At 31.9% G+C, this 102367-nt stretch overlaps 3 protein-coding genes across 3 annotated transcripts; 2 read left to right on the plus strand and 1 right to left on the minus strand.

Annotated features, from left to right (window-relative positions):
* Positions 1-24947: 24947 nt before the first annotated feature.
* On the minus strand, positions 24948-43135 carry LOC143048098 (WASH complex subunit 3-like). The gene is made up of 6 exons (XM_076221548.1): positions 43001-43135; positions 38115-38279; positions 34985-35137; positions 34114-34212; positions 33121-33185; positions 24948-25176 (listed from the first exon to the last, which is right to left on the minus strand). The coding sequence occupies exons 1-6, from the start codon at positions 43049-43051 to the stop codon at positions 25068-25070; spliced, it is 642 nt and encodes a 213-aa protein (XP_076077663.1). The 5' UTR covers positions 43052-43135; the 3' UTR covers positions 24948-25067.
* A 158-nt stretch (positions 43136-43293) lies between these two features.
* On the plus strand, positions 43294-77121 carry LOC143048099 (transportin-3-like). Its single transcript, XM_076221549.1, has 27 exons — positions 43294-43474; positions 47383-47472; positions 49723-49764; positions 50476-50547; positions 50933-51006; positions 52062-52125; positions 53470-53562; positions 53758-53901; positions 54678-54752; positions 55247-55347; positions 55693-55768; positions 57431-57496; positions 57948-58094; positions 58735-58842; positions 59861-59958; positions 60550-60689; positions 61210-61401; positions 62621-62712; positions 65342-65442; positions 66001-66061; positions 66363-66503; positions 67023-67139; positions 67544-67638; positions 68033-68189; positions 68549-68716; positions 70870-70982; positions 73118-77121. Exons 1-27 carry the CDS (start codon positions 43358-43360, stop codon positions 73176-73178), a joined length of 2805 nt encoding a protein of 934 aa, XP_076077664.1. The 5' UTR covers positions 43294-43357; the 3' UTR covers positions 73179-77121.
* Positions 77122-84881: 7760 nt separating this feature from the next.
* Positions 84882-99601, plus strand: LOC143048095 (uncharacterized). The gene is made up of 5 exons (XM_076221546.1): positions 84882-85209; positions 87094-87239; positions 91530-91731; positions 92093-92200; positions 98185-99601. The coding sequence occupies exons 1-5, from the start codon at positions 85008-85010 to the stop codon at positions 98604-98606; spliced, it is 1080 nt and encodes a 359-aa protein (XP_076077661.1). The 5' UTR covers positions 84882-85007; the 3' UTR covers positions 98607-99601.
* Positions 99602-102367: the final 2766 nt, after the last annotated feature.

Raw genomic sequence — 102367 nt, forward strand, 5'->3', positions numbered from 1 at the left:
TGTTTTTGTATAATAATTTTATTTGAATAACCAGTAAGTGCGCAATTTATTGTTTTTATAAGCAAGTAAATTTAAATACCATTTATTCTAGTAAATAATAAAAAGGTTGTTTTCATTATCTTTAATATCCGACTTGCCATTCAATATTGCAACACTGACTTAAGTCATGTTCCTTATTTTCATTTGTCACATGTTCATTGACAACTGACGCTTGGTTTATAACTTGATGCTGCGTTCACACGTATTTCGAATTCGATTCGCATTAAATAGTTTAATTCGAATTCGAAACATTCTACGGTCCAAACGTAAATTCTAATTCGAATTGCAATTCGCGTCAAATTTGTTTTGCTGTCCGAACGACGTTAACTTTTAACTCGTATCAACAAAAGCAGATTTCTAATGCGAATTGGTTAACGCGAATTAGCCAATTCGAATCAATTAGAATTAATAAGGAAGAGTATGTAAACGCGATTAGCAAATTCGATTCGCATTCGATTCGAATTCAATTCCAATTAATTGTACTAGTGAACCATTTGAACTAGGCATCAAATCAGAATTGAGTAAATCCAACAGTCTGGTTAAAATTGCACTCTGTCAAACAATGAGGAGGAAACTCGTTCATAATGTTATAAGATATCCAACTGTTTTAAAATAACAGAAGTTATATTTTTATTCGTCTTAGCTTTTTATGTGACTTAGATCTTGTCTCATTGATAAAAAAAACCATGCAACTGCACTGTACAACAATACATAATTATGACGTACTTTAAACTTTAATGCATAGTTTGGTTTTGTAAAAATTGCTAAATATCAAGCCCTTGACAGGTATGTATAAGTTCGCCTGTTTTGAAAAAAAAAATGTTTATTTCTGTGCTTCAGATCAGAATGAGTTATTTGTCAACTTCTGCATTTCATCAGCCAGTTAAATCAAAGATAAATAATATATAAATTTATTCATTCAATCCGCATGCAAGTAAGATTTAATTTAGTTTCGGCTAGGGAATTCATTGTTTGAATGATTTATTGTTTAGTGTAAAACTGGAATCGATATATCAGTTATGAAATAAATCACTTATCATTCTTACAAAAAAATGTATTATAATTTGTATAACTGTTAAAATTAAACAAAAATTTGGTATTCAAAGCAAACTCGTTCCATTTTAATGAAAGAAATGTAAAACAAGTTTCGGTTTATATATTACATTTGTATTTTCATAAATATTGTTATACAGGGAAAACGGTAGTATTAAATTTTCCCAGCATTAGGTTGGCCTTTTGTGTACCCAAGGCAGGTGAAGGAAGTCAAATTAGAAGCGCTGTGATTGGATGTAAGGGTACAATATATTTTTTTATTTATATATGAATAAGTACAGTGTGTATATTTACAATATACATTTTGAAACCTATTGAAATATTTTCTAGAGAATTATTCGAAAAGACTTCCAAAATTTCATAAATTTGGTGCAAAATGACGGTGGGCATGGATAACATAAACAAGCTCCGTTGGAAGTTGGTCATGATACTATTTGGCTTAATTTTTAAAACAGAATAATAAAGTACTAACACAACATATAACTGTTTTATCCAGGTTTTTATCTTAAAAAATGGTAAATTTAGAAAGTGTTAATATTGTCGCCTATGACAGAATAAATAGTACCGATTTCCCTACAATGTAGTTGGGATTGTACATGTTGTATCATATTTGCCTTCGGGTTTATACGATCCATTCATCCTATTTCGACTCTTTTAATATTCAAATAATAATAATCTTTATTCTCATAAACCATAAGATACAATGTCTATCCTAAATTCAGATAAATTATATGACCTTCCAAATACTGTTTCGATTCCTAACATCACAGAAGAGATATTAATTGTAGAAATCCGGATATGGTGTGTAAATTTTTGCACCTCATCTTTGCGGTATTCCATCTTTCCGCAAGTGTATTGATTTCTGTTTGGTAATACATTAATAATAAGATCCATGTTGTTACATCTGGTGATCCGTTTATTTGGCGGCAATCGCCAATAGCAGTCAGAAGGGTTTAAGAACATCAGTTGTGCGACCTGCTAGTCAAATGCGTTTTGTTATTATAACATATACTTTTTTCACTTTTTTCACTGTTGTTTGTGCCGTATTTAGACTCCTCTACCATAACACTTGTTTTGCATGCAGACGTATAATAATTGCGGTTTTAATCCAACGAAATCATAGGTTTGAACTTTGTTTTCAATATAGACTTGTTTATATTTAATTCGTCTAAATATTAGTCCAACAATGTTAGATCTGTTAATTTGTGGAATTTCGACAATTCATGTCTTTTCAGTGATGTCAGGGATCGAAACGGTTTTGGAAGGTCTCTATCTCTCTCTCACACACACACTTGAAAATATAATATAACCAATGTATCATTTCTTTGTAGTTTGAAGAGGATTCAATAAATGATCATGACCGGGGCACAACAAGTAAAAGGTAGGAGATGCTTTAATTGTTTTAGTTCTTACATATTTACAGTTTTATTAGGTTTCGATTTTAATATGATCAGCAATTAAACAATTCTACAAAATAGACGCAGAATTAATTAGAACTAAACCATGTAAAGTTCTATCAAATCTGAAACAATGGAAATAAAGTGATGAATACTATTTATTATGCTAAACTGCCATGTAACTAAGTGCTTCAAAACACTTACCTCTTACAAGTATTTGTTTAAGCAATATTTTTTAATGGTTGGAATACGGTTAAATTGATGTTAAGTTACCGACTTTTTTCATTTGAATTTTAGTGTTTTTATACGGCTTAACATAAAATAAAATACTACATTTTTTTATTTTCTAGCAGCAGCTGGTAGAAAGGTAATTGCATTCTATGCTTCCATCAGTGGAACTGAACTTGTTTATCTCGGAGACGATCAGACAGTTGTAAATGGAAATGTCAAGTTCAACAATGGAAATTGCTACAATGAATTGAGCGGACACTTTACTTGTCCTGTTAAAGGACTGTATCACTTCAACACAAGTGCTTGTTGTGTTGGGCATAATGCGCAAGATGATGTACATCTGGGTCTGTGTAAAAACGGAAATGTGATTACCTTAATGTGCGCGCATGGAGTCTATAATTCAGCAAGTGTTTCTTTGCCATTATAGCTTGACAAAGGTGACAATGTCTACGTGAAACACACCCATAGAAATCGCCAAGGCATCGTAAACGGAGATTATACTAATTTTTCGGGTAATTTGGTTTATGAGATTTGAAATTGTAAATGAACTTTATTTTCATATAGCTATATGTTATAAATAAAGGGCAAATTGCAACATACGATTACATATATTTATACGAAAAAAAAAGTGTGAAACATTGAGACTTTAACTTTGAGGACTGAATTTCACAACATTATTTTTGTAAAGTAAAAGTGTTGTTTAAATTTAATAAACAATTACATCATTTGTATATTTCTGGATCTTGGCAGCAATATTCTTCCAACAAAATATTGTTATCGAGTCATAATATAATAATATTCGTCATTGATGTCAACAGATTGGCAACTCATGCAAATGTGGGCTTTAATTGTTTGTTCTATGCTTTTATTTAATTGTTATTTCATTTGTCCCAATAGGACCAAGTGAATTTTCTCATCAATGGCGTATTAACGCCAGACGCGCGTTTCGTCTACAAAAGACTCATCAGTGACGCTCGAATCCAAAAGAGTTAAAAAGGCCAAATAAAGTACTAAGTTGAAGAGCATTGAGGACCGAAAATTCCTAAAGTTTTGCCAAATACAGCTAAGGTAATCTATTCTTGAGTTAGTAAAGCCTTAGTATTTCAAAAGTTGAAAAGTTTTGTATACAGTTAATTTATAAATCTGACCATGTCAATGATACTTCATGTCTCCACAGAAGTGCTGATTACTGGGCTCAGGGAATTAAAACTCCACCAGCAGTGGCATCGACACAGTGGTTGTAAATAAACTCATCATAAATTACATTAGTATAATCCTGGTACCTTTGACAACTATTTACACCACTGGGTCGATGCCACTGCAGGTGGAAGTTTCGTCCCCGAGGGTATCACCAGCCCAGTAATCAGCACTTTGGTGTTGACATGAATATTAATTTTATGATCATTTTTTATAAATTTCCTGTTACAAAACTTTCTTTTTTTCGAAAAACTAAGGATATTCTTATCCCAGGAATAGATTACCTTAGCCGTATTTGGCACAATATTTTTGGAATTTTGGGTCCTCAATGCTCTTCAACTTTGAATTTGTTTGGCTTTATAATTATTTTGATTTGATCGTCACTGATGAGTCCTATGTAGACGAAACGCGCGTCTGGCGTATAAAAATTATAATCCTGGTATCTTTGATAACTAATTTTACTTTAGCTTTATTTGGCAAAACCTTTCGGAATGTTTAATTTTCAATGCTCTTCAACTCGTACTTTATTTGGCCCTTTTTACTTGTTTGATTCAAGCGTCACGAATGAGTCGTTCCGCACTCGTCTGGAGTACACATTTAAAAGAAAACAACTTTATTTTCAGTGCAAGGAAAATCGAGAATAATAGTTCAGACACTAGTAATGTCAAGGATATTTCAATGATATCCCATACCATGTATGTTGAAATTTGTCCAATGGTTTCAAAGCAAAATGAACAGATATCTACAATTATTTGTTGAAAAGTTTGATTCGCGCCTTTGCAGTTACAGGTAGATTCAAATATCTTAAGAATTTAGCAATGAAATACCGGAAATTTTGAACTTCCCTGTACTTTTTGTTTGGTAGGAAGTCAGAGTTCGCTTCACAATATTAACATAACAAAGGGCAAGTGAAAAGGCTGTATTGCTGTGGTCTGCAAAGCATGTTATTCGCACTCCTCAACATTGAGAATTACTATTATGATAAGGATGTTATATATTGATTTTGACTAAGAGCCACTCTAACACTCCAAGTGAAGACTGAGTCAATTTTCTAAAAAAAAAAAAAAAAAGAGAAGAAAACACAAACAAAAAAAGAACACCAGTGCCGTTTTCTGGAATATTTGCAGCGAAGCATAAGGAAGGATAGACGAATAAGTAACACTATTATTGTAGATTTTGAGATCATTTAATGCAATCAGTTAATATATATGCTTCTACAGCTGAGCTGAATGCACACTTCGGTATTGGAACATCAAATTAAAGACAAATAATTGATTTGCTTAATTTATGTGTTCCTACGATGAAGAAAAATGTGTAATTAACACGTACAATCTTTACAAAAATGAATCGTTATGGTTCCGTTTTGTTTGATCGACTTTCGAGCATTTACGAGGTGTGTATGAAAAGTACAATTATCAAGATTTGGACAGTCATTACCCTATATATATTTTGATGCACCAGCATGAGAATTCAGTCATGCTTAGGGTCGCTAATTGGGACAACGAAAAAATATTGTTGAAGAGTTCCAATAAAAGAATACGACCACAAAAAAGTAAAATTAAAAAAAATACCAAACTCCAACTAAAATTTAAAACGGAAAATATCAAATTGCTAAAACAAAAGCTCAAACACATTAAACGAATAAAACTACGGAACAGCAAGCAGTACTTAATACCGAAATAATATTTTTCCTGTGGTTTTTTTTTTTTCAATCTTTAGTTTTGGTCATGTGAACTATGTAATTTCATCGCGGTTTTACCCGATACACGTGCCATATATAAGAAATTAAACGAACTGTTCGTCAATAGATAAAGGATATTCACCGGTTTTATGTATGTATTTATTTATGAACTGATACGTACATTTGCAGATATTTTCTCACTACAATATGTCACATAGTTTATGTAAACTGATACATTTATAAATATTTTTGATTTCAACATATTTCAGAGTTTATGTAGAAGATAGAACCCAAGCAGACAGAGACAGAGAATCAGCAGAAGATTGTTGTTTGTTAGCTGCATGCTGTGCATTGTTATGTTGCTGTTTTGCTAAAGCCCCAGTCCCACTAGACCACGATCGCACCACGCTCACCGCGATCTAAAATAAATTTAGATCGTGGTGAGGTCGCGGTATGAGCGGCATGAAAATGTTAATTTTCGTTGCTTTCACGATGCTACTACGTCCTAATTACGCTTCTACAACGACCCCGCTACGATTAAACCACGTTCTTACCGCGCTTATTCTGCGACCTCACTACGCTTATAAAGATCTTTCTACGCTCTTCACGTTCTCACTACGACCATACCACGAGTTATCCAATTGCAACACGATCTTACTGCGATTATAGCACGTCCTTACCATGATTATACTACGTTCATACCGCGATCTTACTACGTTCTCAGCAATACCGTCAGTATCGTGTTTCATATCAATATAGTTCCATTCCTTCTATTTCTGATTAAAACGGAGATCTCTCGGAAACAATACAGTCATGCCACCAAAATCTACTAGAACACGTGGGCGTGGTGGTAGGGGTTGATGTAGAGGCAGAGGGAGCAAAGTACGAACGCCATACTAAACTCCAAATAGTACACAAGAAACTAAAATTAAAAATAGTACAAGACTAACAAAGGCCAGAGGCTCCTGACTTGGGACAGGCGCAAAAATAGTGGGGTTAAACATATTTGTGAGATCTCAACCCTCCCCCTATACCTCTAGCCAATGAAGAAAAGTAAACGTATAACAATACGCACATTAAAATTCAGTTCAAGAGAAGTCCGAGTCTGATGTCAGAAGATGTGATAAAGAAAATAAACAAAATGACAATAAAACATAAATAACAACAGTCTACTAGCAGTTAACTGACATGCCAGCTCCAGACTTCAATTAAACTGATACTATACACATAAGTAGTATAATACTTGTCATCAAGAGATGTCGGAACGACCAATCAAACCTAAATTACAACCTATTGCTGGTCCATAAAGCTCAAATGACGATATTTTTGTGAACGATAGCAGAGATGACACAGATGTGTCAATATATATAGGAAGATGTGGTATGAGTGCCAATGAGACAACTCTCCATCAACGTAAAAATCTATAAAAGTAAACCATTATAGGCCAAGGTACGGCCTTCAATACGGAGCCTTGGCTCACACCGAACAGCACGCTATAAAGGGCCCAAAAATACTAATGTTAAACCATTTAAACGGGAAAACCAACGGTCTAATCTATATAAAAACGAGAAGCATGGTTGAGCCGTTAGAGCAAATGGATATATACATTCAGACAAACAAAATCTAGGGAGTTTTTTTACATATTTTATGTGAAAATGACAATAAAAATGATGGTCGTAGTGTGAACGTAGTAAGGTCGTGAGAAGAGCGTGATGAGGACGGCAAGGGCGTGCTAGAATCGTACTATGGTCGTGAACAGCGTGGAAAAGTCGTAGTGGAAGCGTAGTTGGGTCGCGGTGATAACGTGATGGTCGTAGTAAGGTCGTGATAACGTCGCTGTGAGATCGTAGCGCCATCTCTCCGAATAGAATCACGCTTTCGCTACGCTCTCGCTACGCTCTCGCTACGATTGTACAACGACCTTTGCGATCTTACTACGATCTTAGTGCGCTCTCACTACGCTTCTACTACGACCTAATTTCGCCACGACCGCACCACGATTGTTTTGAACATGTTCAAAGTTAGCCACGCTCTTCACGATCTTGAAGACCTCACCACGATCGTGGTACGACCTTACTGCGACCTACACGATCGTACCACGATCATCAAAATTTGCATTTTTTTCACAGATCGTAGTGCGATCGTGGCCTAGTGGGACTGGGGTATAACAATTGATCATTTATAATGTAACTTGAAACAATATTTTTTTCAGTGAAATCGCGATAATTTTGTAACAACAGAGCCATTCCATTCATTACATAGTTGCATCTACCGACCAAAGAATAACGGAAATATAATATTTAAGAGGGTGTGGGTTGGGGTTTACAGAATAGACAAAAACGAGATGCTAAAATAGGAAGAAAATATAGTAATGGGCAAAAAGTATATAAACAATATAGAACCCCATCCAGACCCTCATTTACCAGAAAAATTAACTGACATTGATGGACCAATATCACAAGTCCAATATTTATATTTACCTGCATAATATTCTTCTTTTTGTTTGTAATTAAATTGTGATTATAATTATTAAATATGAACATATTTTAATGTAAAATACTTGTATTTATTGTTTTTTTAAACAGTTGGTTTCTCAGTGATTATTTTAACAAATAAAATGAATGGACAATTAAAAAAGAGAATGTAAGCTGCACTCTATCAGTTTCATGCGTTTTTTAAAAGTGCTCAAACCAAGAACATGTATTTGAAAGCCAATGAAGTATAAGAACTGAATCAGTTGAAGAGTTATATGACAAATATAATGGAACTAAACACAATATCCAAATTCTTATAAAGTTCAACATTGTCTGAGGGAGTTTGAACGTTAGTTTCTTGATAATTTATAAATCATGAACGGACAATCAATTTTAAGAAAGGTTGGCTTGTTTTATCTCTCATTTAATTATATTAGACACACATTGTCAATCTGGGATAAAAATAGCTCTCCTTCGAGCGAAGATTTACAATGGAGAAGACACTAGTTGATCTTTTACATGATAACAGTAAATTAAAGAAGTTGAGACAAATCAAGACCAAACTATAAAACATTATATTTATTCATCTTATAGATTTTTTTAATGTGATTCTTGATTTATTGAATGTTTTCTTTTAAACCATGTCATTGATATAAATATACTGTATTATTGTAGCAATGAATACAAGTATGACGTATCTAACATTTAAATTTCAATGCATGGTTAAATTGATATACATGTAGATCTAGGCCTTGACAAAGGTTGGTAGGTATCTGAATTTTCCTATTTAAAAGAATTGTAATGAGAATGAAGCTTCCAATGAGTTACATGTAAACTTTTATAATAGAATATTTTTAGAAAAAAATTGTGGCTAAGATAACATCTAGTTTCGGTTTAGGATTTCAGTCTTGATGGTTTGAACAAACGTTATCATTTCAACTTTAGAATTGGCAACTTAATTTTTTTAAGCAGTACTAGTAACATACTGTCAGATCCGTCATATTGCGTTTACACAGTTAATACGCTACGCTTATGACTTCATACTATTTGGACTACATTTACAGAGTTATTAAGAATGACGACTAAAATCAACACTACATGAGTTTCACGATCACAATAACCACGAATTGGTTGACCGATATGGTGTGTCGATGTATCACATCATAAGCGACATGCGTCGCGATATTTAGATACCAGCTAGTAAGGTATTTTGATCTGTAATTTTACGATCATAATAACAGCAAATTACTCTATAAACATTTCAATAAGTGTGGCCATTCTACTTCCGGATTATAGAGAAAAAATATCATTTAACAAATTACCCTATATTGAGTACACCATATAGTTTACAAAGAGGAGACTCTTGGATAAGACAGTTGGGAACAGCCATTCCCTATGGATGGCGGCATGCAATGACATAATTGATGGTGAATGTATTTTGTCTAATCCCAGGTGTAGTACTGTCAATACATTACAATTATTTAATACTTCTGCTCGACGAAATATAAGTCATGGTCAAAGAAAATATACACCCAAAATAAACTAGAAATTTGGAAATGGGGAAAAAAAGTCATACATTAACACAATTGTTTATCATTTGGTACAATAATGTATCAACCCCAGAAAAAAACACACATTTATCCTCGGTCGTTGGCATCATATGTCATAAAAATCATTACATCAATCAGGAAGTTACCATTACCAGGTTTGTTATTTCCATAAATGTTCAATGTGTTTTCGGAATACCGAGCCTTAAAATTTTTAACAGTAGACATGTGCTTATAGAGATCTAGATCAATTCAATGTTTTGGTTTTGATTGTCAAACGTCGAAGGACGATACCAGTGGTATACGGCAAATGCAACATTAGACTGTTATCTGACCGTTATTTGACAAGTTTGGCAATATTTGTATATTCCGAAGTCATACTGAGTATATTACGTAGAGAACCAACATATTTTTTTTTAATTCTACAGCAGATGATCTATATATTTTAATTCATTAGAAAAAACAAAAACAAGTTATTATATCTTGTTATATGTAAGGAGAAAAATGTGTCCCTTGGACATAATGGCTAGACATGAGGGAATGCTTTCCGAAAAAAAATGTAAAGTCATCATGTTTGTGAAAACATCCGACTCATTTAGCCATTTGTATGAACTTATAGTTTGTATCTTATAAATATGTTAGTTTTGTATTATAAATGCACATTTAGTATTTATACAACATGTTTCCTCTAAGGAATGGACAAAAATTACGTTTGGACATAGTGGCTAGACATTCGATTTTTTAAAATTCTGCTTCAAGAAAAAGTTTTGTTTTACATTTGAAACTTTGAAAATGTTTATCTTTTTCAGAACTTTCTATTGAGTATAATTTTAATATGATTTTATTACTTTATAGGGATAATAATTAAACTGAAATGTTTATAAACTTTCCTCATAACACATTAAGACATGTTCCTCTGCTGAATATTTTGTTGAAGGCTTGCTTCAAATTTCAGCCAATCCCAAAAAACGGGTTATAATCTAAATCTAGTAGGAAGCTGATATACTAAATTTCGGAGATTGTATGTGCAAAATTACAACGGAACATAGAAAAATGCATTTTATTTAATTTGAAATGTTACGCCGGACATGCAATTTTTAACGTAAAAGTAACATTTGTGTGTTCAATAAAATAAATGATTGGTGAAATAATTTATAGAATTAACTTAAAATAAGAAAAACATATCCGGGCCTTTCTGTAGATATATGGATGTTGGTGATTTTATTTTGTATAGGCAAATGGTTGTTGTTGTTAAATTATATAATAACGTAATTTTAATCCGAACGCATTACCGTGCTTAACGTATATGTAAAGAGAAAAATGTGCCAGTAGTCACTTTTCCATCAGTAACCTTTTCATTTTTTCCTCTGAATGAGTGTTACGATATGTTGGGGTGTTTTTTAAAAAACTTTTGGATGACTTATATGTTTATACCTGCACACTTTAGTATTGTTGTATCCGCTTCTGATCAAAAACCCTTAGTGATAATTTTTGAGTTCATTTAAATGAAATATTTTATGTCTACAGAACTTTCTATAGAAAGAGATAAAAAAAAATAATCCATTCTTCTAATTTACACATATTATATGCAAACTCTAAATAGTAATGACGGTTTCTTTTTTAAAATGCTTTTCAGACACTTTTCTCTTAGTCTATTTCGATGTGAAAACATAGTTTGACTTTGAAAAAATACAGATATAACCATGGCCCAGTCACTAGGTAAGCTTAAAATTATACACTGGGGATTATCTTTATTTGTTTTAGATATTAGCATATTAATAGTTTGACTCTGTTTCAATTTCTGCTTAGAATATGTAATTGTTTTCTCAGTAGATGTAACAAATGTACCAAACGTTCTATTTATTAAGTAATTTGATATATCAAATTGATGAATTGTTATATTAAGGATGCACTTAGGTGAGGTTTTGGAATTCTTATCAAATGTTCGGACTCCCTGGTGTTTTTCCATACAATACAAGGTAAAACATTTTGCCCTTTTAACACCCATTTTTTTTTTCATATAAGACATTATAGCTCATGAAAGGTCATTTACCAAAATTTTAGAAGATTCTTGATTTTCTTTCTTTTGTTTTGAGACCGAAATAATACTAATGCAAATATAAGGTAAAAGTTCGAGTTAGCCTTTTCCCGCCATATTTTAAATCTCAAATATCTCGAAAAGGAGGTCCATGACCTATCAATAATTTAGCTTATTTTTATCCTGAATTGAGGTTAGTTTCACCTAACCTAACCTAAGTACATCCTTAAATTGATAATTTGTTATATTAAATTGATAATTTGTTACATCAAAGTGATAACTGTTATATCAAATTGATAATTTGTTATATCAAATTGATAATTTGTTATATCAAATTGATAATTTGTTATATCAAATTTTTGTTATATCAAATTGATAATTTGTTATATCAAATTGATAATTTTTTATATCAAATTGATAATATGTTATATCAAGTTATTAATTTGTTATATCAAGTTATTTATTTGTTATATCAAATTGTAAATAGTGAATTAACAAGGCCCTTATAAAGGCTTCCGTAATATGCAGCACTGAATAGACATGACACCACTATGAGGTTCAGTCAAGTCTGAAACTAAGGAAATGTAATAACACGGCTGGTAATCTACACACGCAGAACATCTGGTTCTGCAATGAAAACCGTGAGCGGATTTTCCGGTTGTGCTTGAGTGGAGTAATTGTCACCGCTTCAAAAGGTATGTACATTTCTAAATCTCAATTTTCTTATTCAACTGATCAAAATATTGAAAATCAGAGAATGCTATGCTGTGCACTTTAACGAAGAGATACATGTATCATTTACTGTTGTATGTAGAGTTGAACTCCTACAAAATCAGTTGCCCCACGAGAAATTGCCTTAAAAAGTGACGTTTCAATTTTGAAATGGTTTTATTTACAGACCTACAAGTTCAAATTTAGTTTTTTTCGGGCATTGGGTATGAATGTTGTTTTTGGCGGCGTGTACGCTGTCCGGTGTTGATAAACGTCTTAATAATTCCAAAAACAACATTTTTTCATTAAGTCATGCATGACGGGATCGGTTCTGATTGCCTGAGGACATCGTGAATGCGTATGGGGAAGTACAAATCATATATTTATATTCAAGCTACGAGTCGTTGAAAATTACCTAAATAAGGCTACATTGTTCATGAAAAAACACATAATAATTATTACGTGTGCTAAGAAAAATTTATGAGATTGAATTATGAAATAAATTGTGGGAACCTAGGTTTAATAATATGTTTCACGAAGAATAAAAAGAAAAAATGTTGTCAACGATAACCAAAAATACTGCAGAGATGTTGGTGAGTAACTCATTCGTCTGGATTCGTCCTTTTCAAACTACTCAACAATGTCCAAAAACAGGTCGAATGCAATGTTGTTTAAAAGGAAAACGTCCACTCTGTACTAATGAAAAAAAAAAGATCAAAAATCTTTCCCTTTTCCCTACGTCTGAGAGTTTATCCAAAGCACTTTGAAAAACTTTATATTCTTCCTCAAGGTCTTCCATGTGGTCTTTCTCGTGGTCTACTATGTCTTCTTCTATATATTCTTCGTTGTCTAATACATGCTCTTCCTTATGGTCTTGCTCGAGATTATCTTGGCTTCCATCGATGTTCGTGAATAATAAGTTCTGTATATCTGCCATTTTTGTTTCGAAAATTTCGTGATTTTGGGTGAACAGATTACGTCTAATATATATAGGTGTTGAAGTTTTGAACGGCGATATACTTTTCTTAAATATATGTGGTGATCTCTGTGGCGTATATTTGACGACAGGACTACTCCCAGAGGGTTTAGTTCGCTTCGAGGGTGGGGATAACTTGTATCTTCATGGCTTTTTGTAGAGAGTAAATTTCAGTCCTCTTTTCCTTTTTCCTTTGAACAATGGCATTTTCTGAAATTGAACAAACAATTAATAGTTTGATTTCATTGAATCAGTGATCAGTTTTTATCTATTAAAGTATAAGGATAAATTTGTGCTTTTAATCAGCATTGATCACATTTATTGAATCAACAAAAGTCACAAAGCCAAAGATTAAAAAAAAATGTTTGTACTTCCCCTCACGCATTCACGATGTCCTCAATCCGAACCGATCCCCTCACGCATAACTTAATGAAAAAAATGTTTTTTTTTTGGAATTATTAAGACGTCTATCAACATTGGACAGCGTACACGCCGCCAAAAACAACATTCATACCCATTGCCCGAAAAAAAAATTGAACTGTAAATAGAACCATATCAAAATTGAAATGTCACTTTTTTAGGCAATTTCTCGTGGGGCAACTGATTTTGTAGTTCAACTCTACGTACAACAGTAAATGATACATGTATCTCTTCGTTAAAGTATTCAGCAAAGCATAGCTTTCTCTGATTTTCAATCTTTTGATCAGTTGAATAAGAAAATTGAGATTTAGAAATGTACATACTTTTTGAAGCGGTGACAATTACTACACTCAAGCACAACCTGAAAATCCTCTCACGGTTTTCATTGCAGAACCAAATGTTCTGCGTGTGTAGATTACCAGCCGTGAATAATGAACTACAGAGAAAATACCATGTTAATTTTGAAGTACTTCAAACAACCACCCTTACATTTATTTGTTATTGTAATATTGTTTCGTTGAAGCACCATATCTCTTTTCATTCATATGTTTGTATTTTATTCATACAGTGTACAAACATAAAAGACTTCTTTAATACACTCATGCATTTGGAAACGACCTTCACGTGTATATCTTATCCATAATTAATTGTATCATCTTTGATTTTCAAGCAGGCAAAACAGTTGTTGCATTCTATGCTTCCAATGGTCCTTCACCTATAACTCTTGGCGAAAATGAAACAGTAGAATATGGAGTTGTCAAGTTCAACCATGGGAATTGCTACGATAAATCTACTGGACACTTTTCTTGTCCTGTTAAAGGACTTTATCACTTTAACATGAGTGCTGTATGTATTGGGGATAATTTACATCTGAGTTTGTTTAAAAACGAATCTATGGTAACCCACATATTAACATACGGAGTCGGCACTGCAGCAAGTGTATCTTTACCATTACTGTTAGAAAAGGGTGATAATGTATACGTAAAACACGTCGAAAGATATGAAGAAAGTATCCACTACGGAGATCTCACAAACTTTTCTGGTTATTTGGTTTACGAGGTTTGAAGATGCTTAATTGCAAAATTCCATAGATGAATTGACATAAGGACTAGTATGTAATAAGAACGTCTTGTGTATTAAAAATTAATAAATTGTCATATTCAGTTTACAAGTTAATCATAATAACTTTTTATGGATACAATAAGTTTGATTATTTTGATTGACATTTTTGCGACGCTTGCTTTTTGTTTGCAGTTATGATATTTTTATAATAGTTCATATCTTAATTTGTTACATATAGAAGAATCTTTTCTCGCACGTACACTTTACGTTTACAGTGGTTCAAGTATATAAGTGTCGAAAAAATAGAACTGTGGACTTCCATTTTTAGGCAGTTAAGCTGCCTTATGCGAGCACCCTGGATTTGTGTCCTACCCAATAAATGCTGAAATACGTGCCATTGTTATCATCTAGCTGGTTACTATGTTATTTATAACTTATTGGACAGTTTTTTCATATTTTACATTCTGGATTAAAAAAAATATGACCAGAAAAACCTTAAATGATCGTCGATTTTCCCAAAAGTTTTGAAGTTGCACATAGGAAGTAGAGCATATTAGGAATCCTTGTGTAGTTTATTATCCCCTGAGCTTTTGGCTAAGATGTCAAAGAACAAATGTATGAAATATTTAATCGCCGAAAATCTCTAAAGACAAGTAGTTAAGATTTCCCAAATTGCAAAAGTCGTAGGAATATTGTTTGTCATCAATACGTAGTACAACGTCAGTAGTCTATTATATAATAAGTTCAACTGTTCATGCTGTTGGCGGCAATTTCAAATTAGAAGACGAAATTTTTATATCTTTTCAATTTCTAGGCAGGGGTTCAAATTAGCGGTGATCCGATGTCCGCGACCTTCCATTTTTGCACGCGGAAATTCGACTTGGTTTCTAGCTACGCCCGACGGAGTCACCTTCCACTTAAAGAAAATAAGAAATAACTTTGCAAACCTTTTCACAACAGTCTCCAAATAAACGATCTAAAAAAAACTTATTTTCATCATTATAATTCATGACAGCGATGTTTATTTTGTTCAACCGCTAGCTTTATACAGAAAATCGCCGACAAATAGTGTTTAAATTCGACTAAAATCGTATCTGATTGACAAAAACGACATTGTAAACACAATGAAATGGCTGCCGTGAAGACAAAATTTTACAATATCGGATCCGATTCCGGAAGCGGATAAGGGTAATTCCGGGTTTGGCGGTCAACTCCAAAAAAAATCCAGACAGGTGACAACTTGAATACATCTATGCATAGTAAATGAATATAAACACTAGAATTGAAAAGCAAAAAAGATATATGTTAAAGAAAGAAATGTTCAGCAGAAAATATTTTATACAGACACTCAAAACTAATACTTTTTGACAAATTTTAATGTCAAAATTCATTACAATGGTCACAGTATAAATTTATTTTTCAGTGATAAATGATGATAATGCATGTGAAATGCTTTTAAAGTGTAAACAAATGACTGCAATTTTAAAGGGGTATTTTTTTCTCAATTTTGTAGGGTCAATTAAAGTAGCTGGAAATTTCTTTATTTTCACAAATAATGCAACTATATTATATATATAATACCTGAATGCAGGCAAATCATATGATATATAAGTGGCGTCCTTAAGGCAACTCTACCCTCTCTTGTTTGATAACTTGGAAATGGTCGAGATCCCCACCCCTAAACCATTTTCCGGTATTCAAGTTTAGGACAATATGATAAATAAAATAAAATATAGGAGGAGTCCCTGGAGTCACCCACCCCCTCCTGTTTGAGAACTTGGAAACGGTTGAGATCCCCACCCCTTAACCATATGTTTTCATGTTTGTGACAATATTAAAAATCAAATGAAATATAGGGAGAGTCGCTGGGGGTCACCCCACCCCTCCTGTTTTAGAATTTAAAAACGGCCCAGATCTCCAACCCTAAACCATATATATATATATATTCATGTATGGGACAATATAACAAATCAAATGAAATATAGGGGAAGTCCCTGTGGTGACCCCACCTCTACTGTTTGAAAACTTGGAAACAGTTAAGATCCCAACTGTAACACAATATATATTAATGTCTGGGCCAATATAGCTAATTGAATGAAATAAAGGGGGAGTCTCTGGAGTCATCCTACCCCCTCCTGTTTGAGAACTTGGAAACCGATGAGATCCCACCCCTAAACCATATACATTAATGTATAGGACAATAAAACAAATAAAATGAAATTTAGGGGAAGTCCCTAGGGTCAAACTACCCCTTCCTGTTTGAGAACTTGAAAACCGTTGAGATCCCCACCCCTAAACCATATATATTCATGTGTGGGACAAAATAACAAATCATTTACATTTAATATGGGCCAGTCAGTCAGACCTCAACTTGTACTACTAGCAGTCAACTAAAACCAATGTTAACTACCAAGTAGAACAACTGCAATCATGGCGAACTTGTATCACTGCAGACTCACCATAAAAATATACATTGATATATGCATTGCTTTTGAAACCTTGATTACATATAAATTATTTGCCTTAATATTTAACTCATTAGATTAACATAAATTTACTATAAATGAATGATTAATGTTGAAGCAACATTGCCACAGTTTTCATGATTACATTTGCCTTGGTTTTTGGTTAACTGCCTTCAGTGCTTACAGCGCTTTGATTTTCTTTTTCCACAATTGTCATTTTTTTTTACATTTTACCTGTCATGCATGTCTGTCCATTTTTACACACATTATTGCGACCGACGATTGCTTGGAGGACTTACTTTATGGAAATAGGATATGACAAAGACAGTTTATTGTTTCTTTGAATATGAATAATAGACATGCATTTTTGACCATCTGATGAGTTAAGCCTTTTTCAACTGATTTTAATAGTTCGTTCTTATGTTGAACTGTTATATCACTTTCCCAGGTTAGGGGGGAGGGCGGTTGGGATCCCTCTAATAATTTTAACCCGCCACATTCTTTATGTACGTACCTGTCCTAAGTCAGGAGCCTGTAATTAAGTGGTTTCCGTTTGTTTATGGGTTACATATTTGTTTTTTGTTCATTTTTTGTACTTAAATTAGGCCGTTAGTTTTTTCGTTTGAATTGTTTTACATTGTCATTTTGGGGCCTTTTATGGCTGACTATGCGATATGGGCGTTGCTCATTGTTGAAGGCCGTATGGTGAACTATAGTTGTTAATTTCTGTGTCATTTTTGGTCTCTTGTGGATAGTTGTCTCATTGACAATCATACCACATCTTTCTTTATATGGAGTATACGTCAATAACAACAATAAGACAGTAAGGAAACGACAAAGAAAAAATACAAAAAGACGACACTCAGAGGTTTATATACAGCTTTCTAAAATCTAAAACAGAACGGCGACTATGCAGTTTGCAAAACACTCAATCGAATAAAGTGTTGAAAATCACATACTGATTTGAATAGAGACAACCGAAGAACTGAGTTACAATAAATTCTCCAAAACAAAAAAAGTAAAAAACAGACATTGTTTGTTTTAAAAAAGTTATGCCTTTTTATACTAGTATCTATATTTTCCTCAAGTCAGAAAAGGGTTCAAAGTACATTTGTGATTTCAGGGCCTTTTAAACCTGACTATGCGATATGGGCTTTGCTCATAGTTAAAGTCAGTACGGTTGCCTATTGCTGTTATTTTCTTTGTCATTTGGTCTCTTATTGAGATTTGTCCCATTGGCAATCATACTAAGTCTTCATTTGTTTATGTATACTTTTTAAACCAGGGTATGATACCTATGAATTTTAAGGCAGAAAACAATGAGAAGGTATTCTCATTTAAGTTGTTGGAAATTGAATAAAAAAAATGCAATTTAGTGTTACTATAATGCTTGATAAAACACTAACTTAAGCTTTGTTGGTTGAAAAGTAGAATTGTTCCTTATATTTTGGGTACAACCGTTTAGCCCTTTAAAATTCTTTTGAAATCCAAAAGTTCTTTGTAAACTCTAGTTTATGTCCATTTTGCAAGAAAGAGCCAGATTGTGTAGAATTTTTCCTTTGTGTTGTCATATTTAATTAAAACAAATTGTTCATCAGTGGCATCGACTAAGCGGTTGTATTTAGTACACCAGACTCGTGTTATATCTACATACCACTCATGAGTATTCATGGTTCAACCAAAACAGTTCGAAAGTAATGTTAATTAAAGTTGAAGGTTGGGGTCGTTTTTTACTTTTTGGAAAAACAGACTTTTTGTGTCAAATGATCCTAATATTGTATGGCAGTTGTTATCTTATAGTTCGTTTCTGTGTGTGCTGCATTGTTGTTTTTTGGTATTTTGTTGCACTTCGGTATTTCTGTTGTTTCGTTGTTTTCCTCTTAGGGGACGACCATTTGATATTCTGGGGGAGGGGGGTAGGATGATATGTTTTTGATCGGTTATTTATCTTTGTAAATTAAGAGGACAGATTATTCATTTTCTGCACTATTGAAGCAAGATTTTTAATTTTCATTAAAGCAAGGGACTGATTATTCATTTTCACAACTATATTTTTGATATTCGAAAACATACAATCTTTAAGAGATTTGTTTATTATAAATAATACATATAGTATAGTCAAGTCATTATGCACCATTTAATTAGATTAACCATCCCCGTCTGCAGAAATGAATCTTTTAAATTCCCAACTGCATATACATGTATTGCATACATACATAGTATTAAAGTTTTGTTATAACTAGGCACTTTTAAACGTATTGGCAAACATACTACGCGGAGCGAGGTAAAAAAAGAATTGAAGGGTTTTGGAGCCACTGAAGGCACAAGAAGGTACAGAACAAATTATGCAAAATCATGCTTTCTGGGTGTTCCGAAGACCCTTTCATAATCTGAAAATGAAGTTTTATTTTAATAATTTTTTGACAATATTTATTTTGATCTCAAAGCAAAATATAAAAATTCAGTGTAAGACTGAAGTTTCTAGGGACAACATCAAAATACCAATGTGCATGATAAAGCAAAAATGGAATTCACATAGTTAAGTCTGTGGCTGCTGTTTTTTTTTTAAAAACTCATGATCAAGTTCACATCAAAATTGAGGGGGGTTAGGACCTTTATCGGGACTCCGGGATCAGGTGTTTTAAGCTCGGGATTTCGGGATTGACTCGTTCAGGATTCGGGAAGTCTTTTTATTTCAATTCGGGACCTCGGGATTTTGTGTTTTTAAGCCCGGGATTTCGGGATCAGGACCCCTCCTATCCTATCCCCCCTCAAAATTTACTAGATTACAAAAGGAATGCAACACTAACAGAATACAAAAGACAAATAAATAAAAAACATTGATCCCGAAAAATCAGGGCTACAAGTCTGAGGGAAAACAAAACTTTCTTCTTGCAAGGCCGTGAACACAATTTGGTATGGAGACAAGCGTTTGGTTTTGAAATTTCCTACATGTAGTTACGGCCCTGTTAAAATAAAAATGAGGTAAGGTTTTCTGAGACAATATACCTCAAGTTAAATGAAACCAATTTTCAGACATTTCAAGTATATTTAAACAATATTTATACTTTTGTTATTAAAAAATTTGGGAAGTGTTTCACGATTTTTTTTGGGGAAAAGATGAATTTATGAAGAATCTGGTGCCATCTCATACTTTAGGTTAGACCAGCAGAGTTATTTATTTTCAATACATTGCAAGTCAGGTAATTTATTTTCTAACTACCACAGAACAAACCATTTATTTTTGTGATTATCAAGGCTGAGTTATTTATTTTCAAAATCCTCCTGCCCCCCTCCCCAGAAAATCAAATGGTCGTCCCCTTATTGTTGATGCGTTTACCTCAGTTTAAGTTTTTTACCCGGATTTGTTTTCTCACAATCGATTTATGACTTTTGAAAAGCGGTATACTACTGTTGCCTTTATATTATTTATGAACAGTAAATGCACCGGCAAGGATGATATTGAAACGGACTGTGACTTTCTGTCCGTTTACCATGTAGTGTACCAAGTAAAATAACAAAATACCGAACTTCGAGGAAAGTTCTGAACGGAAAGTCAATAAGCAAATGTCAAAATCTTAAAGACATCAAAAGAATGAATAACTATTTAAATAGTAAAAAAAAAATCCGAGGATAATTCTAAATGGAAAGTCCCAAGGAAAATGGCAAAATTAAAAGCTCAAACACATCACATGAATGGATAACAACTGTCAAATTCCTGACTTGATACAGACATTTCGGTAAAATGTTTACAGGTAAACATGGTAAAAGAGAATATCGATAATACCGAATGACATGTCGAATTCAAACGGAAAAGTCCATAAACACTGACAAAATCAAACGTTATCAATCAATGGAACAAGTAAAAACAACAGCCATTTTTTACTGACTTAATTGGTACAGGCATTTTCCGAAGAAATTGTGTGTTCTATAACAAAACAATTCTCCCACTTGTATGTCAGTTATTTATAGTGTCTGACTGAATCTGAATTTACTAGTATGTAATGACAAAGTGTTGTGTATTAGTATACGTGGTCATATTTATTTTACAAGTTATTCATCAAAACTGAAAAGAGAAAATAAATGTTTATACCCAAGTGATTGATATTTCGCTTTCTTTTTTGCCGTTACGATATATTGTAAAAAAAAATCATATTCAACTGATTAAAAAAAATATATTATTTTTTCTATTAAGTACACTTGAAAGTTTTCGTTGGTAATATGCGGTGAAAAATATAGAGCTGTCGATTCTGTTTTTCTATTGTGAAAATGGTCAATTACCATATATGTCTGTTTATTTTGCACACACATTCGTTGTGACTTTGCGCGACAGATTTAGTTTATGGAAATAGGATAAGATGAAGACAGTTGATCGCCATGTTGAATATGAATAAATGACGTGGGGTATACGTCGGTAACAGACAGACGGTAAGACAGCAAGGAAACGGTACAGAAAAATTACCAATAACGACATCCAGAGGTCCATATTATACTGAATACTTAAATCTAAAATAAAACAGTGATTATACAGTATGCCATTCATCAAATCGAATACAGTCAGTCTTGAATCTTGCATACTGATTTTAACACAGACTGTATCGAAGAACTGAAAACAACAAATTATCCTAAACGAAAATTAACAACATAAATTACATGCAATAAAAGACAAGTTATATTATGCCTTTCATAAATATTAATATTTTCTTCAATTCAGAAAAGGCATCGAAGTACATCCATACTATTTTAAACCACAGTTCTATATCTATAAATTCTGCAGCAGAAAAAATGGAAAGGTATGTTGTTGGGAGAACAAAATGCACTTTAGGGTTACCAATATGTTTAAAAAAACACTTAAGTTATGTTGGTGCCAAGTAGAATCATTCATTATGCTTTACTCTTTAAACTGAACCTTGTAAACTATAGTAGATGAACATTAACTGTTCATCAGTGGCATCAACTAAGTGGTTGTAAAACCTCGTCTAATTTAGTACATCAGACTTGTCTTTCATCTACATATCACTAAGTAATGGTTGAACCAAAACATCCTTCAAAGGTCAAATTAATAATAAAGTTCAAGGAATCAAAATAATCAAAGGTTGAAGCCATTTTTAACTTGGATTAGAAAAATAATTTAATGTGTCAAATCAGGGAGTTATAACCGTCTTTGTCAAATGATTTGTATATTTTTTGAACGAAAAATGCAAGGATGCTATTAAAACAGAATGCGACACATCAAATTGGATACAGGGTTTGTAAAACAGTTAAGTGTATAACAAAATAACGAACTCAAATTCAAGAGGGGATTCCATAAAAAAGGACAAAATCAAACGCTATCAATCAATGGAACACGTGAAAAGCAACTGTCATATTACTGACTTCATACAGGCATTTTCCTAAAATTGTAGGTAAAGTTTTAAAGCTAGCCAAAACTCCCACTTGTACGACAACTTTTTATTTATTGAACAAAAACTATAATTTTGTAATAAACCTCAGTCAAATGATAAAATAAAACCTATTGACAACTTGGTCACCCTTCTTAATCTTGCCATCTTAAGATCGACATCTTATTCATCTTTAATGATCTAAACTTATAAGAATCTAGTTAAAGATGAATATATGCATTTGGAACAAGTACTTGCAGCTGCTTGTGTAAGGATAGTTCATTAGAAAAATGCAAATATCTACTTTTTTTTATTGATTGGCATTCAAATAATTGCCAATAGCAGAACTGTGTATTTCCAAGCTAAAAATATGGGCAACCATGTGCCACTGAGGCTCAGAGTCTATGCAATTTAGTCCTGGTGGTTATGAAATAGTACAAGCATTGTCAAAATGGAATTTTTAAGCAGACAGAATATACCAACTATATCTGAACCTGTATTAAACAGTCACTGTTGGGAGGTATCAAAAGTGAACGCTCAAGAGAGGTGACCTTTAAACAAAGGTTCCAAAACAGTCCAACAACACTCAAGGCTGTGATCATTTTAGTGTTTTTAATTGGTAGTTATTGTACTTGCAATCAGTGAAATAAAAAGTGGTGGATGCAGGCACTTTTAATTTGAAGAAAAATTGTAAAGAAATAGTTCATTATAGAGATTTCAAGGAAAACTTTAAGGAGGCTCACGGGTACAAAAATTTCAGCAAAAAATTAAACATTTGTTTTTTCATTACACATTTTATTTATTACGCTATAAGTTATTATTTAATGATATGGTACAAAAATCAACCAAAAAAATCAACTCAGTTTGGCCTCAGATGACTTTTTAAATGTTTATATCATTGAAAAAGCTCCAAATTATCTCCCTTTGGTGCAAAAATGCCATTTTGTGGCATTAAAATTGAAATATCTTTTTTTACTTATCAGTGACCTATATTTTTTATTGTTGTTTTCAAATAAATAATTGTAAAAATTTAAGCGTTTTCTGTAATTTAGTTTTTTTTTTATTCAATATTATCTCTATTTCTCCTATCAGTTCAACAGAAAAAAAGGACATTAACAAAAATGTATACTTCTTTTAATAGGAGGCAGATTGTGAGCTTAAATGAACGTTGACCCCATTTTTTTATTTCATTTTTCTATTAAGTTTATGATAAAGTTCATTTATAGAAATATATACCGAAATTATATATTTAAAAAAAATCGTTTTATATCCGCGAATCCCCTTAATGAAAAAAACACAGGGAATTCATGAATTCACCTTCAACTGTGCAATGTTGGTTTTAAACGGGTTCAGATTTGAATTTTGACTTTAATATTAACAACATATATATTTCATACAGTGGACAATAAAATTGGTGAAAACTCTACTTTGGCATCAAAATTAGAAATATCATATCATGAGAGAACATGTGTACTAATTTTCAAGTTGATTAGACTTCAACTTCATCAAAAACTACCTGACCAAAAACTTTAACCTGAAGCAGGCATTGTCATATTTAATGTTCAGTAGACCCTGATATTGGGGTAAAAACTCTAATTTGGTTTTCAATTAGTAAGATCAAATCATAGAGATCATGTGTAATAAGTTTTAAGTTGATTGGACACTTAACTTCATCAAAAACTACCTTGACCAAAAACTTTAACCTAATGCAGGACAGAATGACGTACAGAAGAAATAATGGACAAACAGACGAATGAATGGATGCAGACCAAAAACATAATCCCCATGGTGGGGCATAATAAAAACATTAAAAATTACCAGTTATAAAGTTTCAATGACGATTTCCTTGGAAAATTGGATGAACGTTGAAATGGCTAGACAGATTATTGCTGAAAAGAGTTAAAGTTATATAGAGAAGACAGTTGATAGGGTCTTAAAAGGACTGTTACAGACAGGTGACTGCTGAAATGAGGTGACAATTCTGGCAGGCTAGACTGTAATAGCATAGCTCCTTAAATCTTTTTTTACAGACTGCTGTTTTGTTTCAGATGGAATAGGATGATAAACATTTTAGATTTGGATCCAGGATTTTGTAACAAGTCTATGCATAAACCTTATATGTAGCTCCACAAGGGGGGACTTGGAGCCCTAGGTTCCTTAATCTGCTTTTGCTTTTCACAGCAATCTTCTGCACAAGTAAGCTAAAAAAAAAATAGCCTTAAAAATTTATAGAATTGTAGGCTTTGTTTCATTTTAATATATTTAATTGCAATGATTTAGAAATATATATTTATTTGTAAAAAATAAATCACAGGAATGTTAATTTGCCAACAATTCATTGATCAACAGTCTGTATTGCACATGTCCACTTAAGATCACATGATCATATAATCTATCACCAATCCTCCTCATCCTCTTCATCATCATCATTATCCTCCTGGTCACTTTCACTATTACTATCCTCTGATGGAGCACCTCCAACAGGTGCTGGAGCATCTGGTGTGCTGAAATAATAAAAATAAGTTTAGTATGTTATAACAGACCAAAAATACAGGACTAACTATGTTTAAAATAAAATGGAAGTTATAAAACAGATAAGTCATTGGTAACAAGACAGGGATGAAAAAAGAGAACTAAATAAAATGGAAGGATAAAATAACAGATGTTCTATTACAACAGAAACAATCCAAGCAGGACATTAAAAGTGCACAGCTGTTGTAAACAAACTTTACCACTAAAATCAAGCCAGTTTTATGTTGAATTTGATATTCATATGATTTATCTCTTATATATCTTTCTATAGTGTTTCTATAAGTCATGTAAGTGGGGCACTGAAATTGGTTGTCAAACATATTTTAAAGCTCTTCATGATGCCTGTTCACTCTCTCAACTCATTTTCGTAATTAAACATTTTTTTCATAAGATTAGGTTTGTAGTTATCATATTAATTTTGATCTCTGTTTTTTACTTTAATTCCTATGATACCATTTTTTATGGATTTCATAGGTAAAAGTGAACCATGAATTAAAATGTTCAACTAGGTACAGGGTTTCCCCTGGGTCAATTACTTTTTTTGCTACCACTTTCTCCAAAACAATATATTTTTCACCACTTTATTATTTTTTTCGTCAAGTAACATAAATATATTTTTCATTAAAAAAAATCCTTTTTTCTACTCCCCCCCCCCTTAATAAGATGAGTTTGCCCCATTGATGTCTTTGTTTATTCTCTCAAATTTATCTTAGTCTACATTATAATGAATAAACTCTTAACATTTACTTTTTAAAAGAAGAACTTTTTTTAAACTTAAAAGGGGGAAATTCATTATATTTTGAACAACTTTTCTAAAAATGGGGACCACTTACTTTTAATAAAAATAATAAAGTGGCGAAAAATATATTGTTTTGGCAAAAGTGGTGGCAAAAAAAGTAATTGACCAAGGGGAAACCCTGTACCTAGTTGAACATTTTAATTCATGGTTCACTTTTACCTATGAAATCCATAAAAAATGGTATCCTAGGAATTAAAGTAAAACACAGAATATAAACAAGAGTGCACACGCTGAAATGTCTCGCCTTCTATACTAATCATTGATATTATGTTGTTAGTCCTAAGTATAAAGCTAAGCTTTATTACAACTGTCACATAAACTTAACATTAACCAAGAAAACTGAACAAAGACCAATGAACCTTGAAAATGAGGTCAAGGTCAGATAAACCATGCCAGACAGACATGTACAGCTAACAATGCTTTTACACAGCATATATAGTTGACCCATTACTTAGTTTAAGAAAAATAGACCAAAACACAAAAACTTAACACTGTGCAATGAACCATGAAAATGAGGTCACGGTCAAATAAAACCTGCACGACTGACATAAAGATCATAAAATATTTCCATACACCAAATATAGTTGACCTATGGCATATAGTATTAGATAAAAAGACCAAAACTCAAAAACTTAACTTTGACCACTGAACCATGAAAATGAGGTCAAAGTCACATGACATCTGCCCACTAGACATGTACACCTTACAATCATCCCATACAACAAATAAAGTAGACCTATTGCATATAGTATGAGAAAAACAGACCAAAACACAAAAATTTAACAAAAACCACTGAACCATGAAAATGAGGTCACGGTCAAATAAAACCTGCACGACTGACATAAAGATCATAAAATATTTCCATACACCAAATATAGTTGACCTATGGCATATAGTATTAGATAAAAAGACCAAAACTCAAAAACTTAACTTTGACCACTGAACCATGAAAATGAGGTCAAAGTCACATGACATCTGCCCGCTAGACATGTGCACCTTACGATCATCCCATACAACAAATATAGTAGACCTATTGCTTAAAGTATGAGAAAAACAGACCAAAACAAAAATTTTTAACAAAAACCACTGAACCATGAAAATGAGGTCACGGTCAAATAAAACCTGCACGACGGACATAAAGATCATAAAATATTTCCATACACCAAATATAGTTGACCTATGGCATATAATATTAGACAAGAGGCTCTCAAGAGCCTGAATCGCTCACCTTAATTCTTTTGGTTAAATCTCTCATCAATGATTATTTTGGCTTTTCAATTTATTTAAATGTTTTTTTGGATCGTGCTGTTTTCTTCAAAAGCCCAAAAAAATAATCATTTTCTCCTATGTTCTATTTTAGCCATAGGAGCTATGTTTCTTGACATACAAGGAAATAAAATATAAAATTTATACTAGATACTCTGAAACTCATTTAGCCAGGGTTGGCAAAGTATTACCCGCCCGGGTTTTACTGGGCGGGAAAACCCGGGTATTCCCGGGCTGGGCAATACTCCCAGAAATGGGTAATACTGGGCAATACTGGGCAATATGATTTTTTAAGCTTATTTCAACAATAAATAGTAAAGACTTGTTGTAGTTTCATAGTATTATAGCTAAATATATACATTTTATACAGATAACCATTGAGAGTCATTTCTAGAAGATAAAAAATTCAATTTCATTCTCTTCTCTACATAAATTTCATGTAGGCAAAATACAAGATTTGCACATTTTAGGATTCCTTGTTAATTTCCAAGTATTGTTTCAATAATCTAAACATTTTATTGCAGTGTTTATGTGGATTGTAAATTAAATTGCTATACATGCAATCATGATTGCTAAATAAACACCCTACAGGGTCTTGTCATTAACTCTTATAGAAATGAAAAGGCTGATTCTTGTTATATAAACATATCTATGTTCAAATCTGAATAATTACTTATCAATTAGTTATGTACATTTGTACATATTATAAATTATTTCAAAGTAATTTTTATTACATGTAATTGGTAAATTCTTTATATTAGCTATATATAGTTGAAATCAAAAATCTCAGAGTTGTTAGAATAATTCTTTCTCAAATGTATAGTATACTCTTACAAGTACATTTGTACATGTATGTCTTATAGGACTCTCAAACAAGTAAACGTACATGTAGTTATAAATAAAAATAGGTTTATATATATCTTAAATGTATTGCATTTGTGTTTGATAAATGAATCCTCTTTGAAATTCAGGCCAGTATTCTATATTACCCAGTATTACCCAGTAAAACCCAGTAAAACCCGGGTTTTCCCAGTATTTCCCACTGGGCTGGGCAATACTCATAAAACCCGGGTTTTTGCCAACCCTGCATTTAGCCTAAGTTTGGCTGAAATTGATACAGCAGTTTCAAAGGAGAAGATTTTTTAAAGTAAGTCAACATGATGAACAAATTGTGAAAGAAGTCTTTAAAGGGCAATAACTCCTTAAGTGGTCAATTGACAATTGTGGTCAATTTGACTTAATTGAAGATCTTACTTTGCTGAACATTATTGCTGTTTACAGTTTATCTCTATCTATAATAATATTCAAGATAATAACCAAAAACAGCAAAATTTCTTTAAAATTACCAATTCAGGGGCAGTAACCCAACAACAGGTTGTCTGATTCATCTGAAAATTTCAGGGCAGATAGATCTTGACCTGATAAACAATATTATCCCATGTCAGATTTGCTCTAAATGCTTTGGTTTTTGAGTTATAAGCCAAAAACTGCATTTGACCCCTATGTTCTATTTTTAGCAATGGCGACCATGTTTGTTGATAGATCACAGTCAACTTCGGATACAATTTACAAACTAGATACCCTAAGGAACATTCAGTTAAAGTTTGGAAGTATTTGGCCCAGTAGTTTCAGAGGAGAAGATTTTTGTAAAAGATTACTAAGATTTACGAAAAATGGTTAAAAATTGACTATAAAGGGCAATAACTCCTAAAGGGGTCAACTGACCATTTCCGCCATGTTCACTTATTTGTAAATCTTACTTTGCTGAACATTATTCCTGTTTACAGTTTATCTCTATCTATAATAATATTCAAGATAATAACCAAAAACAGCAAAATTTCCTTAAAATTACCAATTCAGGGGCAGCAACCCAACAACAGGTTGTCTGATTCATCTGAAAATTTCAGGGCAGATAGATCTTGACCTGATAAACAATATTACCCCATGTCAGATTTGCTCTAAATGCTTTGGTTTTTGAGTTATAAGCCAAAAACTGCATTTGACCCCTATGTTCTATTTTTAGCAATGGCGACCATGTTTGTTGATAGATCATAACTTCGGATACAATTTACAAACTAAATACCCAAAGGAACATTCAATTAAAGTTTGGAAGTATTTGGCCAAGTAGTTTCAGAGGAGAAGATTTTTGTAAAAGATTACTAAGATTTACGAAAAATGGTTAAAAATTGACTATAAAGGGCAATAACTCCTAAAGGGGTCAACTGACCATTTCCGTCATGTTGACTTATTTGTAAATCTTACTTTGCTGAACATTATTCCTGTTTACAGTTTATCTCTATCTATAATAATATTCAAGATAATAACCAAAAACAGCAAAATTTCCTTAAAATTACCAATTCAGGGGCAGCAACCCAACAACGGGTTGTCTGATTCATCTGAAAATTTCAGGGCAGATAGATCTTGACCTGATAAACAATATTACCCCATGTCAGATTTGCTCTAAATGCTTTGGTTTTTGAGTTATAAGCCAAAAACTGCATTTGACCCCTATGTTCTATTTTTAGCAATGGCGACCATGTTTGTTGATAGATCATAACTTCGGATACAATTTACAAACTAGATACCCTAAGGAACATTCAATTAAAGTTTGGAAGTATTTGGCCCAGTAGTTTCAGAGGAGAAGATTTTTGTAAAAGATTACTAAGATTTACGAAAAATGGTTAAAAATTGACTATAAAGGGCAATAACTCATAAAGGGGTCAACTGACCATTTCCGTCATGTTGACTTATTTGTAAATCTTACTTTGCTGAACATTATTCCTGTTTACAGTTTATCTCTATCTATAATAATATTCAAGATAATAACCAAAAACAGCAAAATTTCCTTAAAATTACCAATTCAGGGGCAGCAACATAACAACGGGTTGTCTGATTCATCTGAAAATTTCAGGGCAGATAGATCTTGACCTGATAAACAATATTACCCTAGTCAGATTTGCTCTAAATGCTTTGGTTTTTGAGTTATAAGCCAAAAACTGCATTTGACCCCTATGTTCTATTTTTAGCAATGGCGACAATGTTTGTTGATAGATCATAACTTCGGATACAATTTACAAACTAGATACCCTAAGGAACATTCCATTAAAGTTTGGAAGTATTTGGCCAAGTAGTTTCAGAGGAGAAGATTTTTGTAAAAGATTACTAAGATTTACGAAAAATGGTTAAAAATTGACTATAAAGGGCAATAACTCCTAAAGGGGTCAACTGACCATTTCCGTCATGTTGACTTATTTGTAAATCTTACTTTGCTGAACATTATTCCTGTTTACAGTTTATCTCTATCTATAATAATATTCAAGATAATAACCAAAAACAGCAAAATTTCCTTAAAATTACCAATTCAGGGGCAGCAACCCAACAACGGGTTGTCTGATTCATCTGAAAATTTCAGGGCAGATAGATCTTGACCTGATAAACAATATTACCCTAGTCAGATTTGCTCTAAATGCTTTGGTTTTTGAGTTATAAGCCAAAAACTGCATTTGACCCCTATGTTCTATTTTTAGCAATGGCGACCATGTTTGTTGATAGATCAAAACTTCGGATACAATTTATAAATTAGATACCCTAAGGAACATTTAGTTAAAGTTTGAAAGTATTTGGCCCAGTAGTTTCAGAGGAGAAGATTCTTGAAATAGTTTACGACGACAGACGACGGACGACAGACGACGGACGACGACGGACGCCAAGTGATGGCATAAGCTCACTTGTCCCTTCGGGACAGGTGAGCTAATAAAAAGACCAAAACTCAAAACACTTAACTTTGACCACTGAACCATGAAAATGAGGTCAAGGTCACATGACATCTGCCCGCTAGACATGAACACCTTACAATCATCCCATACAACAAATATAGTAGACCTATTGCATATAGTATGAGAAAAACAGACCAAAACACAAAAATTTAACAAAAACCACTGAACCATGAAAATGAGGTCAAGGTCAGATGCCAGTTGGACATGTACACCTTACAGTCCTTCCATACACCGAATATACTAGCCCTATTGCTTATAGTATCTGAGATATGGACTTGACCACCAAAACTTAACCTTGTTCACTGATCCATGAAATAAGGTCGAGGTCAAGTGAAAACTGTCTGACAGACATGAGGACCTTGCAAGGTACGCACATATCAAATATAGTTATCCTATTACTTATAATAAGAGAGAATTCAACATTACAAAAAATTTTAACTTTTTTTCAAGTGGTCACTGAACCATGAAAATGAGGTCAAGGACATTGGATATGTGACTGACGGAAACTTCGTAACATGAAGCATATATATACAAAATATGAAGCATCCAGGTCTTCCACCTTCTAAAATATAAAGCTTTTAAGAAGTGAGCTAACGCCGCCGCCGCCGGATCACTATCCCTATGTCGAGCTTTCTGCAACAAAAGTTGCAGGCTCGACAAAAACAGAGATCAAAATTAATATGATAACTAGACTCTCATTATAAGAAGGAGAGGAGACGTAAGAAGTTTGCTTCGAACACAAGTGGTACATAAATTCTTTATGTGACATTTAATAATATCATTTTGTCAAACAATACAACCAACACCTTTATTAATTAGTCTTTTGTTGTTATTAGCTGTAAAATGCAATCAGCTGATTATTGATTTCTGTCAAAATCTTAACGAGTTCAAGTTGAATTTGGAGTATTGAGGTGAATTCTGAGTATTGTCTGCTCAGGTATAGTTCAAGAAACCAGAAAAAAGTAAATAAACAAGATGGATGAAACTAAATCGTTATATATATTTCTTTCGCTAATATCTTTCGCAAATGACAAATTTTAATAGCCACAATTATTATTTTCTCGCAAATTGCAAAAATGGCGACCGCCTGCGGAAACCCTGACTAGGTACATATTTTCTATAGGCTTGTATGCATATTTTGGCAAAACCGCAAAACAAATTATCAAAGAAAATACAATTTTCTCCATCCATGAAAATTTGTACCCATGAAAATGAATGACAATCAATACATGTTTTATCATTTGTCTATGAAATATCATTTCTTCTGTCTATTAGCATCTCTTGGCGGTCACCTATTAAAGGTAACAAGATAAGTTTTGGAAAGACTTCCTTATGAAACCATTGAAATATTTGAAAACAGGTAATATACTTTGTGAAATTTTGACTCAATATCCTCAAGTTTTGCAATTTAAGTTCATGTAACAGATGAAATGTTTTCTGTTAAAATGTTTTGGTATGTGATTCCCAAAATTTTTACCAATACTTTCATTTTGAAAATGTCACTTTTTTGTGTACATGTTTCTGTGTAACAATGTCTCTCCTGTGATTGTTGCAGTTAGCATAAAAGGGTAATGGTGACTGCAAAAATGAAATCTATTTATCAGTAAAATACAGGAAATATGATGTGTATTCTTGATTTTTTGAAGGGTTGTGGCACAGAGATTGTAGCAACATTTTATTTTTTATAGACTATTAATATAATGCAAATATTGAATCCAAATGGCAATATTTAAACATATAAACTATGCAAAACATTCAAAATCAATGAACAGAATAATCTCCATGGAAAGGAGAAATACCAATGCTTATAAAACTACATGTACATACCAAATATATCTGACTTATAATACCGATAAGTAGATCCCTAATCACTAACCTAAACACAACTTAACCTTTTAAACATTTAAAAATTTGAAAGTCAATGAACCTTGAAAGGGCCAAATTATCTCCATGGAAAAAAGACATGCAAATGCTATTACAATCATTGACTTAACATGAGTGGTTTCTTTTAAACTAACCTAATCACAAACTTAAACATGTAAACTATGCATAACATTTATCATAACATTACTTACTCTAATAATTCTGGATCTAGTCCTTCATCTCTCATCTTCAGTTTAATGGCAGTAGGTGGAACACCCTTAAATTTAAAATACAAATTATCAAAGATCATACTTTTTCATTTGAATAATAGGCTAAACCAAGTCCAGGAAACACCAATTTCATTGATTGATCTTCTCTTTAAAAGATCAATCTTATAGATTAAACCGTTGGTTTTCCTATTTGAATTGTTTTACATTAAATATTTTGGGGCCCTTAATAGCTTGCTGTTCTGTGTGAGCCTAGGCTCCATGTTGAAGGCAGTACTTTGACCTATTGACTTTTTATACATTGTGACATGGATGGAGAGGTGTCTCATTGGCACTCATACCACATCTTGTTAATTATATTATATAGGTTATTGATAAATGATAAACATTTAATTATTGTGGATCAAAAAGAATTCAGAACTAAACCTTATACTGTTGCATGTGCTTACCTATCTATTTGTATTTTATGTTTTTCAGTCTATTTATAATTGAACAGGGTCACATTGTTGTCTGAGAGAATGTATTAAACAATTCAACGTCTAGTTTTTAAGATGTTGTGTCTCATTGAGGTTTATCCAACGTCTCTTTTAATTCATATTTGTAGTTTTAAGCTAAAATACTAAGAGGAATGACTAAAATGAAGCACATATACTAGCTTTTATTTTCAGAGTTTATGAGTTCATTGATTGTTGGGTGATTAAAGTCTAGTGGTAAATATTGTGCATGTTGATGACAATTGAAACAATTAAAATACTGTCAGAATATTAACAAGTCTTCATACAACTAAATAGCAAAAAACCATGAAAACTGTTGAATTTCATCAGTCATGTAAAATAATTAAGAAATTTTCTGAATCAATGATCCATATTATTCCTGTTAAATTTTCAATCAATGACCCATATTATTCACGTTAAAGAATGTCGTCAACAATGAAATTCTCTCTGCAAATTGGAACTGATGTCAAATTGATATACATACAAAGTGTAACATTTTGAAGAACTTCATATATCTTGGATCTTTTGATACAGGGTTTGTTGATTCTGGTGGGGGTGGGGCTGGAGCTGCTTCATCTGGTGGCTGAAATTAAATACATATTGTTACTAGCAATGTCAAAAATATCTGATCTTAAAGGAAAAGATGTGCCCTATAGAGGCTCAGCATTGCAATTAACCATTTTGTACTACCACTTAAATTGATGATTAAACTTAATTGGATAGAATTTAAATAAACAAAATCCATCTTATCGAATTATTATTTATAAACAATGTTCAAGATTTATATATCCAGAATAATTTGAGATAGTAGTAATGGTTATTTAACCGGAGCACCTGAGATCACCTCTAGTTTTTGGTGGGGTTTCGTGTTGTTTATTCTTTGGTTTTCTATGTTGTGTCATGTGTACTAGTGTTTGTCTGTTTGTCTTTTTCATTTTTAGCAGTGGCGTTGTCAGTTTATATTCAATTTATGAGTTTGAATGTCCCTCTGGTATCTTTGTCCCTCTTTTATGAGAAAGATATTTGCAATGTTAAATAAATCAAATAAATGTTTTGTAATTCATATGTATTCAGCGTAATATTTTTAAAATCTTACACAAATATTTAGTGATCTGTTAACAAGCTCCAAGCCAATGAATATCAAAACAATAGTGTACTGTCGTTTTCATTTGGTGTACAAACTTTACAATGAAATTACTCACAATTCTCTAAAATATCAAATGGTAAACTGCCTATATGTTTTATTAAAATGTAGTACTATTTACTGTATAAATGGTGATACAAATTAGCAAGACTGATATCCCTTAATTATTGTTGAAAACAGATTCTAAGAATAAGATGTTTATGTAACTTACCGGTGGTTGACCTGCTGGCGTGGCAGTGGCTGCTGGTGTGGCCACAGGTGTGTCCACTGGAGGTGGAGGTCCTCCCGAGGCTTGTGATGAAGTTGTTCCATTAGAAGCACTAGCAGGTGCTGTTACATTTTCTAAACCAGGAACAGATGAAAGCTGCAAAAATAGATTACAGAACTTATAGCTATTTTTACATTATCACATATAAGGATAAACCTTCTTATTACATGCTAATCAAACAGTTACGGTTCCTGTTGGACAATTTTCCAAGTAAAACAAACCAATTTGTTTATTACAGCTATATAAATGCAAATCAGGACATTCAACTGCTGATTTCTGAAAACAAATTTTCTTGGCTCATAACTTGTAAATAGCTAAATAAGATCTAGTTATAGGTAGACTCACTGTGCTAAAGGTGCAACCAGCATTTCTTAAATTTAAAATTATATTATTGCTTATAAATTTACAACATTAAATAGATCTATTCCATTAATTTATCTTTTATTGAAATTTTCTGTCTCTTTATATTAATTACGGTCACACCAAACCTTTATTTGTTCTTCAAATGTTTCAGATGAAAAAATATCATTGAAAAAGTAGGGCAGCAAGCAAACACTTTTTTTTATCATGTTTATGAATCTGAAGTAGCTAATGTATGCAAGTCTTTTTTTATGTGTCTGATATTAAAATTTACAATTATAACCAGAATACATGTAACTAGTCCGGGTAGTCCCTACTGTTTTTTGCAAACACAAAAAACTATTAGAGCTACTAAGGAATTACTCATTATGCAATAAAAGTAATGGGTGACACCTAAACAATCTTGTTGAATTTAAAAGTCTGGTACTATAAAAAATAAAATGAAATAACAATAAAAGTTGTAAGCATACAACACCCTATCTCATATAAATGGTTCCTAAAACATAAAGGAGTAGGTCTGGTAAGGGCCTATTTTTAATGTTTTGAATGGATTCAAGATAATATCTGTTTACTTTATTGTGTTATTCCAGAACTTTATTTGTTCATGATTTAGGCTAAAAATATATATTTGTTAAAAATAATGAAAGTTAAAAATGATGCATTTTGAGATTTTGCTACTCAGTTACTGGGCTTATATATGTTAGCGGCAAGTGAAATTAGACATTAAGCTTAAATCCTAAGCAATAAGCTACAATAACGCCTAGGCATTAAGTTATTGCCTGAAATTCAGGCTTTAAGCTTATTTCTTGAAATCTGATGATGATTATTCATCCTATTGCCAAACATAATTTTCGGCAATAAGTAAACTCTTGAATTTATGAATATTTGGTGATTTATTCTTGATAAAAAGGCCTTTCTAAATGATATTTATAAATATACCTTTATTTGACAGATCTTCAAAAGTAAGTTTATTTAGTAATTTCAACAGTTAAAAAACAGAATTCACTCATACTTTTTCATGTTTTGTGGTTTACAAAATATTAAAAGGATTTAAAAAAGTAATTGTATCCAACTAAAAAAGGGGGGAGATTCTATAGAATAATTATAATATTCATTTGAAAATTTGTACACTTCACTAGTGGAGCTGGTTTGAACAGGTCAAAGATAGACAAAATTAAGATATGATTTTGTGATCACACCATTTTCCAATTTTTTTATTGGATAAGTAAATTTTCTTAGTTAACAGTTCTAAAACTTATAATAACAAAATGATTTTTACTCAAATTTTCTATTTTCTTTGACACCAATACTTAGGACAGCAGTTAGGACAGCATAGCTAAGATAATCCTAAGATAGTTGCGATGTGCATGCTAAAACATGTTGCAAGTCGGTCCTAACTTTATCATAATTTATGTCCTAAGAATATCTTAAAGGACCGATCTTAGGACACTTTCGATAAACAGGCCCCAGTTCTCATAATATTATTATGCAACACATTGGTTTTATTTAAATGAATAAATGTCTTTTATTTACTTGCATTTATATTTTAGGCATAAAGCTTAATGCCTGCACACATTTCCAGGATTTAAGACCAATGCCTGACATCATTTAAGCAACAGACTTACTGCCAAGGCATTAGTTTATTGCCTAGGATTTAAGCTTAATGCCTTATTTCACTTATTGCTGCTAACATATATATATTGGACCTGTAACCATGGCAACAGAAACCCCAAAAATAAAAATAAAAGTTATTTTTGTTATCAGGGCATCATAGTTTTAGTTTGTAACATAAATTTTTTTTTTCTCTATCGATTTATGAATTTTGAACAGGGGTATACTACTGTTGCCTTTATTTATGGGCTTAATATTGAAAAGAAATTCTAAATCTGTGACATTGGTGTGAACAGTCCCATGAATTTGTTTGTTTTTACAGAGAATGACACTTAAGAATACACAAATGCGGCCACTTCTATTTAAGACGAAAACTGTCTAAAGTTGAACTCAAATGCAAAAATTGTGAAGATTTTGACTTAATGATGCTTGTACCAGATACATGTGCATTGTACATGTATTGTCAAAAACAGCCCATATTTATGTAGCAGAAGTATTCTACTTTCCAATAAATAGCTAAAAGTTTACATAACAATTTTGTTAAACTGATATATTTTGGGGCCAAAAATGGGTCTTACTGAATAACTGATCCTACTCCTTTGTATGCTAGAGTTATTAACCTTAATTTTGTTAACCAATATATTCTTACAATACATAACAATAATGAGGATGGATCATGAGGGGTGTTAAATGGTCAGCAGAAAATTACAATGTAAATGCATGTCATTTTAAAGGGTATTTTAAAGTAATATGAATATAATCCTGTTTTGAACTAGATGGACACACTGAGTCGGATTATCAATGAGATAAATAACAAGGTAAAAATCTGTAGGAAGACACATCACCTAAGCTGGACACATTGTTCTGATTCCAAGGAGGCCATGCACTGCTCTTACTCCTTAATGCTGCATCCTAATTTAAGAGGCAGTAAATAACAGTTTAAAGTCTTTATTTGACCATTCCAAAGACCCCACATATTCTTCATATATCACATGATTTATGCATGATTCACTCATGAAATTTGCATGTATTGGCCCTCATGCCTATATTATGCATGGCACTTTTAACTGTGTATGAGACCACTCAGTTGTAAAATACAAACCTTGGCCTCTAATAAATTCATTGATACTTCTAATTCCTGAATTCTGTTTGACATATGTTCTAACTTTTCTTCACACACAGAAGAAAATCTGTTGAGAAATTTAGCTGTATGTGTAACAAAATGGTTTATAAATGCAACAATTCTCTTCTGCTGAATGGCTTCCACCTGAAAGAAAACAAAAAGTATTCTTTTAAACCAATAAAAAAGTATTCTTCTTTTAAAATTTTAAGGTGTATACAACAAATATATCAGTACTAAGTCTTCTGTATGTTTTAAAATAAGAATCTCCACATGCTGTTTATACAAATGTAAAGATGTGAAGAAAAATTAAATAAAAAAAGTCTTCTATATTTCTGTATATGATTAAAAAAATATATGTACATGATGTCAAAATGACATTGAAATGTACAACCACTGGAGTGAGTGCCTAAATAATTTTTGAAATTTAATAAACAACCAGATGCTCCACAGGGCGCAGCTTTATACGACCTCAGAGTTCGAACCCTGAACATTGGGGCAAGTATGGACACAACATTCAAGCTTGATACAGCTCTGAATTTGGATTGTGAGTTGTCACAACACAGGTTTCTGACACATAATGAATGTGGTCTAAGAACTTAGATTCAGCATATCTAAGAATTCAATTTTTGATGAAATCAAATAAAGTTAAATTTTGGACCCTTTAGACCTCAATGTGGACCAATTTGATAACCGGGCCCAAACATCAAAAATCTAAAAACATAAAATTGAGAAAGTAAATGGGGAATGTGTCAAAGCGACAACAACCCAATCATAGAGCAGACAACAGTCAAAGGCCACCAATGGGTCTTCAATGTAGCTATAATTCCCACACCCGTAGGTGTCCTTCAGATGGCCCCTAAAAATATGTATACTAGTACAGTGATAATGGATGTCATACTAAACTCTGAATTATACACAAGAAACTAAAATTAAAAATCATACAAGACTAACAAAGGCCAGAGTCTCCTGACTTGGGACAGGCGCAAAATTGCAGCGGGGTTAACATGTTTATGAGATCTCAACCCTCCCCCTATACCTCTAGCCAATGTAGAAAAGAAAACGCATAACAATACGCACATTAAAATTCAGTTCAAGAGAAGTCTGAGTCCGATGTCAAAAGATGTAACAAAAGAAAATAAATAAAATGACAATATCAATAATACATAAATAACAACAGACTACTAGCAGTTAACTGACATGCCAGCTCCAGATTAAGATTAAGCATATATCAAAGAACCCCAAGGATTCAATTTTTGTTGAAATCAAACAAAGTTTAAATTTGGACCACGATTTGGATCAACTTGAAAACTGGGCCCATAATAAATCAAAGAGCTGATAGCTCTGAGGTGGAAGAAGGTGAATAAAAGATAACTTGAATTACCATAAAAGCAGCCCCACTAACCCAGCCTGCTTTGTTCCATTATCGTTATGACGTATTTTTTTCTTCAAACAAGAATGTGTCATAAGTACATAGATTTCCCATCCGTACAATCATTTACTATGTTCAGTGGACCGTGAAAATTAGGTAAAATCTTTAATTTGGCAGTAAAATTAGAAAGATCATATCATAAAGAACACATGTGTACTAAGTTTCAAGTTGATTGGATTTCAACTTCATCAAAAACTACCTCGACCATAAACTTTAACCTGAAGCAGGACGGACTGACAGACCAGAAAACATAATGCCCATAAATGGGGCATAAAAATAGTAAGACTTGTTACTTACCTGCCAACTTTTGAAAGTTCCCATGGTTTTTCTTTAGTGCGCAACAACAATTTTAAAGGTTACGATTTTAGCGAAGTATTTTGAATGATCTGGATTGTCTAGAAAAAGTGTCATATTTGTATGATGAGCTTACATGCCTTTTTCTTAAGTCTGTTTGCATGATTCTAGTTATTAAATCAGTAGAAAAGATGAACATGTAGCTAGCAGACCAGGGTTTATTTTCTTGTTTAAGAATACATGATGTTTGTTGAAATTTTCAATTTTGAATTATGCACAAATATGGACCTTTTACAGGTTGGGAACAACACTCCAAATGAGGGATAACCCTCATTGGAAGAACATAACAACCCACTGTAAAAAATGGGCACCTTTATATTCATATTATTTGATGAAACTTTCCCCAAGAACTATGCATCTATCAAGTATTAAATGGTCAAACATGTCAAAATAATTTTGTGATGTTTCTAAACTTATATCTTCTTTATAAAGTTGTTCCAAATATAATAAATTATCCCACTTTTGAGTTAAAAATCTTAAAAATTTTCTTTCTTTTATCTTCAACAGTAAAATGACCTCTTGTTTCAGGGACAGTCCTTCCTTTAAGGGACACCACTCATAATGGGGATGGGGGGTCCCAACCTATTTGTTGGTCTTTGTGAAAAAAAGAACAGTACATTGTGCTTTAAATGATTTAATTGAATACAGAAATAACGTATTATGTCAATAAATTAGTGAAAAAAACTACTATTCAGTATTATCTTTATGGTAGTACTGCATCAATGAATTTTGTCAATCAGTCATGCTTTTATCCTTAAGCTGTGTAGGAACCCTCTTTGCAGATGAAAATTCACCTACAGAAGTGCCATGTTTACGATTTTACAACTAGATGAAAACAACAAAGAACAAAATCTAGCATGTTAGAATAATCTTCAGAGAAAACGTTTTTGATTGGCTTATTGATTTGATCATGAGAATTAGATTGGCTGAAGACGATTGTTTTACCTTGGGAACAAAATAAGGAACAGATGATTTTCACTAAATCGTGTTTTAGACTTCTTTTTAATGATACCCTTAATATTAATATTTTTTAATAAATGCAAGGACGTATTATAAAACGTCCTTGATAATAGTGAAGAGAATGAAAACAGGGCAAATGTACTATATGGTCGAAAGAACTCAGGACGAACAGACCAAGGGCGAACATCTAAACAGGGCAAGTCGACCAGATACCAAATTCACGCATGCGTACTACAAATATCTACATTTAAACATCCGGTTACATGTAAACAAACAATGTTCATGTAGATGAGATGAAATCCATAATTTACATAAAAGGGTACATATTTACGATAGTGATTGTTTTTCAATCCTAATTTACAAATTAAATGATTCAGATGCTTAATCATGTGTAAAAATCGGTGTCAAGAATCGGAATTTGTTATGAAATTGTAATGCACAGAAACGGATGCGGCATACGGAGGTATTCAATGATTTTAAAGTCGGCACCATAGGTCTTCAGAAGACTTGAAGTCTTCTTCCACCAAAAATCTAAGTACATGTTTAGATTCAGCATATCAAAGAACCCCAAGAATTCAATTTTTGTTGAAATCAAACAAAGTTTAATTTTGGACCCCAATTTAGACCAACTTGAAAACTGGGCCAATAATCAAAAATCTAAGTACATATTTAGATTCAGCATATCAAAGAACCCCAAGGATTCAATTTTTGTTAAAATCAAACTTAGTTTAATTCTGGACCTTTTGGACCTTAATGTAGACCAATTTGAAAACGGGACCAAAAATAAAGAATCTACATACACACTACACAGTTAGATTCGGCATATCAAAAAATGCCAATTATTCAATTTTTGATGAAATCAAAACAAAGTTTAATTTTGGACCCTTTGGGCCCCTTATGCCTAAACTGTTTGGACCAAAACTCCCAAAATCAATTCCAACCTTCCTTTTGTGGTCATAAACCTTGTGTTTATATTTCTTTATACTCATACTAAAGTTATAGTGCAAAAACCAAATGTCTTCTAACAACAACGACACACCTTTAGTGTGAAGTTGGGAATCCAAAGGTGACATAATCCATAACTTCCCCCTGGAGCTTCTCTAAGAGTGAAGTTAAGAATCTAACTCTAAGGGTGACACAATCAATAAACTTCTCCCTGGAGCTTCTCTAGTGTGAAGTTGGGAATCCAAGGGTTACATAATCAATTAAACTTCTTCCTGGAGCTTCTCTAGTGTGAAGTTCGGAATCCAAGGGTGACATAATCAATAAACTTCTCCCTGGAGCTTCTCTAGTGTGAAGTTGGGAATCCAAGGGTGACATAATGAATAAACTTCTCCCTGGAGCTTTTCTAGTGTGAAGTTGGAAATCCAAGGGTGACAGGAGATAAGTATTAAGCATTTAGTGCCAACCACGATAACAATCTGAAGGAAGTGTCACCTCCTTTACAGGAGATAAGTATTAAGCATTTAGTGCCAACCACGATAACAATCTGAAGCTCTTGGACATTTAGATTACATGCATCGTAAATGAATGAGTTATGAGGTATCAGATTATGGTCATTTGCATAAATCATCACTGTTTTCTAGTGGTCACGTGATAATCTTTGAAAATGAATGTCAAAATGAAGAAAACAATGGGTCACTATGAAAACTGTTTAACAAAATGTGGCAGGTAGGTGTATATCATAAATGAAGAGATAAAGGAAAAATGGACAAATTGATATAATTCCAAGGCCGTTAGTTGGCACCAGAAGCGACAAAGCAGTGCATCTATTTTGGATGCGTAAGTATCCACGTTTTGATATGGGACAAACTCTGACGGCCCCAGCTTGTCTGGCAAAACAGCCGCTGGACGTCAAAGTAATCTCAGACTACTGGAAATAATGATATATTGAGTTGGTCTTAACTGGTGGACCAGGGAGGATCCCCTGACTAAAGGGAAAAACAAACATACTTTACGGGGAAGCAACTTCTTCAACCTAATAGGCTGATATCTGATTAAATGAAAGATTTTTTATTTATGCAACTGAACACTGATAATTTAGCTCAACTGTCATTGACAATTTGGCACTAAATGACAGTAAATTAGTGAGTATGTATGACAAATGATTTCTTTAAGACACCTTTGTATAATCAACACCAGGTCCAACAAGAGGCAAGCCATCTGAATCCATTATGGAGTGGGATATCAATTTGTTTGGCAGTCAGGTGGTGTTGTATTTTTTTAGCAAAGTGAAACCGGAAGTAAATTTTCAAATAGGGGGTGAATAAGAAATGACAACTGAATCATAAAATAAATATTTAAACAAATTTTCTATTCGACTTAACATTATAATATCTGTTTTGACACAAGAAAATCAAATGTGTGTTGTAATTCTATTTTATTTTTATCAAAAGTGCGGGAATGACTTGGTGAATAACTTACTTCCGGTCAGTGCTCTTGCTGAAATTTCAATTGACAATTCCTGAAATATACAGCAATGAACAGTGAACCGTCTTTAGAGACGGTTTATCAAGCTCTCCAAGCCCTTTATCAAAATCCAGACGTAAATGGAAAGGAAAGAGCATCAGTTTGGCTCGGAGAACTGCAACGTTCGGTAAGCAAACTGACCCGACTGCTGCCTTCCAGCAGATGACTTCTGTTAAAACTTGTAATAAATCCCAATAGTACGATACAATATAAGATGCCTGTCTAATGATATCTGCCAATTAGGTTATAGCTATATTTCAAATCATTCAACCACTTTGCTTTTCACAGAAACGAAAAATATACATAATTTATAAAAGATTATCATACCTCATTCTGTATCTCACTATCTGTATGTATACGTTGATGATACAAATTCTGGCTTTTATTCAGAGAAAGAGACACCTATCGACGGTCATTTCATTAGTGATGTCTTGAGTCATATGCATACTTGTAACTGAGCAGACGTGCTTGGTCAGCTCTTCTTTACCCTCTATCTTAGTCCAAGATAACTCTGACGTCCAACAACGGTTTTGCCAGACAAGCTGGGGCTGTGGGACGTCAGAGCTCGTCCCATATCAAAAAGTGGATATTTGCCCGTCCAAATTAATAGATGCACTGCTTCATCGCTTCTGGTGCCAACTAACGGCCTTGGAATTATATAAATCTGAGGTCCCGCGGCCCCAGCTTGTCCTGCAAAACAGCTGTTGGACGTCAGAGTAATCTCAGGCTACCTCTATCTGTGATGCAGCTTTCTTATAGATTGCTCCCCTACTTACTACTTTCAATGAAAGAATCAAATTCAACACTGTATAGTCTACCTAGTAATACTGCATCAGCAGACTCCCCAAAACCTATTATGGTTGGGGAATACATACCTGTCAACCTGTGACGATGAAAATGCAGGTCATGACCTGCATTGCAGAATCAAATCTCAGGTCATAACGCGTACGAACTTTTTCTAGCTGAATTTCGGTATTTATGGTAATTTTTTCTTATAATTTAAATCAAAGTTACCAAAACATCAATGCATGTTCACTTGGTTAAGTAATTTTAAATCTTATCAATTATTATTTCATTGCACTTTTAAAGATTTTTATAAATTTGTGTAATACAGTCTTGTGTTCTTTATTTTACCCTCAACAGTTAAAGGAAGTATAGATGTACAAAATAATTTTCAACTTTTTTTTTCAAAAATTGTATAAAGGTATAAAAATAATGAGTTCTATTTCAATAGGTATTTGAATTTAATTTTTTTGAAGATTTAATCTTTTCCCCCCAAAAACGGAAATATTAAGGAATAATTTTGAATGGTGACAAATAAGGGGAAGTAACTCTAGTAGAAATATGTTTGTATAACAACGTTGCAATTTATTAACGACCTAAAGCAAAGGTAATTGGTGTTAATTTACAGTGTGTTTGACACCAAGGCTGTTAAGTGAAGCCATGCACTTAGTGGGTCACTTAATTTGACAGTTTACACAGCTAGATGAACTTCCTGTTCATGGATCCGGAACAATTACGAATTTGCCGGCATTTCAAAGGAATATTACTTATGAAATCAATCTCAAGGCTAAGAAATACGGGTGAAAACGGGTCAATTTCGGAATTCCCAGGTTATTCAATGACCCGACGGGTGTCCCGGGTGATCCCTCAGAATTGTGAAAATCTCGGGTCACACCCGCAGAATACGGGTCAGTTGACAGGTATGGGAATATATGCCAACTGACATCAGAGGGCCTGTGGGGTGTCCTAGGGTGACTTTACAAATTAACTTCTCCCTATCTGGCATGGCTAGAACTTAATTCTCTTGAGTGGAGTTGGGAATCCTAGTGTGATTAATCAATGAACTTCTCCCTGGAGCTTTTCTAGAGTGAAGTTGGGAATCCAAGGGTGACATAATGAATAAACTTCTCTATGGAGCTTCTCTAGTGTGAAGTTGGGAATCCAAGGGTGACATAATCCATAACTTCACCCTGGAGCTTCTCTAGAGTGAAGTTAAGAATCTAAATCAAATGGTGTTATAATCAATAAACTTCTCCCTGGATCTTCTCTAGTGTGAAGTTGCATTGAGTTGGGAATCCAAGGGTGAAATAATCAATAAACTTCTCCTTGGAGCTTTTTTAGAGTGAAGTTGGATATTCAAGAATGATATAATGAATAAACTTCCCCCTGGAGCTTCTCTAGTGTGAAGTTTGGAATTCAAGGTTGACATAATCAATAAACTTTTCCAAGAAGCTTCTCTTGTGTGAAGTTGGGAATCCAAGGGTGACATAATCAATAAACATCTCCCTCGAGCTTCTCTAGTGTGAAGTTCCGAATCCAAGGGTGACATAATGAATAAACTTCTCCCTGGAGCTTCTCTAGAGTGAAGTTGGGAATCCAAGGGTGACATAATGAATAAACTTCTCCCTGGAGCTTCTCTTGTGTGAAGTTGGGAATCAAAGGGTGACATAATCAATAAACATCTCCCTGGAGCTTCTCTAGTGTGAAGTTCCGAATCCAAGGGTGACATAATCAATAAACTTCTCCCTGGAGCTTCTCTAGTGTGAAGTTAGGAATCCAAGGGTGACATAATCAAAAAACTTCTTCCTGGAGTTTCTCTAGTGTGAAGTTGTGAATCCAAGGGTGACATACATGTAATCAATAAACTTCTCCCTGGAGCTTCTCTAATGTGAAGTTAGGAATCCAAGGGTGACATAATGAATAAACTTCTCGCTGGAGCTTCTTTAGAGTGAAGTTGGGAATCCACGAGTGACATAATCAATAAACTCCCCCCTGGAACTTCTCTAGTGTGAAGTTGGGAATACAAAGGTGACATAATGAATAAAATTCTCCCTAGAGCTTCTCTAGTGTGAAGTTGTGAATCCAAGGGTGACATAATCAATAAACTTCTTCCTGGAGCTTCTCTAGTGTGAAGTTAGGAATCCAAGGGTGACATAATGAATAAACTTCTCGCTGGAGCTTCTTTAGAGTGAAGTTGGGAATCCAAGAATGACATCTATAATACTAAAATTACGAGGTCCAATTTGTCAGCCGTCATCACGTAAAAACGACAAATCAAAGAATTCAACTTTATATATAACTAATATAGTACAAAGGTGTAGATTAAAAATTACACCACTCCAGGCCCTTTTGTTTTCCACGTAATTAATATTGCCAATAATTAAGAAGTTCCGGGTGGAGTCCGATACCGATACCAATAGTATATTCACCTGTTACCTATTACCTTATCTGTACATTCCTCATCTGACAGGCGCACCACCGAACGGTGTATTCAGGATGTATATGCTATATACACGGGTCATAATCACAGGGTTGACACTACTAAATTGTCAAATTGTTACCTATTGTAGTATTTTAATCGGTAAGACTTTCTAAGATAACAATACCAATACTAAAAATCTGGACTAAAAATAAGGCGTATAGGTACAGTTTTCAATTCGTTAGCGGGCATGACGTAAAACAGCGAATCAAAGAATTCAACTTTATTTATAACTAATATAGGACAATGCTGTTGATTAAAAAATACTCCATTCCAGGACCTTTTGTTTTCCAAATAATTAATATTACCAATAACTGATAAGTTCCAGTTCGACGGGTTTAAACAGAAAGATTTGAAAGCAGAGAAAACTATGTATCTTATAATCGGCATGACTTTATCAGATCACAATACTAATACTAAAATAAGGCTTGCGCATAGTTATATACTTTAATCCAGTCACGGACCCGCGATATCACGGGTGTGTTCTAGTAATCAATAAACTTCCCCCCCTGGAGCTTCTCTAGAGTGAAGTTTGAAATCTAAGGGTGACATAGTCACTGACTTTGTCTAGTGTTTTGACACCTGCATTATGGCAAAATACTAAAAGGATCAAATACTTTCTTTAAATGCAACAATTTTAAAAGAAAAATAAAAAAAAAACTGAACACATGCTGACAAGTCATTTACCAAACTTGAAAGATGAAATTTATGTTCTTAAAATAGCAATTACATAAATAAATGATTATTTTTGAGTATCAATTTGTGTGTTTTAGATGTATGCATGGCATGTGTCTGACCAGTTGTTACGAGAACATCAAGGACTGGAATCCTGTTATTTTGCTGCACAGACGATGAGAACAAAGGTAACATTTCGTGTGAATCTTCAAACATATATAATTTTATTATACTCATTATGAACCAGTTTCTAAGATTACCGGTAACTTTTGAATCCACAAGTCCATAGCTCAACCGTGTATGAAATTAAAGTACATTAAATTGGAAAACAAGTCATACGGTAAACCAATTCGCAAATAGAATATTTACCTGAATTTAAATTGTCGCAAATTTGTATGACTTATCTTTCCTTATTTAACTATATAAAGTAAATTAGTAAATCTCAAATTTAAATCGCAGCGAAGTTGACTAGAAAGGACTAAACGTGAAATTATGTATTAGTGAAAAATAAGTTTATTTACAGTATACAGGGATCTCCATGGCCTGTTTAACGATGGCGCCCAGCCATCGTTCAAATGTCTTGCGTCATCGTCAAATGACTCGCCCCATCGTTAAATTGTCTTGCGCCATCGTTAAATTGTCTTCCGCCATCGTTCAAAACTTCATCATTTTTTGTAGCCCGACGCCATTTTTTTTATCAATTATAATCAAATGCAAGTAATTGCATAACCCTTAGGCTTTTTATGTTATAATCCAACACAGTTCTAAGGCCTGAGGGATATCTGGATTAAGATCGCTAATCACTTGTACCTGAGCTTGTACAGGTAGATCAACAAACCAGACAGGAGAATACTATCTGAGGATAGACGATCCATTTGTCGAATTAATCAACTAAGTTTCAGCAAATGATTATGATAATTTAGATTAAATAAATAAATTAATAATCCAGTTACAAAGAAAACAGTTTAACAAGTCGAACACATGCTTTATTTTGACTTACGCAATCAGCATCCCCCTTTTTTAAGAAGTACAAAATAAGACGCAAAACAGTAAATATTATTTCATCGCAAACAACTCGAGTACTGCTGTAACGATAATTTAGAATTACTTTAAAAGTTTAAAAAATATTTCCTGTAAAGAAATATCGTATCGTAATTTGGAATTCATTTCGTATAGTAATATTACAATCAAATTGATACATCCGCGTTTCCGGTTTCTATTCAGACTCGAAAGATGCATGTTGCACAGCATCAATTTGTCAGATAAAGTCATTAAAAACCTTTTCATTTGCTTTACAAATCTCTTTAACCTTTTACATAACCCGTACGAATCGTTTTGTTGTTGCTGCGAATCAGCCATACCGGTAATGGGTTCTGAATTTGACAGTGTCCATGAAAAATAAGCTCCACATCATATGATTTTTAACCCCCATAACAATTACCAAAAATACAAGAAATCTACATGGGGACCTTCATGACAGCTTTTGGTCATTCTCGACTAAGGGGGGACCATGAAGACTTGGCATTTGAATGGTTAAAAACGAAAAATAAATGAACATATTGATACTTCTAATTCTATAATGAAAATCCAAATAAATATAATTTAAATAAGCAATGAATTAGCATGTTCACCATTCCTTGTATAGAGGGATAAAATACTTCCGATCGCGCTACACTGTACAGCGTAGACACGGTTTGTAATGGTGAAAGCTCCTCCATGGTTCAATTTTCATCCATGGAGATCCCTGAGTATATAGAAAAATACCTATTTCAAACCGGGTCTTTAAAGTTTTAGATTCTAACTTTTAAGTTGTATCTATTGTTAGTCCATAAAATTACTGAGCAATATAATATAAATTCATTATGGAACAGCACAATTTAAATATAGACTTCTAATTGCATGCAACTTTAAGAAAGTTATAAACATAATAAAGAGATTAAAGTTGATAACATTAATGACATTTTCCTTTTATAGTTATCTTCTTGCTGCATATTTTAAATATTGTTTAATGGAAAGATGCTAAAAACCAAATTAAATGGTGCTATTGAGTAGTGATGTTTAAGGATGTACTTACATGTAGGTGAAATTAAAAAAAATCAAGAAATTAAAATTCAATGGTGTTCGTTTTAACAGTCATATGACAGGTGAAGAGTTGTCTCATTGGCCATCATATCACATCACCTTATTATTTTTTTTTATAATAACAGGTCATAGAAACTGATTTACTCAGACTATAAAAAGAATCATTTTAAGCTTTAATCGGACAATAAACAGCCAATGATATTTTTAAATGCTGTGTGATTGTAAATTACTATTCAATATATGGTGGATTCATTATTACTCTTTAGATACCAATGTTTACGGGTTTCATGGGTACACAAAATTAAATGAATCCACAGTAAAAGTAAGAGATTAATCATTATATGTTGATATTTCAGATACAGTATGCCTTCCATGAATTACCTGTAAATTCTCACCAGGTAAGTTCACATCAAAACTAATTTACAAAATTTACAGTAACAGCACTCACTGCAGTAATTATTATTTGTTACTACTTGAATGCATGACTTAGTTTTTATGAGAAAGCTTTTTTTGTTAACAAACTTCTGAGATTGACAAAATATTATTTAAGGACAAGGTTCACTTATGGCACTGTATGGCCAATTTTGATATAGAATTCATCAATTTAAAAAAAAAATGGATTGTGGATGGCAGCAAAGGTTAATTTTGCCAAAAACAATTAAAACAGTGAAAAAAATTATGTTACAATACAAATAATGTTTATCTAAGGGGTCAAAGCTTTGTAAAGTTTAAAGGAAGGTGTCAAAAGAATGGATTTGTGTCTTTATAGTATTATAACTAGTATTTCTGATTATTTCTTTGTGAAATGTGTAGTATATTGGTCTGATAAAAAAAAAAAAAATCCTAGGGTCTATTTTAGTCCTTCGTGAACATCAACCCTTACGTCATAAAAATGAATTTGTCAAAATCTTGACCAAAACAATTAACAGATGATAAACCTGTCAGCAATGCAAAGCAGCAGTATCAGTGATAGGCCTTGATCAGAGAAATATCACTTTTTTTTGGTGAAATTCATTATGAAATATAAACAGGTTTGATAAATAATAGTAACACCTGTACAATAAAATTAAAAATTTGTTTTCAAATTTCTTATTTCTTCTTTGTTTCAGTCATTAAGAGATTCTTTGTTGGATCATGGAGGGAAATTAAATGCAGAATCACCCCCAGCCATTGTTACACAGGTTTGTGTAGTGTTAAATACACATTTATGTCAGAAATAATTGTAAAATGTATTTGTGTCCAGTCAAAGACAAGCATACAAACATTGAATTTATTCTGTCTATGACACTATTGTGTTTTATCATTAGAAATAGAAAAAAGTAAGCACTTAATTGGAACTGACTTCTATTTAAAACTATTATAGGTGACTATTATAGAAAGATAACGTGAATAAATATTAGAAATAATGTTTATAATTTTTGCATGATTGTGTAAAAAAGTACCTTCAAACCCCTCTCATTCATTTATTTCTGGAACAGCTCAGAGTTATTTGGTAATACTTTTCTTATTAAATTGCAATGGTCATATCATGATTGTTCCAAAATGAAATGATATTATTTATTTCAGTTAAGTTTAGCTTTGGCAGACCTTGCATTACAGATGGCAGGCTGGAAGGACCCCATCATGGATCTTGTTCAGAGGTTGTTATTAGGTCTTCTTTTATGTAAAACAAGTTGAAAACTCATATTGTTTTACACATAACTGTTGTGACTTAATTTTTTTTTTAATCATTATGTTTTGTCTTATGTTATAGCCATTATACAGTTCTTCGTAATGTATAATTTTGACAGACCTCAAATCTCTGGCAGTTTAATTACATGTGTTGATTGATGTTTGAATTATGCACTTTGAACAAATATTGAAAGTTTTTTGCCCCCAACGTAGCAGAGGGGGGATCAAGATTACCCTGTCCGTACATTCAAATAATGGTTTCCATTCTCTAACTTTAGTCTGCCTCAACCAAATGTTATTAAACTTATACACAATGCTTAATACCTTAAAACACAGACCAAGTTTGAATTTTCATTACTTCACTTTTACCGTTGTAGAGTTATGCCCCTTTAATTTTTGTTTCCGTTCTGTTTTCCGAACCAAATACAACATGTACTATGAAACTATGCACAATGCTAATTACCACAAAACACAGATCAAGTTTTAATCTTAGTTGCCCTTCTAGAGTTGTGCCCTTTATATTGGAAAAATTGCTTGATCAATTTTGTTCCCTAACATATGTCTAACTTAAGTTTGCCTTAACTATATAATATGAAACGTATACAGAATGCTTATTACCACAAAACTCAGATCATGTACAAATTTGTGTAGCATCACTGTTACAGTGATTGAGTTATGCCCCTTTTTTAACATTATATGGCTTTGTGCAAGTGGAGGCATCATCTATGTCCCATGAACACATTCCCAATTTATTTTATGCTACACACTTTTAAAAGAATCAATCAATGAGAGGTATTGCCATCACATGTACTCCATCATCATCGTACACAAACATTTTAACATCTTTTAACATCAGACTACGACAGATGACTCTTATTTGTAACCCTTTTATCCTGGATTGCAAAAAAACATTATTCACATTTCTTTCAATATAAAACTGCAGTTTGGATTTTGTTTTACTTTAAATGTGATGAATTATAAATTCATTATATTCATAACAGAGTTATTTCTCTTTTCCTTATAGATATGGAAGCAATCCACAGAATTTACCATTCTTATTAGAGGTGCTGACAGTATTACCAGAAGAAGTAAGTTAATATACTTATATAAATTAAGACCAAATGATGTAGAAGTAAAAACCTAATTGTTAGGTCATTGTTTGGCCTGAAGCCTGTTTTAACCCTTAGACTGCTGCATTAATTTCTATTGTACTTTTGTGTATTGCTAAATAAAATTTTAATCACTGATGAAATAAACATGTTAACTTACAATTACTGTATCTTTTTAAATATTGAATATTCATCAATAAAAGTTATATAAAAAAGTATTGTTAGATTCTGTATTTTTTATTTATTTTATTTTTGTGTGAGTCTCTGGTCATTTTTTACCTGTACAGGTGCAAATAAAGGTAAACTTATTTTTTTCATGTTTTATTAACGAATCCATCAATGTAAAAGTATCCATGACTTCAGAATTGAACCAATATAGTTAAAAATCTCTTTTAAGAACTAGTTCCATTGTGATTATCAGAAAAAAAGTTTCTTCTCGGACCAACAGCCTTTTTTATTCAAATATTTTCCGGTATTTTCCTCCGACTTTCACTGCGCCGAGTTTTTCTTCCATGTACAAATATATTTATACGACAAGTTCATTGTTATAGTTTTCATCAATAAATAATCTCGACAAACTTAAAGTTCAGATCTGTGGATGTCAGTCAATATTGATCCACATTTGAAAGGCGAAATGATAAACATCGTAAATCCTGTTTCATGTCATCCATTTTGAACAAGGTCTGGGAATCCCTGTGGTTCTCGCTTTAAAAGTCTTCTGTTCGCAGTTTTGATAGAATGTTTCTATTTCCATGTATTATATCTTCTGTTCTCATCCAAATCCTTTTAATCGGCCGCCGCTGTTAAATCATTATCATTGAAATACTTTTGAACGTGTTGGCCATTTCTCCAAATAATATCCGCCATTTTGTCACTTTTTTCATCAAAAATTTTCACTTTCGGTTTTATCGCTTATACCTGATTTAAAGTCAAGAGACACTTGAAAGAACGCAGATTTTTAACCAATCAGAATCCATACAAGTCGATACTGCCGCAATCTCATGAATATTGACTCCGCCCATTCCATGGTAACTGTGTAAACAAACGAGTTACGGAAAACGACTATAGTCGCGCGAAGCAGTAGTGGACTGCTTTATCGGAACGACAATAGTCGCGCGTAGCAGTCTAAGGGTTAAGTTTGTTGGTCCTGAAGATGCATATTTTTTATGTTTTTTACAAAATTTGGATGGTTTAACATGATATTCTTACAATCCAGTCATATTTTATTATGTATAGTGCCAGATATAAAGAAGCATTTTAAATATTACATTGCAAGAAATACAAATATTTTGTCTTTAGTAAGTGACATGTTTTTTTTGACAGGTTAATAGTAGATCATTGAGATTAGGTGCTAATAGGAGAACCGAAGTAACAGAAGAATTTAGAAAGTCCTCACCAGTAATTCTACAGTTATTGGTAAGTTGTATTTTATTAACATCAACAATAAATCTAGTCTTCTACAGTTATTTTTAGTTAGTTGCATATCTTATCTATAAATCTTCTTCAACTAATAAAAAAAAAGGAAAATCACATAGTTTTATATTTCAAGTAATAAATACTTGGTATTATTTTGCAATTACTGAACAGTTGCAGGTTATGTATTTATTTTAGGATGCTTGTGGTGAAAGCTGTGTTGGTGATACAAAAGGACAGATGAAGATATTTAGGTGTCTAGGAAGTTGGTTTAGTTTAGGGGCACTCTCAGAAGAACTGATTATTGGAAGTAAACTAGTCACAGCTCCTTTCCAGGCTTTGGTATGTTATAAAAAAGTTAAATCACAAAAATACTGAACTCAGAGGAAAATCCAATGGGAAAGTCCATAATCACATGGCAAAATCAAATGACAAAACACATCAAAAACGAATGGACAAGAACAGTCATATTCCTGACTTGGTACAGACATTTTCAAATGTAGAAAATGGTGGATTAAACCTGGTTTTATATCGCTTAACCTCTGCCTTTGTTGACAGTCTCATCAAATCTGTTATATTTACAATGATGCGTGAACTAAACAGAGATAATAAATAATATAGTCAAAATATGGGTACAGCAGTCATCATCGTGTAACAATTTTAAAAGGAACAATTTTACAGAACACAAAAACATCTATCTACAAACACATTCATAACATAGTGTACTGGTAGTAGATTTATCCTCTTGTAGATCTACTGTCTTCAATTATTGCCAAAAATGACAAAATTACAAATCAGTAATTTAGATTACATAACATATTTTAAACATTTTATTTAATCTTTTGTAAGTTTATACTGAGACTTGCTATTACTATAAATATAAAGTTGTTTCAAGAAATATTTAGTTTTAAATACTGTAAACTAACCTATTTTCACAGATATTTTTAGTACCCCTTTAGCTTTTTCTAGCCTATTTAGCTGCGATTACTTGATGTAGATAAATATGTGAAAATCAGAGTTTTACATATTCATGACAATTTATATTCAAGTTATTTTTTTATCTTATACCTGTGAAAGTAGGTTGATTTACAGTATTGAAGTCATATTATATTTTACAGGTAATAGCAGAATGTCCTGCTAGTTTACATGAAGCAGCAACAGATTGCATATGTTCAGCTTTATACAGTGTAGAGGTAGGATACTGACAAAAATATTATATATATTATTATGATTTTCTATAGATTCATGTCAAATTCAAAGTAGCTCAGTATTTCAGTACTGATATGAAATATGCATATTGTTTTTATGAAACTTGTAGTGATACTTGGAAATCATTTGTAAGGACTGTTTCTCCCATATGCCTAGAGGCCATGGTGGCCAAGTGGTCTGAGAACTAGTAGTTCTACTACTGTTATCATGACACTAGCCAGTCAACACTGATATTGTGAGTTTAAACCCCTCTCACGCTGGTATACTCAGCTCCAATCTTAATTTACTAGCATTGTCAGTTTTCCTTTCAAAGGTCATGGTTTTCTCCAGGCACTAGAACTTCCTCCACCTATAAAAACTAATTGTCAGAAATAGCTTAAATGTGGCGCTTAAAAGAACTTCCATCATTTCTACAATTTTCTGTTTAGAATTTCTGAACAGTTAAACTTGGATATAATCCATAACATTCTATTAACAGGATTTAAAGTCACATCTGCGTTTAGCTGAGGCCTTATACAATGGAGTAAAGACTTTACCAGATGCCTACCACATGTCTGTAGCACTGGATGATACAGATAAGTATGTATAATTGTAAATATGTAAATTATGAATACAGAGGGGTTGTGCTGGGTATAATTTATAAACTAATAAAGATTACACATAATTTTGACCTATAAACATGAATGAAGTAACATATTTCCTCTGCTATCATCCCTTATTTGAGAAGATGATCCTAAATCAAATATGTTGTTGTATAGGGAGTATTTACACATCACAGTGTAATGTTGGTTAGCATGGTCAATTTTTGAAGAAGCTTACACTTCATAGAAAATCATTTCGTAGAATGATGTTTATTTGCTTTCTTTCTCATTCCAAAAATGTTGTCTTTCAGAATTTCACTATTGTTATATTTTGTATTTTCAGATCAATAAATTATTGCAGAATATTTACAGAACTTGCCGAGTCATTTTTAGAACAAATAGTTAACACACCTAATCAGGTAAATTTCAATTTCAGTATTTCCATTAAAAGGCTTGTATAGTCTGCGGTTTCAACTTCCAAAATTGGACCTTCCAGACGGGGTGTGGACTATAGAGTACAATAAGCAAGAAATAAGAGAAAAAGTTCAATTTTGCGGGAGAGGTTTTTTTTTACGTTCCGCCATCCTTGTTATTATTATTGTAGAGTGCACTAATTTTTCAAACAAATAATTTTAACTCATCCAAATTAATAAGTTACTTCTATTCATTATCAAATTAATACTGATTAATTCAAAAACTAAACCCTTCATTACAAATTTCTCGTTTCTGAAACGATACAAACATAGTATAAAAGACAACTGTTAACCAGCTTACAATTTGTGAACTTCAAAACGTAATCGGTTATTGTTCGTTTCGTTTTGGTGTTTCATACTGACTAATATGGTTTATATGGGGATGAAGTCCCCTATAACAGTAGAAAAATCAAAACAAAACAAAATCAGGAAATTTTCCCGAAATTTTCATTGTACTAATGAACCAAAAATTGTTCAAACTTTTTATGTTGCTTTTTTTAATTCCTGCATTTGCGCAGAACGCAGAAATCTCCTTTTTCCGGTCTCGTTGTCGTGAGACTTTGAGTAGTCTTAGTAAAATATAGGAACTCAAGGAACACAATACCAATATTTCATTTTTAATAATTCTTTGTCTTTGATATGAATTGACGTTACCTGATGCATTGCGTTTCTTTGTTTACATTGAACATGACGTCATTACTTAAATAACGTCACAAGTAAAATCCCTAATAACAGAACCAAAATCGGAAACGATACGGTATTTCCGTTTTTTTTTTTTTAACAAATATTTAAGTTACAAAAAAAATAATGCATACAGACTTCGTCCCCATTCACAGGTAATGCCTGCCTCATATTTTTAGCTTGAGACCCTTCAATCATTAATGTGATAGATATATTAAAGACTGGTTTACGTAAAGATGGAACTGGTTTTCTTTCAAAGTCGTATTATAGTGATATCTATTATGTACAGATTTCACCATTTTTTTTCTTCTTTTATACATGCTTTCAAACTTCCTGTTTAAACATACACAAGTTCCCTAATTGTTTTTTAAGTGATTCAAACTTTTTTTAACAATCATGAATTGTTCTAGAATCATTTACAAGCTGTTTCAGCTTTTGTTTAATTTTTCCAAGAAAATACTGCAAACGATTTGAAATTACCAGAGTTTCATTAGAACTTTTCTTACAGTTACAAACAGTTTTTTTACCTGAAATTTTGTGGGGAGAAGGGGGTGCTGATTATGTACCAGTACCAACTATACAAGCCTGAATATGGGCGTTTTTATTGTCTTTAATTCTGGAATTACATGGCCTTAAATAAAATGTATATAAAAATCTAAAGTTTTTCTTACTAAGTGTACTTTTGATAACTCATTTGTGGTTGGTAAATTTGCTATAGAAATACAAAAATGACAAAATGTAGCAAAACAAGTATGCCCTTAAAATTGTTAACAGAGTAAACTTTTGATAAACAAACACTTCCAACAAAATCAATGCAGATAGCCTTATGAGTGGTTAAAAATGATGTTGACATGAATAGAAAGTAAATAGAAGGCCAATTGTAGTTTTGTAGTCTGTATATAAATTTTTGTTTTGTTTCTTTTTCAGGGCTTTACTGGAGATTTAGGAATTTTAGATTTATTACTTACATGTGTTGGTCATCATTTATATGAGGTAAGTCAAAATAGAGGGTTTAAAGTTCATTGAAGTTGATTTAGAAAATTTGTTCTTCTGTACCCAGGATTTATTTCTAATTTTTAAGAATTAGATAACAATAGAATACTTTGTTAAAGCTAATAGCAATTCTTCACAACTTTTAAATCAGCAATTTTCAGGAATTTAGGTATACAAAGATTTTCTTTGAAATGGATACCTTGTCTGTTCTAGCCTTGAAAAGCCAATTGCAGTAAGACTGAACGGTTTCAATTTTACATGATTTCTAAATCAATTTGCTATACATTACTCATGAACTATTTGAATAGTCAGGCATGTAAACTTTGATGGTACAGTGTGTAGTTGATAAGCTAATGAAGCATATAGGAATAGGTACAGGGGTATTTTGTTCTTATATGGTTTGTATTATAAACATTTGCATCAATTCTTAATATCCAGTTAAATTTTCTAGGTAGCAGAAATAACATTTAATGTATGGTACAGACTATCTGAAGAATTGTATCAACGGCATGAGGATCCTGCTATAGAAACATTTAAACCCTACATACAAAGGCTTATAGTTGCTATGTGTCGGCACTGTCAGATGGATCAAGACCATGTGAGTCTTAGATTAATAAAGGAAAAAAGAAAAAAACAGTATTATATTTAAATGATGTTAATATTAACAATGTTTAATGAAGAATGAGTTATGAATTTTATCTTACTTGTTCACCCTATTAGAACCTCATTTACACTGGACAAAACCGCTGAAAGATTAAACTGAATTTGACTTAAACCTTAATGAAAATTATCAACTAAAAAGTGTGATTTGAGTAGTATTGTATTCAAACCATGTGCATTCTTTATAATTTTTCTTGTAACCACACTAGAAAAGTTCAGTATTGTATATACACAATGGATTCACTAGATCTTATTTTAACTACTAGAAGTAAATAAAATTTTGAAAAATAATCTTTGAAAAAAAGGATTAAGAAATATTGAAGGTGGGTAATTATTGCAATTTAGACAACTATCAACTAAAAACCAAATGAGGTAGATGTTAGCAACTGTAAGTCACTGTACATGTATTTCATTCAAGTGAGAATTTTTCTTACATGGACAAAACAATCTTTTAATAATTGTGAATAATTGTAGCAGTAAAAGTATAAAAATATTTAAAAATATTTTTTCAGTGGTTGTTGTTTACAACTAGTGAGTAGTACAATATATTTACCAGAACATTTTTATTTTATTTGCAGGATGGGATTCCTGGAGAATCTGATGATTTTGGAGAATTTAGAGTTAGAGTATCAGAATTAATTAAAGATGTGATATTTATTGTTGGTTCATCAAATTGTTTTGCACAGGTAATGTTTATTCTATGTATTGATGTAACGTTATTTTGAAGTATTAAAGATAAAGGCATTATTCATTGACAACAATGTTTGTGGGTTTAGGAAAAATTGTATTATCAGATACTTTATAAGTTGGTTGACACAAATTACTTATTTAGATTTAGAGTAAATACCTTTTGTGGAAAATTTATATGGTTTGCCAAATACTGTGAAAGTACTTTTGTTCGTGGGGTACCAATTTTCGTGGTTTTCGTGGATGACTTTATCGACGAATTTAAGTGTCCAACGAAATAAAACAACCATTGTCCAAATCAAGACATGGAAAGATCCCCATCGGTAGGTTTTACTACTGATATGATTTAGAGAATATATTGAATAACGCCAAATCTGAGAATACTTTTATAGCAGTCACAGAACTACAACCGCATGCAGGATTATACCCATTTAATCTTTAATAACCTAAACTGTACAACTTTTGATTTTTTAATTATCATAAAAATATTTTTGATCGATGAAAGTCAAATTTTCGGCATTGGTATGCTAGTATGATAAAGTGTTCATTTTATATCCTTATAGTTCTCGTACATATGGGAAATAATAGTTTCATGCTGAGCTTGATTTTGGTAAGAATACGTTTATAGCACTTGTTTATGTTACTGTTTTCTTTAGGTGACATGTGTATGGCCTAATTAACACCTTTGATGGTCATTAATCTGTTGATCACTTTATCATGGGTTAGTAAGTGTTATTACAACGATTTATACGGGTCAATGTTTACTTTGCAATTTCCTCAATCCAGACTATTTGTAACCTTCATTTCTAAAGGCTTTAATTTTTTTTTAATTTTTTTTTTTTTTTTTGGAAAACTAAAATCCACGAATTTAAAAACCCACGAACATGTAAATTTTGTTAAAACCACGAAAATTGATACCCACGAATTAAAGTACTTTCACAGTAACAAAAAAATTTTTTTAGCCTGTTGTGTTATGAAGATGAATAATTGTTAAGTATTCAATGTTTTTTTTCTTAGATGTATGAAAATTTAAAGCAACAAACAGAGAGTACTTCTTGGGATGTTACAGAAGCCACATTGTTCATTATGACAGCTGTGGCTAAAAATATCTTACCGTAAGTGTTATGATTATTGTATTGTACTGTTTTATTTTGGTATCTATCATTAATTAATGGGTTTGACTCTTATCTTATGATCCACCATTTATTTGTCTCTATTCTATAACTGAATGAAGGTTTTTTTGTAGCCAATTTGTGTAAGGGCAGATATTTATTTCAGACCTTCAACAAAGGTAAACGGTATGATTGAGTGTTGTAATACTCAAATTTTTGTACATCTCTGTGTCCAGCAGGCAATTTCTTTGTCAGTTGACAAAGGCTTTTGATATTTGGCAAATGAGTGCTGCACCTCAGGACAGTTTTGGCCTTACAATTGAATATGGCATTTGAGTTTCTCTACTCATGTGACAAGCTGATTTTTACAAAGCTATACGTGTTATAGTTTCTAATTTTCATTTGAACTTGTGTCTTTTTTGCCACTGAATGTTAGGCAAACATCAATTATTTAAATAACCAATTTTGGATGTTAAGAGAAGAAAAATAATTCATTATTGTAATTTGTAACATATGAACTCATATTTTCAGGGAAGAAAAAGATTCATTATTATAATTTGTGACATACATTGACATATGCACTTATACTTTCAGGGAAGAAAATGAGATAGTACCAGAAGTAGTGAAGGCTATTCTATCAATACCACCTACTGCTCATATAGCTGTTAGATACACAAGTATACAATTGTTTGGAGAACTTTGTGAATGGATAGAAAAACATCCAGACTATTTAGGTAATAAATAAATAATGCAAAAAAAATTTGTTGTACTTTGTTTTTAAAGTTGTAATATAACTTTCATGGGCATACTATTGGTTTTGATAGATTCATTATACTTCTTCCCACTTTAGATAATCAGTAAATTATCAGTTAAATGCCTTATTAAAAATATTTTCACATGTTTACATGCATCTACAAAATTTGATATCTCACGAATAATATAAAATCTACAGTTGTACCAAGTGGATCCAGAACTTTTCATAAGGGGGGCCCCTTTGCAGTCATGCTTCAGTGATTCCCTATATAATCAACCAAATTTTTCCCACAAAAGGGGGGTTGGCCTGGACCCCCAAAGGCCCCCATCTGGATCCGCCTTTGGTACCACAGTGGGGTTTATATTCAAATGACTATATTCATAATATTTACTCTGCACAATAATGACTTATCTGTCAGTTAATATATATGATAAGATACAATGTATATACTTCTTTATTTTTAATTGCTCTGTTCTTAAAATATGCCAAATGTATTTCAGATCCAATACTGCAGTTTTTATTGGCTGGTTTACAAGAGCCAAAGTTGGCTTCAGCGGCTGCTACGTCAGTACAGAGTATATCAACCACTTGTAAAGGGAAAATGAGGGATCACTTCCAAGGACTTCTTAATATAGCACAGGCTATTGACACACTACATCTTTCTAATGAAGCTATTATAGGCTTTCTAAAAGGTATGAACATTTGTCATGTTTGTGTAGTAATAAATATAGCACAGGCTATTAACACTACATCGTTCTAATGAATCTATTATAGGCTATACATATTGCATAGTACAGGTTTTATTTGTAATTAAGTATCTGTTTTAAATGTTTTTCATTATACCATTACATTCGTTAACATTTTAATATTATTATAACAAACACAATTTATTCTTATTTAGACCATAGCAAAATATTTTTGTTAAATTTATGTAACAAAAACATATATTGTTGTCAATATCATTAATACAAAATATATTTATCGTTGTTTTCATCATTACAAAATCATAATAATCATAAACTTATTTTGTTTTACTGCTTAAAATTATCATTTCATGCATTTCAGGACAGTGTTTTAACACAAACAGTTGATACTGATAGTTTAACTTATAGCAAAAACTTTTAAGATTTCCGTTACCGTAATTGTTCAACTGGAACTGTAAAATTGTAAAAACTCAAGTTGTTGGGTAATAATTGTTTTTTTTTATTATATGAATCAGCTTGATTTAGGTTGTTTATTTTAAAGACTTACATTCCACTTCAGCAACTTTCTGCAACATATTTGTCATTTTTCATATGGCTCTAATAGATATCAGTTATAGTGCAGCTTCACGTCTGGTATATTGTAAACCAGCCTTTTTTCACAGATACCTTATTAAGTGTCATCATCACTGGTCCATTTTACTGATATTTATTTTTGTGACCTCTTAATACCATTTGTTGCACATGTATTGATATATAGAAAGACCAATGTTTTACATATTTGCAAGTTTTACATTCATTAACAGTATGATGATGAACTTATGTTTTGACAAGGTTACAGCTGATTGCATTATAGTGTAGGCAAAGGTTATATCTTTGGTTAGCTTGCTTGCTTGCTGAACTGTGATGTCATTATTAGGTTAGGTAAATTACCCTCCTTTAAGAGTAGACTAGTTCGACAGATAACCAATCTATCTGTCTGTTTGACTAGGCTATTTCGAAAGGGGATTAGTATACCTGACCTAATAATGACTTCACAATTCAGCTAACAAGCAAGCTAACCAAAGATATTACCTTTACCTACAAACTCAATGCAATCAGCTGTAATTCATTAAAGATTTAAAACTTTTTCTTCGAAAATAATGTATGATTACATGTTTTATGTTTCCCTAAATATTTGTATTATGTTTTCTCTTATGATCTGTTGCAGGTACTGCAGTGATATTAACACAGTTACCAGTGGAGAAAGTTGGAGAGGCTTTAACACAATTATGTTCATTTCAAATTACACCTTTAAGTTCAGTAAGTTTTTTTTAAAAAACAGGTCATGACAAACAATGGAGAAAGTATCATGGTTTTTATACGACCGCAAAAATTTTAATTTTTTGGTCGTATATTGCTATCACGTTGGCGTCGTCGTCCTGCGTCGTCGTCCGAATACTTTTAGTTTTCGCACTCTAACTTTAGTAAAAGTGAATAGAAATCAATGAAATTTTAACACAAGGTTTATGACCACAAAAGGAAGGTTGGGATTGATTTTGGGAGTTTTGGTCCCAACATTTTAGGAATTAGGGGCCAAAAAGGGCCCAAATAAGCATTTTCTTGGTTTTCGCACTATAACTTTAGTTTAAGTGAATAGAAATCAATGAAATTTTGACACAAGGTTTATGACCACAAAAGGACGGTTGGGATTGATTTTGGGAGTTTTGGTTCCAACAGTTTAGGAATTAAGGGCCAAAGAAGGGCCCAAATAAGCATTATTCTTGGTTTTCGCACAATAACTTTAGTATAAGTAAATAGAAATCAATGAAATTTAAACACAAGGTTTATGACCACAAAAGGAAGGTTGGGATTGATTTTTGGAGTTGAGGTAACAACAGTTTATGAATTAGGGGCCAAAAAGGGGCCCAAATAAGCATTATTTTTGGTTTTTGCACCATAACTTTAGTATAAGTAAATAGAAATCTATGAAATTTAAACACAAGGTTTATGACCATAAAAGGAAGGTTGGGTTTGATTTTGGGAGTTTTGGTCCCAACAGTTTAGGAATAAGGGGCCCAAAGGGTCCAAAATTGAACTTTGTGTGATTTCATCAAAAATTGAATAATTGGGGTTCTTTGATATGCCGAATCTAACTATGTATGTAGATTCTTAATTTTTGGTCCCGTTTTCAAATTGGTCTACATTAAGGTCCAAAGGGTCCAAAATTAAACCAAAAATTGAATCCTTGGGGTTCTTTGATATGCTGAATTTAAAAATGTACTTAGATTTTTAATTATTGGCCTAGTTTTCAAGTTGGTCCAAATGGGGGTCCAAAATTAAACTTTGTTTGATTTCATCAAAAATTGAATAAATGGGTTCTTTGATATGCCAAATCTAACTGTGTATGTAGATTCTTAATTTTTGGTCCAGTTTTCAAATTGGTCTACATTAAGGTCCAAAGGGTCCAAAATTAAACTAAGTTTGATTTTAACAAAAATTAAATTCTTGGGCTTATTTGATATGCTTTATCTAAACATGTACTTTGATTTTTGATTATGGGCCCAGTTTTCAAGTTGGTCCAAATCAGGATTCCATATCAAGTATTGTGCAATAGCAAGAAATTTTCAATTGCACAGTATTGCACAATAGCAAGAAATATCTAATTGCACAATATTGTGCAATAGCAATTAATTTCAATTGGAGTTATCTTTCTTTGTATAGAATAGTAGTTGATTATATATGTTGGAAATTTGCCAGACATGACTATGATGTCATTTTCTATTTTTATTTGCCAAAAACTTTATGTAAATAACTTCATTGGAAATTTGCCAATATAAAATGTTGCTGATGAAGCTTTTTTTCCTTATCTTATCTAAAATGTTTTTAGATAATGTATGTTGGACATTTGCCAGACATGACTATTTACATTTTGGATATTGAACCATAATAGTTTAATATTAAATTTAAAAACTTTAAATTCTAATTTTCATTTCTTAAACCAAATTCATAATGTGACATAAACCTATGTTGTGTCAACTATTTTATCACAATCCACATTTATAGCTGTATCAAACTTAAAAGTTGTGTCCATACTTGTTCTCATTTCAGATTTCATAAATAAAAAGAAAAATTCTTCAAACATTTTTTTGACAGGATTAATATTCAACAGCATAATGAATTGCTCAAAGGCAAAACAAATTTTAAGTTCATTAGACCACATTCATTCTGTGTCAGAAACCTATGCTGTGTCAACTATTTAATTTTAGATTTAAATAAGTTTGAAGAAGAAATCTTTAATTGATTTGTAAAATCTTGACATTTTTTTTGTGTAAAAAAACCCATATAATGTCAAAAATTTGATCACAATCCAAATTCAGAGCTGTATCACGCTTAAATGTTTTGTCCATACCTGCCCCAACTGTTCAGGGATCGACCTCTGCGGTCGTATAAAGCTGCGCCCTGCGGAGCACCTGGTTTTTATTTGTATTGAATACTGTATGAAAATAAATGCCTTCATATTTTGCATGGTTGTGGTAAATCTTTAGGTTATTGATTTGTATTCTAATAATTTAATTATTAAATTTTGATTCGTTCAGTTGACATGCTAAACTGTATCCTCAAAGGAAAAGATCAGATCCTACAATTAGATTTTGATTTTCCAAAAAGGATGCAATAAGAGTGAATAATCTTTAATTAATCTTAATGTCAAAAATAGGAAACAAGGCGGTCCAAAAAACAAGATTATTTTGTTCCCCTTAAAACCAAGCAAAATGTTGAAGTCTAAAGTTGTAAATGTTAACCCTCTGAAATTTGTAACTTGAATGTTAAGCAGTAGCTGAAATTGAAAGGAAGGAAAGTCAATTAATTTTATCCATAACTTATGACTTTTGACTAATTGTTATGGATTATATTGAAGATGGTTGTAAAATATTGGACTTATCTTTTTCAGCTTTTGACAAAATCTGAGGATCACAAATTACCGAGCCACATCGCTCATGGTAGTAAAGAAGATCCCACAGTATGGTTAGACAGATTATCTGCTATATTTAGGTAGGTGAAGATAGTAGTTGTCTCTGTATCAATGATGTAAAGTATAAATTTGGGTATTTATCACACATTTTTCCTTCCATGGACTTCTAATATTAAACTTCATTAACTGCACTGATGAAAGTTATAAGAAAAGAATTGACATGCTTATAATGCAAATTGAATTTTGAATTCTGTATACTGATAATAGATGTAGATATTTTTATGCCCCATTTATGGGCATTATGTTTTCTGGTCTGTGCATCCGTTCTTCCGTCTGTCCTGTTTCAGGTTAAAGTTTTGGTTTAAATTTTTGGTAAAGGTAGTTTTTGATGAAGTTGAAGTCCGATCAACTTCAAACTTAGTAAACATGATCCCTATGATATGATCTTTCTAATTTTAATGCCAAATTAGAGATTTTATCCCATTTTCATGGTCCACTGAACATAGAAAATGATAGTGCGGATGCGGCATCCGTGTACTTGGGACACATTCTTGTTTATTAATATATTTATTTTGAATATTCACTTATATAAATTATCTGAACAAAACATTAAAGGTTAATATTATTGATTTTTGCAGACACACCACACCAGTAATAACCAATGGTCAAGTCCATCCATGTCAGACTGCTGTTCAACAGGTAGGTCTTTCTACTTATTCTTTATTAACTGTAAATGGATACAGGTTGTAATTTTAAAATTCTGAAATTGAAAAAAAATAAATTCAACTTTTATTGTCAGAATCAACATGTAAAACACCTTCAAGTAACAAATATTACCTCATTGCTATATTATGGAACTAAATCACAAAATTTTCCTTAACTGAAAACAAAAATGGAATTCTGTTGCTTATTTTAAATAATCTATAATAAACATGCTTTATTGCAATTTCAGATTACTTTTTTTGTACATTCCCTAATATTATATTTGGTTCCTTTTTAGATCTGGCCAGTATTATCAGAAACTTGTTCCAAGTTCCAGTCAGATATAAGAATTGTAGAAAGATGTTGTCGCTGTATCAGATTTGTGATACGATGTTTAGGGAAAAGTTCTGCTTCATTACTCACACCACTAGTCACACAGGTATGGACAATTGTAATTATTAAAATGAGGAGGACTGTACAAGTTAGAAAATTATTATGGTGAGGTTATTGTTTTTTGTCTCGGCTGCTGTTTATCAAATTTAAAATAAATTTTCATAGGACATAAGGAACAAATTGTTTTCAATATTTATATTTTACACAATACTATAGATTAACTTTTTGTGAAGGCTTTTCAAACATTTTACAGGGATTTTATTTCGTGATACCTTATTTACTTGTTGTAGATAAATAAGAAAAAATCCAAGTGTTATAGATTTGGGACACTTTATAATTGTGTTATTTTTCTACTCTTGAAAGTTGTGAAAATAAATAGTTGGTTTACAATAATTTACCTTTTATTATATTAAAGTGGCTTAATTGGTTACTTTCTATCTATATGAGCAACTTTGATTTCTGTAGCCCTTAATTTGCACATAAGTGTCCTTATTAGCAGAATCAATAACTTCATTTTAAAAGAATATTGTATTTTCTTCAATTTATTATAACTGTTTAATTTCAGATGATATCATTATACCAAGTCCATCAACATTCATGCTTCCTGTACTTAGGTAGTATATTGGTTGATGAATATGGTCAGGAGCAGTCATGTCAGCCTGGTCTTCTGAATATGTTACAGGTAAACAAACAGATAGTCTGGACAGTTAGTCATAGATTGTGATAGTCCAGGAACATTTGAATTATAAAGTCTGCTTGAATTGATAAACTGACAGATTTGATTGTGCTGTCAGGGTTTTGAACATAGAAAAGGGCTAAAGAATAAACCCAAAATATTTTGAGGTTTTCTCTATGAGAAAGTATTTGGACATAACCTTTGCTTTAATGAAGAAAAAAAACTGACAGATTTTACTGTCTAGTCAAGTTTAACCTGAAGTAAGGAAAAAGAATTAACAAATATATTTTGATGGTTGCTTGTGTTACTTTGAAATGTGATATACAGGAGAAACATGGCTACAACACCAATTGACTGTCATAAGGTTTGCTCTCTTAAATTTATTGACAGTGTAACAAATTTCATTTCAGGCTTTCTGTGTCCCAACATTTAAGATATTAGAAGAACACAATGGTTTACGGAATCACCCAGATACTGTAGATGATTTATTTAGATTATGTTTAAGGTATTACTGTTTTAGAAAATAAACACAATTAACAGTTGTATTAAAAAAAATATTGATAATCAGAATCATGACATTTTATCTATGATTCAAGTTGAATTTATGGTTATATATTACAAATATAGCAGTTTGATTTTTCTAGAATATCTAGACTTTCACATCAAAGATTTAGTTTTCCATTGAACTGTTTACATCAATTCAAATAATTTAAGGTTCATCAAACAAAAAAGAAAACTTAAATTCATGTCAAAACAACGCATTTGAATAGTTAACCTATAAAACAAATCTTTGTGCGATCTAAAACAATTGATATTTCAATATCATTTCAATACTTAAAAGAATGAATAATAATCTGTTTTTAAACCCCTCTCTGTGAACTAATGTTTTACCATTACAGATTTGTACAGAGGGCTCCAGTTCCTTATCTCCAGTGTCAGATGGCCAAACCTATCCTATGTTGTGCTATTGCTGCCTGTCCATTAGATCATAGAGATGCCAATGCTTCAGTGATGAAATATCTCACAGATTTCTTAGCATGTGCTACAAAGAAAGAGGTAGCTAACAAAATTTATGAAACTCATACACATTGCAAACAACTAAAACTCTTAAGAGTGAGTCACTTATCTTTCTAGAGTTATGCCCCTTAACAACTTAGAAAATTGCAATTTTTTTAGTTTCTGCACTCTTACTCAAGTTTTACTCGTCTAAATTTTATGAAATTCATACACAATGCTACGACTAAAACTGATAGACTCCCAGTTTTAAATTTGGGCAGTGAATCTCTTACCACTCTACAGTTATCCCCCTTTATAGCTTGAACATTTTATTTTGCTCTATTGTATGTCATTGGATTTTAAGGCTAGAAAATAAAAATTGAAAGTTTAACAATATTTTGTAATAATGTGCTTTTCAGGAGAAACCAGACTTTGAAGTACGGAAGAACTTGGTGAAAGGACTGTTAAATGAACATGGGTCACAGTTAGTTCATGCCTTAATTAATGCTTGTCTGTTTTGTTTGCCTACGTTTATGTCAGCTGATATTGGAGAAGTTTTATATGAACTAATGATAGTAGATAGACCGGTAAGAGTAGATAAAGATAAGATTTATTTTATTAAAATGTCACCATTCATTAGGTATCTATATAAATATACACACAAAGTCATAAGAATCTAACATTTGGTAAATGTATGCCAGTAGAAAACAACTTAATAGTTATGAGACAATATCATCAAAACAAACATCTAATGCATCCATAAAAGGACAACTGTTTTACATGTACATCTTACTTATTGTGTAAGTTTGTGTGTAGGTTTAGATTAAACAATAAACAAATGAACCCATAAGATTAGCATGGGTTTTTTTTTAAATCACTATAGCATTGTATATTTTCCAGACCGTATAAATATTTGGACTGTACGCGTACGTATGCATACTTTTTCAAAATACTCATACGGTCGGATCGTACGCGTACGGTCTGACTAATATCAAGAAGTTGGCAAAGTTAATTAGATCCATATAACAGATCATTTAACTTAACTCTCAAATTGATATAAAAAAGTTTAATTGTAATTGAGAAAAAAACTTTAAATTTTAATGATTTAAAAAATGCACGCTAATTGAATCTGTTTATCTCTTGTATTTAGCATGTTGATCACTCAGTAAAATAATTGAATTATACTAAAATTGAAAATATCGGAAGTAAATATAATGTTGGAGGACAATTGTTTTGGATATTTAGCAACTTTACAAAAAAATTCAAATGCTAAGGAACATACACGAACTGCAAAAATGTAAATTTAAAAAGTATTAGTTCGTTACTTGTGGTAGCAAGTGTAACATTGGTTGAGAGTACCAAAATTAGGATCAAGATATACAATTAATAAAATATTAAATTTCAATTGTTCATTTGTTCATTTTATCTGTGCAATTGCAATAATATTAATTAGTAAAACTAAAAATAAAGATTATGAATGATGTTAATTTGTTTTAATTTAATAAATATGATCTAATAACATGTATGGTCAGCTCGTACTGGACCATACGCGTATACTCATACAGTCCGACCGTAAGAGTATGGTCAGACCATACGAGTATAAGTATACGGTCCGGACCGTACGCGTACGGTCCAAATATTCATATGGTCTGTAATCTATATATTAGTTTCAGCTGCTGGAATAATGCAATTAATGACCATTTGCATTGACGCCAAACAACGTAAAATTGTGAAGGATATTACATTAGGACCTGTCTATATGTCTTCATCATAGTTGAGTTACAAAAGTAACTTCAAATATGCAGCTTTATAACATTTAAATTGTCATTAATAAACAATGCCATACCATATATCAATTGTCAAATTCATATTCTTATCACAGGCAAAATTTTGCTAATGTGAATAATTTTTCTTGACAAATAGTAAAGCTTAAATATTAAATTCAGGTTGATTTTAAATGTGAATTTCATCTTAAATATTTAAATAAAAAGAGTTACCGTAGATACTCGCTTATAAGTTGGAAGTTTGGGAGTAAAATTCAGAATCCAGAGAGGGACCGACTTATAAGAGAGATCCAGCGACCAGAGGCAAAATCCAAGCTCGAGAAAAGTGATCAGGAGTGAATTTCCTGGTCAAAACTACGTCGGTGATTGACAAACCTACATAAATCCCTAAATTTTTTTTAAAAGTTTTTGTTGAAAATAAATGACTACAATACTGTCTTTGTGTTTTATTTGTTCTCTGTTGACCTTTTTCTGTCAATTTGTGTTGAATTTCCGACTGTTTCCGGTTGTGTATTGATTTTCATGGTCAAATGGTTTGTGCATAAACCCAAAAGAAAGAGCCATGAATCAAAAATGAAAACGAGATAACAATGTACCAACTATGTAAAAGGATGTATTCAGCGGAGTTATTGTGTCATTATTGTGATATCATGATATCAATTCATATAAATCATACAATAATCAAAAATAATTTTAATATTCATTCCCAAGATCAAAATATTATTCATTAAAATGTCTCAGGTAAACACAAAGATTACAAAATTGATTGGCAAGCCAATATAATCCATTGATAACCCCTAAGAGACAAAGAGTTGTATTCACTAAAGGTGTGAAAAAAATTTCAGTGATAGGTAGACAAACTGTGTGGAATATCAAGCTGGCCAAGAAAGTTCTGGCATTGCAAAGCAATAATATATATGTCATTGAATTAATTTTATGTTTAATCATATTTTCAGACATTTTGCCGATGGTTAGAAACAACATTAAAGTCTTTACCTACAGAAAGTTCGGGAGGTGTAGTGACCGCCACACACAAACAGCTAACAGATTTCCATAAAGCTGTTACTAGGTAGGTCATGATACAGAGAGTTTTAACAGAAAATAAATAAACTTGGTGTATTTACTGTCTTCTGATAGGTTAAAAATATTGCTTTTATTTTCAATGTTTAGGTTTACTCCTGGTTTGCCCACTTTTAATTTTACCAATTATCTATTAGTTATGAAAACTAAAAAGACAAAAGGTTTAATGAGCATACAATTGTATAGTCTGTTCCAACTTAGGTAAATAGTTTGTAAGTGTTTTCCAAATATTCAGGTTGTTTATTGTATAGCAAAATAATAAAAAAAATCAAATATTTTTTCTCAGTAATTTAATATCAATTCAATCAATTAATTCAACATACATATACAGCAAATAACTAAAAAATGATATTCAGTTATAAAAGTGTCTTTATGTTCATTAGTTTCTGAATGATTTTCATGATAGAAATAAGTTTATACACTGAGTACTCTTTTATTGCAAACTTTATTTAATAAATTAATTAATTTTATAAATGCATTGCATAAGGAAATCAATTAAGCACAGAAACGTAATAAGGACACTACATGTAAAATGATGAGAAATACAATCTTTTATATATACTTCAAAAGTAACAAAACATTTGATATATTTGCAAAGTCACAATTAACAATAATTCACTTCATTGTTCAGTTCAAATGGAGAAGATGGGATTTTGCGTCAGAGTAATCTACCACGTTGATGAGTCCTTGTTGGTATCTGTATATGAGTCTGGTGTCTAATTACTCTGTATGGTCGTCTTTAAGGTGGGCGGGTTCCTCCTGCTGCATACTGGATAATGTTGCATTCTGTTAGTGCTTTTGTCTTCTTCAGTAGCTCAATGATCTCGTAGATGTATGGGTGGGCGTGTTTGAGTCGCTCCTTATGTTTGTTGTGCCATCCTTCCAGGTGATTTGTGCATGGTGCGGGGTCCTTCTGTGTAATAGTGGTTCCATAGAAAGCGGTAGTTTTCAACCCAAAACTCTGTCACGTAATCTGTAAATGGACTTGTAGCGTTGAGTAAATTAAAAGATATTCAAATGAGATTTATTCTATTTAATCTTTAGTTTCATTATTTTACTTTTCACCTTTTTTTCAGAATGTACCAATAATTAAAAATATTTGTTGATAAATTGAAATATTTATTCATTTTAGTACACATTTTCCCTTTTTTTTTTTAATAAAATACATTATCCTGCCAAATATATATAAAATATAGAAATTTTTTGCACATTTTTCTTGATTTAATAGCAGAATATTATATTATTTTTTAATTTTACAGGTAAAATATAAGGTAAAAAATATGACTATAATTCAGAAATAAACTATAATTGTTAAAACAACAATTCCCTCTATGTTTACATATACATGTAATTAAAAGTGGGCAAACCAGGATGACACCGTCAATTTTTATGGCGACAAGCTCACTCTGAAGTTGTGCATTCATACGCCAATATGTGTGTACGTTGTAATTGTTAATATAAATAATATAAAAAAGTTATTCGAGCCTTATTTTGGATAGAAATTTATTAATAATGAATGGTAATAATTTATTGAACCATAAAACTAATTTTTGACTTCACATTTTACATAATCCGCTTCGTGGATTATTCAATGTGTAGAGTCAAAAATTAATTTTATGGTTCAATAAATTCAAAATAAATAATAGCCATTAATTAAAAGTGGTTATTAAATATGATATTAAAGTATTACTTTTGAAATAGAAAAACTATTTTTAAATTGTTTCTAAAGACTTGTTCTGGGAAAGAACACCTATACATGATATTAAAGTATTTAAAAAAAAAAAACAGAAAAAAAGTATCAATTGTACTAGTAACAACATGCAGTCATTTTGATGACCTTCCGCTGTTGTCTGCTCTATGGTTGGGTTGTTGTCTCTTTGACACATTCCCCATTCCCATTCTCAACTTTATTTTAAATCTGTACATCAGACTTTCACTTACATTTTAAAAAACAAGTAAACATTTGAAACTGAATTATCATAGCTATAATTTCAGAAACTGAATTATCATGGTTATAATTTCAGACTTACAAACAACATTTGAGAAATATATGTATTCCCCATTTCCATTCTCATTTGTATTGATAAAAAAAGTATATGATGTTAATATGATTTCTTTTTACAGTGCTGAGAACTATAAACAAGTGTCAACAGCTTTAAGAGAATTTTCAAGACTTTACAGATGATAGCTTTTTTACCTCATAACAACTCTTACATGTGCAATCAAATGAAGGCTTCTTTGTGACAGATAATTTTCTTAGCCTTTTTCATCCAATTTTCTACTTGATGTAGTGTTTGGATTTTGCTCAACAGTAGTGGTTGCTGTAGAAGTCCAGATTTCTAAAAGCATGATGATAACACAATTAGATTGCAGTTGAAAGGTAGAAATAGGAAATTATGGGAGTCAAGTAGAGTGGCTTCTGTTAAAACAGTTCTGGAAAAATGATGACTGAAAAATGATGACTCTGATTGGATGATAGGAAGTAGCTTGATTGTAAACTTTGTTGTGAGAGGGTATTGACTTGTAATACAGTGAAAGTGCTTCCAATTCTCTTATTGCATAGTCAAGTGGCTTAATCAATGCTGTTGCATGGTGCAGTCTTAAAAGTTTTGTGAGAATCTCATTGTGCCGACAGAACTAAATGAACTGGTTGTTAAATGTTAGTTAGTGATATTCTAAGTAACAAAATATTATAAAATCATGAAAAAATTAAGTAACAGTATATATAATAATCATGCAAATGTGATTCATGGGTAGTGCCTACAAATCATTTTTAATGCGCCACCTAGGGGCATTATGTTTTTCAGTTTGTTAGTTTGTTCTTCAGTCTGTTATTCCTGCTTCAAGTTAAAGTTTTTGGTCAAGGTAGTTTTTGATGAAGTTGAAGTCTAATCAACTTGAAACAAACGTTCGTTATGACATGATTTTTCTAATTTCAATGCCAAATTAAAGTTTTGAGCCCTATGGTATGCCCTAAAATTGGTAAGATAGTGAATAACTGAAATTAAGAGGCTAAAAAATTTCTATTTTTTATAACTTGCTGTTTTCTTTAGAATTCCTTGATATTTTTGTTAATTAAGATTTGTTTACACTGAGGCAAAGAAGTTGTTATTTCAGTCAATACTAAGGTCAATTTTTATAAAACTTTAAATGTGGTAAAGAGTGAACAAAATTGTTTTATTTTATTTAAGATAATTATTTACTATTTTTCTTTGCTTTTGAATGTTGTATTTTATATGGAAAAGGTGATCTTAAAAAAATTCTCACTAGCATAAATGGTATGGAGCGATGTTTCTTTTTTCAATTTTATGATTGACTACTACTCTTAGTGCTGAAGCTTGTATTGCCTGTACATAAGTGCTTTAAGCAAAATTTAATATTTCTTGATATTGTTCAATAGGATATATTGCTTGTGCATAAATGCTGAAATAGTATTTATTTTTCTTCAACTTGTTCTATAGCAATATATCTTCATCTAATGTATCATGTGTGTAAAAAATTTACATGTATTTATAAACATTTTCCAACGTTTTAAAAAAATTGATGAATATTCAATATTCAACATTTAACAATGAATATTCATCATCTAATTGACAGTATTTTATATTATGCAGTAGGAGTGCAAAGAAACATAGTTATTGTTTATTGTTGTCATTATGCATAGTTTTGAAAGAAATAAAAATGTATTTTACAGAGTCTGTATAATAATTTTAAAACCATAGGTTAAGATAGCTATCAATACACATTGTTGATATCTATACGTTATAGAATATCAGGAAGAGGAGTCTTTATAACATAATCATTGAATATTTTTATTAAACTAACTATATTGCATGCAGAAATTTTTGATAAGCAGTTACTTATTACGTTATCTTAATCATAGTTTTAAAGAAAGACACTTTAAACGTTAGTGATGATCTATAAATAAAATTGAGAATGGAAATGGGGAATCAAACCAATATCTGTGTGTGGACTTTTTTGTATTTCAAGTCTGAATAGAAACATATGTGATCATAGTATTGAAACACAATAAAATCTTGTGATCATGTTGATGAATAAAAATAAGATTATGTGATCATATGAATGACAAAATCAAAATCATGTCAGCATTTTTAAGAAACACAATAAAATTATAATTGTATTAACCACAATATAATCATAATGAATCAAAATTAAATCATGTTAAAAATTTGACCAAAAAAATAAAATCATGAGTCATATTAACAAATCAAAATAAAATCAATGTCATTTTGACAAAAGACAAAAACAATCTTGAACATTTTAAAAAAACATAATAAAATTGTGATCATTTTGACAAACACAATAAAATAATTTGATAAATTTATAAGCAATGTGATCATATTGATGAAACACAATACAATTCTATGTATTTGTAATTATATTAAACAAAAACAATGAAATTGGCTAAACTAATTAAAGATTTTGACAAGTTTTGCCAAGTACATGTCACATGTTTCAGTTAAAGTTGCTGAAGTGCAGACAAAGTGACCCATGGGAGATAACTCTTGAGGTTTTAGGGTTAATTAAGATTATTGATGATACCATTTTTTTGGCCTGATAATTTTTTTTAACTTATTACAGAATTTTTGTACATTTTGTTAATAGGAATCTAAGAATGAAAATTACCTCATTAAAACACTTGAGTATCAAGTTGTAGGAAAAAACTCTGATTAAAATGTACTTTAGAATCTTCTAAACTTTTTTTCTATAAAGTGTTTAACACAAGATCAAATGTTGACCTTATGATGATTGTACTTTTGGTGCTTGTATTTAAAAAATGTTCTGTAGGTATGACAACGTACAACATATTATTGTTCTTTAAAAGCCATGTGTGTAACCAAACATGTGTTCATTTATTTAATTGTTACTTTCATTGCTTTTTACTGCTTTGTTGTTAGAAATACACCAGTTTTTTCAATACACATGTTTATGATAACATTTATGTTGCATGTTAGAAAATACTTATTTAATTTTAGTCATTAGATGACATCATATGTTGTGGCATGCATGTGTGTGTATCCATTAAAGGATGTGTATTTAGTTTAAAACAAAAGTGTTCATTACTACTTTGTTTCTTTATGAATTTCATATTTTTACTTCTTGGTAAAAGCAGAACAAGTAAAGATTTTAAGAATCAGATACAACATTGCCAGTTGAATTTATTTAAAAAAATAATTTTGTCAATTAAGAGATTGAACCAATAAGTAGATGTACCTCCAAAATTATTTAGTGTATAGATAAATAATCAAAATTACATAAGATGAAATTTCAATTAACCTACAAGTGCTGTAGATGTAGCTTATATCAGATTCATTATTAAAAGGGTAAAAGTATTATTCAGTGATTTCAGCATGTCAAGTATTTGAGTTCAATCACAGGTTTATAGAGATTGCTAAAACAATCATAAAGGGTTATCCAATTTTGAAGTTTATTTCACAATAAGATATATTTTTTTTATGTACCAAAAATTGTTTTACTTTATATAGAGCACTTCATTGACATGAAAGACAGATATGCTAAATTCAATACATGTATATGGAACATCTAAATCATTTTGTTTTAACTTTCCGTGCTTAATTAAGGAAATGCTTAAATTGTTGTTGGCACAAGTAATACCAAATCAATCTATTTAAAAGAGATGAGAATATCCATGAATTTTTTGAAAATTAGTTTTGCATTTGTTAGCACTACTTGTTTATGAAAAGGATTGTAAAACTATCATACAAAAAAAATATTTTAAAAAATATGAGTAAATTTAAAAACTACAGAAAAAAAATATTTAACCTTGAATTTCATGGATAATACCTTAAATGTACCAAAGCATAGGAATCTTCATGGTTGAATAAAATACTGTTTTATTTTTATATTGTGTGTAGTTGTGACTGAAGCATATGTGTATGTATGCTTTGTTAAATGCACTGAGAATGTGCTCTATTGTATTCATATGCAAAATTGTAATATATATTGCTTTTATACATGTGTAAATATGTACATCACTATTTTATTGGAATGTTCAGATTTGTAATGAACAACAAAAAATTGAAGTCTCAAATTGGCATTTTAAGGGGGGGATTGATAAAAAAGAAATAAATGGATTTGACTCATCAGATATTCTTTTTGTTATCTACAATCCAAAACAAACAAAAAAATTGTCAAAGAACTGGTTCAAGTCATATGAGGTTTTCGGGAGCTATCTCATGTTTTAGAACCACTTCAGAATGGTTATTACAGGTGAAACCAAATACAAAAGAAATTTTTCTTGTGTGGAACTTGCTGATTTTTAGGTAAAGATTACATGAAATGCACCCAAAACCTTATGGAACTGACTTGATATCTAAATGTTCCAAGGCTGATTACTACCTTTGTTTTAAATACACAAAATATAGTGCATTGACCATAACATTCTATACATACTATCCATGAACATTTCCAGAATTACATCGAAGTAAAATATGCTCAGATATTCAAGGCACAAAATGATGTTAAGAAAATTACATAACTTTTGCAAGGTGCAGGAATCTAATAACTGTTCTAAAATTATAAATTATGTCAATGTTAAAGTCATTTCAATTTAAAAATTGGAGTTATCTTCCTTTGTCTAGAAAAGCTGTTCAATCAACAACAATCAATGCAATATTTAATGATAAATTGAAGCGATCTTTATCGTTAAGTGTTTTCAAGCACTTTGATTTAAAAGTTTGTGTTGACCCCTCCAACCACAAAGGTGCATAAACTCTAGCTCTGTAAAGATGCTTTAATATTCCCCATTCTAGATATGGAGGCTATATTGCCTTAACCTTGCCTGTTCATTTGTTATTTTGTCAAACAAATATTTCTGTCAGACATTTTTCAGGTACATCTACAACAAACAGAATGACTTTGTATGCCGTAAACAACTAGACACAGATAAGGAGGGGTTAGAACTTTTGAGCGTCTGAGACATCAATTTCCTATTTGATGATACTTTAAATTTTTCTATATGTTGAATGAAATTAATATTTTGTCACAAATTTCCCTACCTACTACTTAACAGAATTATTTCATATTTACAACTAGGCAATGATGGGTTGTACTTTGTGAACAATTTTAGAATCAGTCAGAGTTCAGTTCTTTTGTTATTTTATTTTTTTCAGAAAGCCACTTTTATTTGAGATACTTTGAATTATGAGTTAAGTTATGTTAAGCATGTTAAAATGTGCTATCTTATTGTGATTAATTTGGGCAACATGTATCAGGATGGATGGCTTTTGGATTTAAGTTGAGTTAAAAGGAATGGTACCTGTTTACTGTGGGTCTGAATATTCTGCTTACTAGTCATTAATATTCATTGTAGACTTTAATTGCTTAAATTCATGTCATTTGGCCTGTTAGAAAGTTGTCTTATTGGCAATCATACCTCATCTCTTTAATTTTATAAAAGTTAATACAGCTTGATATTGATCATGGTATAAGTATTTATTTCTGTCAACTTGACTAATCCTTACCATGTACCTATCAATCAAGGATGTTTGGTTATACATCAGTAAGACAGCACCCTAATTACATTAAACATAGCAGCACAGATACTGTGATTTAGCCCATATCCATGTCTCCGCCATAACAGGGGGCATTAAGTTTAACCCTTGTCCGTACTCCTGAAATTGGTTTCGGTTCTTTAACCTAACTGTACCTCAACCAAATGTTATGACACTTTTAAGTCAAATTACAGGCATATGACATATAGTCTTAATGGGATGTCAAGTCCAATGCTGCATGACATATCATCTTGAGATGATGCTTAAATCCAATTGTGAATAATATGACTGTGCTCGATTACGTAACTTAAAAAATCTATATATGAATCTTCAGGTCAATTGTACATAACACATCATCTTGAAGCGATGTTTCCTCATGCAAAATACCAAAAAACCATGTCCAACAGAAAATATATGGGGTGGAAACAGTCATGCCACTAAACACAATGAGGTCATCAATTGCATCAAATGGTACACAAAAAGTAACCATATGCTCAATACCAAATCCCTTTGAAAAAAGGATTTAATATTAGTCCAGACAAGATCATGTACCTAGCACTTCAAAATCAATAAGTTGACTTTTAGATAAAATAAAAAAAAGTCCAATGGTGCATTACATATTGTGTTGAAGGGAGTTTTTTTTAGTCGAATGGTGCATGCCATATTGTCTTCAGGGATGTTAAGTCCAATGGTGCATGCCATATCTGATGTACAGTAGTTGTCATTTGTTTATGTAATTCATACGTAGACGGGTTTCTCGTTTTTTATATAAATTAGACCGTTGGTTTTTCCGTTTGAATGGTTTTATAACCAGTATATTTTAGATGCAAGAATGTTAAAATGTGGAATTCAAATAATTGTCAATATTTAGTATAAGTTAAGATATTTAACACTAGCTTAAGAAATAATTTACTTGATAAATAGTTAATATAATCTTCACAATTTTTGATAAGTGTTAAGCAATTATTATGTAATCCCCTGAGGCCTTAATGACATTAGAGACTTAAGCCTAAGGATTAGATAAGTGTTATATATATGTAGCGGGGTTGCTTCCCCTTAGTACAGGTAGAACATATATAACAGTCTTAATCAACTGAGCTAGGGAATCGATTCTTTGGCTCAGTGGGTTAACGCACTGACTGTCACGCAGATGACCTGGGGTCGAATCCTGGTGGTGATCATCTAAATTTGTAGAGTAGATACAGGCTCTCCGGTTACATTTGGTGCCCGACTAAAAAATCCACAATGGTTATCTGGAGTATAGCCAGGGTTTATGTTGTTAAAAGTCATATACAATGTATTAAGATATGATGACTCTTGTGGTGGGGGAATAGTGTAGCGGGGTTGCTTCCCCTTAGTACAGGTAGAACATATATAGCCAGTCTTAATCAACTGAGCTAGGGAATCGATTCTTTGGCTCAGTGGGTTAACGTACTGACTGTCACGCAGACGACCGGGGTTCGAATTCCGGTGGTGACGATATAAATTTGTAGAGTAGATACAGGCTCTCCGGTTACATATACAAAAGGGATTTCTTACTTTTTAAGATGATTTAAGTTATGTTGCAAAGACTTGATTTTGAGAAAATAGATAAATTAGCATTATTATGTAAATTAGATATATGAGTATTAATGCTATGTAAATTGAATCATGAAAACAATATTTATATAATAGACCAGTTTTTCAAGAACTATTATGTTTATTTCATTGAGAAACCATGTTTTGGTAAATTCTCATAAATTCAAAATGCCTAAAGCAAACTCGAGTAGTTATACGATTTCTATGGCAAGAGTGAATACCAGTCGTAGTAATACTGCCATTCTTTTAGTGCTATTTTTCAGTATATAAATACTTATTCAAGTTCTTTATAATTTTATAATTAACATATAGTAAACAATTCAACAACTTAAATATAATATTAAAAAGAGGAAAATGTTTTATTAAAGGGACATCTCCCTAAACCCGAGACGCAACGCCCCACCGGTCATTAACAGAGAAACCACGCCCCAACGGTCATTATCAGACGGAAACCATGCCCCACCAGTGATTATCATGTCAAAAGTTCGTTAACGACCGGTTTTCTGGTCCGTTTTGTTCTGTTAATGACCGATTGAATGTATTACTGAAGAATAATGAATGTCACGTGGCCTCTTTTTATCCAATAGTAGACGCTTATTCTTAACCGATATGAAATAAATATATATTAGTTGACCATGTAGTAAAGGACAGTCACGCATTGGACACTTATATTCTGACACTTGTAGTTTACACTTGTGTTATAAACTTGGATTTTAGACAGTTATATTGGATTGATATAAGACATGCTGTTTTAATATGTCTCATGAACATAAGGTAGTTGTGATATGTGATTACTGTGATTGATAAACTATACTGAATGCTGATTTAATAAACATTGTATATTGAACTTTGAATCTGTGTTACGTTGACATGTATTCATATAAAGCTACCAGCTAGTTCCCCCAACCTAGCAAGATAAATAACCAGGTCAGGAACGAGCATAGTACTGGCCTTGGTATAGTTTTACTTTACTAATTTTTGAGGCCCTTTATAGCTTGCTGTTTATTGTGAGACAAGGCTGTGTGTTGAAGGCCGTACCTTGACCTATAATGGTTTACTTTTATAAATTGTTATTTGGATTGAGAACTGTATCATTGGCACTCATACCGCATCTTTCTATATCTACATATAGCCTTGGTGGGATGTTTTAGTCCAATGGTGCATATGACATAAAGCCTTGATTGGATGTTCAAGTCGAATGGTGTATATGACATATTGTCTATGGAATGTTTAAGTCCAACGTTGCATGACACATAGTCTTAAAGCCTAAAGGGATGTTTAAGTCCAATGGTGCATATGACATATAGCCTTGATGGGATGTTCCAGTCGAATGGTGTATATGACATATCGTCTTGATGGAATGTTTAAGTCCAACGTTGCATGACATATAGTCATAAAGGGATGTTTAAGTCCAATGGTGCATAGCTCATATAGCCTTAATGGGATGTTTAAGTCAAATGGGGCATATGACAAATAGCCCTGATGGGATGTTCAAGTGGAATGGTGTATATGACATATCGTCTTGACGGAATGTTTAAGTCCAACGTTGCATGACATATAGTCATAAAGGGATGTTTAAGTCCAATGGTGCATAGCTCATATAGCCTTAATGGGATGTTTAGTCAAATGGGGCATATGACAAATAGCCCTGATGGGATGTTCCAGTCGAATGGTGTATATGACATATCGTCTTGACGGAATGTTTAAGTCCAACGTTGCATGACATATAGTCATAAAGGGATGTTTAAGTCCAATGGTGCATAGCTCATATAGCCTTGATGGGATGTTCAAGTCGAATGGTGTATATGACATATCATCTTGATGGAATGTTTCAGTTCAACGTTGCATGACATATAGTCTTAAAGGGATGTTTAAGTCCAATGGTGCATATGACATATAGCCTTGATGGGATGTTCAAGTGGAATGGTGTATATGACATATCGTCTTGATGGAATGTTTAAGTCCAACGTTGCATGACATATAGTCTTAAAGGGATGTTTAAGTCCAATGGTGCATATGACATATAGCCTTGGTGGGATGTTCAAGTCGAATGATGTATATGACATATCATCTTGATGGAATGTTTCAACCCAACGTTGCATGGTATATATAGTCTTAAAGGGATGTTTAAGTCCAATGGTGCATATGATATATAGCCTTGATGGGATCTTTAAGTCTAATGGTGTATATGACATATTGCTTTGATTGGATGTTCAAGTCTAATGGTGTATATGACATATCGTCTTGACGGAATGTTTAAGTCCAACGTTGCATGACATATAGTCATAAAGGGATGTTTAAGTCCAATGGTGCATAGCTCATATAGCCTTGATGGGATGTTCAAGTCGAATGGTGTATATGACATATCATCTTGATGGAATGTTTCAGTTCAACGTTGCATGACATATAGTCTTAAAGGGATGTTTAAGTCCAATGGTGCATATGACATATAGCCTTGATGGGATGTTCAAGTGGAATGGTGTATATGACATATCGTCTTGATGGAATGTTTAAGTCCAACGTTGCATGACATATAGTCTTAAAGGGATGTTTAAGTCCAATGGTGCATATGACATATAGCCTTGGTGGGATGTTCAAGTCGAATGATGTATATGACATATCATCTTGATGGAATGTTTCAGCCCAACGTTGCATGGTATATATAGTCTTAAAGGGATGTTTAAGTCCAATGGTGCATATGATATATAGCCTTGATGGGATCTTTAAGTCTAATGGTGTATATGACATATTGCTTTGATTGGATGTTCAAGTCTAATGGTGTATATGACATATCGTCTTGAGGGTGTAATTTAGTCCAAAGGTGCATGTATTATCGTATTAAGGGGTGTTTAAGTCAAATGGTTCAATTGAAGATTTCTTCCTATTGCGCAATACTATGCAATTTACGATTTCTTGCTATGTGCAATACCGTATGCAATTGAAGATTTCTTGCTATTGTACAGTACTATGCAAATGAAGATTTCTTGCTTTTGTGCAATACTGTGCACCACAGGCACTTGTCTCAGAAAAAATTCTAATATACCTTAATGTTATATTACGGTATAGGAATTTTTTTCTGAGACAACTGCCTGTGCTGTGCACGTTCAATTGACGATTTCTTATTATTGCGAAATACTGTGCAATTGACGATTTCTTGCTATTTTGCAATACTATGCAATTGAAGATTTCTTGCTATTGTTTCCAGTTTGGTGTGTATCATCTTGCGATATCAGTATTTTTTGCTTTTTAATATAAATCAGAAATAATCAATAGAAAAATGGAAAATTTTAAGAACTTGAAAAAAAATATATGAAAAAAATAAGCCCCATCCCGCAATTTTTAACCCCCAATGGAGCAGTTACTTCTTAACTCAATCTCTGCATTCCCTTTGTGGAAATCCAAATGGTACGTTGCAATAAAATTTCAGAGATATCCAAACACTTGAACACAAGTTATTGTCTGGAAACTAAAAAAAAAATGCTTGTTTTTACACTTATTTCTAAACGTTTGGACAATCACCCACAGGCACTCGTCTCAGAATTTTTTCCCCTTTATGTATAGGTATATAGGGGGAACACAATTCTGAGACGAGTGAGTGCCTGTGCAATCACCCCCTAAACCCAATACCAGCTTGCCCTTATTATATGGAACCTTGTGGTTCAATTTCAAAGAGATCCATAAACTTACACACAAGTTAATGCTTGGAAACTAGAAAAATGCTTGTTTTTGGCCCCTTATTTCTCAAAATTTGAGGCAATTACCCCCACACTCAATCCTTTCCCTTTGTGACAAGCAGGAACATATATATTAACTAGTTATGTTAGATATACTGTTCCCAGTGACAAGGAACCTTGTGGTACAGTTTTATAGAGAGTCATACACTGATTAAACACAAGTTCAGTATTGTCTGGAAACTACAGAAATGCTTGTTTTGTGGCCCGCATTTTTTGCGGTCGTATACCGTGAAATTAATACTGAAAAAAAAACCATTTTTTTCTTAACTTTAAAGGACAAGTCGCATGCAATAAGTGTGAGACCTGCACATTTTTTTTTTAATAATTTTGTCCATAAATCACGCATTTGCATCATGAAAACTATGCAGTATTTCGTAAGTATAGTTTTTGATTTTTTAAAGTGTTTTTAAATTTTTAGGACCGTATCTGAAGTCGTTTTTTCACTTTACCTAGATTTTTTTAAAATAGTTTTTTAATACAAGGCCAAGCAAGGATAGTCACTCCTCTTGTTTTCACCATGAATTTTTGCCAGATATTTGGAATCCTGTGCCATTAAAATGATTTTTGTCAATCAACACATAAATTACTTTCCATAAATTTAATAATAACATATATATAGTTTAAAATGCCATATTTAAAAATCTTATAATATCCTTGTTTTTGTTGTTGTTTTTTTTTTAAAGAAAAAATGGTGCCCAAGTTAAATTAATGAAAAAGTCTAGAATTTAAATGAAGAATCATTTCCCTTTAAATTTTCCAAAGTATCTAAAAAAAAAAAAAAGCACACGAACCCCTCATTTTTTCTGCATTTTTAGTTCCTTTGTTTATTAACCGTAAATTTATAACAAACATGAATACAGTCTTTTAAAAAGCTTGTAATTTTAAACAAAGTAGCAAACATCTTTAATTATTATATTTTTACGCACATGCGATAACGGCGGGAAATTGCCATTCGGAAGTCATTATCAAATAAGTTCCAAATGAGCGCACCTGTTCGTCGTGATCCCAAAGACGTTTACTTTCGTTCAATCGCAAGTGAAGCGTATAATAGATGGTGATGTTCTTGTTTACATGTTGCTAACGTGAGAAGAAAAGAAAGAACGACCAGATTTTGCATTTAAATTTCCATTGATAAGAACCTTGATAGGGTTATAAAAGGTTATCATAATGTATTCTCATACAAACCAGAAAATTGACGAAATAAGGCGGGATATTGATAATATAGCCCAAAGTGGAAATTATTATTGTACGCAAGAAATAGGCAGAGAATTATCAAATATTCGAAATGGACTTGATCATATGAGACTTGACAACAATATATCATCAACCACAAAATTCAAAGGGAGTCCTGGCATAAATACATACACGTGTAAGTATACCCAGATGTAAAATACTTATAAATAGCTGATATAACATACAAATAAATAAAACCCTGTGTCTCCAATGGAAGCAGGACAAATCGCCCCTCAGGCAAATTGCCCTAATTTTTCACCAACTCGCCCCACTTTAAAAAAAATCCTCCCAAAACTGGTTTACTATAAACTCGCCATAGCAATAGAAAAGCAACCTGATAATTGTATTGTAATGCGATATTATATACATGTATCATAACAATTGAAGGATTTCAATTAACAGCAATTTGTGGCCCAATTTGTTACCATAGCACTTACCGTATTGGTTAATATTGTCTTTGAATTAAGAATAATTGAACAATGAAAGGCAAATATGTTACTTTAAAGTAAATACATTTGTATCAAAGAGAATGTCCATTCATTCATTTACAATAAGCGTGTGTCATGTTTTTGTAAGTAAAAGTAGTCAAAGTATGTTTTGTAAGTGGCAGGGACATATACAACTGGATAGCATTTTTTTCCATAAGTGTCGTGAGTTGGCATTACTAAATTCATCATGGTTCATTTATTTTTCATGAGTGGGGTGAGTTAACGTTGACACACCTTATTTCAGCAGGATTTTAACCCTTTTCGTAAGTGGGGCAAGTTGTCCAACCTATTATCAATGTGATTTTACCCTTTTCATAAGTGGGGCGAGTTTGTAAACAAGAGAGATACGATTTTTAGGAAGTGTGGCGAATTGGTGGAAAAGTGGGGCTATTTGCCATGGATTCTCTCCAATTAGGGTTTATATTCATTGTGTAGGTTGGTGGTTTGGTGATTAAGACCGATGACTGCAGTTCTGAAGGTGCTGAGTTCAATCCTTGACAAAAGGCTCTGGATATTTCAGTACAAAATGAGGTTAATTTCCCCCCTCCCACACACATCTCAGGTACCCTTTACTGGATATTATGAATAATTGTAACTGGTATTTAGGGCCTTGGTTGGTCGAAGTGACCTCAGACTTTGACAAAGAGATCTTCAGATATCCCTTTGGTTTATTTGTTCAGCGAATTAGAATACTCTCATCGCAAAGACCCGGGTGATCCGGAATTTAAAAATACTGTATCCGCTTCCGGATATAAACCCCACAAACTATCCTGAGTAGAAATCAGCCGGGTACGAATTAGTTTTAATGTTGCATTTAATTGATAATATAAATTATCAACCATACAACAAGAAATTTATGAAGGGGTGGAGGTGGATTCAGGCAAGTATATTTAACTAATATGTTCACATAAAATCTCTTCTTGATATTCAAAAATATCCATTTTACATGTTTTATGTGAATAAGTTATTAACTGTTAAATATACTTGCCTGATACATTTACATTATAGAATACTCACTGATTACAAAGCAGTGAATGGTCTTTGGAAGGTGGATAAATGTACCCAATGGTTCTCTTCTAGTACTTCGAGGTGAAGGTTGGCACCTATTAAAACATTTAAACCTGATGATGCATTTGTTTGAACCTATCCAGTCAGGAACATGATTTTCAGTGGTTGTTGTTTGTGGATGTGGTTCAAAAATCTTTCTTGTTTCTCGTTTTTTTATATACATTGTAGGTTAAACCATTGTTTTTCTTGTTAAAATGGTTTTACTCTAGTAATTTTGGGTCATTTTATAGCTTGCTGTTCATTGTGAGCCAAGGCTGTGTGTTGAAGGCCTTATTTTGACCTACATGTACATGCTTAATGGTTTATTTTAAGTCTTTAACAAATTGTGACTTGGATAGAGAGTTGCCCATTGGCACTCATACCACACCTTCTTATGTCTACATGTACATGTATATAGTACAGTATTATATAGCCATAAGGATGAAGACATATTATATCCTGTTTTTTTTTTGTTCTTTTTTTAGCTGGTCCTCCTGATTTAGACAGAGTAAGCAATCACCTATCTCATCTCAAACATGTTATGGATATTGAAAATCTACAGGGTAAACAGGAAAATCAGTTACGTGAAAGACATCATTATGCAGTTCAGAACCTACGTGGAATTCAGCAGGTAACTGAAGTGCATCTATTTATAAATAGTTTTATATATATATGATATACATATATAATCTAATTCAATTATGTTCTTTGGTAGACTCTATCAGTATGCCATGATCAGGTTATTCTTGTGTGTGTGCATTCCTTAATATTTTTACCTTGAATTCTAATCCTTATGTAACAGGCAGAAATATTGGATCTTCGTACGTTTTAAGTTTTCAGACACAGACAGCTCACTCAGTGGCTGTTATTAGGTCAGTTGTTTTAAAAAAAACCATTGCATACCGTTATGCATGCTTAAAAAAGAAACAATAGCAATAATCCACATAATAATCATAAATGTTTACAGTAATATATCACTGACTCGGACAAACTATTCCTAAAATGTATATCTTAAATAACTAACACCAAATTATTTGACAATTACTACATATTATTCCTCATTTTACCCACTGAAACAAAGACAACTGATGCGGAGAAAAGAATATTTACCTGCTGTGGTCCACAGAACTTAAAGAAAATTACCTTTTCACGATTTAATAATTTGAAATATTAAACTTTTGAATGATGAACGTCTTAAATGTATTAATAAACTCTGAATTAATTAGCCAAATGTGTTAATTAATTTCTTCTACATGTAAAAGTAAATGGGTTAAATTGAAATAGGATATTTGTATTTCAATCACACATATTGTACCAAATATTTATTTTGCATATATGCCACAGGAAGGACTAATTATATTAAGGGAATGAAAAACATACTTTGATATTTTTTTCCTTAATTTCATAAGTGGTTTTATTACATGTAATCTCTTTGTGTTGTAATTTCCTTGCTGTGTTGAAGACCCATTGGTGGCTTTTAGTTGTTGTCTGCTCTTTGGTCCGGTTGTTGGTCTCTTGACACATTCCCCACTTCTATTTCTATTATATATATTTAGTTCTTTGACATGGTACAATTAACAGCTAACTTTATACCTTTGTTTTCCATAGCTTTTCCGTATTTTTATGTTTTATTGGTTGTAAAACGTATTTGCAAAAGTTACTGTTACTATTACCTTTGTCATGTTTGTTAAAATAAGATCTTTATTTTATTATTAAAAATTTATGAAGTTAAAAAAAAAGAAAATGTCTGTTTCTGAGTAAGATCCAATTGCAGATGTATATTCCTATTTTTGTAAATATCATTTGGAATGTAGACAGAAAGGATTCTTATTTTATTTGCTTCTTGTAACCTTTCATTGTATACTGGTGCTTGCTGCGCTATTGTATATATGCCATAAAAGTATTTATACATGTATAATAGAATATCACAAGTTGATTGACTTTTACAGTCTATGTGCGCATACATAAATCAAACCAGTATTATATTGAATTAAAAATCCTAGATTATTAAACTTCTTTTTCAGCACCTATCTGTCTTTGGATTGTGATGGTAATTTATTGCAATACTTGTAACACATTGATTTTGTAACACACACTAATTAGTGTTGTTGTTAAGAGAGTGCTGTAAATTAAAACATTTCATAATGCAAGACAAAATCGCACATACAATATTTTTCATTGGTTAATTATTTTTATTTTTTTCACATGTTGCAGTTAGAGTTCATAAATTTTGATGAAGAAATGTAAAGAAATTGCTCGTATTTTTTAAACAAAACATACCTTTTGAAGCAACCTTTTAACGTTAAAGGAAAAAAGTTTAATTTTATGAAAATGGTGTTCTTAGAAGATTGAAGAACAGACTATATTATTTGTGTGGGATAATATCCAATTATTTGGCCTTGAAGGAATTATTTTGTAGTGCTCTTCCACTTAAAGTTACCTGTAAATGGTTGCTTCTTTAGTTACCGTAACTTGACTGTATTTAGTCTTGCTCTCCACCTATTTCATTTCATCTAAAATTCTAAACCAATTGCAATTTGTTTTATTAACCAAACTGTTCAACTGGTCAGAAATTTTAACCAACTGCTGTAGAAAAATAATCATTACCTTATAAATTGTTTTGAGTTATCTCCCATTATCAAAAAAATTATCTAATCTTGCATTCTAATTATCTTCATTGAGATTTTATATCAAAATTCTTTAAACAATTAGTTACATATTGTCCTACTTTGAAATCTAAACTTGTAACTGATCTATGTCTTCATAGATTGAAATATTGATAATGTTAAGTTCATTGATTTGTAAAGAACAAAACAAAAGACAACACATTGACCTTTTGTTGTCAATCACAAAACCAGATTTTTTTTACATTTTTAAAACTGAAAAATAATGCTTGACAGTAGCAATATAGATATTTTAAAACCAGTTCAGTATTAGAGAAGAATAAAACGGAAAAGCTTTCTTTTCAAGCTTCTGTTATTTTGAATGACTTCTTCTGTAACTTTACAAATTAAAGTAAATAACAGAAAAATACGGATCCTTAGACATGTATAGATAAATATCTAAAAAAGTATATCAGAGCATCAAGAACTAAGGACTGTTGTAACTCAAATTTCATTCAAAGGGAAATAATAAACCAAAGACATTGTTTTAGGATTACAAAATAAGTCATGTTATTCAAAAGAAAGGTTTGTATTTATAATGTTTTTTCTACTTGTGGTGTTATATTTGTGTCTTACAGGACATTTTCTTTGCATTTTCTTTATTCACAAAATTTGTGGCTAAATAGGATGGTTTTTGAGTGTTTGTTGTTTTGAAACTAATTAAGATGCAGAATGGATTTTATTGTCTTTGCTAACCAACTGTTTTTACAAAATGTTTACAGCACTTGTTTTTTTTTGTCATTATTTTTTGATGGTTGAGATTGATATATGTTTCAATATACATGTATATTCATTTGTATGAAAAAAAAATCATTTAAATGAAGTGACAGCATTGATATACACTGGGATTTATATACATGAATTAATTCATCTATTGGTCACATGACAAAGGTTCAAATTCAGGCTGAAGTTTTGTAGCCTGTCTTTAGATATAAGAAGATGGGGTATGCATGCCAATAAGACAACTCTCCATCCATGTCTCAACTTGTAAAAGAAAAACCATTATAGGTCAAAGTACAGTCTTCAACAAGGAGCCTTGGCTCACTCAGAACAGTAAGCTATAAAAGGCCCCAAAAAGGACTAGTGTATAACCATTCCAACGGTTTATCTATATAAAAAACAAGAAAACAAAGAAACCTTCAATAAATCTTAAAAGTCCAGGTCTTGATACAGGATCTTGGACTTTTCATTCAACAATTCAAATCTTCATGGACTTTACATTCCTTAAAGCAAATTTGAACCCCTGCAGGTATGAAGTATCAGATTTATGATTACTGCAAATTATATAAGTTATCCCCCTTAGTATAAGATTTTTTTTGCACATTTGTTTCATCACTGCAAATGGAAATATTCCTTCAATGTTTCAAAAATTACAAATTATTTTTTTATTTGTATGTTTTAAGATGTTGTACATGTATGCATGCTGTAAAACAAGCAATTATTTAAATCTGGAATATAAATGATTAATAAGAAATGTATGATGAAAATAACCCAATTATGGAAGTTAGTTAGTTCTTACTGAAATTTCAGTGAAAGTAACTTGAACATCAGCAATGCATGCATATCTAACCCTCTAATGTTGGGTTTTTAGTTTTCATCATCCATTTCTTTTCAAATTTACAGAATTAAATATGATTCCAGTTTCAAATAGTTCCTTGTTTTAAGATGGTTGAATTACTGCAGTACATTGACATGATACATTGTAGCCTATCTTGATGAATTACCCAGCTTTTTTTATATAGAGCACACCAGAACATTAAATATTCTTGAGTATTTTTACTTGCATTGAGTGACTCTGTCTAAATAGAACTAAGTCTTCAGTTACACAGTGTACAAATGTACATGAGATGAGCTTCTACATGTCAATGAAGTGTTTTTAAAAAACTTATGGAGACACATTGTAAAAGTTCAAATGAAATTATTTTTGTAAACTGAATTTGTACAATAAAATTAGTAAAACTATTAAGGTTCATAAAAAAGTCAATTATATTTCCAATTTGTCATTTAAATGGGAAAAAATACAGAAAATAATAAAACTCAACTATCAAAACTGCATATATTTTTCATCAGTAAATCTGTCAGGGAAATAAGCTGATTAACACTTAAAAATCCCTTTTCATATCTGAAATAAAGCAATTGCACAGCTTTCAGTGTCAAAATATGAATGAAATATTAGTTAACCGTTATGATTGTATCTATTAAACTGATAAACTATGTGAGTATTACACTTGTCCCTCATTTTCTCATTATCTTTTTAGGATCTTGATCCCCACACTTACCAGGCTGCAGATAGAATTCGTCAGTTTGGGGATCACATAGGTGTCACTGACAGCTACACTGGCTACCGTAACAATCTCTCTCGAGGATCACGGGAACCATTCCAAATGAGAACAGCATGGGCGGATAAGAATTGCAATACTGGATACATGGGTGCTCTAAATGCTGCTAGGAAATTTCATGGTAATTTCTTTCATAGATGTTTAATTTGTTTTAAGATGTGTATTCCTCAACCATGCTCAGACTAAAAAATTATTTTTCTAAAGTTGATTTACTGGAAAAGATACTTTGTACATTTTTCATGGTTGAATTTTCAGTGTCGTAGATGCGTAATATAAAATTAAATAGGAAAATTACTTTCCTGAAAAAAATCATATTTGGTTTTTATCATCAAACGGGGTTTTCATTTTGAGTTAGATATGAATGGATCTATTCAATCATCTACATAGTTGTAGACTTCATGATCTCTGATTTAGGACCATTTATAATGGGAATAATTACAGCATCAATGCCATGACTAACTTATTAAATTTTGACATTACAGAAGATAGAGAAAGACAGTCAGCAATGATGAGACCAAAGACAGCGCCTTCATTACTAGGAAGTAAAATACAGTATGGATTTAATGCACAACCAAAATTTGATTACAGAGGTATTATTTTACACTATGTCTACCATTATTCATAGTCATAGGCACTTAAGTTTTTAAATGCTTGATTCAAGTGCTAAGCTGGGGCCTTTAATCTTACAATATGGTAAGATTTTTCTCCAGGCCAAACTCATGCTTTGACCGTTGGTTTTCCCGTTTGAATGGTTTTACACTAGTAATTTTGGGGCCCTTTATAGCTGGTTGTTCGGTGTGAGCCAAGGCTCTGTGTTGAAGGCTGTACATTGACCTATAATGGTTTAATTTTTTAAATTGTTATTTTGATCGAGAGTTGTCTCATTGGCACTTACACCACATCTTCCTATATCTATTTGGTATCTGATGATGAATAGTTGTCTTATTGGCAATCATACATTTCCATTTTTTTATTTTGATATATTTCTGCAAGTATATATAAGTGGATGCAATATCTTCAGTTTACTAGAGTGAGACTGAAAGGCATATTATCAGAATATTTCTTATTGTCAAACAGGGCCAAATGAAGAAATGAAACTTTGCTGAAAGGGTACTGCCACGAAAACCTTATGAGTTCTGGCCAGATGAACAACAAAAGCAGATGGGTATTCACCTTTCTTTTTTCATGCCCTGCTGTAGCAGAGGGGGCATTAAGTTTTACCCTTGTCCGTTTGTACATACGTATGTACGTACATCTCAAAGTTGGTCTCTGTTCTCTAACTTTAGTTTGCATGAACCAAATGTTATGAAACTAATGCACAATGCCACATACCGGTAATACAGATCAAGTTTGGCGTCACTTTTACTATTGATGGGTTATGCTCCTTTATAAACATAAAAGTTGCTGATTTTTTTGTCTCCATTCTCTAACTTTAGTTTGCCTCAACCAAATGTTATGAAATGTATAAACAATGCTTACATAATACAGATCAAATTCGAAATGGGTGTGCATCGCTATCACTGTTCTTGAGTTATGCACCTCTATAACCATAAAAATTGGTGATGTTTCTATTCTGGAGCTTTAGTTTGCATCAATTAAATTTTATGGAACTAATACACAATGCTTATTTCTACATAATACAGATCAAGTTTGAATTTTGGCGGCCTCACTATAACTGTTCTTGAGTTATGCCCCTTAATGAAAATAAAAACTGCTGAAATTTTCATTTCCGTTCTCTTACTTAAGGTTAGCCTCAAGCAAATGTTATATGACTTATTCACAATACTTATTACCACAAAACTCACATTAAGTACAAATTTGGTTAGCATCACTTCTACTGTCTTTAGAAATGTCCCTATATAACATTATATGATAAGCAAGCAGGGGCATCATCCGTGTCCCATGGACACACTCCCCATTTATTTTTCTTTATTTCTTTATATTTCCTATCTTACTTGCTTATACAGTTGCCTTTTTTTGTTTATCTGATAAAATTACCCCTTTATGTGTATACAGAATGTATTGAGTATTGGTTAGAATTGACGGTTTAGTGTATGATGAAGATTTTAATGTTGGAGTGATTAGACTCTTATTTATTGCCATTTTTAGCTTATACCCTAAAACATATTTGAGAAGTGTATAATAGCAGTTGCAGTGTCCATTCTTTCTTCTATCTGCCTATCTATTTGTCAAAAATGGAAATGTCCCCAGATGCTTACTTGATGTTTATAAGAATGAAACTTGGAATACAACAGGTAGTGGAAGAAGTCTATTGATTTTTGGGTCTAAATTCAAAGACACTGTCACTTAAAGTTGCAACTTGGTAATTTAAATGTTGCTAGCCTAATAAGAATAAAAAGTAAAGGGAGGAAGCATATCAATTTTAAGGCTAGATTATGAGTCAACGATCAAGTAGCTTAAAATAGCTGTTCATTTTATGAACTTTTTCAAATTTTGGGTTTTTTTAAAATCTCTTGTAGATTCCATTTGTAATTAAGAGTAAATGTGCCATAAAATCTTCAGAATTCAAAATTGCAAACATCTTGCACCCAAAAGACCTTTATTTCCTTCTTCAAGAATGTAGGCAATTTAGAAGTTAATATATTGATCAGACACCGGCCTACTGTCTTTTGTTGACCTTTCGATATCTTATGGATTTTTGAGTTGTTGGGTTGCTGTCTATTTGGTGTATTCAACACATGTCCTGGAATTGTTATTTAGTTACAATAACAATATCTTTATTCTCATAACCATTGCAGAAACATAGGTACAGAGAGAGTGCAAAATATGTACATGGATGTGCATCTATTTACAAAACATATATAATATATTTAAATACAGTGTTTTCAAAATAGTATACATTTTAGCCAGGAGGACCCACATGTTTATTTATACACTTTATAAGCTTACATAATCTTTTTAACTCTAACTTTTTGTTTAGTTTGCTCATCAGTTTTCCAAATTTTAGTGTATTAACACGAGCCAAATAGTACTTATCAAGGTATAATTTTCTGCTGTCGTTAAAAAATGAACATTCTAGCAGATAATGTAAAATCGTCTCCAATGCTACCAATATTACAAAGATGACATTTTCTATCATTTCTATTAACATTATTCCACCTCCCTGTCTCTATTGGGAGTCTGTGGTTTGTGGTTCTATATCTACATAAAATAATACTTTTGTGCATATCCAAGATATCGAAATATTTTTCAAAATTAAATTCTAACTTAAAAATCCTATAATTTACTGCTTTTGTAGACTCTTGTAATTGTGTATTCCACAACTGTTTATAATGGTCTTGTAATCGCAACTTAAGTGCATTTTTTAACCATATATCATTACCAAAACATTGAGAAATCCAAATATTTGAAAAACCACATTCATCCAAAATATTTTTAACTTTACTCACAAAAAATGTACATACATTATTAACAGTAAATACTGTTTTTAATTGTCTATATGCGATAGAAGATAGCTTAGTCTCTTTAGCGGATAATAATTTACACCAATAAGACACTATTTTTAATTAATTATCAATGTCCAAATGATATCTACCAAGTTCACCGTATACCATATAGTTAGGTGTGGAATTTTTCAGTTTCAAAAAAAGTTTACAGAATTTCAGATTGATTCTTGCTATAATTTCAACATTACCATGCCCCCAAATTTCACATCCTTACAAAAGAATGGGTTAGAGTTATAGCCTTTAATTAGTATGGACCTTATTCTAAGAGAGTGATTAAGGCTATTTTAAATTTGATTAACAGTCTTTTAGATTTGTTCTTACTCACTAATCTTTAAAGTTTAAAACTTACAATGTGGTAAACTAAAAAGTTAACATATGGATGTAACCATTAAAGTACGAAAAACTATATAAATCATTTATTGATTTTTATTTATCTTTAGTCAATAGTTACAAATAGTTACTTGTCTTTCTTTTTGAACTCCAAGGCGTTATACTTTATTGATATATCCCTGTTATGAGTCAGTACATGTGTCAAATTGTATTTTAATTGCTTAACTTATTGGAACAACATACTTAGCGAGTTTTACTATTTTTCTAGAATTTCCTATAAAAAGTATGATATCTATATAAAATAGTGGTAAGTTTTTGTAGAAAAGTTATGTCACCATGTCATTAAGTTATGAACCCAGAGAGACCATTTCTGGTGGTTCAATGAAATGTTAGGGCTCTGAATGATTTTTTTAAATAAGTCTATTAGAAATTGTTAGTATTGCCATTGCTTGTTGAGTTGAATATTTTGTTAGGGGTTTGTGTTGTTTATTCTTTAGTTTTTTATGTTGTGTCATGTGTGCTGTTTTTTGTTTGTCTTTTTAATTTTTAGCCATGGCGTTGTCAGTTTGTTTTAGATTTACAAGTTTGACTGTCCCTTTGGTATCTTTCGTCCCTCTTTTTTAAGAATTATTATCCTATCCTATTTTCTTTTTTTTTAAACATGCAAAGCTTAGATTGTCAGCATTTATCTATTTGAAGTTTTTAAATTTTCTATGTTGTATAGTATTTTATAGTTATTGATGAAAGGTATTATAACAAAAACTTAATAAACTAATGCCGTAATTGTCCTCACTAAGGTGAAAATGCAGCATAGCATAATTTGATATTTAATTCTCCAATAAATATTCGAACATTTAAATGTACATTGTTCAAATTGAACAGGTTCAATACAACTAAAAATAGATTAAATAAGAGAACAAAAGAGTTGTAATGATATAGATTTTTATACCCTGATTATTAATCTTTAATGTGGTAGCTAGGTAGGAGAACTACAACAACGATCGACCATATCTACAAGGTACAGTGTAATGTTTCTTCATGAGTTTAAACTTCTTTATATTACATAAATCATCAGAAATTGTTAACAGCTAGCATTTAAAAGAAATAATTTAAACAAAAGGTAACTAAGTTTTTCAGATAAATGAAAGTTTTCCCGGTAAATGAAGTTTTGATAATTTTGTATGTGTGGTCTCAAATTTTCATTTGCTATTTAGTAACATGCCGATTTTTACCTTGAGAGTTATTCAGGATACACATTCCTTGTTCATGGTTGCAATTTTATTAGTAGTTAAATGGATATAATCAATGCTTTATAAAGTACTATATGACATTTGAAAATGAAATTCTTCTGTGCCATTTTGAAAACTTAAAATTTTGAAAACTTAAAATTTTGACAAATACCGCAGAATTGTGTTTTTCAAAATTCTTTATAACAGTCTTGTATTCTGTTCAAAGGATGATTTAAGGATTTACAATTTTACACAGTGACTCATGATACAATAAAACAGGGATTTTTTTCCTTTTGGACCAAGGACATTGAGGTTACACCAAAGGAGTAGGTTCATTAAAGACTAAGATTGTCTGGAAGATTTAAATGTCTTGTAAATGACCAAAATACTACGCATTTCATATAAAAAAAGTTGTGATATTAATATTCATACAAAATAACTTCTTTTAAGAATGTCCCATTATAAATAAGCAAGTTAAGACCCCTAAATTATGCACTACTTGAGCTGTAACCTCACTTTTAGATTATATTTTTTTGTGATTCAATTTTAAACCATGGCACCTTTTGGTTACATAAAATTTTATCATCATATGTAGATTCTAAGGTAACCTAAAGCTGTTTTGTTTGAAAAATGTGCAAAATCAAAATTTATATGCCCCACTTTGGAGCATTATGTTTTTCGGTTTGTGTATCAGTTTGTTCGTCTGTCCCGCTTCGTGTTATCCGTGTACTATGGACACATTCATTTTGAGCTGACTTTATAGTCTTTAATGTACTATTATGAAGAAATTTGTTTTACCTAACATTAAGGCTTTTGAAATAGACCCATTTAAGATTGTAGCATTACCTATCGTTGGCCTCCAGAACCCCAATAGTGGCTTAAACTTTCACTTTATTTTATACTAATAAAAAACAACTTATAAACAAACAAATTCATACCATTCTGTCAACGCTGATATTGTGAGTTTTAATCTTGTATGTTACAGGTGCTTTTGACTTCAATCTAAATTGACTAAGAATGCCATTTTTCTACTGAAGATTCATGGTTCTGACATGCACCCTAGTTTTGGGGGTAAAGCAGAAAGAAAAAATATTTAAAATCTTTATACAGTCAAGTTTGGACAATGTCCTAATGTGCTATGCCTATTTGCCTTTTTTGGTTTTTCATTTTTGACATATTTGTTTGTTTTTATGGTGATAAAGATTATAACACAATATTGACTGATTTACCTCTATTTCGACAGTTTTACCTATTATATCTGTTTGTTTTATTCACACATTGTTGTCAATATGATGGAATTTGAAGTGACTGTTATATAAGTGAGAGATGTAGCTAGTTATAAAACCACCATATTTTGCATAAGAAAATGCCTGTACCAAGTCAGGAATATGACAGTAGTTATCCAATCATTTGATGTGTTTGAGCATTTGATTTTGCAATTTGACTAGGGACTTTCAATTTTTAATTTTTCTTGGTGGGTATTTTTGTGTTTTTTTACTTTCTTCTTCATCTGATAGGTATAAACTAATTTGTATTTTTGTGTTACAGGTTACCAGACAATTGACAGTATATACCCACGCAGCAATACCTTTCATCAGTCCAGTGGTCCAGCGGTTAGTTGGAAATTAAACGAGACAAAAGCAGAAAACAGTTTAAATAAATTTCCCAGGGAAAGTCCATACCAAAGCATGACTACCACAGATCCAAGAGGTATGCAGTGCATGTCCGTTCAGGAACAGGCAGGAATCAATACAAGATTCCCAGGACCAACAGAGTATTCCACCAAGTTTGAGCGACCCCCGATGGACATACCGACAAGTGCATTTAACATTAATCCAACACCAAACTTCCACCTCCACCAACGTCCTCTTGGAACGGAAACATATGATGCTGTTAATACAGAGTATCAAGTTAGATACGAATGGCCGGATAGCAATAAAATAGTCAGAATGCCATGGTTACGAAAATAGACATAATATAAACAAATTTAAATTTGCAAATTCATCAATCTAAACTAAATTATATTATTGTTACTTTGTTATAGTGTTGTTGTTGCGATTGTTTTACTTGGAAGATGGTGCCTATGATTTTTGGCGGAAAAGAATTATGTAATGCGAAAAAAACATGCAACTCGGAAAGAAAGATCTGATGTAAATAAGCTTTTATACAAATCAGCATTAGTTTCTATTTAGTAAATTCTATTAACTCTTCACTAATATATTGTATTCAGGAAAGATGCAAACACTAAAACTTAATGTAGAAAAGCTTCATAGATAGAAAGAAACACAAACAATGTATAACTCTTCAGGGCTTCTTTTCTAAAGATGACACACTAAAATGTACATATCTGACCATACGAAGGAAATTAATTATCGTAGTTATTAACATGTCGTATCAAAGGTAGCATATTGTTTTTAATGTGGCTGATATATTAGTATATATATATATTTATTTTGATAACAATATTTCATTTTTCTTTTTAAATAGTTTTATATTTACACCTAATTGTTGAAATATTAATGTAATTTGAATAACTTATACATTTTTAGATGTGGTTGTAATATAATCTCTTTAAGTTTTTTAACTGTTTTATTGCTTCCTCTTTCTTTTTTCTTTTATTTGAAAGCAAAAATTAAAAGGTTATTAAATTTACCAAAGAAAGATGAATTTTTAGCTAGGATATTATATATTGACTGTTATTGTTAATTATTGATGGGTTGTTGTCCCTGAGTTATAATTCCTGCACAGCATTTGTTAACAAATGAGATGAAATTATGATATTCAACTGTGTTTTTAAAGGAATGATGCAATTTAAAAGGAGCTTGCTCTGACTTACTCTAAATCAAATAGCATAGTATAGGGGAGATAACTCTATTTTCTATGTCCTTTGTTATGTATTGTATCTGTGATCATTATAGTAAAATTGCCTTATTCTGTCATATTGGCAATAAAAATTATCATAATATTTGTTTTTATTCAATTATTCAGTTATATTATTTTCCACTCACAAAATCATATCAATAATAACTATCAACATTACATACCTGCCAACTTTCACTAACTGCGGGGGATTTCCCCCATGGAGGCTCCCAAATTGAAATTTTGAAAGAGCAATTTTTTCCACAATTTTAAACAAAACAATTAATTTTACAATGACTATAGGCTTGTAAAAGTATGAAGATGAATGTCATTAACGGTACCATTTTTACTGCACCTGATGTGTATTGTAACAGTTAATGTGTTTAGTGAGGCTCGAAGTTGAAATAATAGACCTTATCACTTTTGTCCACCCTTACTGGATAGCACACAGGTTCCCGTAAAATTTTGATGTTATAAAACGAAATATCTGACGACACAATGGAAAAGTGATTGTTGTATGCATCAAAAGTTCAAGTGGCAGGGTCAGCAGGGATTAGCGATAAGGTGTATTGAAAAGGCAAAACCAAATAGAAAGGAGCTGATCAAGTCAAAAAGGACTTGACAATATGATAGCCAATTCAGAATGGAACCAGAGCTTTGAATGAGGGAGATGTGTTTCTTAATTAAAAATTGTTTCCAAAATGTTATAACATCAAATTTCAATCTCGACGCGATACAGCCTTGTTGTGCTAATGCGGCGTAAAGCAACCAACAATCAATCAATCAATAAAATTTCAATCTAACAATCTACATATTTTCATGTCAGTATCACTGACTGTTTATTTAGGTTGTTATAACCTTGTGAACTAACAATCCAACAGCAGAGGTATTAACCCACTGGTAGTATCTAGAGACCATATCACTGCACCAGATGGTCCTTTCGACACTAAATGTCTCTTCAGTGATGTTCGAGGCAGATATATTTGAAAATCAAAAAATAATTCTTCAAAATTCAAAGCTGTGAACTGATCAAATTAAAAAGGATCTCAAGTATAGCCACCTCCTGACAAAGAATCCTCTAACCTTTTAATTCAAGCAATTTAAACTTAAGTTGTACTAATGTCCATTGCTTTTTGTCTTGCCTTGACCGAGTCAAAAAGCGAGTCTAAGGTATGCTGTTTCCATCATCAGTGGTGGAGTCAACAAAGTATTTGTTTAGTTAATGGTTAACCACTAGTGGAAGGCCAATGATATTAGGTTTGCACTTGTATTATCATTAGCATATCTCATTACCATGGAGAGTATTTTGCCCCGACCCCTCAGTCATGGTCTATTTACTTTGAAACTTTGCTAAGTTTACATGTATTAGTATGTGATTAGGTCAGTTTATGGGGAACCACTAATGGTAGGCCAATGCTATAGTTTACAAGTTAATGTTTACATTGTTTGTTTTAAGGTTTGTTTAAAGGGGACAACTTTTGAGATTTTAGTGGTATTTGGAATGCAGTTGTATTAGCATTGGCACATCTCATTTCCATGGATATTGTTTTAACCCTGTACCTTTAGTCATATTGCATGGTTCATTGACTTTGAATATTTGCATTACTTACATATCAAAGTAATGCTTTTTAATTTCAACATTTGCAGTATCAAAATAACGAGAAGGCAAAGACCTATCTCTGTGTTAACAATTTATTATATTATTTCAGCATGACTTGACTTCCTTGTTCTTAGAATAGCATTTTAAAATTTTACACCTTGTTATAAACTACAATATGCAGGAAAGCATATATATGCTTTATACACATTTTTTGTTTAGAATTGTCAAAATCTTATGTTATAAAGTTGGTGTTACAACCGTACTTTTTATAAAAGTTCCTTACTACTTTTCTAAAGTTCTGACTAATCCATACGAGGCAAAACATAACAAAGGGATAATCAGACTCATCATTCGAAAAGGAACTGACAATACAATGGAACGAAAACGTCGAAAAGGAACTGACAATACCATGGAACGAAAACGAGCAAAAGTCCAAACAAAACATAACAAAGGGATAATCAGACTCATCATTCGAAAAGGAACTGACAATACCATGGAAAGAAAACGAGCAAAAGTCCAAACAACAGGTTACAAAACGCAACATAGAAAACTGAAGACTGGACAACACAAACACCACAAAAAAACAAACCCGGTGTTGATCTTTGGTGCTCTGGACGGGTTAACAGATCCTGCTCACATATTGCACCTGTCGTGATGCTAATGTAAGTATGAACCCGGTAAAGTGTCATATTTAAGGAAAAGAGGACGGCATGTGTTTACAACAATTGGAACATATCGTTTGTCATCTCTGAAACAGTTTAAAAAAAACGACCAACAAACTTGTGATGGCATCCGTATAAATGTCCAAGCGATGATATCAACTTCACCATTTGAAACTTAGATAATCCAGAGGTTAGTGAGTAGGTTGATTGCATCTATATCATAGACATTCAGATGTACTTTTTAGTAATCAAAAGAAATGATTTTCAAGCCCGTATGTAATGGTAATGCGCGCAAAGGGAATGCACCGTTCAGATCAAGACTACACTTTACTACAAAACAGATGGACTTGCATGTGGAGTACATCTATTTTAGTTGTTACAAAATTCAAAGACATGGTCTCCTTGATGAATGATTTTTTCTTACAATGAACTTAATTAAGCCAGCCTGTTTGCCTTGCAATTAGGTACGAACAGGAAATTTAACTGAATCCACCGTTCTAGAATTGATTCATGTAGTGTTAGCATAGAACATTTGGGAATGCTATCTTAAAAAAATACAAGATTTTATTTCTCATATGATGATCAGGGTATGGTTTTTATATTAATATTT

The sequence above is a fragment of the Mytilus galloprovincialis genome, chromosome 10 (genome assembly GCF_965363235.1).
Source record: "Mytilus galloprovincialis chromosome 10, xbMytGall1.hap1.1, whole genome shotgun sequence".
Lineage (NCBI taxonomy): Eukaryota > Metazoa > Mollusca > Bivalvia > Mytilida > Mytilidae > Mytilus > Mytilus galloprovincialis.

What these genes read in the sequence shown, in the direction of transcription:
- LOC143048098 (XM_076221548.1), bottom strand. Translation starts at nt 43,051, where the DNA reads ATGGATTCAGATGGCTTGCCTCTTGTTGGACCTGGTGTTGATTATACA. An exon ending in CGCCAGCAGGTCAACCACCG is followed by an intron (nt 34,213 to 34,984) that starts GTAAGTTACATA and finishes ATTTAATTTCAG; the next exon opens with CCACCAGATGAAGCAGCTCC. An exon ending in CTAGATCCAGAATTATTAGA is followed by an intron (nt 25,177 to 33,120) that starts GTAAGTAATGTT and finishes TTATTATTTCAG; the next exon opens with CACACCAGATGCTCCAGCAC.
- LOC143048099 (XM_076221549.1), top strand. Translation starts at nt 43,358, where the DNA reads ATGAACAGTGAACCGTCTTTAGAGACGGTTTATCAAGCTCTCCAAGCC. An exon ending in GTCAGATGGATCAAGACCAT is followed by an intron (nt 58,095 to 58,734) that starts GTGAGTCTTAGA and finishes TTTTATTTGCAG; the next exon opens with GATGGGATTCCTGGAGAATC. An exon ending in TCACACCACTAGTCACACAG is followed by an intron (nt 66,504 to 67,022) that starts GTATGGACAATT and finishes GTTTAATTTCAG; the next exon opens with ATGATATCATTATACCAAGT.
- LOC143048095 (XM_076221546.1), top strand. Translation starts at nt 85,008, where the DNA reads ATGTATTCTCATACAAACCAGAAAATTGACGAAATAAGGCGGGATATT. An exon ending in TGGCATAAATACATACACGT is followed by an intron (nt 85,210 to 87,093) that starts GTAAGTATACCC and finishes TTCTTTTTTTAG; the next exon opens with CTGGTCCTCCTGATTTAGAC. An exon ending in ACCTACGTGGAATTCAGCAG is followed by an intron (nt 87,240 to 91,529) that starts GTAACTGAAGTG and finishes TTATCTTTTTAG; the next exon opens with GATCTTGATCCCCACACTTA.